The 121896-nt window shown below is 35.6% G+C and overlaps 2 protein-coding genes across 3 annotated transcripts; one reads left to right on the top strand and one right to left on the bottom strand.

Annotated features, from left to right (window-relative positions):
- Positions 1-5364: 5364 nt before the first annotated feature.
- LOC150094504 (COP9 signalosome complex subunit 9) lies at positions 5365-47300 on the bottom strand. 2 transcript variants are annotated; one of them, XM_090412107.1, is made up of 4 exons: positions 47243-47300; positions 35514-35588; positions 29182-29254; positions 5365-5728 (listed from the first exon to the last, which is right to left on the bottom strand). In XM_090412107.1, exons 2-4 carry the CDS (start codon positions 35583-35585, stop codon positions 5691-5693), a joined length of 183 nt encoding a protein of 60 aa, XP_090268233.1. In that variant the 5' UTR covers positions 35586-35588; positions 47243-47300; the 3' UTR covers positions 5365-5690. The 2 variants fall into 2 exon arrangements, with proteins under 2 accessions (XP_090268233.1, XP_090268231.1); XM_090412105.1 differs by lacking the exon at positions 47243-47300 and adding an exon at positions 46976-47209.
- Positions 47301-47527: 227 nt separating this feature from the next.
- On the top strand, positions 47528-97083 carry Lamp1 (lysosome-associated membrane glycoprotein 1). The gene is made up of 5 exons (XM_090411726.1): positions 47528-47685; positions 72442-72836; positions 87099-87297; positions 88261-88434; positions 96845-97083. The coding sequence occupies exons 1-5, from the start codon at positions 47643-47645 to the stop codon at positions 96988-96990; spliced, it is 957 nt and encodes a 318-aa protein (XP_090267852.1). The 5' UTR covers positions 47528-47642; the 3' UTR covers positions 96991-97083.
- The last annotated feature ends 24813 nt before the right edge of the window (positions 97084-121896 follow it).

Below are 121896 nucleotides of genomic sequence, written 5' to 3'. Positions count from 1 at the left end.
TAATTTAGTGTTCTGACTAATTTCTGACTAAAAAAAAAATAGCTGATTTTTTTTTTTAGCTGACTAATTTCTCTCTTATTCCATATGAATTTATTCAATTGACTTCCTACCATACCAACTTTGTTGATTCTGTTGTCTATTTCTATATTTAAGTTACCATCTTCAGTAAAAATCGTGCCTAAGTTGCTGAAATGGTTTACTTGTTCCACAGGTTCTCCATTCACAACACAGTTGACATTTTCAATGATTCTGCCTATTTTCATTGTCTTTGTCTTTTTATTGCTGACCTTCATACCATATCTATTACAACAGCTATTCAATTTAGTCAGAGAATCTTGCAGACTTGTAGCAGATTTATTTAGAAGTATAACATCATCCACATAAAGCAAAGAGCTGACATTAACATCTCCAATTTTGATATCATGTTATTCTTTATCCATATAGATAAAGAATAACAGAGGGAATAATGTACATCAATGCCTCACACCAGATTTAACATAAAACCATCTTCCTGTACTTCTTTCAATTCTGTTGACTTACAACTCAAATAAAGACTAAGTATTGCTTGATATAATGCCTCATGGACACCATATAGCTGTAGCATATTGAATAGCTTCTCTCTTGGCACCTTGTCATATGCCTTTTCCAAATCGACAAAACTTAAATACAGATCTTTGTTATATTCCCATGCTTTCTCGACTATTTGTCGTAAAGTGAAGATCTGATCCTGACAGCCTCTATTTGGCCTGAATCCAGCTTGTTCTTCACCAAGCTTTTCTTCCATAATTCTTCTCAACCGTTTCTCAAGTATACTTGCATAGATCTTGCCAGGAACACTCAGTAGGGAAATACCTCTGTAATTCTCACATTCAGTTTTATTTCCCTTTTTATATATGGGTACTATGAGAGCTCTACTCCAATCATCGGGAATTCGTCCCTCTGTCCAGGCTTTCTGAACTATGCAGTGCAGCCACTGTAAGACTCTTATACCACCATACTTCAGCATTTCTGGTAGAATATCATCTACTCCTGCTGCCTTTCCACATTTCAAGCCTTTGATGGCTTTTTCTACTTCAAGTATGGATATGTATTCCTGACTGCATGCCTGATCAGTGTTTTTTTACCACTGTGTTGTCATCACTGCTTGTTTCATTTAGCAGTTTTTCAAAGTAATTACTCCATACTTCAAGGATATCTTTTTCTCCCGTTTTCATATCACCTTTATCATCTCTAACTCATTTTACAGCACTCTTTCCTCCATTCCTAAGCTTCTTCAACAGCCTCCAGAATATTTTGCCACCTTCTTGATATTTATTTTCTATATTTTTGCCAAAGTCCTCCCATGACTTTTGTTTAGCTAGTTTTACACAGTGTTTAGCATTCTTGCATTTGTCTCTATATTCTCTAAGAGCACAAGCTGACTTATTTGACAGTAACTTTTGATATGCTTTCTTCTTTTCCTTCACTGCCTCTTTAACTTACTATGTCCACCAGGGGTTTCTGATTTTTTTATCCTTGCAGACAACCTCACCACATGCCTCTCTGGCAGAATCAATCTTCAGAGTTTGCCACTGAATCTCCAATGTTTGATTCCTGTTCTCAAACTCTTTCATTTTTTCCTTCAATAATCTTTGTGTATTTTAGTCTACAGTTAAAATCTGAGAGCTGCTCAACTTTTATTTGCTTTAAAAAACTTTCTTACATGTTATTCTTTTCAATATGAAATTCAATTTTATCCTGCTCAAGACTAAATAGTGATCACTTCCAATTTCAAATCCTCTGTACACTCTGGTGTCCTGCACCAGGGAGAAAACATCACTATCAACAATAACATAGTCAATGAGACTTTTCTTATTCCTTGTCTCTTCTCTCCATGTGAATTTGTGCACATTTTTATGTTGGAACATGGTGTTAGTAATAACCAGTCCATGTCCTGAGCAGAAATCCAACAGATATTTGCCATTGTTATTAGCTTTGCTCTTTTCTCCAAATTTTCCCAAAATATTTTGTATGTCTCACAATCATTTCCTATTCTGCTATTTAGATCCCCAACAAGGACCAACTTTTCATTTTTCATTGTGTCAATTGCTTTTTCTAGCTTCAAAAAATTCCTCCACTTCTTCCTTAGTAGAACCTTCTGTGGGACCATAGGCACAAATAAGTCTCATTGTTTCAGTTCCCCATTCTCATATTTGCCCACATCAAGTCAGTCTCAAGTCTCTACTTGAGACTGACTGCCATTCAAGAAGATTATCCTCGTATTTTGTGTTGAATACTATGGCTACTCCTTCCTTTCCTTGATTGTCAATTTAATTTTAATGTAATCTAAATAATCTAATGTTTTTTTTTATTTTATTTTTTATGCTAGAAAGCGCTGCTGCACACATCTGGATTCCATGCACCCTATCTGTACGTTATTCGTAGTATTGTTCCCAACAGTACTGACGATGTCCTAAGACACTTAGGTCAAAATATTTACGTATTAAAAAACCTATTACTGTGGTTTTATGTGTGTTTATTCAGTCATGGTTTTTATTGTTCTGCATGGATGAACAAATCATTTGTGACTCCTCTTTGAACTTCCAAATGTGACTTATGTGATGTGAGGTATTTAGTTTTGTTCAAAATAGTATTATATTTTTCCTTAGTTGAATGGAGGGCTTTGATTTATGTACTCTAGAACAACATCTCTAATGTGCTCACTGATTTGGATTCCCCGGCTTCTTTAGGTGGATGAGATCATCAAATTCTTAATATGCACCTTAATGGTGTATGGAGATAATACAACAAATGGACATATAAGCCAACATAACAAAATAAATAATCTAACTATAGAATAACTTCAGTGAAACTTTATTTACTATAAAATTTTGTACTAGTATCTAGAGCATCTTCAGTATGATTTTCAAAGTAAGCAAACAGAAGACATAATTGGAAAAAACTTTCAGAAATTTCTCAGTATGTAGTTATTCTATAGTTAGTAATTATTCATTAAGAGACTATGACAGTATGACATGATAAAGTTTACATTATTAATATTACTCCTATAAACAATTTTCCTCCAAATTAATCTGCTATTTGTAAGGACTTTAAATAATTGTCAGATCTTATATTTCAGTCTTCTAAAGGCAGGTGTTCCTTAAAGTTATCTGGTCGTGCCCTACCTGGACAAAGCATGTAACTCAATAGCCCACTGGTCCCCAATACCTACCCATTACCAAAAGGGCACATTTTACTACCAGGGGGGTGAGCCTTCATATGCTGATAAGTGAAAAACTGTGGAGTAGTTGGCATAACATACAGAATCTAAATGTTTCTCAGTGGAAATTTAGGGCAGGAATGGGATACCCTGTGAATTATACCAAAAACTAAGACACTTGTAAAGTATTTAATTGTTTCTTCAAGTATTCAAGGAATTACGTTTTTATAAAAAAATGCAAAATATATTAATGCGAAGAATGGCACTGCTTTCTTTATGACACTAGTAAACATATTTCAGGTGTGCAGATATACAGCATATCATTATATTGAAATTAAACGAATTAGTAAAAGAATGGTTTTTAATATATCATATTCTAAATTGTATCTGAAAATTATCTTGAATATTATATTATATTTCTTTACTAATAAAATTCTCTCATGGCCCACCTAGCTCACTAACTGGCTGCAGACCACACTTGGAGAAAGGCTGTTCTAAGGCACTTCTAACGGCACCAGTCTTCCTCTGGATCTTTTTCCTGCCATTTTGACATCAAACACCTGTTTTGCTTACCTTTCCTCTCCTCCCCATAAGTAATGATAACACATTAGATTAACTCTGCTCTTCACCACTAACAAGGTCAAGTTCCTTTCTAATATTTTGAATTTTAATATGAATCTGCCATTGATGCCATCTGCTCACTCCCATAATTTTTCTCAGAACTTTATATGTGGTCTCTAGTCTTTAGTTAATTATATTACTGTGTTTCTAAGCTCTCTCTCAGATCCATAAGTTAAAATTGGTTTGAATAATATATAGCTACTATAGTGTATTAACTAATTTTTCTCTCTCTCTCTCTCTCTTATTCCACATAACTTTATTCATTTGACTCTCTACCAGCTTTTCTTATTCTGCTGTCTATTTCCACATTTAATTTACCATCTTCACTAAAATGTCTTACTTTTTTGCCATTCACAACACAGTTGACATCTTCAATGTTTCTGCCTATTTGTAGTTTTTTTTTTAAAGCTGGTTTTCATATCATTGTCACAACAGTTATTCAATAGATTTAAAAAATTGTGAAGACTTACACTGGATTTATTTAGGAGTTTCACATTTGTATAAAATAAAAAACTAAATTGAATATCTCCAATTTTGATAGCATGTTTGATGCCACTTTCTTTCATAGCATGAATAGCAGTAGAGATAGCTTATCTCTACTACTATTCATTCTTATCTTACACCAAAAACATGGCTGGCAGATAGTGCCAGTGATGTCAATAAGACTCTTCATGAGAGGCTCACCCTAACCATTTTTCATATAATTCCTATCATATCCCTACTTACTTGTTATTGATCAACAAAGCATTTTTCACTGCCTTTGTCAACCTATCTCCTTCAGTTCTAGCTTTTCGCTCACAACTTAAATATTTACTGGATAGTGGACTGGGCATATTGCAAGAGTAGAGATTATTATTCTCTAAACAGACAATACAGAGAGAGAGATCTTAGCCATGGTGTCCAAATTTGGTTGCTTGAGGTTCTTGGGGATGTAAAAGTATTGGATAAGATTCAGAGGTAAGTGAAATGACCATAATGGTGACTAGTCAGTGGAATACTCTCTATGAGGATAAGCTGTAGTCATGTAGGATATAAAGTTTGGATTATAAGCCAACATGATACAAACGTATCAGTTTACTTAAAGGAATTATTAAACACATGACAGGCCAAACAAAGCATATGAGAACTAGATATTTTTGTTATGAGAATGATGAATGAGTGTAATAGGTTGACAGAGGCAGTGAAAAGTGCTTTGTTGATCAATAACAAGTAGGGATATGATAGGAATTATGTGAAAAATGGTTAGGGCGAGCCTCTCATGAAGAGTCTTCAGACTTCATGGAGGTTTCCATGTAATAAGTCATTAGGAAATATATAACTGTTTCAAACAACTGATGTAATCAAAGTGGAAAAAATTCTTAATGAATTATTGGATAATAATTACCATTAACATTTTTAGATACAGTATATATATTTCCAATTACTATAAAATTAAAATTCCAAAAATAAAAAGAAACATAGCTTAATAAACAGTAGTAATCACTTTCTAGCAAACTTTATGGTAGTGATCTTATCATATGAAAAAAAATACAAGGAACATGATGATCGTTATGACATACAAAGTATTTAATATTTTTTAACTTGACACATACTACAGTGGCATACTACAAAGAATTTTCATACCATTTTAGTTTCTTAACTTCTCAAGTAGATAAAAAGGAATGATAAAATGATTATTACTATGATTTTAAAATTTCTACTCCTTTCAAAATGGGGCATTTTTCAAAACTAAAGCTGCAATTTATTTAATGAAGTTATTTGAAATAGTTAATCACTTTAGTTATTCCTTCTGACAATACTTTTGGCTTACAAACTAAACTGAAATAAATGCTCTGGTTCTGCTTATACAGTACAAGTTATTATTCATTTCTTAATGAAGATCTTCATCATCAAAGAGATCATCAAAATCTAAAAAAAAAGAAGTTTTTAATAAGTATGCATAGAAAATTTGTTTATTAAATAATTTTATGTAAAACTAAAAAAGTAGAGCAGATTTTTTTAATGGTGACTTTAAACAGGCTGTTCGACCTTTTTTTTAATTTAATTCTAACAAGTTTTTTAATGGCAAGCTGAAAAGAAACTTGTTAGATTTAAAAACTTATGAACTGTACTTCATTATGAAATACTTATGAAAACACACTGTTTTAAAGGACACTGGCAAAGAGAACAAACAGGAATAAAAATGTATTCGCTGAGTCTGGAAATCAACTATGAAGGAATAGTGACAGCTATTTCATTATGTATCAGTTGTTTATGATGACAGCTATTTCATTATGTATTATAGTGACAGCATGTATCTTTTAGAGGAGAATGTAAGAACTACCAATGCCGATATTCTGTGCTGAATACTGACGTAAATGTGCCTGTAGAGAATGAAGAAAAGTGAAGGAGGGAAAAATTGATATATGTGATAATATATTAATAATATATTATCATTTATTACTGATACTTGATGTTTTCAACAGGAAAAAGATATCAGAGGAATGGAGGAAAAGCATTCTCGTCCCAATCTATAAGGGCAAAGGAGTTGTTCAAGATTGTGGCAACTGTAGAAGGATCAAGCTGATGTCACACACGTTGAAGATATGGGAAAGAGTAACTGAAAGAAGGATATGGCGGGAAACAAAAATTGGTGAGGAGAAGTTTGGATTTATGCCAGGAAGAGGGACAACGGATGCAATATTTGCGCTAAGGCGATTGATGGAGAAATATAGGGAGATGCAGGCAGAGCTGCATATAGTCTTTATAGACCTGGAAAAGGCGTACGACAGAGTGACCAGACAGGAGGTATGGAGGTGTATGAGGAAGAAGGGGGGGTCGGAAAAGTACGTGAGGTTGGTGAAGGAGATGTATGAAGAAGCGAAAACTCAGGGCAGGTCTAGTGTCGGCATGACAGAGGGGTTTCCCATTGTCGTAGGGCTCCATTAGGGATCAACTCTGAGCCCCTACCTCTTTGATCTGGTCATGGATGTACTAGTGGAGGATGTCAAGAGGTGCCAGGAAGCATGATGTTTGCCGATGATATTGTTCTCTGCGAATCATCCCGAGAGAAGCTTGAAAAGACCCTGGAAGAGTGGAGAAAGGTATTGGAGGAGAGAGGAATGAAAATTAACCACGTAAAGACTGAATATATGTCAACAGGGGGTGACGAGGATATGATCATACGACTCCAGGGTGAAAGGTTAGCTTCAGGGAAGAAATTCAAGTACCTTGAGTTGGTTGTCAAGAGGAATGGTGACCTGGATGAGGAAATACAGCACCGAATAACATGCGGCTGGATGAACTGGAGGAAGATGTCCTGTGCGACAAGAGAGTGAGTTGTAAAATGAAAGGAAAGCTGTATAAGATGGTGGTGAGGCCGGTGATGCTCCATGGCATGGAGACGTGGCCTATAACAAAGGCACAGGAGAGGAAGATGGAGGTGGCGCAGATGCGGATGTTGAGATGGATGAGTGGTGTGACAAAGAAGGACAGGATAAGGAATGACTACATCAGAGGGATGATCAAGGTGGGACTGATCGGTAAGAAGGTACAAGAAAGCAGGCTGAGGTGGTTTGGTCATGTAGGTAAACGAGTGGAGCGTATGGAGGAGGGAAGGAGAAAAAGAGGCAGGCCCAAACTCAGATTGAGGGATAAGGTGGCAGAGGATCTTAGGGAGAAAGGATGGAGTCGGGAAGATGATCTGGACTGAAGAATCTGGAAGAAGATGATTATAGATGGGAACGCCGACCCCATTTAACACGGGATAAGGCATAGCGAAAGAAGAAGAAGAAGACTGATACTTGATGTTTTCCACATTTTCACTTTTAACACTTTCTTCTGTGCCATTTACAAATGCCGAGGGTAAAAACATTCATAAACATCATAAAAAATGATCAATAAAATTGAACTCTTAGGTCTACATACATTAATTAGTAGATTTAGAAAATTCATATTGGCTCCAAAACATGGCTGGCAGATAGTGCCAGTGATGTCAAATGATGCAGAAGCAAATGACAAAGCATTTAGATTACTTTTTAGAATCAATATAAAGAAATAATGCATAGGTAAAATGCATACTAGATCCAGCATTATTTCAAAGCCAAATGGTTTGTAGAAATTATGAAAATTTTGTAAGTTGACCTGAGAGCTTATATGAGAATACAAACCTTGGCATGCCTTAGCTTGCAATACTTAAAAGACATGAGTGCTGCCCAAGTGTCTATATATTTGCTTTTTTATAAGTGCATTTAATAAAGGTTTCATTGGCCTGATAGCTGTTAAACTGGTTGGTTCTCTTCAGAGACCAGGCAGAAACCTGGTCTCTGAAGAGAAATGTATTCAGTACTAAGGAAATTGAAATGTCAGAGAAATGTATTTTTCATAAGTGAACTCTTGGTCAGTATTCTTTTAGTAATAAAGAAATAATAGATTTTGGAAAAATAAAAAAAAATAAAAATAGTTCTTTCTCAACTTTCTGCATTTTCCATCATTGTATATGAAATAAGCCAGTTACTAACTGTCTACTGTATTTTTAGGTTACCATTTTGAGATTAGCTGGTTACTTTGTACTATGCCTGAGCATGTGCTAAAAATGATTCACATGTAGCCAGCCTGGCTGAAAGAGTGGTTAGCATACCCACTCTGCAACTAGCAGGTTGCAGGTTTGAATCCCACCGTGAGAATTGATGTTTGTGATTGTCTTTAGGTGGAACCTGAATGTAGTTGCCTGGTGTGAGACCACCACCCTGCATATTGGATACCTGAACTGGCTTGAAAAAATTCCATGTTTAATCTTTAGAGCAGGGTTTCCAAACTATGTAAAAAATAAATGAAAAATACAAATATATATATACATACGCACACACATACAGAGTCCGTCAAAAAATGTATACACACTTTAACAGATCTCATCTATAGACTTTTTTCAAAGTTGGATCAAATTACGATACCAATGTGTAGTATGATGTTCTCTCAAAAGATGCCATCACTCACATAAATAGTAGCATCAACATGTGACCGGTAGGATAGTCAAACAAAATGGCCGAGGCACGATTGTCGTTCGAGGAATGCAAGACCATTTTAAAGTGGTATTTCAAATTTGAGAATGTTGTTGAAGTTAAACGACAATGGAGGTGTGAGTTTGCAACACAACTTCCAACACACCTGATAGTTACATGTATTTGTAATAAGTATGTGTAATGTGCACAAGGGAAGATCCAGGAGGCCTCGCTCAGCAACAACCCCTTGAGAAACACTGCTCTAAAGGATGTAGTGTATCGCAGAAAACCAGCTACACTGATGGCCCTTCAGAAAGAAATTGAAACAACTTCCAACACACCTGATAGTTGCATGTATTTGTAATAAGTATGTATGATGTGCATAAGGGAAGATCCAGGAGGCCTCGCTCAGCAACAACTCCTGCTTCCTCAGCTATGGTATTGAAACGGTTTACACGCTCGCCACAGAAGTCTACCACATAATGTGCACATGAAACAGGAGTTAGTTTTCCATTTAGCTTCAAAGCAACTAAATGGAAAGTTTACATCCCAAGATTATTACATGCAATGAATGAAGACGATCCTAATCGAAGAATGCAGTATTGTGAGTGGTTTCAACACATGGTAGATGAGGAGTTTGTGAGGAAGATGGTTTGGTCTGATGAAGCAAAATTTAAGCTTAATGAAACAGTGAATTTGCATAATTATGTTTACTGGGCTCAAGAAAATCAGGGCATTCACGTGGACAAAGCAGTCAATTTACCGGGACTCAATGTCTGGTGTGAATTGTCATCTAGGGGTTTTAATAGGACCATTGTTCTTTGAAGGTACTGTTATTGGTCAAGTGTACCTAGACATGCTATGCATATCCATTTTACCTGCCATTCATGCACATTATGGGAATGAACAATTTCTCTTCCAACAAGATGGGGGCACCACCACCGAGACGCGAGAGCTTACCTCGATGAGAGTTTGCAGGGACAATGGATGGGGCAAAGAAGTGCAGTTGAGTCTCCCCCCCATGTTCTCCTGATTTAATACCCTTGGACTGTAGGAGACTCTAAAACAGTGTTTCTCAACGTTGGGCGTATGCCTCACAGGGAGGCAATTTGAATATTTTGGAGGGCAATTAGAAAATGTACATATTTATATTATACTTTCAGAACTTGGCTGACTATTATGCTGGGGGGGGCATCAAAATCTTTGAGATGTTGAGGTGGGGCATGATCCAAAAAACGTTGAGAAACACTGCTCTAAAGGATGTAGTGTATCGCAGAAAACCAGCTACACTGATGGCCCTTCAGAAAGAAATTGAAACATCATGTACAGCAATCCCACTGGACACCTTGGCCAATGTTGCCCAAGCAGTAGTTTGCTGTAATAATAAGTGTGGATGATAATGGGAAACACTTTGAGCACCTAGTGTAATTGCAGAAGTCAAAGGTAACTTGTAATCATCCCTTGATGTCTGTATAAATTTAGTATTACAATTTTTATACAGCTTTTTCTTTTTCTGAAGAGTGTATACATTTTTTTGACAGACTCTGTATACACAGTAGAATCCGCTTATTGTGATTGCGGATAATATTATCAATCAGCTATTGTTATCAAAATCAGTCAGTCCCAAAAAACACCATTTAAAATGAATTAAAAATAATCCGTCTATTATAATCAAAGTTCCCATTATTGTTATCAAAATCCTCAAATGTTCAGCCTTTTGCATCTCAGAATTCTAAGAAATAAGGGTTAATCAGGAGAAAATTTGACAAAGAACATTTGTCGAAACTTACTTTTTTTTTTTTGTTAATCTTCATTTAATTTTATTCTTCCATAAATCTTATATCTTCCAGGTAAATGCAGGTGGGTAATCTTAATCTTCCGTAAATCTTATCTCTTCCAGTGTCAAATGCAAGGGGGGGGGGGGTATAAATACAGTCTAACTGCGATTTTTCGAGTTTATTTTCATGCTCTCTTTCAGTAATTGAATTTGACTTTAAGTGCTCATTAAAACAGCCCTTAGCATTATGGCAGAAGCAAGTAAAAAACATAAAGATTTATCTTTTCAAAAAGAGCAAAGAATTTTAGAGTGCTATAAGTTGCCCAAAATGAGTCAGCGTAGTGCAGCTGTACATTTAAAAATTTCACAACCACTCTTGTGTAAGATCTTAAAAAATAGATCAAACATTGAAATTTCAGCTCTTACTAATGAAAACATGGATCAGAAGAGAGCCCGATCTGGTAAGGATACTCAAGTTGAATCAGCATTAAAAATTTGATTATTTAGTAATGTTTATGAAAATAATGCTTCAATTAAAGGGCCTTTGATGCATCAAAAAGCAGAAGAATTTGCAAAAACAATGGGCAAAGAAAATTTCACCACGACTGTTGGATGGTTTAATACAGAGCTTTCCAAACTGTGTGTCGTGACACGTGAGTGTGTCGGCTGCAGTGTGAAGGTGTGTCGCGCCAAACATAAAGCATTAAACAGAATAATCGCTGAAAATTTCCACAGCGAAATCCGTTTTACAAAGTACCGGTATGACTTTTAGTTAGCGCCGTCGAAATTATATATACAAACTATCTTTTAATTATTTTTAACCTTTAAGAATATTTCATATCATTATATTTCGATAAATAATGGAGAAATAAAATGCAGCAGAATTGATCCCTGTGGCTTTACCACGTATTAGTCGCTCAGTTTTATTATCGTTCGACCAATAAAAATAAAGCGCACCACTTATTCATACAAATGTTATTATTGATGTTTATTCTAACTGCAACGTGAATAAACGAAGAGCTGGTGCTTTTATTTTATGTTTAGTTACTGTTAAAGCTTTACAAGGTTATGGACAAAGTTGTTCAAATGGTCAATTACATTAAAAGTAGACCTCTTAAATCAAGATTATTTGCTAAAATTTGTGAAGACATGGGGACAAAATTTAAAAAAACTTATACTCAGAAGTTCGTTGGCTGTCAAGATGTCGAGTGCTTTGTCGTGTATATGAATTGAGAGAAATTATGCTTAAACTTTTTGAGGAAAATCAATAAAATGAATTCTGCGATCTAATTCAAAACAAATTATGGTGCACAAAATTGGCATATCTTGCTGACATATTTGAACATTTGAATAAAATAAACACCAGTATGCAAGGAAAAGGAGAAAATATCTTAACAGCGGTGGATAAAATTTGTGCTATGAGACAAGATAGAAATTTGGAAAAGGAAAGTGAAAGAAGGAAGTTTTCCAAAACTGCAGACTGTGAACTAAAATGTGATATCAGCTCGCTAATTGTTGACCATTTAACAATGCTCGGAGAGAAAATTCATCACTACTTCCCAAATATTGAAATACAAGACTATGATTGGATCAGAAATCCATTTTTTTCAACTGCAACAATTAACTTGTCACTTATTGAAGAAGAAGAATTAGCTGAAATAAAAAATGATCAAAGTCTTTTAATGATGTATGAAGAGGGTGATTTAGACAAGTTTTGGATTCATGTTTCAAAAATGCATCCAAACATAGGTAAAAAAAGCATTAAAAATTCTTTTGCAGTTTTCCACTACATACATGTATGAGGCATCCTTTTCAACGATGGCAAACTTGAAGACATTGAAACGTGGAAGCTTAGGAATGCTTGATGACAAAATGCGAGTGTCTTTATCTACTATTCCACCAAATATTGAAAGGCTGTGTTCATCCCATGAAGCTCATATATCTCATTAAAATTCTAATATAAACAGGAAGAGATTTTTAAATAAACCTTCTAAAAGTTATACAAAATATAATTGTAAAATCAGATACTTAAACTACATCTGATCTGGCCAAATGACCCATGAGAGGCACATCTGACTGAATTACTGTGCCACGAAATTATGTTTGTCTAAAAAGTGTGTCACCAACATGAAAAGTTTGGAAAGCACTGGGTTAATATGTGGAAAAAGTGAGAGAATATTGTGGTATTCATGATGAAGAAAATTACTGATTTTTTATCAGCTAATGCATGGATTAAGACCAAGTGGCCAAATATTATTGCTGAATATTCTCCTGAGAATATTTACAATGAAGACGAAACAGGACTATTTTCATACAATGCCTGAGCATACTTATTTGTTTAAAAATGAAATACTAAAGGATTTAAATCTTCAAAAGAGCGACTGACAGTTCTTTGTTGTGCTAATATGAAAGGTGAGAAAAGAGAGCTCCTAGTGATTTGAAAAAGTAAAAATCCTCTGTGTTTTAGAGTTGTCAAAAGTTTGCCTGTTGACTACTGTTCTAGTGCAAATGCTTGGGTGACTAATGATATTTTCAACAATTGGTTAGTTAATTGGGATCTTAAATTAAAGTGAAAAATTGTCTTGTTAGTAGAACAAAGGCATTGCATACACAAACAATTTATCGTTAAAGGACAAAGTAATTTTCTTGCCTTGAAACACTACGCTGTTAATTCAATCATGTGACCAAGGCATCGTACGAGCTTTTAAAGCTTATTATTGCAGGGAAGTTCATGTGAGAATTATAGTTGAACTTGATTACATAAAAAAGCAATCTGATACAAGTGCAATTGCAAAAAAGATTTTTTTCTTCTTGATATATTGCAGTTGGTAGCAATGTCATGGAAGCAAGTCTCAGACAAGACTATTGAAAACTGCTTCCAAAAAGGTGGATTTTTTAAGATAAACTCTAAAACTCCTTCTTACAAAGAATTTGAATATCTTACAAATAAAATTTTTGATAAAAAGCCAGACGATATATCAAAAGAAGAATTTGAAAATTGGTTGGATATTGATAACGTTGAAGTGGCGGCTACAATGGCAGTGTCGGAAATGTGTCAAGTTGCTTCTGATGAGAAATTTAAACTAATAGAAGAAAGTGAATCTAATACAAGTATAGAGGAACAAATGTTAGAAGCTCCTCCAATGCCCAGTGTGCAACATAGACCGACAAACTTCGAAAGGCATTATGAGTATGAGCAATTTATTCATGAACTACTATATTCAAAGACATGACAGACAACACTTGCCAATTAAAAAGTTGTTTATAACAATAAATTAAATTAAATAATGTTCATAACAATAAATGATGCAATTTTTTATATCCTTTGCTTAATGTTATCAGCCGGTTATTATTGAAAAGCGACTGTTCCAAAGTGAACACAATAAGTGGCATCTACTGCATGCGCACACACACTCGGGTCTCTTTCAATGAATATCTTTTTTATGCGGTTTTGAAAATATGCAGTGCATATTTCATGCAAATTTGGGGTTTCCCTGTTGTACATAATGAACAATGTGTTGCAGCACATTCTGGCATAACATGAGTAACGTTAAGCAGTGAGTGTCCAATTTTGTATATGAATAAGTGTTTGTCTTTTCATTATCATAAGTCTAAATTTTGCTAATTTTTATTTTAAAGATTTAATTTGGCCCAATGGAGAAAAAAAATACCAAATAAAAGCAATTTCGTAATTAAAATGAAAAGCCAAACGGCTTTTCATTTTAATTACGAAATTAATTATGAAATTCATTTTTATCCCTTTAATAAAAGCAATTTCTTTGGAAATGAAAATTGCAATTTTATATCGCTTAGCAAAAGGAGAGAGATACACGGCGATTGGTAAACATTTTAATTTAGGCGAATCTACTATAAGAGCAATTAAAAAGAATGAAGCCGCAATAAGAAAATCTGTCATTTCTGGTGCAAAACTAAGTGACAAACTATCATCATACTCAAGAGATGCTTTATTAGAAAAAACGGAACGAGCGCTTGTAATTTGGATTGAAGAATTAACTCAAAGGAGAATTCCTATAAGTGGTTATTTAATTAAACAAAAAGCTCTTCGGTTTTATGAACAGATGAAGGAATTGGAGCCATCTACTTCCACTTCCCAGGCTGATAAAGAATTTTTGGCTAGCAAAGGATGGCTAACAGGGTTTTTAAAAAGGAATGCACTTCATAACATGAAGATTACAGGCAAGGTTGCAGCAGCAGATGAAGCAGCAGCCAAAAATTTTCAAGAGAAGTTAGCCAAAATTATTGAAGATGATGGATATTGTTCTGATCAAGTGTTTAATGTTGACGAAACAGGATTGTTTTGGAACAAAATTCCTAGTCGAACTTACATTGCAAAGTCTGAGAAAAAAGGTGGGTTTAAAGCAAGCAAAGATCGAGTAACGTTGTTACTTTGTAGCAATGCATCAGGGGATCGAATTTGAAACCCCTCCTAGTAAATCGATCTCTAAGACCACGTGCTCTGAAAGGCAAAGATCTAAAACAGCTGCGGTACATTAGATGGCTAATACAAAGGCCTGGGTAACAACTGCTGTATTTACTGAATGGTTCAATAATTGCTTTGTACTAGAAGTGAAAACATTTATGAAGCAAAAAGCTCTCGATTTTAAAATTTTATTAATTGTTGACAATGCACTAAGTCATCCATATTTAGAAGAACATCCAAATGTGCAGGTAGTATTTTTCTTCACCCAATACAGCATTATTCAGCCATTAGATCAAGGCATAATTTTCAATAAAATTAAATGAATAAAGCTTTAAAACAAACTTAGGCATTCTTATTTTCCTGAATTTTTATAAACTTTTTTTTTGTGCGATTTTAGGTTTATTTTAATTCATTGCTTCAGTTTTATGAGGTTTTAGAAAATTATGGAACGTATCCCTAATTTTTCAAAGTTAGGTCTTTTTTGTGCGATTTTTTATATGTGGTTTTCTGCAGAACGTATCTACCGCATAAAAAGAGACCTGACTGTATGTGTGTGTGTATTTTTTTTTAAATTGATAAAAAAAAATATACACACACACACACACACACACACAGTATATATCCCTAACCTCCTAATGGTACAAAATGTACTATAGGTTTGCAACTAACCTTTCATAGGTGGGAGCAACATAAAATAATAAGGCTGTCCTATCCTCTTATTGGTTGTTTTTCATTATGACAAAACAGGGTTAGATTTGTAAGTAGTAGAGAAATTCCTCTGTATATTCTGTTGTCTAAGTGTACTATACTTTGTAGATTATATAACCATGTAAATACATTAAAAATGTAATATAAATTATAAGAAAATTTACTTGAAAACATTCCCAAAATTAGAAAAAAATTTAACGTGGTTAAAAATACTACAATATTCCAAATTTTTCCAATTGGCATTGAGGAGAGCATAGAAATAGCATACATTTCAGTAGCTGCAAGACTGAAACATGGATTTCAGTTAATCATTTGCTAAAAATGGACTGAATGAGTGACACATATGAGAAGATAAGAAATTTCACATGGAGTCTCTACACGAAGAAGGCTAAACTCAACAGTTTATAGCTAAGGAAATGAAATGTTCTCAAGTAAACATGAGTAGAATATTGATACAGCATTCTAATAACCAGAGTTTTTAAAATAATTGCTGCAGTAGCGGTCAAAGGTAACAACTACATCAAGAGAAGAGAGGAGATTAAAGAATATCATGAAGAAAAATTGCTTTCGAAGTGTAAGGAGATGGAAAGAACTAGGTGTGAATGTGTCTAAATCTATGATATTCAGACGACTTCACAAATTGGGTTTTAAATCACGTGTGCCGAAGACTAAGACTTATGACTTCCACGCAAAATGCAGCTAGAGTGCAATAGTAATCAAAGACTGTTGTGGGGTCACAAGAGGACTGGGAAAAAAGGTACTTTTTTAGTGATGAAAGTATGTTTTGTATGTCCCATGGTCATCAAGGGCTACGTATTTGGCATCTTAAGTAAGAAGCATTTGATAAAGAATGCATGAAAGGTTCGGTGAAATTTGCAACCTCTGTCATGGTATGGGTTTGTATAACCACAGAGGGTCCAGGTAGGCTGTGTATTGTGAATGAAAGAGTCAATTCCAAATTTACCAAGAAATTCTTGAGTGCTTTATGTTATTGGCATTGGAAGATTTATGCGATGCCGATTTCCTTTTTCAGCAAGATTCAGCTTCTTGTCACACTTTCAAGACTAGAGAGCTCAAAGAAAGAACAATTAATGTAATTTTTTGGCCAGCAAATTCACCAGATTTAAATCCCACTGAGAATTTGGGGAATTATGAAGAAACATCTCCAAGAAGTTGTCACAAAAGACAAAAATGAACTTGATTCTACTCTACAGTCCATATGGACATGTTCTGATAAAAAAAACACTGTGAACCACTAGTAATAAGTGACCAACCATTTATGAACAGTCATAAAAGTTATGGGGAATGCAACAACATACTAATTATCATGTTTTCCTTTGTAATTTTTGTGTAGTAATTTTCACGTTATTCTAATATTTTAAATCACATTAAAAATTATTCTTCTCGTTGTTGTCTGAGCAATTCAGGTATAGCCTTTTTATGTCCTCTTCCAGCTCCGAAGATAAAGTTGATCTTTCCACATTAATCTTGGCTGTCCGCGGTCTCTTCTTCCTGTGGGTTTATATTTATATACTAATTTGGGATCCTATTGTTATTCATCCTTTCTATGTGGTAACCAATTTTGCTGATATTCTTCTATTTCTTGTATGATTTTTTGTACCAATCGTTCTCTTATTTCTGTGTGTTTCTTTTTATCTAACCTAGTGAGCTCCAGGAGAAGTCATAGAAACTTCATCTGTGCTGCTTCTACTCTTTGTTTTAGAATCCAAGTTTCATGGTCCAAATTTGAGAGATGGTTTAGGGGTCATGTTATATAATCTTAATTGAGTTTCTTTAGTAATTTGTTTTCCAAAATTTCATTTAATTATACCATTCAGTCTACTATAAATTTGTAGTATTGCTTCGAATTGTGAATCAGTATTGTATTACAAGATTATATTTCCTAGGTATTTGAATTCTGTAAGAGAATTGATGCTGCTTTCTTTATCAGTCTTACCAATAATGATGGAAAAAAATATTGGAAGTATTAAAATTAGTTTTAATCCTTTCTCAGTGCTGTTAATATTCCATTAAACCTCTAACATGAATTCTTCACAGCACTTAAGCCTCAACACATGTATTCTGATCATTCATGGTGATGAAATTGCATGCAAAGCAAAATGATACGGTTAGTTGAAACTATGTTTATCGAGGCTATTAAATCAGCTGGCCTTTTTAAAAAGATGTCAGGACTCAAGAGTTATTCCTAACTGTGTTAAGCTTAAAACCAAATTTAAATCTAATAAAGCCTTCCGGATATACAAACGTGCTAGTCTGGCACTATTATGAGAGCAGATTACTGAAACTCGCGCCAGCCTTGCTATGACAAACATCGCCATTGTCTCATTACAGACGGAGCTCTCTGCTATACTCAATCCTGAACTTCGGTCTATTCTCCTTAGCATCTCAGAAGATTCCTCTCAAAAAGAATTCCAGAAAATAAAAAAAATAAGCATATCAAAAAGTTCAGTAATCTTTGCAAATCTAAACTGCTACCTGAAGTTCAACTGCTCCATACAGTAGTCAACCTATCTTCTAAAAGACTTAGCAAAGATGCCGTTAGTACCCTAAGCCTCAGACACAATTTTGCCGTCGCACCTATCGAAGTTCCAGTATTGGATATTATGTACATCAAACGCGGAATCTGTCACTTAGCTCCAGAAACAGCTAGTAACATCAGACTTGACATAGCTAACATTCTCTCCTGTTCTTCACCTCCTAAAGTTAATTTATCTTCCAGTCAACTCTCTGCCCTCAAAAAATTATGGAAAGGAAAAAGTATTGTCATCACCAGAGCTGATAAGGGTAATGCCAATGTTGTTCTCAACGCCTCAGAATATAATCGGAAAATGGATATTATTCTCCGTGATCGTACCACCTACATACCACTGGGACACACTCCCACAAAAAACTCAAGTTAAAAAATTAAAAAACCTACTTAAAAATGTTTCTTCCTGGCCTCCTGACATTACAAAAAAACTCAAACCATTCTGTTCTTGTACCACCCGGATATATACGGTTTACCCAAAATCCACAAACCTAATTCTCCCCTAAGACCTATAGTAGATGCCACCAATGCATCTTGCTACAAATTATCAAAGCAGCTAGCTAACTCTTTGACTCCCCTCACTGGTCTTACCTCATCTTATGTAAAAAACGCCACCCATTTTAAAAACTTAATTCAAAATCTTACTTTAAATAATACAGATATATTGGTCAGCTTTGACATCATCTCTTTGTTTTCAAATATTCCCCTAATCGACACCTTAACACTCTTAAAAAACGTTTTTCCTTCTGATATCTTAGAGCTCTTTTCCTTTGCCATCAACTCTGGTTATTTCTCTTGGAAGAACAAAATCTACATACAGTAGAGGGAACGGCCATGGGTTTCCCCCTCTCGCCAATTATTACATGGAAAATTTTAAAAAATGAGCCATTTACTCTTCCCCTCTAAAACTTTCTATCTGGCTAAGATATGTAGATGATGTGTTCTCTATTTGGCCTCATGGCCCAGACACATTAGATTCCTTCCTCAGTCACCTCAATAGTCTACATCCAAGAATCCAGTTTACGATGGAAAAGGAAAATAACAATAGTTTACCCTTTCTAGACCCTTAGTAACACATTCCTAATGGTAACCTTTCTTTCTCTGTATATAGAAAACCTACTCATACAGGCAGATACATTCACAAACTCTCCCACCACCACCCTTCCCAGCAATATGGCATTATTAAAACTCTGACCAATAGAGCCCACAATCTTTGTTCCAGTAAAAATACCCTTTCAACCGAACTCAAAACACATACACAACACCTTCCTTTCCAATGGCTATAATGATACAGAATTAAAAAAATAATCAAGTCCTTCACCATTCCCCCGACCATCTCTTCAGAAGGACTTCAGAAATGCCATCACCATTCCTTACATCTGCGGTACTTCAGAAAAAATAGCCAGATCATTAAAAAAGTACAACCTCCATATAGCTTTTAAGCCCCACCGTAAACTTGCTACCCTAATACGCTCCACTAAAGACCAGCTCCCTCCTCTTTCAGTGCCTGGTGTATATAGAGTACCTTGTTCCTGTAAACTTGCCTACTTCAGACAAACAGGCAGGTCAGCATCCATCCGGTTAGAAGAACACAGTTCTTACATCTGCAAGCATGATTATGGTCAGTCTGGCCTTGCAGACCATGTTTTGGATACATCCCACAGGATCTCCTGGAAAAAAACTACCATGCTCCACCATAGTATATTAAAAAAAGAAAGACTATTCTTTGAATATGCATCTGCACTCAGGAATCAACCTAATTTAAACAAATACGGTTGCATTAAACTTCCCAAAATTGGGGAAACTTTAATTATCAGAGATCCCTCTTTACATCCCAGGCCACCTGCAAATGCCCATGACTGCCAGTTTATAACCTAATCATGCCAAAGGGCATGATTAGGTTATAAACTGGCCTGTAATCTAATGCAGGTGGTCATAAAAGCTAAGTCACTCCTTTCATTTATGTCTGTTCTAAGAATTGGGTATTCCAGGATCTACCCGAGCAATTAATGTTTGCACAGTTACCAAAATTTGTATCGTATATCCATCGTTATAAATGTGAGCAGTTGTATGGGAATATGCATAAATTAAAATCACTATGACTATTTGCTCATTATAGTCACGATCTTGTTATTTCGGTGCTCATTACAACAGTCTGACTGTATATGGGAGATATATGATTTCTGCATTACTTCAACTTTGGTATCTCTTCCGAGTCTGGCTCCCACTGATAAGAGACCTCAACAGAGATCGAAACTGGTCTGGGTAGTGATCCTTCTCATAATGCCTAGCATTATACATACCTAAAAGGATTGTGCGAGCTTTGCATTATTGGGATACTACGGCAATTAATGTGAAGTCACTAGCCTCTATATAAGTAGCCTAGTCATGAAGTACAAACTTTGTTTGCCTATGGATAAAGGATTAAACAAGGATATAATTTCTTGGCAAGTTTAATTTAATTTGTTTTCTAATCATTCTCACCTTCTGTTTAAGCAATCATAGTACTACCTTAGATTAGCTATACACACACACCTTCTTGTATGCTAATGAAGATTAGCTATACACACACACCTTCTTGTATGCTAATGAAGTCAAATTCCTTCATTAATATCTGCACTTTTAGTATGATTCTGCCATTGATGCAATCTTAATACTAAAAGCATGTGTAATACAAAGAATACAAGGAGAGTATACTGTACTATGCAGTCTATGTAACAAACTTCCACAGCATCAAAATAATGAAATAATTATTGAAATCACTTCTGGTAGCAAATTAATTTATTCAAGCACTTCCAAAGGTAAATTTATCGCAAAAATTCCTAACATGTATCCTCAAAGGATGAACAGGATTTTTTTTTTTAAATATTGCCCGCCCCATACACAAGAGGTTGGTTGATCAACATGTAGTACATTAGTACAGGAAAACCTCACTTAATGCGAATTCAATATATGTGATAATCAGTTATCACGATCGAGTGAAATGATACCATTTCCCTGCTTTAAGCAAGTGATTAATCAGTTAATGCAATTTTTACGTTTACATACGAAATTTTACGTTACACAAAATTTTTTGTTGTCAATCTGCAACGAGCTGTGGCATTTGTCAATGTAGCAGCCAGTGGCCAGCAAAACTCGGCAGTTGACTCAAGGTTATCATCACAAGTACATGTTCAAACTCTGTTCTCTTGCTCAATCACTTTTCCTACACTTTGCTTTAATTTAGATACCCATAAGAATTTATTATACTCAACCTCTGATATGGAAAAGAGAAAGACTGATAAAGAAAACAGCATCAATAAAAAGAGAAGAAAAGCAATTACATTAGAGGAAAAGCTGGAGGTCATTAAGAGACATAAAACTAGCGTAGTAATACAATGTCTGTGTGAGACCTGGGATGCAGCGAGTCTACAGTTCATACTATATTATATTAAATAAGAGCAAAACATACAAAAAAAAGTTTCTACTGCTTCTTTAAGCATGCAGATCACCCGAAATTGAAACCATTTAATGATCGAGATGGAGCGTCTTCTATCACTCTGGATTGAGGATGGTAACCAAAAAGAATACCTCTTAGTGCAGGGAATATTCAAGCAAAAGTTCTTGATATTTTTACATCATTGAAAGAGACCAAATTTCAAGAGGAACGTGAAAGCTTTGCTGAGAGTTTAGAATCGTTTGACCATTTTAAAAATCGAGCTGGACTGCATAACGTAAAAATAACTAGGAAAACAGCTAGTGCTGATAAAGATTCTGCAGTCAAGTTTCCTGAAGATTTGCAAAGGTTAATTCAGGAGGATGATCATGACAATCATAAATATTCAACGTCAATGAAACTGATCTGTTTTGGATGCGTATGCCAACAAAAACTTTCCTAGCTAAAACTGAAGCATCTCAACCAGGATACAAAGTGGTTAAAGATTGTCTTACGCTTTTATTAGGAGGCAATGCAGAAGGCAACTTTAAACTCAAGCCTGTGTTACTTTTTGATCTGCAAAATCCAAGATCTAACATTATTGAAGAAATCTGCACAATTGGAAAAGAACTTGGATTTAATGTATTGGATAATGAAGATGTGAGAAACTTCTCCATTCCCATTCAGAACAGTTAAGCGAGAATGATCTCTAACTAGAAGAAATTAAGCAATTGATTTTTATTAACTTTGATGATTTTATCCTCTAATATAGTTTTTACTGGATTTTTTTTCAAATTTGTGCTAACTGATGGATGAATTATAATTATTCCTATTGTTTATTGTATTTGCTTAATGTAATTTTGCTTAGCGCGAATTAATTGATGGATTACTTAATCACGTTAAGCAAGGTTTTCCTGCAGCATATATGAGTAGTGGGTAAGGAAAGGAGGAACTTATTCACATTTGTAAAATATTGTATATTGTATTCCTTGAGAGGAACTTGTTTACATTTGATTTAAAAGATTGTATATTGTATTCCTTAAGAAGAACTTGTTTACATTTGATTTAAAAGATTATATATTGTATTCCTTGAGAGACACAACAGGGAGAAGACTATTCCACAATACAGCGGTTGCAGGGATGAAGGAGGAGAAAAAGAAACTTGTTCTGTGGATTTCAAGGTGCACTGCGAAGGGATGTTGAGTAGCAGCTAATGTGTTCCAACGAGCTTAGTACTATTTCAGATGAACATTTGCCATGGAAATATTTGTAGAATACACATATTGCAGAAACCAAACATCTATGCGAAAGTGGGGAGAGTGAGTTAGTAAGCGATGGGTCATTAATAAGTCTAATTGCTCTCCTCTGTATTGAGTCAAGCATTTTGAGGGAGCTTTCAAGGGCCCTCACCCCATATCACCATATATATGAGAGCAGTATTCAATAGCTGGGGAGATTTGTGATTTGTATGAGGTTAACAGCTGTTCAGGAATGAAGTTACTTCTTGAGCAAAAGAGAAATCTTAGCTTTTTAGAAGCTGAGGATGCAATGGTTGTGATGTGTTTATGCCATGAGAGGCTTGATGTGAAGTTAATTATATGAGAAATCTCAAACTGTATGGAAATTTGATGTTGTCAAAAATGAAACTTGGAAAAATGTGGGCTTTTTTTATGAGAAATAAGACAGAACTGGGTTTTATTAGCATTGAAATTGATGAGGTTATCTAAACCACATACCCTACTGAAGGATGTCTTGGAAATCAGAATTGAGGGTGGTGGTGATTGATGTTCTGTAGGTCGATGAGTTGTGTAGAGTAAGGTTTATCAAATGAAAGGGAGGAGTGCAATGTTCTGTCATCTGCAAAACTGTATATTCGGTTAATGATACCAAGAAATTATATACTTAGTTTTAATCCATTTCTCAAGGAAGCAAAACAATGTTTTCCACGTGAAATATATTCACTTCTGAGCTACTTGTATATGGAGTCCAATGACGTCATGTCACTTGCCTTAGTATGTATTCCATAATGCAAAGCATATCCCCTTTTTTGGAAGCATATAACGCAATGCATAATGGGAAGGGCTACTACCCAGACCAGATTCGACCTTTGAGGTCTCATCAGTGAGAGCCAGACCCATGAGAGATACCAAAGTTGAAGTAATGCAGAAGTCATAATATCTCATATACATCATCATCAAATTTCTGCCATATACCCTCAAGGGGTGTACAGGATATGATAGCGCTACATGAAAAATTTACATTACTAACTTCCTATCTACAATTTTCCTCCAGATCAGTCTGTTACTTGTCAAGACTCCAATATTATCAGATCTTATATTTCTGTCATCTGAGGCATTTTGTACCGTATCAATCCACCTATATCTTGGTCTTTCTCTGGGTCGTTTTCCAGCCAACCTGGCAGAGAACACTTGTTTTGACAATCTTTCCTCGCCCATTCTGTTTAAATGACCATACCACCTGAGATTAGCTCTGCTAAAGTATTCCTGAATGATGACAATCTCAAGTTCTTTCCTAATATCCTAGTTTTTAATATGATATTGCCATTGATGCCATCTGTTCATGTCTCTAATCTTTCTCAAGATTCTCATATCTGTGGTCTCTAGTCTTTGGTCAAGTGTTTTACTTCTGACCCAGCTCTCAGATCCATAAGTTAAAACTGGTTTGAACACTGTCTTGTATACAGCTAATTTAGTGTTCTGACTAATTTCTCTCTTATTCCATATGAATTTATTCAACTGACTTCCTACTATACCAGCTTTATTGATTCTGTTGCCTATTTCCATATTTAATTTACCATCTTCAGTAAAAGTCGTGCCTAAGAGGTGAAATGTTTTACTTGTTCCATAGGTTCTCCATTCACAATGCAGTTGACATTTTCAATGACTCTGCCTATTTTCATTGTCTTATTGCTGACCTTCATACCATATCTATTACAACAGTTATTGAATTTAGTCAAGGAATCTTGCAGACTCGTAGCGGATTTATTGATAAGTATAACATCGCCTGCATAAAGCAAACAGCTGACATTAACATCTCCAATTTTGATATCATGTTTAATACCATTTTCCTTCATAATGTGATCCATATAGATAACGAATAACAGAGAGGATAATGTACATCCTTGTCTCACATCAGATTTAACATTAAACCATCTTCCTGTACTTCCTTCAATTCTAACTGCTGACTTAAAACTCAAATAAAGACTGAGTATTGCTTGATATAATGCCCCATTGACACCATATAACTGTAGTGTATTGAATAGCTTCTCTCTTGGCACCTTGTCGTATGCCTTTTCCAGATCGACAAAAGTTAAATACAGATCTTTATTATATTCCTTATGATTTCTCCACTATGTGTCGTAAAGTGAAGATCTGATCCTTACAGCCTCTATTTGGCCTGAATCCAGCTTGTTCTTCATCAAGCTTTTCTTCTACAATTCTTCTCAACTGTTTCTCAAGTATAGTTCTCGGTACAGAGGTACAAAAACAAGTTATTGTACCTCTGTACCGAGCCCTGATAAGACCTCATCTCGACTACTGTGCCCAGATTTGGTCACCTCGGTTCCTTCTTGATGGGGAGGAGGTTGAGAGGATCCAGAGGCGAGTGACTAAGATGATAGCAGGTCTATGGAATGAACCATATGAGAACAGGTTGAAGATTTGTGGGTTGCAGAAACTAGTTGATAGGCGAAAAAGGGGAGATATGATTGAGACATTCAAATTGCTAAAAGGATTCTATAGGATTAATTCAGATGATATTTTTGAGATCAGGACTGGTGGTGGGAGAACTAGGGGACACCCGTGGAAGCTGAGCAAGAGCGTGGTTAGCAGGGGTGTTAGAGCTGGGTTCTTTACTTTTAGAGTGGTAAATGAGTGGAATAAGCTGCCAGAGTCTGTTGTGGGTGCGAGTTCAAGGCAAGGTATGATAGATACTGTGAGAATGTTGAACAGCTGTGTGAAAATGATGTTTAGGGCCTCCCTCGATGAGTCTAAGGACTCCTGGAGTAGCCCGTGGTAATAATAATAATAATAATAATAGTTACATATATCTTACCAGGAACACTCAGTAAGGAAATACCTCTGTAATTCTTATATTCAGTTTTATTTTCCTTTTTATATATGGGTACTATGAGAGCTCTACTCCAATCATCAGGAATTCATCCCTCTGTCCAGGCCTTCTAAACTATGCAGTGCAGCCACTGCAAGACTTTTATACCACCATACTTCAGCATTTCTGGACGAATATCATCTACTCCTGCTGCCTTTCCACATTTTAGGCCTTAGATGGCTTTTTCTACTTCAAGTATGGATATGTATTCCTGACTGCATGCCTGGTCAGTGTTTTTTACCACTGTGCTGTCATCACTGCTTGTTTCAGTTATCAGGTTTTCAAAGTAATTACTCCATACTTCAAGGATATCATTTTTCTCCCGTTTTCATGTCACCTTTATCATCTCTAACTCCTTTTACAGCACTCTTTCCTCCATTCCTAAGCTTCTTCAACAATTTCCAGAATATTTTGCCACCTTCTTGATATTTATTTTCTATATTCTTGCCAAAGTCCTCCCATGAATTTTGTTTAGCTAGTTTTACCCAGTGTTTAGCATTCTTGAATTTGTCTCTATATTCTCTAAGAGCACAAGCTGACTTATTTGACAGGAACTTTTGATATGCTTTCTTCTTTTCCTTCACTGCCTCTTTAATTTACTGCGTCCACCAGGGGGTTCTGATTTTTTTATCCTTGCAGACAACCTCACCACATGCCTCTCTGGTGGAATCAATCAATGTTTTCTTTAGAGTTTGCCACTGAATCTCCAATGTTTGATTCCTGTTCTCAAACTCTTTAATTTTTTCTTCAATAATCTTTCTGTATTTTAGTCTACAGTTCACATCTGAGAGCTGCTCAACTTTTATTCGCTTGAAAAATTTCTTACATGTTATTCTTTTCAATATGAAATTCAATTTTATCCTGCTCAAGACTAAATAGTGATCACTTCCAATTTCAAATCCTCTGTGCACTCTGGTGTCCTGCACAAGGGAGAAAACATCACTATCAACAATAACATAGTCAATGAGACTTTTCTTATTTCTTGTCTCTTCTCTCCATATGAATTTATGCACATTTTTATGTTGGAACATAGTGTTAGTAATAACCAGTCCATGTCCTGAGCAGAAATCCAACAAATATTTGCCATTATTATTAGCTTTGTTCTTTTCTCCAAATTTTCCCAATATATTTTTGTATGTCTGACAATCATTTCCTATACTGCTATTTAGATCCTCAACAAGGACCAACTTTTCCTTTTTCATTGTGTCAGATGCTTTCTCTAAATCCTCAAAAAATTCCTCCACTTCTACCTTAGTAGAACCTTCTGTGGGACCATAGGCACAAATAAGTCTCATTGTCCAGCTCCTCATTCTGATATTTGCCCACATCACTCTACTTGAGACTGCCTGCCATTCAAGAAGATTAGCCTCGTATTTAGTGTTGAATACAATGGCTACTCCTTCTTTTCCTTGATTGTCATTACCTGAATATAGCATTTTGTATTTATTGCTCAGAAAGATCTCACCAGTTTGTCTTTTTTGTTTCAGTCACCCCTATTATGTAGATCTGGTACTTATCTAATTCCTCAGCTAGCTCTATTTCTTTGCCATTCAGGCTTCTTATTTTGATAGTACTGATCTTAACTCTGGTGTGTTGAGTTTGGGTGTGTTTTCAGATTTGTTTCAGATATCTCATATAGAAGTAGTCAAAAGGTGTTTGACCTTATTAATAAAAATCTCTGGATGAGAGAAAGATGCAGAAAGTTTTTTATCTATGATTTATTATACATTAAAGACACCAAGAAATTATATACTTGGTTTTTATCATCCACTTCCCAAGGAAGCAAAATAATTAAGAGATACATACTAAAGCAAGTGATATGAAGTTATTAGCCTCTATATACAAGTAGCTTAGACGTGAATATATTTCACATCTAATATATTTTCAGGATTTTCAGGACTATTTCCAATAATGCAAAGTACACGGAGATGTGCTTTGCATTATGGGATACTAAGGCAAGATGTGAAGTCATACCACCTTTAGTATGAGTTGTCCCAGTCCTGAAAATACTTCAGGTACAAACTTTGTTTGCTTATGGATAAAGGATTAAACCAAGTAAATAATTTCTTGGTATCTTTAGTTTATTGTATAAGCAAGTGGAAAAACTTTCAACAACTAACTATCTCTAATCCAGAGTATTATAATAATAAGGTGTGAAAACCTTTTGGCAACTCGTATATGAAAATATGGCTTTTGCATTACTTCAACCTTGGTATCACCTCTGGGTCTGGCTCCCACTGATGAGATCTCAATGAAGATCTCAAAAATATATTTTCAGGATTTTCAGGACTATTTCCAATAATGCAAAGTACACGGAGATGTGCTTTGCATTATGGGATACTAAGGCAAGATGTGAAGTCATACCACCTTTAGTATGAGTTGTCCCAGTCCTGAAAATACTTTAGGTACAAACTTTGTTTGCTTATGGATAAAGGATTAAACCAAGTAAATAATTTCTTGGTATCTTTAGTTTATTGTATAACCAAGTGGAAAAACTTTCAACAACTAACTATCTCTAATCCAGAGTATTATAATAATAAGGTGTGAAAACCTTTTGGCAACTCGTATATGAAAATATGGCTTTTGCATTACTTCAACCTTGGTATCACCTCTGGGTCTGGCTCCCACTGATGAGATCTCAATAAAGGTCGAAACCTGTCTGGGTAGTGACCCTTCCCATAATGCATAGGAAGGGTGTGTTTATATCCACATTTTTAACATTCTCTGGAATGTTAAAAATGTGGATATTATGAAAGAATGACATTGTTAACATTCCAGAGCTAATCTCAGGTGGAATCGCCACTTAAACAGAATGGAAGCGGAAAGATTAGCTAAACAAGTGTTCTTTGCCAGGATGGCAAGAAAAATAACCAGAGGAAGACCAAGATGTAGGTAGACTGATACAGTAAAAAGTGCTTTAGATGACAGAACTATAAGATCTGATAATATCGGAATGTTGACAGATAATAGGCTAATCTGGGGGAAAATTGTTGAAAGGAAGTCAGTAATGATGTGACTTTTCACGTAGTACTATCATAAGATCCTGTACACCTCCCAGAAGGTATATGTCAGGAATTTGATGATGTCACTAGTAGCTGTGAGTGCTTTGTCATCAGAGAAAGAGTTTAAACAGAGGAATGAAATGCACCATGCATATAATAGCTGGTGTGGATTTCCACAGAATGGATCTTCAGACTCCATGGAGATGCCTGTATAATGCCTGTAATAATAAGTTTTATTCTTGATTTCTGAAAATTGCTATAAGAGTTTTTTCCATTAATTTTAATTATGAAATTTGGCATAATTTCAAAATAATATTCATTTTGCATAAATCAATTCAAGTAAACTGAAATTATTATATATACCATTAAAAAAGTCTGCATGGACAGATTTTTCATTTGCTGCCAAGTCCATTAGTAACCCACTTGATCCTCCAGCCTAAATAAAAAAATCAGGCTAATGAATAATACAATGTACATTCATGAACTATTTAATATATTCTTACTGTGAAGTATTCCTCAAATATAATTAACCTCAAAATATAATGCAATTATTTACCTGAATATCTAACATATTACATAAATGTTTCCAATATTATTTTTGGAAAAGAAAAGTAAAAGGAAATAATATTCTAGATTTTTCTTAAAAATTGCATAAAGCTAGAATATTTGATTGTAAACTGGAAAAGCCAAGTTATTTTGGTAATGGAGCTTCCCCTTTATTCAACCTAGGCTAAATATAAGATTAAAATTAAATGAGATTTATTATATTAAAATGGATTGTTAATTTAACAGATGTGTATGCATTTTTTGAAGGCAAGGTTGATATAGTACATGATACAGGACATGGTTGAGGTGAGGTGATGTATAATTTGGATAATTGTTGAAGATGAAGAACCAATAACTGTGTGTAGAAATATTTATCAAATAGCTAAAAAAACATCAATAAAACTAATAACAATGACTATGCATTTAAAATTTTAAAGAAATGAAAATTAAGGGAAACTTTTTCTTTATAATTTTTTCATGCAAAACACTTTTCACAGACATAACTATTGATATCCCATTTTAACACTCCTCTTTCAGTTTCTCTCCCCCCCCCCCCAATCACATATCTGAACCATTATGTGCTGTTAGCATCTAGAAGAAAATACTATGTGATGGAGTCACAATCACTTATGTGTGTGGCATCAATGAATGTCAAGTTCTCTTTATTGATAAGTTGTGTGAAACCAATGTATCACAGCTGTAAAGTTATTCTGTCATGGGTGCAGCATTCAGTGGTGCAATTGCCCCACTCATTTTTACACTGAATATGTGCATGTAATATGGGAATAAACTGAAATGACAGAGGCTGAGCTGCACCATACTGTCTTCTGATGACCAATTTCTCTTAGTGTTCTCAAATGAATCAGAAATTAGTTAAGAATAAGAATTTCTTTACAGTATGCTAATTAAAAATTTGTGTTTGCTGTTGAATGTTATCACTACTCCTTCCTTTTCCAGAATACTACTGCCTGAAATATAAGTCCCATATTTATTAGTTACAGACGGATACATTAGATATTACCTGTAAAGAGATGGAGAAGTATAAAACTGATATCCTAGGAATTACAGAGACCAGATGGAATGGAGAAGATAATTTCAAAAGAAAGGATGGTAAACTACTTGTTTATTCAGGAAGTGACTCATGGGGTAGCTGTGGTAGTGAAGACAATTTGGGCAAGAATCCTTCTTGGTTATAATCCCATTAACGACAGGATACTCTGCATTTGATTTATGGCTCATCCTACCAATGTGTCAATTGTGGTAGCTTATGCACCCTACACAGATAAGGCCTGATGAGGATTTCTATGAAACCTACAGATTGCTTTGGACTGCCTGACAAGGAGAGAGATATATGTAGAAAGTATTTTACCTTGGGTATAATAAATCTTAAAAATACCAAGCTTGTTTGTCTGTTTGCTTACTTGGGAAATGGAGTAAAACCAGGTTTTAAAATTGCTTGGTATTTTTAACATTTATTATACCCAAGGTAAAATACTTTCTACATTTATATCTCCTCCTGAGATTTTTATTTAATAAGGTTAAAACACCTTATGGGAACTTGTTCTGGTAAAATACTTATAAGCTCTGTATTACTAAATCTTGGTATTTCTAGCCTGGCTCCCACTGATGAGACCTCAATAAAGGTCGAAACCGGTCTGGGTAGTGGCCCCCTTGCCTTTAATACAAAACATCATACATCCCCTTCTTGGAGATGTGTTTTGGCATTAAGGGTAAATATTAAGATTAGTGATCAGAGCTTATGCCACCTTTACCACGAGTTGCCTTGGTCTTGCACTACCTGTAGGATCAGCTAGACTTGCATCACTTGCAGGCACAAACTTGACTTGTTTGTCTGTTTGCTTACTTGGGAAAATGGAGTAAAACCAGGTTTAAAATTGTTTGGTATTTTTAACATTTAAGGAGAGAGATACTTTACATCTTAGGGGACATTAATGCAAAAGTGGGACCATAGTGAAAGACTGCAGAAATTTTCCCATGCTAACAGATTAGTATAGGTCCATCGTGGGTGTTTCTGGGAGCAGATTGGTAATAATTGGGCATTTAACAATGATAGGTCAAGGCACAAGGCTGATTACATCCTGGCTTTCCAATGGTGAAAGACAATCATCTCTGATGTGCACATTTGTCCTGGAATAGGCTTTGGTACAGACATCAACTAGTAAGAGCTGAAGTAAGACCAAGACTTCAAAATCTTTCAAGTTAGGCCCATCCCACTAGACTGGATGTCATAGTAATTCCTAGTGGATTTGCAGCAGAAACATCAACTTGGGTGAATGATCTTTTGGAGACCAGTGAGAACTCACCTGAAATACTCTGGGAAGGAGTTGAGGTTATAATACAGGATACAGCCAAGAAGTATCTATTATATTTAACATGGAATCTAATCAAAAGAAGGTGGTTGGAGAAACAAAGAGACACAGGGACTGAAGAATATAGGATTACACAGAAGGCAGAAGAGCCATGAGGCAGGACAAGGAAACTTTTTATGCTAATAAATGTGAAGAGATAGTTTCAGATGAGGAGGCACAATTACAAAAGGATATTTCATTTAATTTGTGATAAAAAAACAAGTTTAAGGTCAAAAACTTTATGTCATCAAAAATGGAAATACTAACAAAAGAACTGGAAATCAAAAACAGATGGTAAGTGTACTGTGAACTATAGAGCAGAGAGAATAAGGAAATTTTAGAAGCCCCCCCCCCCCCCCTCTTAACAGCAAAATTCCAGTTTAGAACCTTCTCCACTAAGCCATAAGGTTGAAAGAGAAGTTAAACAGATTAACAGGAATAAGGCCCTGAGTGCAGATGGAATCCCAGCAAAGTTAATAAAGGACAGGAGATGTAGGAATAAGAGTGTTTCATAGATTGATTACAAGGATACTGGATCATAGCGTAGAGACTGGAAGAAGTCGGTTTTGATATTACTACACAAGAAGTGAGATATGAAGGATTGCAAGAACTATAGAATTATTAGTTTAATCTCTCATACAAGTAACATTTTATTAAAAATCAGTCTAAATTAGATGCCTGAGGAACAAGTAGGTTTTAGGAAAGGGAAGGGTACCAGAGATCAAATCCTCTGCCTCAGACAGGGAAGCTCCTGAGAAACAAGTACCTTAATGGAGAAAGAATTGAGGAAGTCAGCAAGTTAAAGTATCTGGAATCCATTATTAATTTTAAGAATTAGGAATAGCTAAAACAACAGCCCAGATACTTGTCTAAATTCTGGTGGATGGATCTATCTTAATAGGAATAAAGTTAAGGATTCTGTGTGTAGCTGTTTTTCCAACAGTGACTTATGGATGTGAGACTTGGAACCTAAAGAAGTCTGACAGGAAAAAGGTTAGCTGCTTTTGAGACTTGGTATTACAGAAGGCTGTTGAGGATATCATATACTGAAAGGCAGACAAATGGATGGGTGCTAGAAAGGATCAATAAAACCTTAAGGATATTGACAGAAGAAAGTTGAAATACTTTGGACACACTGAAATGATGGAAGCCAGTTGGTTAGTTGGTTTATGGGTGCAAGACCAGCAAGGGTCATACTACATACTACACCATAGCAAAGGTTAAAGCAGTACAAGAGGTCAAAGATAAATTAGTAAATAATACATATGTACAAAAATTAAGTTAAACAGTGCAGTATCTACATATAAATAAAATTACAGTGAAATATGTTTGTAGAAATTGATTCTTTGTTAAAGGTTAAAAACATCATGCAATTTGTCTACGTCTGATAACATCTGCCTGAGTGTATATGGCTAGATAAGTAAAAGTTTCATTTCTCTCTCATCTAAAATGCTACTACTCCACCAGAATATAACAAACAGTAAGACGCGAGGTGCATTTTTTGCACATAGGTGGGCCATCAGCCCTCAGTAAATAAGAATGTGTAAGATGACTGCAACCTATGCAGAGACTAGCAAGAGCAAGTACTATTAAATAGTACATCGCAAAAATATGAGCTAACCTAGCAGCTGCAGCTGCAGTCTCATTTCCATTAATTCCAGCACAACTGAACATCAAAATTAAGGGTTTTCATTTTGTGTAACAGATGTAACACCTCAGAAAAGCACTGGATGTGAATTATACTGGATGTATAATTCACATCTCACAAATCAAATAATTCGCCCTCCTTTGTTAAAAATTCTGTTCACTTAAAGAGTATTTTAGAAAGCAATAATACCTTAAAAAGTTCAGACATAATGATTAGTTTTGATATCTTCACGATTTACAAATGTACCGTTAATATTGAAATCCTTGATTTACTGAAGTCACATTTTCCTCCTGATATATTTAAACTATTTAAATTTACAGTATATGCAGGTTATGTTACATGAAAAGGGAAGATATACAAACAACTAGAAGAGACAGCAATGTCCCCCCCCCCTTTCTCTCCCTTAAGCCAGTTTCTACATAGAACATTTGGGAAAACTAGCTATGAACACACTCTCAAACCAGTAGTTTGGCTATGCTATGTTGATGATGTGTTTGCTATTTGGCCACATGGTCCAGACACATGGATACATTTTAGTACATTTAAATAGCTAACACCCTAAAATCCACTTCACAATGGAACAGGAAGCTAATGAATGTCAACTGATTACATGGCTTCCATATGTTCGTTATTTTTTTCTGTTTATAGAAAACTCACTGATACAGGGAGATATTTGCACAAACAGTTACATCATCATCCAGCTCAACATTGTGGTATCCTAAAAAACACTAACTCACAGAGCTAGAGCATTGCTCCAATGACAATGCTCTTACTGCTGAACTCACTCACTTACATCCCACCTTTTTAGCCAATGGTTATAATTTCCATAGGATAGAAAAAAGTTACTATTAAAAAAACGGTTACCATTCTATACATTCAAGGTATATCTGAAAGATATCTAGATATTTAGAGCACTCTAAAAGATATCTAGAGTGCTCAATAAATATTAGCCACACACCGCATTTAAACTTTAAGTTAAATTGGCAACTCTCACCTGTTCACCTTAGGTTAAACTCTCTTCTTTATCACATCCAGGAGTTTATGAAGTGCCCTGTTCTTGTGATCACACTTACTATGGACAGACAGGAAGAACTGTTGACATCTGTTTTGGTGAACATAATTCCTAGACCTGACTTGCCATAACATTCATTATCGTTATGGCAAGTCAGGTCTAGCAGACCATGCCTTATATACCACTTCACACAGGATCAATTGAAAGAAAACAAAAGTGCTACAAAGAAGTCATTATAAATCAGAGAGATTGTTTCTGGAATCAACAGAAGATTTAAAACATACTCCAAACCTCAACAAGTATGGCTATATAAATTTACCAAAAATCTGGGAGATAGTCATTTTAAGATCTAATTAATATTTGTTCCCTCTCTTTTTCTAACATAGATGGCATCTAATTAGGACTTTAGTTCCTTGTGTTGTCCATTACAATTTTTTTAAACTAGTCCCACTGTTATACCAAATTGTTTTTTTTGCATACTGTTACAAACTGTTTTGTGCTCTGAAGATGCTGGATATAATACCAGCAAAATATCAGCAAATAAGCTAATAAATTTTTTTTATCATTCTGTGTTGTCATCAATACCATGAAAATATATAACATCTACTAATATTTTGCTGGAATCAAACCAGCACTGTAATGAAAGAGTGAAATGGAAAAACAGCAATAAAAAAGGAATTTGACAAAGTTAAAATTTGTTAACATGTAAATATAAAAGTCTCTGATTTTCACATAACTAAGCAGCTAAAATTTTTTTTTTTTTTTCTTTAATCAGACCCACACATAAAAAGGCTGCAACTTCTAGCACATCAGTGTCATTCATGACCAGATTCCAGCTACAATGAGATTATGTTGCAATAAATTTATCATTACTAATAGACTGCTACAGAAGCAGGTCATAAGGATGATGCAACATTGACCTTGGGTTTAAATCCTGAATAGGATGTAAAGAAGTCTCATGTTTGTTTTTTAAAGGTGAGTCAGCCAGCACCCTAATATGAGGAGGTGGCAGGGTTATCATCTGAACATGCTGATTGAACCATGGTGCTTTCTTACATAATACAGTTCTTGTTTTTAAGAAATATTAATAAAAAATTAGTAAAATTAATATAAAACTTGCCTCTTCCAAATCCATATATGGACCTGCACCCTCAGGAAACATTTCATCAGCTACCACAGTACCAGGCTTCATTATCTAAAATTATGTATTAATATGTATTATTAATCTTAATTTAATATGATACAGTATACTAATTAAATAGTATAACAGAAAATAACTGTATGAAATTAGCTAGGGGGGGGTAAGTTGATGCTTTTTGATCAATGTTTCTTTGCTCCAGGTATTTTGGCACATGAAATAACTGAAGCAAAGTACATGAGCAAAGAGAGTCATGATATCAGGAGGAAATTTGTTCTGTATGAGAAGAATCATGTCACTGATCAGAATATTTGTGAAAAGGGATTAAATCAAGTCTGACTAATAAATCTTCATTACTGAGTGTGATGTTTTTAATTTTGTATATGAAGTATTATGTTTTGGGTAGGAGGGAATGACCTTCCAACTGCTTGAATGTAGATCTAGATCCTAGTTTCTTTGCTAAGTGATAACTGGGACTGTCTAGAGCAGGGATCGCAAACTGGCGGCCCATGGGCCAGATACGGAATCCGGCCTTCCACCTTAATGATTTCTTTTTCTAAAAATCAATGTTTCTAGCATCCTGCGGGAATTAAAACAGAAAAAATTCAAACTTCTAAATGTTTTATGACAGCTATAAACAAAAGTAAAACTTATTACCATAGTTTCTATCATCAAATGTTGACAACACTGAATTGAAGTTACTTGTCATGCAGCCATTTTAAGCCATGTGATACAATGTCAATAAGTTACAGGTTACCATTGTAATATGATAGTGTGTGTTAATAAAAAGTTACCTCAATAACTTATATTTTTTGCCCATAACAATGTCTGCATTTAAAGTTAAAAAAAGAAAAATAGATGAAGGAGGCAGAACATTTCAAGAAAAATGGGAGAAGGCATATTTCTTTGTGGAAGTAAAAAATATTCCAACATGTTTGATATGTAGACAAAGTGTCATCATGGTGAAAGAATATAACCTAAAATGCCTTATTAAAAAGATTTAAGTTTGTCATCAAACTTAAATCTTTAAGTTTGATGACAAACTTAAAGATTTAAAAAATGGACTAAAGTTTCAACAGAGGATATTTTTGAATGTTATCACAAGTGATGCTGCTGTTAAATGTAGTTAAGTCATAAGTGAAAAAACTGCTCGGGCTTCGAAACCTTTTACTGATGGAGAATTTCTTAAAAATTGTATTTTAAGTGCAGTCTAAATCATATGTCTGAAAAAAAGCAAGCATTTAAAAGTATAAGCCTATCAGGAAATACAGTTGCGGAGCATGCTGAAGATATAGCAGAGAACTTCCAAGATATATTGTGTGAAAAAAAAAGTTTTGTAGCGTTTTCCATTGCAGTTGACGAATGTACAGACATTATTAATACTTCCCAGTTAGCAATATTTATTCGTGGCATTGATGGCGATATGAATGTGAATGAAGAACTATTGGATATAGTGCCTATGTCAGGAACAACGACAGGAAATGACTTATATTTGTGTATTGAGAAAAGTCTTGAAAATGCTCACGCGGACTGGTTGAAATTAGTAAGTGTGACTACAGATGGGGCTCTGCTATGGTTGGTTTTAACATCGGACTTGTTACAAAACTTCAAATGAAAAAGAAAATGTTGTGCAAGGACAAACTTAAAACGTTTCATTGCATAATAACCAGGAGTCACTTGGTGCTAAAAAACTAAAGATGGAACATGTACTTTGCTCCAGTTATTTCATGTGCCAAAATACCTGGAGCAAAGAAACATTGATCAAATAGCATCAATTAAAACAGTAAATTAAAACATAATTAAAACAGTAAACTGGATACGCTCTCACGCCTTGAATCATCGACAATTCAATGCTTTGTTGGATGAATTGGATTCATAATACAGCAGTTTGCTATATTATAGAGGTTAGGTGGCTTAGTCGTGGCGTCATTTTAAAAGATTTTTTGAACTCTTAAAAGAAATGGACATGTTTACTTCATCCAAAGGAAAATTGATTCCACAGCTCACCGTGAAGATTGGTGCAAAGACTTGGCCTTTTTAGTTGACATAACAAGCCACTTAAACACTTTGAACTGCTCTGCAAGGACGTGAACAGTTGATATGTCATATGTATGATTCAATTAAGTCATTTCTGGCAAAACTTTATCTTTGGCAAACCCAGTTGGCAAAGAATAATTTAGTCCACTTTCCTACACTTAAATCGATTTCTCGAAATAATAATGATAATGAAAAGTACATTCCTCAAATTGAAGAATTAAAAATTGAATTTGAAAAAAGATTTTCTGATTTCAACCAGTTTGAAAATGAATCATTATTATTCAGTTCACCTTTTTAAATTAATATTGAAAATGTTGACAAAGAATTACAAACGGAAGTAACTGAACTCCAGTGCAATACTGAACTAAAAGATAAATATAACGAAGTTGGCATACCCAATTTTTTAAATACCTCGGCAGTAAATATCCCAAATATAAAATTTATTCTGCAAAAATGCTGTCAATCTTTGGAAGCACCTCTTTACGTGAGCAATTATTTTCAATTATCAAACTTAAGTCAAGGTTCTGCTCATGGATTAAAGATTCTAGATTAAATGCAATACTTCATATTGCAACACAAAACGAAAAAGAAGATATTGATATGTTAGTACATGTCAATGGAGCGAAAAGATGTCAGGTTTCAGGATCAAAATCAAATTAAAAAAGGGACTCGCAGATGAAAATCTTTATTTTTGTAAGTCAAAATTATGTATTTAAATAATTTTCTTAAAGTATGAATAAAATGTAATTGAATTTATATTTTCTAAACTTGTTATATCTACTCTCTCTATATAAAAAGATAAGTCAAAATTTGAAACGTTTTTATGTCACGTTTTTTGTCTTACCAGTTTACCAGCCCGGAACTGGGGAGGGGGGGTTGGCACTGTAGATGCCAGATCCCCCCGTAGTTTTTAAAATTTAAAAATAAAAATGGTTATAAATTTAAAAGGTGGTGTAACTGTTTACATAAGTCATAAAGGCAGGGCAACAAAAAAGGCCTTTTGTTAGAGCCTTTCTTTTTATAGTTTATGTTTTGGTTCACAGAATAATATTGAATATGGGCCACGTCTGATATACATCTAATTGACTGACCCATTGCTGCATTTCTAGATGCTGAACTAGAGCAACAAGCTCTAGTTCAGCATCTAAAACCCAAAATTTGGCTCAGGTATAGATGTCATTTGGCCCAATAGCTGCCAAATATCAAATACATTTGTTAATAATTGGTGGATTTTTATATAGAGAATATTCTCATAATATTAATCCTACCATAGAGATGATCTCTGCTTCTAACAATTATTTTTTTTAATTCCGAGTGTGCCTATATGTTATTATATGCACAAGGGTTCACTCCAATTGGTGCAATGATCTTAACTCTTTCTTTCAGAATCCAAATAATCACTGACTCAAGACCAAAATACAAAATAAACACATATAATAAAACAAAAAACAATATATATATATACACTTCAAACAACTTTACATAACTAACTGCAAATTAATTGGATCCAAGGCCTTTTTTAAAATAAACTTACACTTAAGACTAGACTAAACACTTTGTTTGCACAATCACAAAATGTTCATAGCCAGTTTCTTTCTCTGTCAAGGCCCTTTTTAGAAGATATATGACTCTATTCTTCATTTTACAGGATTCTTTTTCATCACTCATGTAGCACACATTAAATCTTCCGAACTTAATTCTGTCTCTTTTCTTCAGAAGAAATAATAGTCAGATCCAGTGTCCTTAATACAGATGAAACTTCCTAATCAGAGTTTTCTCGAACATTCCTTTAGAACGTAAATAGCAAATTCTTCTTTTATTCACTAAATGCTTATTGACAGTCAACTCTTCCATTACAGTTCTACGATTCCCTTTTTCGGAATCTCCTATAAATCTTCCAATTAGTGTTTCCTCCAATATTCCTTTTAAAACGCCTATAGCAATATTTTCCTTTTCAAATAGTTCCACGATTCCTTTTTCGGAATATACTATTAATTTTCCTCCGACTGTCACATAAAAAAAAACTCAAGTTCCTCTGAATCTAAATATCTGCTGGCCTGTGTTCTAAATTCTTTCCGAACGCTATCCTTGTTTACTCTTTCATTGCTTCGATACCGAACTTGTCAGCTGTCAATCACACATCCAACTTCTTGGTGAGCATGTGCACTCCATGAAACTGGTAAGCAAGAAGTTAGGTATAAATAATGGCTGACACGTTGTCTCCGTTAGCAACAAGAGAGAATGCCTGCATAAAAACACAAACTTAATATTTTAAATTACAATAAAATTTCTGTAAGTAATACAAATATCAAATCTGGTATGTACATCAATTTTTTTTAAGCTTCTTTACATATCACTTTTGACAAAACAATTTCAATAACGGGCACATCACAAGTGCAAAATGCGTGTTATGAAACTAAAACTAATAAACATTTTAACATAAACAATTCGTAAAAATATTCAGAATTTTAATTATGATTATTTTTACACATTCCTAAACCACCTGAACACAACACAAATGCATTCAATTTACTATCAACATAGAAAACAATAACTCCCTTCCTTTTCTAGATATACTTGTCTTGTGTCTTCCCTCAGGCTGTCTTTCTTTCACAATCTACTAAACCTGCACAAATAGGCCAATATATACACACAATTCATACAACCACACAATACAAACAATAGGAGTCATCAGCCTACTCAAACATGGAACCCTAACAATCTATTCCAATGAGTAGCTGCTGAAGAAAGAACATAAAATTATTAGCCAAACCTTTATAAAGAATGGCTACAACAAAAAAACAGTTCACAAGATCCTCCACAATAATGCCATGAAAGATAAAAAATATTACAAAAATGCCATTGTCATACCATACATTAAGGAAATATCAGAAAGAATATATAACACTACATAAATACAACATTAAGGCAACATTCAAACCTCCTGCCATAATGAAAGGTATACTTAGTTCATTCAAATATTCCCTTCTAGTTGCTGACTTAGAGGAACTTTTACTAAGCCTTTTTTCAAAGTTCCTGAGTTAGTTTCAGACAGTAAACATAGTGTTCGGTTTAGGGATTACGAGATGGTAGCATTTGTCAGCTCCCTCTCTTCACTGGATACCGTGTACAATTAGTGTAGTCTTGGGTCAGCTATTTCTGATTGGCTACCGGTGGAGAATGAACTGTTCCCCCCCCAACCCCCCAAGTCTCCAAAAGTTAGATAGGGCTAAAATAGCCTTGCCTACTTGCTACAAGAGAATAAAAGATATTAGCAGGTTTTTTTTGTTTATTCTGAATTATTTCAGGATTGATTTTTGATTTAACTCAGGTAAAAAGCTAGTCATTATTTATTATATACAATTACCGTTTTTGATATTAAATTGTTAATGTTATCAATTACTGAGTCCATTCCTGATATCTTTGGTAATTCCTCTGTGTCTACTGTTTGGAAAGAGAGTAACCATACCAACTCAGCTCACTCCTATGAGGCATATGGCTCCCAAAAAGGATCACAACAGTCAGTGTACCTGTTCTCCAAACAACAGACTTAAATTTTTGTGAATGTTCTTAAGTGGGAGATGAGTTGCATTTCCCAGTGAGACTGACAACCTGCTTACTGAAGCCTGAAATGCTTATAAAATTCCATGTTTGGATTCAAGAGCATGGTTTCTGGATTACATTAAAATTCTTAGACTACTCATATGTGACACTGTGGAGTGCAAAGGTATAGAGTTGTATGTTCTATTTGTGAAAATGTGCATCAGGAAACAGATGAGGTTTAGAAAGTTGGTTATGGGGAAAGGACTCAGTTAGTGGAGAGATGGACAAGAGGTGATATGATATGGAATCATTTAAGCTGAAAAGATTTTAGATTATTAATTTATAAATAGAGCAGAGTGCGAAAGGGAGAAAAACAAGCAGCCACCACCTTGAAGCTGTGTAAAGGTGTAGTAAAGTGGAGAGAAAGAGAAGGTTTTTACACAGAGTAGTGAATAAGTGGAATGTACTGCTGAAATGTATTGTAGTGAGTAAGTTTAAGATTCAATATGAAATATATGTAGCTCATTGAATGAGACTCCTCACAAGTTTGACTTCAAGTTGATTTGATATACGAGGATGGTATGAAAAGTTCTCGGCCTAACAATGAAAACATGGATTTCTAATTTCGAAATTATTTTTATTTTTCAACATAATCTCTCTTAACACTAATACATTTATTCCAGAAATGCTCCAGTGCATCTGCAATCCCCTCTAATTCTGCAATCACCTCTTGATTTGAAGAAAAATGCTGACCAGCGAGGAAGAATTTTAGTTTTGGGAAGAGATGGAAGTCAGATGGAGCCATATCTGGGGAATAGGGTGGATGTTCCAACAATTCATAGTGCAGATCCCTTAATTTTTCCATTGCCAAAACACCTTTGTGGGCAGGTGCATTGTCCTGATGAAGGATGATTTTTTTTCTTCTGCAAACCGGGTCTTTTCTCACAAATTTCTTCGTCTAGTCTAGTTAAAAGATCGGAATAATATTCCCTGGTTGTTGTTTTATCCACTGCTGTTTAATCTGTTCATTAACGATATAGGGAAGGATCTAAGTGGAACAGTTCATTTGTTCGCTGATGATGCAAAGTTGGGTAGGGCGATAGTGAATGCAGAAGATGTGAAAGTCTTGCAGGATGACTTAGATAGATTGGAGTTCTGGGCTAAAGAGAATGGATGGCAATTTAATGTGACAAAATGTAAGGTTATGCATTTTGGGGTGAAAAGATTAGCAGCAGTATACCACATGGGTGGAACTGTACTCCAAGAGATTGATGAGGCCAGGGACTTGGGAGTGTTGGTGGATAGGGAGATGAAGTTTAGGGGGCACATTGCAAAAGTAGCTAAATCAGCTCATCAACTCACTTGGTTGTTGAAAAATACCTTGACGAGCAGAGACAAACAAGTTATTGTACCTCTGTACCGAGCCCTGATAAGACTTCATCTCGACTACTGTGCCAAGATTTGGTCACCTCGGTTCCTTCTTGATGGGGAGTAGGTGGAGAGGATCCAGAGACGAGTGACCAAGATGATAGCAGGTCTATGGAATGAACCATATGAGAACAGGTTGAAGATTTGTGGGTTGCAGAAACTAGTTGCTAAGTGGAAAAGGGGAGATATGATTGAGACATTCAAATTGCTAAAAGGATTCTATAGGATTAATTCAGAGGATATTTTTGAGATCAGGACTGGTGGTGGGAGAACTAGGGGACACCTATGGAAGATGGGCAAGAGTGTGGTTTTCAGGGGTGTTAGAGCTGGGTTCTTTACTTTTAGAGTGGTAAATGAGTGGAATAAGCTGCCAGAGTCTGTTGTGGGTAATATGACAGTGAGCGAGTTCAAGGCAAGGTGTGATAGATACTGTGAGACTGTCGAATAGTTACGTGGACATGATGTTTAGGTCCTCCCTCGATGAGTCTAAGGACTCCCTGGAGTAGCCCGAAATAATAATAATAATAATAAAATAGTGGTCCAAGAACAGAACCCTGTGCCACACCACTAGTCACAAGGCGTCTTTTGGACTCCACTCCTAAAAAATATATATGAAAAGAAAAACTTTGTCAGGAGTGAGATTCGAACCGAAGCCCGCATTGTGGACCAGAATTCACAGTCGCACTATGTGAAAGGCTTTATACCTCGAGTCTGGCGCCTTAGACCACTTGGCCATCCTGACTATCAGGCAATGCATTTGACGGTTCCACCACACGATTAAACCACATCTCATCCTCTTGTTCACAGCTTCCTTTCATACTTTTCCAGGGATGGCCCCTTGTCATTGCTCCTTCCCACTGCTCCACCAAGCGAAAGAATGCCCCAGTGTCTGCCTTTAACTGCCTCTCAACAGTTTAAAAGTCTCGATCATATCACCTTCTATTATTCACCAAACTCTGCACTCCACATTCCCTCAGATGATCCTCATAATTAACATTGTACAGTCCTGAAACCATCTTTGTTATCTGCACCCTTTCCACAGTGAATTTATCCCCTTCAAATCCTGAGGACCAAATTTGAGAACAATAGTCTAAATGTGGTCTGATCAGGACCCTATACAACAGAATGATAACTCTTCTAACTCTGCAGATCAGCATCCTTCTCAGTACTGCAGCAATCCTCTGGGTTACCTTCACCACCTATGCAGTATGCCCCCTGAATTTCAGTTTTTTTATTGATCATCACCCCCAGATCTCGTCTGCCCTACTTGTGCCAGTACAGTTCCGTCAATCGAGTATGCAGCCTCCCATTGATGTATCCCAAACTTCAAGATTTTACATTTTGCTGCATTAAACCGATACCCCATTCATTTGTCCATCTGTCTAGTTTATTCAAATCCTCTTCCAGGGCTGCTGCATCTGCACTATTACTAATAACCCTTCTCAGCTTCACAACATCTACAAACAACTGAATATCCCTTTGCAATTCACTGACAATGTCATTGATATAAAGGTTAAACAATATAGGTCCCAGTAATGAGCCCTGTGGAATCCTACTTGTAACCTTCTGCTTCCTTGATATTGCCCCACCATACACAACACTCTGATACCTATCAGTCAGCCAATCCTGAATCCAGTTGACTAACCTGACATCTAAACCCATGCACTGTAACTTAAATATCAGCTTATCATGTGGCACCCTATCAAATGCCTTTGTAAAATCCAAAAAAATAGCACTGTATGCCTTTCCCTCATCAAATGCTCTTGTCACTTTATTATAAAAAACAACCATATTACTTAAGCAAGAGTGTCCCTTAACAAATCCATGTTGATTCTCACAGATAACAATACCCTCATCTGCACAACACTGTATATAGTCCCTCACTAATTTCTCCAAGACCTTAATTACTACTGATGATACACAAACTGGCCTATAATTAGACATTTCCAGTCTGCTACCACCCTTATGCAGTGGCACTATCTTACCTTCCTTCCATTCCTAGTACCTTTCCAGTAGCTAGGCTTTCACTGAAAAGCCAGGTCAAAGGAGCTGTCAGTTCTTTATCACATTCTCTCAAAACCCATGGTGAAATACCATCCAGTCCCACTGCTTTGTTGACATCCACAGTACTCTGTATTTGCAACACACACTCACCTCTAAACCTCGAACCTGCCCTACCCCTCTAGTATTAAAACCTTCTTCTCCAGGATGAAATATCCCAATAAAGACATAGCCGAGTTGCTCAATGAGCAACTCGGCTATATCCTCTGCATCAGTCACTCTATTCCTATTTTAATCCCACAATGTCATTCTTCCACAATCATTTCTCCTCCTACTGGCCACATAGATAAAAAATTCCCTAGGATATTCTTTGGATCTTAGTGCCAATCTCTTTTCATATTCCAGTTTTGCCTTCTTCACCATACTAGCCACTCTCCTGGACTGAGTCTTATATTCTTCATGCATCTGCTCTCCTTATATCTCTTCCGTAATCTCTTTTTCACCTGCAGTTCCTATTTGATATTGTTTGTCATCTAATTTACACCAAACTGTGTCTGCTTCTTCACTCATGGAATACAGCTTACTATTGCTGCTAACAAATACTTCTTTACCATTTCCCAAGCACTAATGATATCTTGGCCTTCCAATTCCACCCTCCATGGAACTGTCCCAAGTTGATATCTAAGACTATTATAATCACCGATCTTATAATTCCACATACGTTCCCTTTTCTTTGATAATCCTGCATGTCTATTCATCTTCTAAGTGAAAACCACACGGTCACTCTCTCCAACTGGGGGGGGGGAAGAGATGTCATCTCAGTTATTATCAGCTCATCTGATGCTATCATCAAATCCAAAACTAGCGTGGGGTTTTTCCATTCTTCTTCTATCTCTTCTTTCCATTTCCTTTTAAGTATTTATGTTTTCTTGATATGCATTTTTTTCTTTCAGTTTTTAGTAATACATTTATTTCATATAACTGTTCATTACCATTTGATTTTTTTTGGTCTTTTCTTAACCCAATTTGTTTTATTGTTATATTTCCAATTACTAAATGATGATCTGAACCAGTATTGTACTCAATAAACTCTTGATTTTGATTAATTTTGTTAGTTTATCATTAGCTATCAAGTAATCTATTATTGATTTTTGATTTCTAGCTGCCCATGTAAGTTTATCGCATACTTATGTCTAATATATATGTGTGTGTGTGTGTGTGTGTAGAAAGTATTTTACCTTGGGTATAATAAATGTTAAAAATACCAAGCTATTTTAAACCTGGTTTTACTCCATTTCCCAAGTAAGCAAACAGACAAACAAGTCAAGTTTGCTCCTGCAAGTGTTGCAAGTCTAGCTGATCCTACAGGTAGTGCAAGACCAAGGCAACTCATGGTAAAAGTGGAATAAGTGCTGATCACTAATCTTAATATTTACCCTTAATGCAAAGTACATCTCCTAGAGGAGATGTATGATGTTTTGTATTAAAGGCAAGGGGACCACTACCCAGACATGTTTCGACCTTTATTGAGGTCTCAGGATAAATAAAAATCTCAGGAGGAGATATAATATAGAAAGTAAAACCAGGTTTAAAATAGCTTGGTATCTTTAACATCTATTATACCCAAAGTAAAATACTTTCTACATTTATATCTCCTCCTGAGATTTTTTTTTAATAAGGTTAAAACACCTTATGGTAACTTGTTCTGGTAAAATACTTATAAGCTCTGTATTACTAAAATCTTGGTATTTCTAGCCTGGCTCCCACTGATGGGGGCTGGCTTTGAGAGGCTCTGCTTGGGGATAGGTTTTTGCCTGTCTCTGAGTAGGGCCACCGCTGAGATTATGGCTTTGGCTGGTGGTGGTGGTGGGGTGAGCCTGCCACTGGGTAGAGCCAACGCTGAGAAGTTCTTCTTGGTGACGGGGCGAGCCTGTCATTGAGTGGAACAACGCTGAGTTGGACGGTCTTTCGGAAACTATGAAGTGGTCTAGGGATCGTCCTAATTTTTAGAGAGAGGTCTTTACTTAAATACACCTCAATAAAGGTCGAAACCGGTCTGGGTAGTGGCCCCCTTGCCTTTAATACAAAACATCATACATCTCCTCTAGGAGATGTGCTTTGCATTAAGGGTAAATATTAAGATTAGTGATCAGAGCTTATTCTACTTTTACCATGAGTTGCCTTGGTCTTGCACTACCTGTAGGATCAGCTAGACTTGCAACACTTGCAGGCGCAAACTTGACTCGTTTGTCTGTTTGCTTACTTGGGAAATGGAGTAAAACCAGGTTTAAAATAGCTTGGTATCTTTAACATATACATATACATATATATATATATATTCATTATTTATGAATCTTAAAAGGCTCATCAAAATTTGGACCCGAATTTGCCCAAAATAACAACATTAATAAAAACAATGTCGGATAATATTTTACCAGAATTTATGTAACACAAATACCACTGTAGTTAACCTCATTTAACAGAACGAAATGCATTAAGGTTCATATTCTCATGAGCCGTCTTGTGACTCCGATGTTATCTAAACACGGAAATCAGCGCCTAAACATCACTTCAATGTTAAATTGCTGTACTTGCAATAAGTATAATAATGCATAAGAAAATTAATACATATTTTTAAACACAGGTTATCTTCCTGAAAAGTATTAAAATAAATTAAAATTGTTACAATATAATAAACTTACGATAACAGTTCTTTAATGTTAAATTGCATTCTATGAGGTGCTGCTATCTAGTAACAGGCGATGCTATTATTTAAAAAATCTTAGAAAAAACTTCTCATTATTTACGGTGTAGTTTCAGTGATCTATTTATACCGTTTTAAATTTTTTGGTTTTTTTAATCGAATGCTTATAATAAAGTTTAGGTGTGAGTATAGAATAAAGAGAAGTTATGGAAAGTTATTAGGGGAGTATAGGTAAATTTTTGGAATAGCAATCACATGATATAAATAAAAGGTCAACAACTCGCTCCCTCTCGTTGTCAGTCGTCAGATATTCGTTGGTGTAGTAGTAGTGTTGTTGAAAGTTGTGTGTAGATACATATTTTGGTGTTACTGTTAAATTAAATATTTCCATTGTGACGATGAGGACATACGTTGTAATTACAGTTTTATTTTTTAGTGTCGGTGAGTATTTCATCTTTGTTTTGGCGCGACCTCGTTTTCGTTTTATGACATACATTTTTGTTAAATTAAGGACTATCGCTTCAGGTTGAAATTGTCATGTGACAAAGCTACGCCTTATTATTGGGATGGTTATGGGAAAATTGTATACTAAATTAAATTGTACTGAATGTAAGTTACTTGTGACTTCACGTGCACAATTTTGTTAAATGCTATAATATATATATTTGCTAGTAAAATAAGTGTTCAAGGGTTTTTTTTTTTTTTTTTTTTTTTGTAGTTACTTCATTTCTGTTATTACGCATAATATGTATTTTTATTCCCTGTGGGGAACGTTCTATTAAAATGTAGCTATTCCTTGAGGTTGCGCTTGCAAACAGAACTTCAGATGTCAAATTAATTTTTGACAACATTTGAAATCCTAATGATTATGGAAATTGATAATTTACAGTGATTAAACTATATTGATAAATACTACTTTTCACCTTTTTTTTTAAAGAGCACCTACCCGCTATTCGTGTAGCTCTCCAGCAGTTGATGCACTTCTCCAAATGCTGAAGTATATAAACGATCAGTGAAGTTGAGCTAAGTGGATGAAATGGCAGGGGTGAATACTCAATAAAATAATGTCATATTGATAAGCAGAACGTGGCAATTTCGGTTGTGAACCTCATCAATAAATTTAGCCTTTTTAAACCTCAGACTCATCTACCAGCACAATAGTTAGAAAAGCCATCATCTTAGCTACTGAACACAAAAAAAAAAAAAAATAATAATCATGAAATCCATCACTGAATCATACTTGATCTGTCATTTAATAAGATCTCCAAAAGCAACCATAATGTTTTGTACACATTTACTGGTTCTGCTCTTCATAGGTGTTCAGTATACCATGTTAACATGTGTTCTAGTATTTTGAACACAAGGAAATAAGGTGGACTACGGTGGTCAGAAAGTACATCTAAAAATAATAATAATAAAGATATTTAAAGATAAAACTGGACTAACTTATCTTTAATATAATCTTCCAAAATATGGAAAGTGGCTTAACAAATCCATAAATATAAATCAAAACTGCACCTGGAAACATCAGAAATCTTTCAAACTCTACAAATGCTTCTAAATCTGATATTTAGCAATTCATTTGTAGTGTCAGCAAGGCCCTACCATGAAAACCTGCAGTATGTTGGCATCATGAGGGGCTGAGGATTAGATAATCCAGAAGCTCTGCTTTGGAGACCATATATGTAACTTGAACAAGCCATTTCAAGCCTTACTGTGGTGGTCTCATGGTAGGCCATAAGTTATCTACCACCTGAAAGCCTTTTTGAAATTCCAGCTTGAACAGCCAGTCAGCAAAACTGCTGTAGCATGCATACACCATCTTTCTACCAACAATAATTTGCTTAACTTCATTGCCAGCCTGTTAATTTTCTTATTCAGGTTTGATGACAGTTACATTTGCTATCTGTACCCTTAGCTTCCTGCCCACTTCCCAAATTTTCTCAGTTTTCATCTGCCTGAAATCCAGGCTAATGAAATTCATCTAATCCATTTGTTCTTACTTCATAAGGCTGTACATAACATTTTCATGTTTTTTGTATTTGCAGGCATATCTACTTATTGAGTATTCTTGAGATGAAGATTAAAACAGGTGGAATCCTGCTTAACATTACACATCCTATAAGATCATTAATGATGATCAGGAAAAAAAGATTAGCAATAGTATGCAACACTAAATACAAAGATGACTGCTTGAATATGCCTCCAATGAGATTTGAGGGGAAATTTTTAAAAGGAACTGAAAAAAGAAACAACTTATCTGTGCATATGGTCACATAATGTTCTAAGAAATAGTGATTTTTAGTCATTTGAGAAGGCAGCTACCACAATTTATCGCCTCCCTCTGGATCATCTTCATAACTTCATCCACATGGAATCTAGAAGTCCAGATCTGTGTGCAGTAGTTGAAATGTGGCCTTTTTAATATGAAGACTAGTTGTCACTGATAACTAAACAAAGATATTTGTGTGTAGAGGCTTAAGTGCTGTGAGGACATCGTTGGAGGCTTAATGGATTTTTTACAACACTCAAAAAGAATTAAAATAGAATTTAATACTTCCTATATTTCGTCCTAGTCACTAGGACATCTACGGGGATTACAAAAACAATTAATGTAACATGCACCCAAAAATTTACAATACCAAGCCCAACCACGTGGGTGACACTAGAGTCCTATCTAGGTGGAGTGCCCTCTAAGGGCGGTAGTAGGTGGCCTGGAATTCAAGGTGGGACCTCTGGTGATGAGTGTTTCCCAAATCTTCGGAAACTTAATTAATGCAACCGTATTAAGATTTGGTTGGTTTCTTAGAGCTGCTGCTTCTAAGAAAAGTCTCTTCCTTGAATTTGCTGTGGTGGAGCATGGTGTTTCCTTCCATGATACTCTGTGGGTGATGTCCAAAACATGGTCAGCCAAGCCTGAATGGTCATAGTTGTGTTTAACGATGTAAGACTTGTTCCTCCAGGCAGATGGATGCTGATCTGCCTGTCTGTCCAAAGTATGCCAGCTTACAGGAACAGGGTACTTTGTAAACTCCAGGCAGATAGAGAGAGGCGGGAGCTGATCTTCCGTAGAACGGATAAGGGTAGCAAGTTTGCAGTAGGGCTTATATGCTGTGTGTAGGTTGTGCTTTTTTAGTATCTTGGGCTATTTTTTCCGAAGTGCCATGGATGTAGGGTTTGGTGATGGCATTTTTAAAATCTTGTTGACTGGGAATGGGGGAGGAACTGATTATTTTTTTGATACTTTGTTCGCTGTAGCCATTGGAGAGGAAAGTTCTGTGTATGTGGTTAAGCTCAGTAGTGAGGGTGGTTCCACTGGAACGAAGATTGTGGGCTCTCTTGGTAAGAGATGGTGACTTCACATCAGTTTTCATAGTATCCCATGATGTAAAGTACACTTCCTTTTAGACATGTATTATTATGCCTGAATAGGGTCACTGCCTCTTTGGTTTAATCTTTGAGGTCTAATCAGTGTGAACCACCCCTAGAAAGATATCAAAGCTGAATTATTATTATTCGTGATGCCTTCATATAACTGTCTCCACCAATACACTGAGCCTCTACTACCAATTAATGAATGCCATCTACCACCCACCACCACAACTAGTATTTTTTGTCTGCAAATTTGTGTTCTGAAGGGCCGATTTGTCTGTATGCAGGATGAAAAACCTGAATTTCCAGGAGGAAAAACCCTGCTACTGCTGTATGAGATCGGCTAACTCACCTTAATGCGGAACTCATCCTATATACAAGTAGAAAAAATGTGAAAACTTTACTCTTGATCAGATAAGTTCTTTCACTTAGTTACAAAGTAAATTATGCTGAAGAAAATTTTCTTGTTTAATCCTTTACTGAAGTACAAGCAAACAGTTTGTGAAGATACTTTATAGGCAAATGTGAGTGATTGAAATCAATGTATGTTACATCTTCCTGATGGATCCTAAACTTCAAGACCATTTTGCTGCATTTAATCGACACCCCCATTCATTTGCTCATCTGTCTAGTTTATTCAAATCCTCTTGCAGGGCTGCTATTTTTCTTCTAACCAGTTATTCTTGTCTTTTAACTAGTTTTCTAATTTCTCTAGTTAATCTATTATATTATTATTATTATTATTACGGGTATCTCCATGGAGTCAGTAGACTCATCGCGGGAGACCCAAACTAGCAAAACAATATGTCATATCTCTTCTTGAATTCATTTACAGATGAAGAGCTCACAACAAAGTCAGGCAATGAATTCCACTCATTCACCACCCTCCAGGCAAAAAACCTTGTTCTGACACCTTTGTTAACCACACTCTTCTTTAATTTCCAGAGATGACCTCTTGTTCTTCCATCACTATCACACAGCTGAAACATTTCCCCTGCATCAATCCTATAAAAACCTTTTAGTAATTTGAATGTTTCTATCATATCCCCTCTTCTTCGCCTATCAACCAATCTCTGCAATCCACAAGCTCTCAATCTTTCAATGTAGGGAGCATTTTTTATATCACTCACCAACTTGGTCACTCTTCTCTGAACCCTCTCCACAGCCTCCTCATCTCCAAGGAATCCAGGTGACCAGACCTGAGCACAGTAATCCAAATGTGGAAGTATCAATGCTTTATAAAAGGGAATAATAACCTCTTTATCTCTGGATGTCAGTGTGTTCCTCAACAACCAAGTAATCCTATGTGCAATCTTGGACACCTTAGCAATGTGTCCTCTGAACTTCATCTCCTTATCTACCAATACCCCTAAGTCCCTAGCCTCATCAATCTCTTGGAGTACCTTTCCATCTATGTAGTACACAGCTGGTAATCTTTTAATCCCAAAATGCAAGACTTTACACTTTTCCACATTGAACTGACATCCATTTTCTTTTGCCCATTTTACCAGCTTATTTAAATCCTCCTGCAAACTTTCAACATCAGCTTGATTTTTTATTGCACTACACAACTTTGCATCATCAGCAAACAACTGAATATCTCCCTTTAAGCCGTTTCCTATATCATTTATATACAAATTAAACAACATTGGCCCAAGCACAGAGCCCTGAGGCACACCACTGGTCACCTGCCTCATTCTGGACTCGGCTCCTCCATACACCACCTTATGGTATCTCTCCCTGAGCCATTCTCTTATCCATATCACCAATTTAATATCCATTCCCATCTGCTCCAATTTGCGTAACAGTGTTCTATGGGGTATCCTGTCAAAAGCCTTAGCAAAATCCAGAAGTACCACTGTGTAGCCAGTTCCTTTGTCCAACTCTGATGTTATTCTGTTATGGATAGTTAATAGATTGCTAAGGCAGGATCTACCTTTAACAAAACCATGTTGGCCTCTATAGAGTATCATATCCTGATCCACCCATTCTTGAATTTTGTCTTTAACCAACTTTTCCAATACTTTTACCACTACTCCTGAGATGGTGATTGGTCTGTAATTCAATACTGCAGTTTTAGAGCCACCCTTATGCAAAGGAACCACTTTGCCTAACTTCCACTCCCTAGGGACCATACCAGAGTTCAAACTTAAATTAAATATCCAGGTAAGAGGGGTTGACAATTCATTTGCACATTCACGCAACACCCGAGCTGATATTCCATCTAAGCCTACCGCAGTGTTTGCATTTAAGTTCCGCAATATATTTAATACCTCTGATTCTTTAGCTTCAATTCTCACATTAGGTATTGCTATAGGTATAGAGATATCCTCACTTGGGTGATAGACTTTTGAGAAGTGATCACTCAGTAACTCGACTATTACATCTGATTTTGTCACCTCAATACCATCAGCACCCACTAAGGTTATCCTTCCGAAGTCATTCTTCCTCTTGCTTGCCACATAGCGGAAGAACTCTTTGGGATTACCCTTGATCTCTTTGGCTAAGGTCTTCTCATAATCTGATTTAGCTTTTCTTACTATGCTGGTAACCTTCCTAGCTTGAGCCTTGTACTGCTCATGGGTGTCCTGATCACCCTTCTCCTTGTAAGTTCTCCATAACATTTTCTTTTTTTGTAGTTCAAGCTTGATACTACTGCTCATCCATCTAATGCCTGCCTTGTTTGACCTCCTGACCATGGGGACACAATCTGATATTGCTTTCCTCAGATACCCGCTGATTTTATCCCAAGCACTGCTAACATCTTTCCCTTGCAATATGTTCTGCCATGGGATGGCTGCAAGCTCACTCCGAAGCTTGTTATAATTGCCTAACCTGTAGTTCCGTACATACCCCTTTTTAATAGAAAAATCCACAGATTTTGCAACCTCCCAAGTCAATACCACATGATCGCTTTCACCAACTGGAGGTAACGAGGTCACCTTACTTATGCATATAACCTCTGAACCAATAACCAGGTCCAACACTCTCACACCACGTGTCCCTTCAGTTACGTGCTGTTTCAAGTAATTATCTCGTAGCAGATGTATGAACTCCATTTCCTTTTTGCTACGTGATATTTCCTCCTTCCAATTGATATCACCATAATTAAAATCCCCCATAATAATCACTAAGCCTTCACTCATTGCACTAAGTTGCTGATGCATGAATTCAATATCTCCCCCTGTACTCCCTGGCCTATAGCAGCATCCAACTGTATATTTGGTTGCGTTGGTCACTATTTCGCACCAGACTGCCTCAAATGAACTCTCATTCACATGTCTATCATCATGATATACTACTTTCTTTGGCTGCAACACATCAGCTATCATCAACAGTACTCCTCCTCCTGTTCTATCTTCTCTATCCTCCCTGAAAATACTGTACCCATCACATTCAATTCCAGTGACCACATCTTCTGCTGACAGCCAAGTTTCACTAATGCCTACAACTTTTGGTGAGATTTCACTGACTAATGCCAAAAATTCTTCTCTCTTATTTCTAATGCTTCTAGCATTGGTATACAAAAATTGCAGATTCCCTCTAGATCTTGTACCGGCTTTAGAACTGATATATAAGTCACTAACTACCGTAGTCCTATGCCGATTTTTTTCCCCTCTCTTCTGCAATTTATTCTGCCTATAAGGATCAATAAATACACAATCAGTGCTAAAGTTTCTCTCTCTTACACTCAACCTTTTCAATATTAGTTTCCCTGCCCAATAACTTCAACCTGTTCAGAAAACAATAACTTCTTCAATCTCTTATGTCCTTCCATGTTAAGATGCAGTCCATCTCTAGCATACAACTGCCTTTTTCCTTCAAACACACTCCAAACATCAACAAACTCCAGACCTCTTTTTCTGCACATTCTTGCAATCATATCATTCATTATCATTGCTCGTCTACTTAACTCGTAATTGTCAAAACGAGGCAGCACACACACTATTCTCCCATTGACACTTTTCCTCTTCACAATATCTAATAATGTTCTTAAATCTTTTCCTACCCGATTTATACTACCTCTCAGGTCATTCGTACCCACCATAACTATCATCTTGTCTGTTTCATGCCCTCTCTTTATTGCTAAAGCCACTCTTTCTATTGTACCATCAGCCAAGCACTCCTCATGCATACCACTCTCCATACCCTTAATCATAGAATCACCATATATTTTACCACTATTAACTTCATTCAAGTTCACACTCATGGACTCATTCTCTACACTATTCAGCATGACTCTCCCAGCTTCATTACTCAACTCTCTATTACTTACCCCCCCACTCTCACTACATCTCATTTCTTCTTGGCCACTTGTGGTTTTATTATGTTGACTCCCAATCACTCCCATACTATTTATTACTGAATCATTCACCAAAGACTCACCCATATGTAATCCTGTTCTAGTTACTTCAGCTAAAGTAATCTCTATAGTCCTAATTTCTCTGTTTAACACATTAAACTCAGCTTTAACTTCCAGTATCTCCTTACCGATCACTTCCACTTCCTCATGAAGAAGATGAAGGTCATTTTTCATTTTCATAAAGATTAAAGAAATTCATAAAGAAATTAAAGCAGAAATATTCATTTCTGCTTTAATTTCATGCTTTTCCTTTGATCGCTTAACCTTTTTACTTCATTCGAGATCCAATCTTTTTTACTTTCTCTTTCTGTGCAACCTATTGTATTTTCTGCCGATTTTAATATTTCCTTTTAATTTGCACCAATGTTCTTCAATGTTTATATTCTGTTTTGGTAGTTCCTGTGGATTTTTATTTAGTTCTAGTTGATATTTTCTTAGCATATTGTCTTGTAGTTTTTTTTTACATTCAGTCTCCTTTTGACTCAAAGTGCTTTTGGATTTTAACTTCATTTTTAGGTTTGCTAATACTAGCTTATGGTCTAATCCACAGTCTGCAGTGAAGGATCTGCAATTTAGGATACTTGAATCTTTGGTTTACAATAATATAGTTTTATCATATTCTTGGTTTGTCTGTCCGGTGATATCCATGTTTCCATTTTGTTTGGGTTTTGGTTGTTTAAACAGTGTTGGTTATTGTTAGTCTATTATTATTTGAGCAGAAGTTTAGCAGTCTTTCACCATGTTCATTGCTTTCTCCATACCCAAACTGTCTGATTACTCTTGGCCAGGTATCCAGTCTGCCTACTTTTGTGTTTAAGTCCCCATTACAATTAGATCTTGGCTTGATGTTTGCTGTACTGTTTTTTTGCAAATCTGTTTAGAACTCAATGTCTTCTTCTGATGAAGTTGTGAGTATACTTGAATAATAGTCAGTGATCAGATTGTTTTAAATCTTGCTTTAATTATCCTAGGTGAGATAGGATTGTAAGACAATAGTTTTGAGCCTTTGGTTTTAATATAAGTGCTACTCCCTCTTGGTGTTTGTCCTCCCTACCTGAAATTAAGATTTTGTACTGTCCATGGTGAAATTCTCCATTTCCAGTCCATCTGGTTTCGCAGAGTCCAATCGCCTCCCATCGATAGTTGTCTAATTCATGCAGTAGTATTTCCAATGCTCCTTCCTGGTGAAGAGTTCATACATTCCATGTTCTTATGCTTATGTTTTTCCTGTCTTCTAGCAATGTTTTATTCCAATAGCATATTTTTTGTCTTCACTATCTTGGTTCCCTAATAGTGGATATGACCCTTGTTTGACTGGGCGACGGTCGATCCGGCATTTATCTTTAGGTTGGTTAAACTTCATTCAATTTCAATTGTTAAGTTTCATCAAATGTCAACCACTACTCCATGACCTGAATTCAGCTGATTCGCCAAATACAGTCGCTGCTTGATTGCCATATCTGGCTACCCTTGCTAAACCCTGTGGGTCGACGCAATTTACCAGGGTGTGGCTGCTAACAGTTTACAGTAGCTTCTTGGAGCTATAAGTGAGAGTTGGGTGTCCAATGAGAACCAATCCATCTGAACCACAATTATGTGTGACCGTCCAAGTGGAGAGGTACTACCTCTCCTTGATACCCTATGGATTGCTTATCTTTCCAATTCAGTAACTTGTAAATTATGACCCCATGAGTGAAAGATCACAGTACCTATAACACTAGTGCCATGTGTGGGCAAGTGATTAAGGAGAAAAATGTAGCCTATATGGGGAAAAACAGTATTGGTGAAATTTCCAAAGGATGGAGCTGGGTGGAATGAAGAAAAGTTGTTTTGTTTGGAACTGGACTTTGGTTGCTCTAGTCTTCTAATATTAAAAGAAAGTGAAAGAATGATAGCAGCCAATTCAGGAGCAAATGTCCATGAAACTATAGAAAAAAAGTCAAACATTTGTGAGGGAAGAGTCTTCTATTAAAGTGACCCCTCTTATATCAGGAATTCTTAGTTCTTGGGTGCTCCAATTGAAATGTAAGAACAGTATTTCAAGATTGGTTGGATCTGAGACTTGGGAAGTGTTGAAGGTGAAAGAAGAAATTTTTAAAACAAAAGCAAAACTTTTACCATGGTGCCATTGGGATGTAAGAGATGAACAGTGAAAGACACAAATTATGGTCAACATTAGCAAGGAACCAGAAGGCTTGACTACTAGTTGAGTAACAGGCAAGTTTATTGCATTTCATTCTTATCAACAATTCCAAAAAAGCTTCATAGCTTTTTTATACTTGCCTCGGACTGTTATGTAAGCTGAATGAGAAGCTAGGGTTTTTAATTTTATCTAGTGAACTTAAGCTGTTTTTTTAATCAGCACTAAGTCAAACATTTGCAATGGAGTGGGGAATGAAGGCACTTCTTCAGTGACGATGTTTGGGTCAGGAAAGCAAAATCAGTAATTATACCATGTCTTTTGTAATTCTACTGTAATCATTGATCTTTGGCTCATCTGCCACTATTGCCTTCTTTCTTACATATCTGACTACCAATATTATGTCCTTTCTCACTTTGGACATGGCTAAATTCTTTCTTCAACCTTAACAACTATTTTCTAATATCTTTTTACATTCATATCTTTCCTACTTGCTTTGCTTTGCCATTATTTGTTCTGCTACTGCTCCATCTTTTTCATCTTCCTGTCTTGTTCTCTACTGCATTCACTCTTCTTACTTGTCTTGCATATGCCATTACCAATCAAAGGGTGTGTTATCATTCTTCCAATTGACAGCTTAGATGACCTAGTGGTTAGCATATCTACTCTCCAGCCGATGGGCTGTGAGTTTGAATTCTAATGTGGGCATGGATGTTTGTTATTGTCTATAGGTGGGAGGTGAATTTCATTGACTAATGTGAAACCAATGCTGTACTTATTGCATGCCTGAAGTGGCTTAAAATTTCCATCAAATTAACATACGGGAAGGGAGTGAGTGATACATTTGATGGCCATGTGTTTTGGTCTGGGAGTTGCAGGTCATCAGTGGCATCAAGTGGTTGGGTGCAGGGTGGAGCATGGGCAATGGATAATTTAAAACAGTAAGAGTTAGGTAATATTATGAGCCTCTATAGCTCAGTCAGTATAGATGAAGCCCTTTGGTCTGAAGAACCTGGGTTCATTTCCCCTCAGTGATGTGCGGAACCTTTATCTGGTCTCATACAGAGGCAGGGGTTTTTCCAGTGGAAACTAGATTTTCGTTCCTCCAGAACAGGCAAACCAGTCTGTGAACACAGATTAGTCATAATACTTCCCAGCCATATGCCAGTCCCAAGCCCAGATAAATGGGAGTGGAGAAAGCAATGGTAAACTACTCTATATTGTGCAAGAAGTGCTTGTTCTTGCATAGGAATTTGATATTGTTAGCATTTGAATGTGTAAGCAGAGCTAATCTTGGGTGTTATGGTCACTTTAAACAGATTGGGAAATTAAAGGTTAACAAAACAAGAATTTGGTGGGAAAAATATTGGAAACATATCTAATTGGATGAATGATTGAAGAGTTTCCTTCAAATTAATGTAAACCTTGCATTTAGTATTATCAACTACCATGGGTTCAATGCCCATGTGTCTGATGCCATCTTGATAAGATTCTTCCACTGCATTCTATTTTGTGCAAGATGACTCAGTTTGTGTATAGTTTCCACACCATTTGACGATGCCATCACCCCATTCTCTGTTTTCTTCCTCTTTTGTTCTTTCTTTGTCATTCCAAATAGCATAGTTTTGAATTTTCTCTCATCATTCATTCTACATATATGGCAAAATAGTTTCCTTTTGATTATTTTCTGTATCAGGTTTTCTTTTGGATTGTTTTTGTCTATAGATTTCCTCATTGTTCACTTTCTGGATCCAGCTTATCCTCAAGATCTTTCTATAGCACTTTCTCTCAGATGCCAATATCCTCCTTTCAGATTCTCTCAGGAGTACCCAGGCCTTGCATCCATAGAGCATGCTGCTGAAGATGCAGGTTTCCACAATGCACAGTTTAGTGTGCGTCTTTATAGCTCGACTCTTCCATATTTTGTTCACAGCTTTTAAGATAGCTGTTGCTCTGACTATTCTAATTTTTACATCTTTTTTTTGTGGGGGAGGGGGTCCAAGTCATGCATCATGTAGCATCCAAGATATGTGAAGTGTTCCACATTTTCCAGTTGAAATCCTTCAATTGTAACTTTGTTCAGTAACTCCTGCTGTCTGAATATCATTGTTTTAGTTTCTCAAAATTGACATTTAGTCAATATCTTTCTCCTTCTGTGTAGTGTTTGCGGTGTCCTTTCCAGCCTTGCTGCGTCTTCAATCAGGACGATGTAATCTGCAAAGCAGAAATAGTTTATTCTCATTCTATTTATTGAAATGCTTCTACCTTCTTTGATCTTCCTTTTCAGATGTGTGAAGATGGTGACATTGGGTCCCCTTGTCTTGTGCCCTGACTAGTAGCAAACCAATCTCCAGTCACACCTGCTATCCTGATTGTTGCTTGTGCTTGGCTATTTTATCTTTCAACAGGGGGGATCAATTTATTGTCCACACCATAGTATTCCAAGACAGCCAATGTTATATTTTGGTCAATATTATCAAATGCTTCTTGTAAGTCCGTGAAGCAGCAGTATATCTTGTTCTTTCTTCGAGCTTTCTCTGCTATTAGTCTTAGTGCAAGTATTTGTTATACTGTACTTCAATCTTTTCAAAATCTAGCTTGCTCATCAGGAAGATGTACCTCCGTATGTCCCTTCAGGCATTCTATAAGTATTTTCATCAGCACTTTGCCAAGATGACTCATTAGTACAATAGTTCTGTAATTGGTGAATTCTAAAGCACTGCCTTTCTTATGAAGAACAACCAAGACTGAGATTTTTTTTCCACTCTGCGGGGGCATACCCTGATATCCATATTTCATTGCATAGCTTACGCATTTCTTTTATAACCAATTCTTGCCTATGTTATTTCCAGGACTGTTGTTGTTCTTGATGTTTTATAGCCTTTTTTACCTCCTCTTCCAAGACATTTTCAAAGATCTCTGCTGGTGGAGAGATTGCTTTTAGTTTTTTGATTACTTCTGTTGCAGTATTATTTTGTTTATTTTTATATGGTTCACTGCAATATCTTGTCCATCTGTGTATGATTTCAGTCTTGTCCATCAATACTTTACCTTCATCTCTGGCTGCTACTGATCTTGTTTGCCACTTCCTATTGATGTTTCTTAAGTTTATAGAGCTCTCTAATTTTGTGTTCTTCATAGTACTGTTCAATGTCTTTGTATTGGTCCTCCAGCCATTTGGCTTTATCAGATCTTGCTATTTTCCATACTTCATTGCATTTTTGATGGTATAACTGGTCTGCTGCCTCTGAATTATCTCAAGTTTCAATTGTGTACCAATTTCAGGGTTTCCTGAGTTATCTATTTCTTATGTAGTCAGTCATTCTGCTCTTGTATTTATTTATTGTTTAGTATTATAACATCTGGTATACTTGAGGGAATGTGTCAGGAATTCTGATCCATTTTGAGTAAAAAAAAACAATGAGGTGGAGTATACCTTAGTGAAATCCAGATTGTATTTCTCTAATTCAAAAAATTAACTTTAAAGCCCTATTGATAATATTTATAGATTCAGGTGCCATCCACCTGAATGTAACTGCCATCTCTCCAGTAGCAGATTGTTCCTTTTTGAGGTCCTAGGTGTAATGTTTTTTTACAAGTTCCTTTATGTGAAAGTCTTTATTATATAAAAAAAAAAAAAAAAAAAAAATCAGCTAACGCCTTTTTATTCCCGTATATACGGGAGTAGGCAAGGCCATTTAGCCCTATCTAACTTTTGGAGACTGAGTGGGCAGTTCAATCTCCACTGGCACCCAATCAGAGACAGATGGCCCAAGGCTATCACTAATTAAGCGGTATGCAGTGAAGAGAGACGGCTCAAATGTGCCACCATCTCGTGGTCTCTAACCCTAACACAATATATTTAATGTCTGAAATAATGTGGATTCTACGGTCGATTTTCTTGAGTTTACAGGACGAAAAATCCGAGTTTCCGGGAGGAAAAACCTGCTTGCCCGTGCCAGAGATCGACTAACTCGGGAACCGGTTGAAAAAAGGCTTAGAAAAATTTCCTCTAGTCGCCGACTAGACTCGAAACCAAGACTTCCTTCGTGCGGCCTAGCGCGGTGGTGTGCAAACGCCACATCCACTGAGCTACACAGGCTCTTTATTATATTAAAAAGAATAAATTCCTTAAAGTTTTTCTTTATTTATAATTTGTCTGGTTAGTATTACAACTTACAATTTTGCTTTTAAATCTGCAAATTGATCGATGATCTTATCATAATTTTCTATAAACATTATAAATCATCTAAATGAATGCCATAAACTATTTCTTAAATAATTTTTTATTCTTAAGACTGAAAAAGAACATTCGCCACTAGCATTGCTTATTGGTAAAGTCAAAAAAAATTAAGATTGTCCCTACATTATTTTTAGAGGCATTATCTTTTTGCTATGTAATTTTTGAGGCTCAAGGCATGTGCCTATTGGGTAATCTGCCACTGCATCTCTCAGTAATCACTAATCAGTACAGATGTCATTGGCTGTATTTTGTACTCCATTCTTGTGCATTGTAATTCTTTTACGCCTTCCAGTGATTAGGAACTTTAGGGCGTTTTGCACTCAGGTTATTAGCATTGCTAATTCTCTTATGCTTTCAACACCTTTATTGACCACTGCATTTCTGTTTAAATACCAGTTTGCTGTCACTTACTGCTGCTAACTTTTAAACATAGTTGAAATGTCACCTTCCTAAATGATTTATATTATTAATGAATTCATAAGCAGAGGAATATAAAGATATGTGAATCATCTTTTATAAAATTCTCAAACTATTCATCAGTTCTCAAACTTGAAAGTAAAAGACCTTTCAATTTGAAAAATATGACGGATCTCTTCACCTTGTGGAGGAGATTGGAATTGATAACTGCATCTTAAATTATGCAGTTAGCAACATCTATGCTTTTGTCCAGTTGTAGAGAATCTTAACTATTGCATACCCAAATTATCTTTCATATTTCGTGCCCTTTCTTGAATTCTTTTGACTATTTGACAATGAAATCATTTAAATTAAGCGCCTCCGTAGCACAATTGGAAGAACGGTGGTATGTTGCACCCTTCGATTTGAAAAGTCCTAAGTTTGATTCTTGTCATGACGGAAGGAATCTTTATATGGACTTCTTCAATTGAAGGTGAGTTAGCTGATCTCATATGGAGGTAGCAGGATATTTTTTCCCAGAAACTTGGATTTTTCATCCTGCATACAGATAAATCTGCCCTTTAGAACATGCACAATTTACAGACAAAAATACTAGCTGTGGTCGTGGGCAGTAGATGGTGTTGATGTAGGCGATTGGTAGTAGATATCCTCTGTAGTAGTGGAGACGGAGAGGTGTACAGTGGGTGTCCAGTGCTATGCGTCTTTGGACTCCTTGGAGGTGTCATGAATAATTGTTGCTTTTATCCTGGCATAACTGATGTTTGCTAAAAATTCAGAAATCCAAACAGTGAAATCTTCCTTCCCATTATTCCAAGCAAAAATTAACATTAATGTACTTATAAGACTTGAGATACATAAAGAACAATCCTTCATGAATGACTAATGAGAAGTGAAAGCATACTGCGAAACAGAGCAATGGTAAGCCAGTATAAATAGAGCAGCTATGAAGACGTGCATATGATTGGTGCTGTATTAAAAGATCGTGCGACTCAAAGATGAAAGCAAGCTGACAATTTTTAAATTGAAATGCTAATTCTCTTCAACCAAATCCCATAACATCTGCAAATGTCATAACAACACTCACTATATATTTCTTGGTTTTAATGCATTCACGACAGGGTGTAGTTTATCATTCTAACAGAACTTCTCATTACCTGCAGGTTCAACTTGCACAAAGTTTCAACCCTTGGTTGATTTTTATTGCTGCTTGTTTGCGTTTGAGCTGGCAGGGGAACTCACACAAGCATTATATGGCATGTTTCAATCGTGGTAGAATTTTATTTTAAGTTAGCCTTTGTGACCTGTCATAATGACATAAAGAATTTCAAATGCAATCAAACACTTATTTCATGTAATTGAAAAATTGGATAATAGTTTTTAGTTAGATACTGTGTTTCTGGTGCAACATATGGTTTTACTGGAGTTCATACAGCATAGTTTCTATGAGAGGGAATGTGATTCATTAGTTAGCACAGTTTTTATTCCAGCTGTCTCTAATTGCACTATTTGTTGAGAAATATATTACTCAGACTGCATAAGCATCTGTACCTTATTCAGGGACACAATAAAACTACTAGTTTTTCTTGCATCTGCTGTATAATGGCTGTTGGAGAGGGCATGTTACTGAAGGTAGCGAGTTACTATCGCATTGACGTGAACATGTTTAAATATTTTTCGTGTGCGAGGTATATGCAAAACTTAATGTCTTTTTTTTGTAAAGTAAAATCAGGGGTGCAAGTTATATGCGAGGGCAAGTTATGTTAGAGTAAATATGGCAAGCGTTTCGCCTACAAGTTGACATCTTTCTACTGCCTCCCCTGCTCAGCAGATATGTCTATGATGAGTTAAAATGCATAAATATTTTTCTCACTGCAGTTTTTATTTTCAAACCAATATCATTAAAATCAATTTTACACTGAATAATATTTATTTATAAAATTATAAATAATTAGTTGATATATATAATATCAACTCAACATCACTGGACTTAAAAGATTGGTACTATCAACATAAGAAGCCTGAATGGCAAAGAAATGGAGCTAGCTGAGGAATTAGATAAGTACCAGATCGACATAATAGGGGTGACTGAAACAAAAAAGACAAACTGGTGAGATCTTTCTGAGCAATAAATACAAAATGGTATATTCGGGAAATGACAATCGAGGAGTAGCCATTGTATTCAACACAAAATAAGAGACTGTTCTGGAATGGCAGGCAATTTCAAGTGGAGTGATGTGGGCAAATATCAGAATGGGGAACTGGACAATGAGACTTATTTGTGCCTATGGTCCCACAGAAGGCTCAAGAGAAAGCTACTGATACGATGAAAAAGGAAAGATGGTCCTTGTTGGGGATCTAAATAGTAGAGTAGGAAGTGCTTTATCAGATATACAGAAATATATTTTTGGGAAAATTTGGAGAAAAGAGCAAAGCTAATAATGGCAAATACCTGTTGGATTTCTACTCAGGACATGGGCTGATTATTATTAACACCATGTTCCAACATAAAAATGTGCTCAATTTCACATGGAGAGAAGAGGCAAGAAATAAGAAAAGTCATTGACTATGTTATTGTTGATAGTGATGTTTTCTCCCTTGTTCAGGACACCAGAGTGTACAGAGGATTTGAAATTGGAAGCGATCACTATTTAATCTTGAGCAGGATAAAATTGAATTTCATATTGAAAAGAATAACATTTAAGAAAGTTTTCAAGCGAATAAAAGTTCAGCAGCTCTCAGATGTGAACTGTAGACTAAAATACAGAAAGATTATTGAAGAAAAAATGAAAGAGTTTGAGAACAAGAACCAAACCTTTGGAGATTCAGTGGCAAACCTTGCAGAAAACCCCCGATTGATTCAACCAAAGAGGCATGTGGTGAGGTTGTCTGCAAGGATAGAAAAATCAGAACTCCATGGCGGACACAGGAAGTTAGAGGCAGTGAAGGAAAAGAAGAAAGCATATCAAAAGTTCCTGGTAAATAAGTCAGCTTGTGCTCTTAGAGAATACAGAGACAAATGTAAGAAAGCTAAACAAAAGTCATAGGAAGACTTTGGCAAGAACATAGAAACTAAAAAAATATCAAGAAGATGGAAAGATATTCTGAAAGCTATTGAAAAAGCTCAGGAATGGAGGAAAGAATGCTCTAAAATGAATTAGAGATGATAAAGGTGACATGAAAATAGGAGAAAAAGATATCCTTGATGTGTGGAGTAATTACTTCGAAAAATTGCTAAATGAAACAAGCAGTGACAGAACAGTGGTAAAAAAAAAAAAAAAAAAAAAAAAACGCTCGACATGCATACAGTCAGGAATGCATATCCATACTTGAACTAGAAAAAGCCATCAAAGGCTTGAAATGTGGAAAGACAGCAGGAGTAGATAATATTTGACCAGAAATGCTGAAATATGGTGGTATAAAGTCTTACAGTGGCTGCACTGCATAGTTCAGAAGGCCTGGACAGAGGGATGAATTCCTGATGATTGGAGTAGAGCTCTAATAGTACCCATTTATAAAAAGGGAAATAAAACAATGAGAATTAGAGATATTTCCCTACTGAGTGTTCCGGCAAGATTTATGCCAGTATACTTGAGAAACGGTTCAGAAGAATTGTGGATGAACAAGCTGGATGCGGGCCAAATAGAGGCTGTCAGGATCAGATCTTCACAAATAGTTAAGAAAGCATGGGAATATAATAAAGATCTGTATTTAAGTTTTGTCAATCTGGAAAAGGCATAAGACAAGGTGCCAAGAGAGAAGCTATTCAATACACTACAGTTATATGGTGTCAATGGGGCATTATATCAAGCAATACCCAGTCTTTATTTGAGTTGCAAGTCAGCAGTTAGAATTGAAGGAAGTACAGGAAGATGGTTTAATGTTAAATCTGGTGTGAGACAAGGATGTACGTTATCCTCTGTTATTCATGATCTATATGGATCACATTATGAAGGAAAGTGGTATTAAACATATCAGAATTGGAGATGTTAATGTCAGCTCTTTGCTTTATGCAGACGATGTTATACTTCTGAATAAATCTGGTACAAGTTTGCAAGAGTCCCTGACTAAATTGAATAATTGTTGTAATAGATATGGTAAGAAGGTCAGCATTAAAAAGACAATGAAAATAGGTAGAATTGTTGAAAATGTCAATTGTGTTGAACGGGGAACCGGTGGAATAAGTAAAACATTTCAGCTACTTAGGCACGATTTTTAGTGAAGATGGTAAATTAAATATGGGTATGTACATCAGATTCCACAAAGCTGGTATTGTAGGAAGTAGATTGAATTTAATTCATATGGAATAAGAGCGAAATTAGTCGGGACACTAAATTAGCTGTATACAAGACGGTGCTCAAACCAGTTTTAACTTATGGATCTGAGAGCTGGTTTAGAAATAAAACCAAAGACTAGAGACTGCAGGTATGAGTCCTGAGAAAGATTAGAGGCATGAACAGATGGCATCAATGGCAGTATCATATTAAAAACAAGGATATTAGGAAAGAACTTGACATTGTCAGCATCCAGGAATGCATTGACAGAGCTAATCTCAAGTGGAATGGTCACTTGAACGGAATGGGTGAGGAAAGATTAGCAAAACAAATGTTATCTGCCAAGTTGGCAAGAAAACAACCCAGAGGAAGACCAAGATATAGGTGGATTGATATGGTACAAAGTGCCTTAGACGATAGAAATATAAGATCTGATAATGATGTTGGAGTCTTGACAAGTAACTGACTGGTTTGGAGGAAAATTCTGGATAGGAAGTTAGTAATGAGGTAAATTTTTCATGAAGTACTATTGTATCCTGTACGCTCCTTGAGGGTATATGTCAGGAATTTGATATATATTTTAAATAAATAAATTTTCTATTAATTTATCCTTCATTAAAAACTGCCTGGCAATTCAACTTGATTTGCAAATTTTAGGCAATTCAGCAACTCAATTTCTAAACTTTTGGCGCGCAAACGTAAAAAAAGTTCACCATCACTGCCCTAGGGCAGTGAAATGTGGTACGCACACCCCCAGGGGTACACGAAAGGTCTTCAAGGGGCACGTGTCAATTTTCGGCTATGCATCATTAACGCATGGAATCGTTATTAAGAAAAATTATTTTAAACTTGTATTTTTCAATATATTATGAATTCTCCTGTTGAAATTGAGTTGCTATCGCCACGACATTCACGTTCTGGTGATAGTAACTCGCTATCTGTGGTAAACAACACGCCCTCCCCAACAGCATCGCTATACTGAAGACACAAGGAAAAAAAAGTAGTTTGATTGTATCACTGAATAAGGTACAGAGACATATGCAGTCTGTGCAATATATTTCTCAACAAATAGTGCAATTAGAGACAACTGGGATAAAAACAGCACTAACTAATGAATCACATTGCCTCTCCAACAGAAACTTGTATATTTGAGCAAAACCATATGTTGCCGGTACAACATGGTTTTTGCTTTACACCACCCTCGTGAACATCTTAAAACTAAGAAATATATAGCAAATGTGTTTCAGATGTTATGGAATTTGTTTGAAGAGAAATGCTAAGAGAATTTGCATTTCAACTCAACTAAAACCCACCAATCATAGAGCAGCTATAAAGAAGTGCTTATCCCTACTGGCCTACCATTGCTGTCTGTTTTATGATCTGCTTTTCTCATTAGTCATCTTGAAGGATTTTTTCATGAGACGTCTCAAGTCATAAATTAGTGGTAATTTTTACCTGAAATAATGAGAAAGAAGATGAAACTATTTGGATAGGTGACTTTAACGATGCCCATAAAGAAACCATTCTTGGTGAATGGGAGCTTCTTGGTAAGTCATACCATTTTCAGTTATTTTCTGAAAACTTTAGTTTCCAAAAATCCCTGCATATATCCTGGTGTAGTTGCTGGGATAAGAATAGTGTCAACATAACTCATGCGAGTCTTTTGCGAATCAAGAGATTGTTGTTATTCCATGGTAACAATCTCTTGATTGCCAGGGAATTCTCTTGACTTCAAGGAAAGGAATACCATTGTGAATGCAGAGTGTTTTGTTTTACTCCTGCATGATGGAGTAATGTGGCTTCCAGGAGATTGAATACTCACTCTAGCACCCAGTGACTACTACCTCTTCCAGGAACTGAAGAAAGACCTTAAGAGTAAGAAAATTTGCAGAGGTGAAAGATGTAGTTTTAGGCCATTTTGCAGACAAAAGTACTATTATTATTTCAAGGGCATAAAAATATTAATTCAAAAATGAAGTAAAAGGTGATTGGTGAAAGGTGAGTTGTTTCATCGCCTAAAAGTTGGTCAGGCTGGAAACTTATGGAACCGCCTTTGTAACAATGCAGTGTTAATATTCTATATATAAAAAAAATTTCATTAAGCAAAATGAAGGCAATATTGTTATCTTTATTTTGCTTAACCTGGTGTTAGTAAGGTGGGGTGTCACAGACCCCCAAAGGCTTTAAATTGACTAACTTTTTAACAAGCCTTGGCAGTGAGTCGTGCCTCACTGGGCACTCTTCTCCTTCATTTTTAAAAATTAAGAAATGGGCTGCCAAGTTTAAACATGGCCTTAACAGCCTTGAAGATGATCCATGTGGAGGCTGTCTAAAAAGTGTAACAACACCAGAAATCATTGATCAAGTGTACAATGTTATTGGATAACCAACGAGTCAAAGTGTATGTGAAATTGCTGGGGCTATAGGCACTTCAAAAGAATGTGTACAGTGTTCTTCCCAGAAATTTTTACAAGCCGGGTGGAATGAAGCATTAGTACGGCATACAAAAATTTTGAACGAGTTAAGAAAGACCCTTTTTCATAACAAATTAAAATAATAATTTTATTAGTAATTATAACAAACAAGACTAGGATTTTTCTTATTTTCTCATTAAGTAATGAAAAACCTTTTTAATGCTCACAGCTTAAAATTGTATACATAAATTCTTCTCTTCTTAGAAGTCCAGTTGTCAGCAGCTTTTTGGTAATTAAAATCTGAATCTGGTTCATCCAGTGAAATCAGCATCAGATTATTTAGTGTTCTGACTGATGCGATTCCTCATACAGGTTTTTATCCTTTTTAATGCAGAGAAACCCCTTTCATATTCAGCTGTGTTTGCAGGTATGGCCAGTCCAACAGCAGTAGTTTTGCTAAATTTGGAAAAGACTCTTTGAGCTCAGATGTTGTTGCTAATTTCAGCAGTATTTGTCTTGGATCTAGATTTTTGTATGTCTGTCCATTAATCATTTTTGATGCAACTGCCCATTCTAGTTTAGTACTTTAATTATTATTACATGACGCCTCCAGGGAGTCCATGGACTCATCGAGGGAGGGCACTTGCTCTACAACTGTCCATCACCTACTCCATCTTCAAGTAACTGCATCTGCCATCTTTCATAGTTTAAAACTGCAGGACTTCCATTTCTAGAATAATAATCAAAAAGAATCTTAAAAGCCTAATGTTGATCATGACTTTCTGCATTGAAAAGCACAAAATGATTGGCTGTATTTATCATATATTGTAGTCTTAAACGTAATAATATTAGAATCTGAATAATCAATGTGAAGGTCTGACTATTCACCTGAAAGATGCTGAAGATTTTGAAAATGACTGCCAGGAGTGTCTTTCAATTCCATGATGAATAGTTTTCTGGCTTCTAAGACTGGCTCTATTTCAGTTAAGTCAACATCTTGCCTTTGCCATGATCTAGACAAATGAGATAAATGTAGTAATGCATCTGAAAGCATCATTAGTAAAGCCACGAAATTGTATGTTCTGATATATTTACTTAAACTTTCAGTTGTGATATCATTTCGTTCAGTGACCTATCTTTCCAATCCTGACTGAGGAATTTTCGTAGAAAAACAATTGCCTTAAGATATCATTAAACATGACTAAATAAGGCACTTCAGCAGCTGCTTGGTTACTAGCAAGAGCCAGTCAGTGGTTTACACAATGACAGTTGACCATGAGTCCATCTGTTTTATCTTTTGAGCAGTTTTGCAACTCATTTTTGCTTTCCAATCATGACAGCTGCTCTATCAGATCCTAGACCCACCAGATTACAAGTTTTTAAGCCTAGACTCTCAAGGGTTTCAATTACTTTGTTATAGTCTCAGCTTTGCCATCAATGATATTGCAAGTTGATACAAAACTAACCCTGACCTCTTTTCTAAGTTGACAAATATATTTAATGTACACAATCAGTTCTAAAACTGATTCATGTTTTAAAACTGAGATGTCTGTAGTTTCATCACATAAAACACTGAAATAATCTGGAATGTATATTTTTCAGTATTTCAGATCTAATTTCTGATATAAAAAAAAAAAAAAAAAATTAATCAACTCTTGCATTATTCTTTCTGAGGTATAATGTCCATTTTTACCAATGTTAAGATGTTCTAAGTAGGAACAGCCCATAGCCTTGCAATGTTCAAGCAATTTTTCAAATTTATGTGGTAACTCATTTTTTGCTAGCCAATACAGATCTTAAAGCTCCCAAAAAGCATCTCTCTATAAGTTATTCAAAATTGAAATTGATTTTTCAACTATATCTGAATAAGAATCTCTGTGTAACTTGCTTTGTCCATGATCAACCAAGCTTTCTTTTTGAAGTCTTGTGCATGCCATAGTTACCCAAGTCACTTCCTTGTTTGTGGGTCGTCTCTTTCTGTATTTCATACATGTGGAACACATCATTCCATTTATCTTTCACCACTGACCAATGGAATTTTTTAAACCACTCGCTGTTTAATACTTGCTAAACGATGTTTAGACGCACATTTTACATTTGAAAGAGACTGCAGAAATCAAAGATTCTGTTGTTGGTTTGGTATCTTCGCTACTATGCTCATCGGTTTCATCTTTCTTAAAATAACTTAAGAGTGGTTTTCTGACTTGACTTTTTACTCATTATGGGGTAATTTAATAAATTCAAAATATCATTATTAAATTAATCAGCACAAATTGCCGAATTGTGCACTGACAATAATACCTGAGAGACACAACACGTGTTATGTTGCAATTTTACTATTTATAAGTATTAATTACTACGAATGGGAATTGGTATCACTCGAGACCAACATCCTAGTCCTGAAGTTTCGAGAATTCTTCGATCACAACTATATTTGATGCGCAGGCCTATTTTCTTTTACAAAATAAAATATTAAATACTTGTTATCTTTGAACAAAAACCATTAAGAAAAATAAATGTAGATTTTTAACAGATTTTTGCCTTCAATTTGAATTTGCTCAATTTTCACAATTTATTTCTTTCAAACATCAAAATTTTGTCCCTTTCATAAAAGATCTTCTTTACAACCGATACTGTCGTATTCGAGATCCCGATTTTTGTTGTCTTCTGCGTACAGATTGGTGTGCAACAATATGAATATCCAAAGCTCTCGAGATTGGCTTGCAATGCAAGAAATTGAGCATTGAGACTGCAGTTAGATTTCTCATCGATATCAATTTTAAAATGTCTTAAATTATTTTTCCATTCTTGCTCATTATTTAGCCATGTCAATTCACAACATTAATTAGCCGGGCAGTCAGTAAAACCAGCCAGGTGGTTTGCCCATTCAAAAGATACTCGGGAGAACATAGGTGTAGGATATATTTTGTATGAAGAATTGCAAATATCTATAGATTTATTACTATGGATGAGACTTGGATTCACCATTACACACCAGAATCCAAACAGTGGACAGAAGCCAGTTCTTCAGTGCCAAAGAAGACATTCAGTTCCATCAGCAGGAAAGGTCATGGCATCAGTGTTTTGGGCTGCTAAAGGCATTTTGTTTATCTTAAAGGGTAAAACAATAACTGGGGAATATTATTCTAATCTTTTAACCAGGCTAGATGAAAAAATTCGTAAGATAGAACTCTGTTTGCAGAAGGAAAAAAATCACTTTCATCAGGACAATGTGCCTGCTGAAAAAGGTGTTTTGGCAATGGGAAAATTAAGGGATCTGCATTATGAATTGTTAGAACATCTGCCCTATTCCCCAGATTTGGCTCCCTCTGACTTATCTCTTACCAAAACTAAAACTCCTCCGCTGATCAGTCTTTTTCTTCGAATCAAGAGGTGATTGCAGCTGTAGAGGGGTATTTGCAGATCTTGCTGAGAACCACTACAGGGATGGAATTGTTTTATTGCTGGAATAAGTGTGTCTTAAGGGAGATTATATTGAAAAATAAAAATAATTTTGAAATTATAAATTTGTTTTTTCATTGTAAGGCTGAGAACTTTTCAGACCATGCTTGTAGGTTAGATTGGAATGGCTTGTGCATGTATGTGGACTCCTTTCAGGGAGCAATTCATGTTAAGATACTCATTCAGATATTAATCTTATTTGCAATTTGGCTTCTAAGCATAATAAAATGACAATTATGTTTACTGCAAATGTTGCATATTAGTATTAATTTCTCATGTTTTAGAGAACAAAAAACATGAACAAAACTGTTAGTTTCTCAGTTTATCAAACTTATCTCATTCCAAAATGCTTTTTGCTATGTGCAGTTTCCATATGCTACAACTAATTTCTGTCAAGTTGCTTTTTTTGTAAAACACATTTAAACTATTTTGTACTTTCACAGCATTGATTCCTTCTTCTTGAAATACTTTTTTTTTCTCCAAGCTTAATTTGTTTAAATTTTTTCTCCTTTTAGTCTTTGCACAAGAGAATAATCTAACATCTGAAGTACCACATTCTTCAGATGGAGGAAATACAGAGAAAACTGTAGTCACATCAGAACAGTCAACAGATTCAAGTACTAATTTCATTACACATCCAGTGACTCAAACAATAACTAATGCAACTAAGCCTGATAAGACTACACAGCCTGAAACTAAGCCTGATAAGACTACACAGCCTGAAACTAAGCCTGATAAGACTACACAGCCTGAAACTACAGCTAGTTCAGCACTGGCTACCACATTATCATCCATAAGTACAACTGCACCACCACCAGGTCCATGGGTTGTAAGAATAGAAAATGTCACTTGCATTTTGCTGAAGATGGATGCAACATTCAACATACCATATGTTGCATCAGGTGGTAAGGTAAGTAACAAATATATGTAATTTTAAGTATAGTGAAAAAGTTAAGAAAATGAAGCAAGCACTTTAATATTTCCTTCTTATGTAAAGGGGAGTATAAAGAATTTTCAACCTTTAATTCTTGAAAATATCCAGTATAATTCAGGAACTGAATTATATTAAGAATCCCTATGGTATTCTGCATTTTGGTACACTTCAATTTGCAATATTCTGCCTACCATTGTTCCTTTTAACTAGAATGTAATGCAGATGTCACAGAATTATATAAATCAAAATTATGAATTTCAGGTTGATCTAGCACTGTATTAGAGCAAAACTTGACATTTGACTAAATATTAACAGTAAATGTGATTTGGGATTAGTTGAAGGATAATTATTCATAATTTACCTTTATGTTTCAGCACTGATTTGGTATGTAATTAACTTTGCTGGTTTTAAAGACTTGCTCCTTGCATTAGCATTGCTGTATCAAATATTAAATTCCTTTTGCATACTTGGCTGCTATCTAACTTATCATTGAAACAGTTGCATTCAACCATTCCAAAAAAAAAAATACAAAAAAACTGTCTACCTCTGGCTCTTGGTTTTCTAAATGGTTGTTAGCAATGCTAACAACTAAAAGCCTAGGCTAAAAAACCTGAGTTAATGAACTGCTAGTATGAATTTATCCTGCTTTATTCATATCAGTTATCCATCATTTTGATAAATGTTGTCCAATAATTGATCTGACAAAGCCTATTTGACACATTTTTAATCTATTGTTCATAATTAAAAGGAAAGAGATAATGATATTCTTTTAGAATCATTGACCTTCTGACACACTAAGCTTGTAATTCATCTAATAAATTGCATTTTTCATACCGATTTGAATCTTATTGCATCAGCATCTGTATTCAAAAATAGCTACTAGTTAATACATGACTTGAACATGCAATACTAGGCTCTTTGGATAAGTGTCAAATTTCTCTACTTTGCCCTGCCAGATCATATGGAAAATGTTGTGCATGCAAAGATAGATTGAGCTAAGCTGAGCATTCCTGATGAAGTTATGCATCTTGCATTTATCTGCATGATCCTGATGTTATGATATCAACTGTTTGCTATACATAGCAATACTGCACTTAAAAAAATTTTAATTCTAGTAGTAAGACTTATACATTGGACTTATACATTATAATTAATGAAATCCCTTGCAGCTGCAAATTGTCCTACTTTGGCCAAACAGGCAGAACAACAAATATCAGGATTTCAGAACACCAAGACTACATCCGGTTTCACCAGTACAGCTGCTCTGGGCTGGCAGACCATGCCTTAGATATCCACCATAAAATTCGTTGGAAGAAAACAAAAATAATCCATCGCAGCAAGTTTAAATACGAAAGATTATTCGAAGAATCTTCAGCAGCTCTAAAAAACGTTCCTAACCTCAACAAATTTGGGTGCATGAAACTGCCCCAAATTTGGGAGACTTTCATTATGAGAACTTCAGCCCAACTGCCAAGACTACCAAATTAGCCCGCAAGAGGGCATCATTAGGACTTTAGGAACAATATTAGTTTCTTGCTTTCTTCCTCATTTGCTTTGTGTTAGTTCCTGAGTGCACATAACATATCTTTATGTTCCCGAAGATGGCAATGTGACATTGGCGAAATATAGAAGTTATTCATTAAAGTTACCTTTAATTAATATACTTTATGTGTTGTTAATTCCGTAAACTAATTACCGGTTTTAAAAAATTTTAAAAACATATGCAAATAGAAATGCCTTATAAAAACCTGAAACAATGCCATACAAAAAAAAACATTTCTACGTACTGATGGGATATCAGCACAGGCTAAGTATTCAGATGAGCTGACTTCTTTTGACCAGGCTATATAATTTAAGTCTTGGAACATGGAAGATTCCACAGGAGTAGAAAGAATGCGTGATAATCCCATTGCACAAGGATGATACAAAGATTGATATATCCAGCTATTAACCTATTAGTATCTCTTGAATGGTGAAGATTTTAGAAAAGGTAGGGTTCACATTCAGAAATGGGTTGACAGTATCTATACTTTGCAATGAATTGCATGGATTTATTAAGGAAGGTCATGTTTTAGCAAGTTACTCAAATTCTATAATGTTACCATTGAATGGGGCAAGGGGATATACCATATTTCTGGATTTTAAAGCTTTTGATAGAATACTGTATTCAAGATTGTTGCAGTCTACATTAATGACATTGGGGATGATTTGACAGGTGACCTACAGATAAAAAGATAAGCAAGTTAATCAGGAATGCAGTTGATATGCAGTACTTGCATAATGATTTGAATAGGCTGGAATTGTTGGCATTGGTAAATGGCTGTCAGTTTAGTGTTTTAAATGTGAATTCACGTGGATTAGATATCCAATGTCATTATATTAGTGGGATTATGCTTGCAGAAAATTATCAGGTTTGGGTATCTTGAAAAGTTAGTAGATAAGAAGTTGAAGTTCAAGGGCCATATAACAAAGATTGCAAATATAACTCAGGATAATTGCAATGCTGAAATGAACTTTGATATGTCAAGATAAGGATACCATTTTGCCTCTATACAAGGCCTTGATTATACCTCACTTGGACTACTGTATGAAAGTGTGGTCTCCTTGTTTTTGTTGTACTGTCTCCATGGCATTCAATTGCAAAGGAGTGTTAACAATAACATAGTTGTGGGATACTGATTATGAAGACAGATTGAGAATTCATTGTGAAAGTTTTCTTTACAGGGAAAATTTATTACTTGAAAACTGAAATATTTTAATAATTAAATCTTGTTCTAAGGCAGTTCTGACTGAATCAATCCACCTAGATCTTGCTCTTTTTCTGGGTCTCTTGGCAACAATCAAATACCAAACTGCTAGTTTGGTATTTGGCTAATTTCTCTTATTCTATATACATTTGTTAAGCTGACTACCTAATATATCAGATTTGCTTATTCTGTTCTCTATTTCCAGATTTAACCTCTTGTCTTCACTAAAAACTGGGCCTAAATAGCAGAAATATTTTACTTGATCTATAGGATCATTTAGATTGCAGCTGAAGTTTCCTATGTTCCTGCCTATTTTCATAGTTCTAGTCTTTTTATTGCTGAGTTTCATGCCAAATTTGTTATAGCTGTTATTCAATTTGTAAAATTCTTGTGACTTGCACCAGATGTGTTTAGGAAATAATATAATGATACATAAACTAATGCAAGACAATTCAACATGTTTTTAGAAAATACTTTTTCATCATCAGATGCTTAGTGTGCTAACCCAGTGTTCTCCGGGTGATTCTGTTATGTGCTTTTCTAGAGACTTCAACTCTGAAGATCAGTCATTCCACACATCGTCCATCCCTTATATTGGTCTGTCCTTTCCTCTTTTTTCTGGGAACTTTACCTTCTGTTATTGTTTTGAGAAGTCCTTCCATCCTTTCAATGTGTCAAAAGTATTGACTTTTCTGTCAATATCCTTAAGCAGCTTTCAAGTTCTACTGATCCTTTAATGCCCATCCATTTTTCTGCCTTTTTAGTTTATCCTCAACAGCTGTAACATCTCAAAAGCACCTATCCTTTTCCAGTTGAATTTCTTTAGATTCCAAGTCTCACATCCATAAAGGCACTGAAAAAACAACTATATTCAGAATTCTAAACTTTCTTCTTATGGAGATCCATCCTTCCAGATTTTAGAGAACTCTGTTTTTAGCTAATCTTCTGAACAGCAATTCTACACATTAATGGATCAAGTATTTCAACTTGCTGACTGACTTAATTATTTCTTTAAGGTACATGCTTATCAGGAGCCGAAGTCCTCTGTTCTTACTTATCTCGTGCTTATTAAATTAAGGAATTTACAACATATAAATGATATAAATTAAAATTAAACTTTAATCTATATTCCAATATTTCGGCAACATCATGCAGGCACTACACTCAGTAACTGAGGATGAAACAGGAAGCTGTTTTTTCTCCTAAAAGTCCTAATGGTGTCTCCTTGTACTGCATCAGCATGCCTTAGATTGATCAATCTACCACCTATCCTAATAAAACTTTTCACTGTGGTTAGTACGTGTGTTTTTTTAGTGATGAATTCACAAGTTTCGTTGTATAAAAAAATCCTAATAATTGTCTTAAGCTCATTTAATGTTACATGCTTGATGTCCTCAGTGTAGATACTAAAGAGATTAGAAAGTAGGTACCCTTCCTAATTCAGTTAATCCAACACCTGTGCTTACTGTTGCTTCTTGCTCACTGTACAAGTTAGCTGTCAACCTGATTCTATATTAAGGAAAACATTATTTGCATTCTCTACAGTTTGACATGTTAAACAGTCAAGCTTTAGAGTAATTTATGAAACACATTACCCTAGGGAGTCTAAGTTCTGTATACTTTCTATGATCTAAGGCAAAGGATCTGATCCAACCTGGCCTCAGTCCTAATTTAGAATGAACTTTAATAAAATCTTGCACAAGTGATTAAACTAATAGTTCTATAGTGCTTGCAATCCTTCACATCTTTCTTGTGCAGTGGTATGAAAACATTCAGTTTCTAGGCCATGATCCTGTCTCTCATATCCTTGTAATGTATGAAATGCTCTTATCTCTCCATCAGCTGAGGCATTATTGTTAACTGCTCTTTCAACAAGTGGAGTTTTCAAATTTTCCTGATCCACCTCTGCTGTACAGTTCCTCAGTATTCCATCTGTTTTGATTTTTAGCTGTTCTGTTAGTACTGCTCCATTTATGTCTTTGACATTCAATTTAGGCTTAAACTTGTGCATTAGATCAAATAAAAACATTTTATGGCATCTCCATGGAGTCCAGAGACTCCTCATGGGAGACCAAAATTAACCATCATACACAAACCCTATCATGCTCTCCTTGAATCCATTCACTGTCAGGGAACTTGCAATCCATTCTACTCACTCAGCACTCTGTGCAAAAAATCTGATATGCACACCTCTACTAACCACACTCTTACACAGCTTCCATGGATGGTCTCTAATTCTGTCGTTCTGGAAAAATATTGAAAAACATTTTTCAATCTTGAAAAATCACTTGCATCAATTTTATAAACCTCTTTAACTGCTGATTTTATATTCTACTGACATTGTCCCATGTGCTGAACTAATTTTGCAAAAAATTTATAAATAAAATCAATTAAAATTCTTACAGAGTAAGAAGTCTGGACAGCATCATACATTCTTGTATACACTTGTTCACTCACAAAAATGGCAATAACAGTGTTTTATAAAATTTGCATAATCAAGGGTGTCCACTCGATTATGCAAATTACACCCTAATTTTCAAAACAGGGCTGTACACGGAGTCCAACGTCACATTTGGTGCACATATACTAGCTCTCACAGTGCTTCTATTCAAGAGTGGTATTGGAACAGACTTAGCTGCATTCTTATCAGTAGAAGGTACAAGAGAAAGGAAATGCCTTTCTTTGAGATGCAGTGGTTCATCTCCAGGTGATGGATGTCCTTTCAACCTTCCTGTTGTTCTTGGGATATGGTACTTTTGAATTATTTCCCTGATAAGCATGAGTTGGTAGCCTGTTAAGTTTTTTCCCCCAAATTTTACATTATAGAGACAGTGGGAATTTAGTATGGTCATATTCAGGTGGAAAAATAGTTTTTTGTAATAGCTAGAAAAATGCAAAGTTCTTGAGGGGTGGTGTTTTTCACGCTTTAGGTCATGGAGATGGTGTAGATCTATTTGTGGTGAAGGTATGAAACTTGTTTGTTTTGTCAACTATTGTTGTCATTAGTTTTATGGTAAAAAATTGTTCATAAATATCTAAAGCTGAAGAATCATCAGTGATATTACCTGTGATTATTCCTGAATTACTGCTATCAAATTCTTGTACACTCGGAGTAAATGCATCATCACACCACTTGAACAATACATCTTCGGTACGCATTAGCTTACGCACGTTTGTATCGAGACGTTTGTCACTATCTTGCTCACTTGCATCACCAGGAACTTTTTCTCCCGACTCATTTGTAACATAACACGGATATTTACTGGTAGATGCCATATTGTGACATCCCCGTAGTCACGTGGTTTATGCATTGTGCTGCATATGATTAGTTGCACGAGCTCAAATTTTGTTCTTTTAGTCATAAAAGAACAGAAACCCAAGTCAAATAAACTTCAATTGGTTGGCAATAGATGGAGGAACCTACCCATGAAGTTTGAATGTCTTATAACTATTCTTTCCGTGCTAAAAAATTGTCTGAATATGGGAAGCGTGCCAAACGTACATATATGGGCTCAGCAAAACAGGCATGTATTTCCGAGCCCGTAATAATACCTTCTCAGCAATTAAAGCATCAATATCTTGCAAGTTTGTCATATTGACTTTATGTAAGGTCTTGATAAATATAAGTATATCTGTCAAATTTTACCTGAAATTTTGGTATCTTGTAAATGAATATTCTTCAAGAACACAATTATGCTTTCAAGAAAATTTATTAGCACAAGTTTGTGTGAAACTTTCATAAACCCCAAACTCATTCCATGCTGAGTGCACAATGACTAACACTTTGCCATTCCACTGCAAGGTGGAGCCAAGCATTTGTGAATTCACATTTGACTTATTTGCTATCCAGATATAGTCCAGGCATTACTCAGAACTAAATACAGGAGATATATATATATATATACAGGGTGTTCGGGATAAATTTGACATATTTATAATTAATTATATTTTTCCGTAAGTTACATGTATTAACACACACTTCTCTTCATTTAAAAGTTTGGACCCTTCTTCATTCATATACAAGATGTCAGAAAGGATGGATAGCTGGAACCCACCTGAATCATGGAAGAGAATAACTTGTATCATGATGATTCGTGCCCGCCATCAAAATAAGGATATTACGACTGCTGCCCAATGCTCCCTGAATACAGTAAAAACAATCAGGCATGAACTAGAGACTTTCAATGGTGACTACGAGGATGTAGCAAGAAGAAAGATCCCTAGCAGACGATCTGATTGCGTTCGTACAGCAGAATTCCTCGCAAATCTGCAGGAACAGGTGTTGAAGAACCCTGGCATTGGAATTCGGGCTTTGTTCGTGGAGTTGCTAACCGTAGTCAAGCCCTGGATAACAAGGGTAGCCAATGGTAGGCCGTATGTATGGCAGCAGGATTCGGCCCCTTGCCACACCTCTGGGAAAAGTCAAAAATGGTTGTCTGAAAATTTCTGCGACTTCACCAGTCCAAATGTTTGGCCTCCAAACTCCCCAGACCTTAACCCCATGGATTATTTTGTATGGGGCGCAGTTGAAAAAGACACCAATCGCACTTCCAGTAATACAAAAGCCCAGTTAATGGATAAAATTAAAACAGTTTTTGCAGCCCTTCCCAGGGAGACTGTAGCATCAGCTTGTTCGAGGTTCCGAAGCAGAATTGAAGCTGTGATCGATGCTAATGGTGGTTATTTTGAGTAAATCTTGTTGATAGTATTGTAATTAACTCTGCCTGTAATGTTTTTTGTCAATTCATTAAATTTAATAGATACAAAGATTTTCTTTTTCCTTACGAAACTGTCAAATTTATCCCGAACACCCTGTATATATAACAATTAACATTGTTAATACAAGATTTTTTTCTTGTAAAATCTTTCACAAAGAAGAGCATTTTGTGTTTGCCAACATGTTGATTTGCATATTATGTGCTACACAAGTGAAAAATAATATAAAAGTCTTGGTCATAACTGTTTTTTTTTTTTTTTTTACTCCTGCCACAAAGATATATTTCGGTGGTAAAATTTGACAAATTGATATTTATATATTAAGACCTTTTGTTATGTATTTCAAGTTAATAATAGAAACTTAAGATACGAAAGGGGTTTTATATTGATGCAAGTGGATTTCTTCCATTTATGATAGAGAACTAAGAGCCATCAGTGTAAGAGGGTGGTGTAGGTCAGATTCTTTGCATGAAGATTGAGTGGGTGTAATGGATTGCAAAATGAGAGTTCTGCTTTTTTTTTCTTTAAAAAAAAAAAGAAAGTAGTTTTGTCAAGCATGATATCCTATTGCAAAGGTTTTTGGACCCAGAATCTACTCTGGTTCAAGATTTCCTTGCCTCTTTTCACATTTTACGGTTCTCCTAATTCAGACTTTTTTTGTCTGAAGTTCTTATACTAGATGTACTCATGCAAGTATTAGATCATTGTTGCAGCTCTACTCACTAAAGTTTCTAATGAATGCTGTACTCCAAGGTTTGTAGTTTAGGGTTTTGTATCAGTTATAATTTAATTTTATAAAATAGCAAATAGCAGGTGTGCTATAATTGATTGAAGGCTCTTGATTACATAATGAAGTGAACAAATTACTTTTCTATTCTAAAAAGTAAACATGGCCTCCTTACGGTTATTAAAGTGAACTTGCATAACTAAGAATAGCGGAAAGTTTTCTACTTGGTTATACTATAAATTAAGGATACTGGTTTAATCCTTTGTCCAAGTGTAAGCAAACAAAGTTTTTGCCTGAAATATTTTCAGGACTGGGGAAACTCTTAAAAGGTGGTATGACTTAACATCACTTGCCTTAGTATCCCATAATGCTATGCATTATAGGAAGCATCATACCCAGACTAATTTTGACCTTTATTGAGGTCTCGTCAGTGCGAGCCAGACCCAGAGGTGATGCCAGTATAACCAAGCTGAAAAACTTTCAACAACTATCTCTAATTCAGAGTATTTTAATAAAAGGTGTCACATTTTTGGCGACTCTTTATATAGAAATAAGAGTTCTGCATTACTTCAACCTTGGTATCATCTCTGGGTCTAGCTCCCACTGACTAGACCTCAGTAAAGGTCAAAACTAGTCTGGGTAGTGATGCTTCCTATAATGCATAGCATTGCACGTCTTTGCATTATGGGGATACTAAGGCAAGTGATGTTAAGTCATACCACCTTTTAAGAGTTTCCCCAGTCCTGAAAATACTTCAGGCAAAAACTTTGTTTGCTTACACTTGGATAAAGGATTAAACCAAGTACAGGCAGTTCTCAGTTTACGCCGTTTTAATCGGAGGTACACAGTTATATTCCGCATAGTCAAAAAATATGCACATGAAGTATGTGTAACATTATTATATTTAAAACTTGGATATTATATATTTGCTAAAATGAAATTATTAATAACGAAAACAAAATTATATACAAAAAATATGAAACTCCGAAAAGATATTACATATTTGTATGTTGATTGAAGTTCCTGGTTTTGGATCACCTGCTTTTTTGAAAAAAGTATCCATTAACTGCCTAGATTTTCTTTTAAGGAGTTCAGTGTAAGGTCAAATAGAAGAGATGACACTCCTTTTTACATTTGCACTCCGTTCCCAATCATGGTTCATTTCGCAGAGTTCATCAGTCAATGTCTCTATGCTTGCAAGGATTTGCTGTAGATCAGCTGTTTTCATATCTCTCAGAGGACCTTCATTTTCTTTCTCCTCCTTTGGATGTTGACTTAATTGCTCAGCTAAGTCTTCATTGGAAAGCAGTTTATCATGGCTCTCTAAGACTTCTGTCACATCTTCAGCTGTAATATTGTCAAATCCCACCTCTCGTGCACGCGTGATAACTTCTTCAATAACATTCTTCTCTTGCTCTAATTCCTTGAAGTCGTGTATAAATGCTAAAACTTTTCACCATACTCCTTTTAAACACTTTGACACTTCGTTTCAAGCTGTGTTAATGCTCTTCAAAATATCGAATGACTGCCAATAGTCTTTAATAGTTTTTCCTGGTGTGATAGTATGTCCAAGTCTTGTAACATTTCCAGAAATGTTATACAGAGGTAGTAGGCTTTGAAGTTTGATATAATCCTCTGATCCATCGGTTGCAAAAGTGATGTTGTGTTTGGGGACATGTAAACAACCTTGACATCCAATGGTGTTTTTACTTCAGCAAGGTTTTGAGGATGTCCAGGGGCATTATCCAAGAGAAGCAATGCTTTGGCTAGCAAATCATTTTCTTTACAGAAGCGCAGTAGGACAAAAATAATTTATGTACCAATCTATAAAAACGTCTTGTGTAACCTAAGCTTTCTTGTTCCATTTCCAATAGACTGGCAGCATGGCTTTTAGACCCTTGAAGGCACATGGTGTCTGAGTGGTACACCAACATTGGTTTAAGCTTCAAAGTTCTGGAGACATTTGCACCTAACAAAAGTGTAAGTCTATTTTTTGCAGCTTTAAAACTTGGAGTGGAATGTCCTTCACATAAAATGAAGGTGTGTGGTGGCAATTTTTTTCCAGTAGAGCCCAGTCTCATCAACATTAAATATGAGATCAGGAGGATGACTTCCTTGTTGTACATAGTCTTGAAATTCTTTAGGAAAACATCTGCGCTTGCCACCTTGCTACATAATTTGACTCTATGGCATTTACTTTGAGACTTAAATCTCATGAACCAACCTTTTGCTTCCTAAAAATGTTTTATTGCCTCCATCTGTCTTTTAAAGATCCTCAAATTGTTTTTGCTTTCTCAGTTATAACAGCCTGCATCAAAGGAATGTTTTTCTGATTCAAGAAATGTTTTTGTCATATCCTATAATTTTTTCAGCAAGTTTACCCCTGCTATAACTTGCATGTTTTGCATCTAGTACTGCTGTATATTGTTGCGCAGGCTGTTTTATTCTATGTGAATTTTTCATAATTGTAGTAACAGTTGATGGAGGTAAGTTCATATTTCTACAGACATTAGCATGTCTGCCCATCTTCCATTCTTCGAATCACCTCCATCTTCTTTTCAAGTGCAGTTGATTACTGCACCTTCTTAACACCAAGTTCTGCTAGCTTTTCTGCACTTTTTATCAGACATGGTATGTAATTATGTACTTTATCAATTTTAATATGTATGTAAAAAAAAAAAAATTAAATGGAACAATTAGGTAGATTCAACAGTAAAACTAGGTTTGATACATACGTTTTAGTAGCTCTTTAAATATTCAAGCACTAGTGCCTGCTAGCGTCGTTTCTCAGTCAGACCACATTTGCTTTCTTACTGTAGTAAGAAAGCATGTTCAGGCATTCGGCATAAATTAAACCTTCGTAAACTGAGGGCTGCCTGTATATAATTTCTTGGTATCTTTAATTTAAGAATATGGCTATAAAATAATTACTTAAAGGTGGTAGTAAGTGACATGTCTATATATTAAAAAAAGTTGAAGCATCTATATATATATGCTTGAACTTTTTTTTTGCAAGAATCCTAAATTACCTCCATGCTACAAAACTAACCATGAATTCTGCACTAATTAAATTAGACAACTAATACATTTAATTTCATATAGCAAGATGATTAGGTAAATTGTCTCTGAACATACTTGATCTTATCAAGAGCCAAATAGTTTGTGCTAATAAATTATGGAAATGGAAACTATCATACAGACACACAGAAGTGTGTGCAAAAAAGCATGCAGGTAATATATTATGTCTGTACAAGAATACTAAGAGCATTGGAAATAAAAGAGTGGTTTGTTGCCTTGGCTAATATATTGACCTCATGGTGTAGGCATTAGTGACACTTGGCTATTAGAAACAGGTGTACTTAACTGGTATTGAGTGCAAGGAGTACAGTATTTTTAGGAAGCATACAGAACATGAGAATGACTTGATGATATTAAATGTTTTGAATCCAGTTAGAGTTGAGACTTATGACTGCAATATTAAAGCCATCTGGTGTGAGGTGGAGTCTTGGATCAGTTGCTAGTGAAAGAAATGCATTAACAAATAAATACAATGGGTGTGAAAAGAGTAATCATAATGGGGACTTGATTATGCAAACTGATTGGGTAGCTATGAAATCATAAGAATGAAACTGAATTTATTGAGCAGTTGCAAGATGACTTAAGCAGCATGTAACAGAATGAACTTGAGGTCAGTGTTAGATCTGATTAGTGTCAGAGGGAAAGGGACCAATGTATTGTTCCTCACTGATAGCTATGATGAAAAGGTTTGAGGACACTGGCAGTTTGGAAGCACGTCCAAGAAGCGGGATACCCAAAAAAACTATTGCAGTTTTGTAAGAGGTCAAACACACAATCGGCAGCTTCCACACGTGGGGAATGCAGTGTGCGTGAAATTTCAAGATGAACTGCCATTTCGTACAGAACTGTGTGGTGATCACTCAGGATCATCCTCATGAGGTATCCTTACAAAATCCAACGCGTACAGCAACTGAAACCAACAGATTTCGAGACGTCATTAATTTGCAAATTGAGCTTTTCAACAGATGGAAAACAATGCAGACTGGCTGTCAAATGTCCTGTGGACTGAAGAGGTGCAGTTTTCGCTTAATGGAAGTGTAAATGTGCACAACTGCTGCATCTGGGTGAGAAAGAACCCACATGCAATTGTGAAAACCCCTTTGCATCAGCCAAAGGTGACAGTATGGTGTGGGTTCACTGCGTCATTAATTATAGGCCCCTCTTTCTTTGAGGAAGTCCACAGTGGTACATTTCGAACTTTGTCACAGAGGAGCGTTATGTAGCACTTTTAAGAAACGACATCATTCCCTCCTTGCAAGAGAGGCAAGGGCTCCATAGTGTAACATTCATGCAGGATGTAGCACCTCTGCACATCAAGTCCTGTCCAGCACCTGCTGCGATGACAGTGTCCTCAGTTGCTCTTTCCTACATGAATGGCTACCAAGACCTCCAGACCTTAAGCCTTGTGACTTTTGGTTATAGGAATACTTGAAGTCGCATGTGTACAGAGGTCAGCCAACGTCATTGGCCATCTTGAAAGAAGCTATTTGCCATCATGTGACAGGAATTACAGCTGAAACCCTCTTCGATGCTGTGCAGGGTATCGTGCCACGTCTGACATCCATTCTCATGAATGACCCGTCACATTGAACATTTGTAATCCTAACTGCGTTGCGAACAGTGCTACACCACCACACAAACTACTGACACAACTGAAGTGCCACCTGTCGGTGGCAAATGACTATTCTGGTAATAAAATTTTTCTTTATTTAAAAAAAAAAAAAAATACCATGTCTTTCTGTGCATTTCTGTCAAAACTGCATTGTTCTACTGTCTATACTTTTTGGATTATTGAATTTTTACTTTTTCTGTTACTTTTGGATCACCTGCTATTTACTGAAATTGAACTGATATCCATTTTCCTATGCCCACAATTAATTCCAGCTTATTCAAATCATCTGCAAGTATACTGCATATCAGCTACATTCCAGATTTTACCTTATCTACCATTGCATCATCAAATAACTATGTTCCATATCAAATACTTCCCAATATCATTAATGTACAGATTGAATAATAGTGGATTAGGGACTGATTCTTGTGGTACACCACTAGTTACTTTAAATCTTGCAGATGCCAATCCCCTGTATTACAACTTTGATGTCAGTTGGCCATCCTCTTATCCATGCATTAATATTTAATAATGCAAATCCATATTCTTTTTCGTATTCATATTCGTTTATGTAACAGTCTTCCATTGTGTATCCATTCCCCTTTTATTGTTCGATGGTAACATTATAGAATGCGAGAAAGTTGCTAAAACATGACATTCCCTTAGTATGCCCATGCTGTTAATTAAAAATTAGATTCACTCTAGACTCTTTCTGAATGTGAGTCCTAACCAATTTTCCAAAATTTTCACTACTCCTGAGATACTGATTGGTCTTTGCACTACCCTTGTGCAATGGGATTACCATACATTCTTACCATTCCTGCAGAATCTTCCCTGTTCTAAGATTTAAATTATATAACCTGGTCAAAGGAATAGCCAGTTCTGCTGAACACTTAGTTCAGCAGAACTAAGTGTTCAATTATTTTGTTAAAGCTATCAACCTGCATATACCAGGTTGATAGATTTAACAAAATGGGCACTCATTAGTTGAACAAGCTCTTCTATGTGTGTAACATTTGCACTATCTGCATTCAGAAGAGTTATTCTTTCTTATACTTAAGTTACTTGTTTCAAGTTGAATACAGCAAGTATAGAATGCGTGTGGACATTTGTTGCTGACTTACGTTCTTCTCCTTATGAGAACCAGGACAGGAGAAAAGTAGCAGAAAGTACATCCCCAAGACATTTTTGTTCAAACTGTATGCTGCCATAATGGAATTTAAGATTAAATGTTAAACTCGAAATATACTATAATTTTATCGTGTGCTTAAGCTAAATAATACACAAATCACTCGCTTAAAAATTAAAGTTGTTTATTTTCAATTCCTATACTGATTATAAATTTCTACTTTCTGTAGAATTTGACAGCTGTATTAAATCTTCCAAATTCTGCTCGTGTAGACTTAACAAAGAGTTCCTGTGGGGAAGACATCCAGATCATGGTCCTTGATTTTAACTCTAATAGTCTCACTTTAACTTTTGAGAAAAATGAATCTATTGCATTAAAGAAGATAGACTTTTCATATTTAGTGGACTTTCATAATGCTACTGAAAATGGTGAGTATATTTTGTTTACTTACACATCCTGACTGAATAATTGACTTGCAAATTTAATCACTGACTTTTCTGCCTGATCAAATTCACTTCTTCCTGCATGAAGTATTGCCAGTAATATTCAGTTTTGTTTTGCTGCATAAGAACTTGCCAAAAATATGCATAGCTGTACTTGAACTTTCATTGTTCAGAACTGATGTTCATTTTCTAAAATGTTTTCATGTTGAAATCACAGTGAAAAACATTTCATGCATGTATTAATGTTCAAAACTGAAACCATGTCAACCAACCAAAAATTGGTTTTGTTATGCTTGAAGTGTTAAAGCATCAGACACTGGTTGTGGCCTTTTCTATAGATAGGTTAGGTTATATTGTACAAAAAACTGTAAACCTGTTTTGACAAGAATGTTTTCCAACAGATAGTGAAGTAGTGCATATTATAAGCACCTTGACATAAATTGCACTTGTAAGAATGCAGTTAAATCCAGAGCTATGAGGGCAAGTAAAACTTGCCTTTCATACCATGTTAGTTGTGGGCTCTTAGTGAAGCCAAGAGTATATTAGAGTACCATCTGATTTTTGCTGAAACTTTTCTGCCATTCTTCTACAGAAAACAAGATTCAAGCTTGTTTTCTTACTTTCCATTATGTCTGTTAAACCAGAAGTAATGCAGCATGAATTTTGAAAAATCAGATCTAGACTGTTCTAGATTGATGGCTAAAGCATCAACTCTTCCACTATGTTAATAGAACATGTTCTTCTGGGCAACTTTTCCAGGATGAAAATGCTTTTTTAGGGGAAAAATTTTTCAGTGAAAACTTTGATCCACTTCTAAGAATATAGAAACAATTAAATGCATTGTTTGCAAAAGTTGTTTATGAATCTGAAGGTTTCATATTAAATAAACTAATTTCACTAAACCTAAATGTTTCATGAACCTGTAATTAGTAAATTATTTTATTGTAGGTACTTCAAAATTGACCACTGCTTCAAATCTCAATCTCTTTAAAGTTGGAGAGAAATTTTCCTATAAGTGCAATTCTAATGAATCTGTAGAACTGAGTGGTCAAGTTACGTTACAACTAAGTAATGTTCAAGCTGAAGCTTTTCATAATGCAACAAAAGAAGACTTCTCAACTGGTAAGTCTTAAACTATGCATGTTGACTTAAACTTAATTTTCTTGTGTTAAGATGTAAGCACCTGATGTCCTCAGCAGTGTCTTATTCTTCTTTGGCTAGACATGCTTCATTAAAATCTGGTACTTCTGTCTATAAATTATAATTGATTTAATTTAGCCTATTTCCAAGGGGGGAAAGTAGCATTTTAAGATCACAGTGACTTTGTTCTTTAGGAGAAATTAACATGAAATTTGATATTGTCCAAAGATTTAATTATTTCAGTTTCTCTAACAATTTATGTAGAGAATTAAATCTCAGATGTGCATCTCTAGGAATCTATGTTATAAGATTGTTGCCTGCACTGCTATCACGGACAGGGCCTAGGTCTAACTTAAAGGCTAGATGTAAATCTATTTGTTATAGGAACAGTGAAGCTGGTCTCCTGGCTTTTCTCTTCTGACTCCATGAGTAGCAATTTTTTTTTTTTCTATAATATTGCATCATATGCCTCCTGTAGGCTTCCAAAGACATCAGAATCTTGATCATTCTGGATAAGTAGAGCCTCAGGTTTTGATCTGGTCTGTGTTCTGTCCTGCTTTTGACCTCTGACTTGAAGTTTCTTCATCTCATTTAATACTATTCGTGTGCTATTTACAAAAACCAATGGCCTCTTCATCCGTCCCCCAATAAAGCTTGATCACGTTATCTGACTATGCAAATAAAGGTCTTATCTGACCCTAATGTCCAACTGCAGCTTTCTCCCATTTCTTACACTACTGATCACTAACTCTGCTAGACAAGTGCAAGTTTGCTTCTACTAAAACTAATGTCCTGACATTTCACTTAATATCCTTGATCTTTTTAACCAGTCAATCTTAAAGATTGATAATAAAAATCTGTTTCTCTTCTTAATTAAGAATCTTGTGCAAGTCTGCTCTCTCAACTTCTCCGATCACTCCCATCCCTGTTCTTTGTCCCAATCTCCAGAACTTCTTTCCATGGTTAGTTAGTTGCATTCTTCTGATACCTGTTATGAGCAAACAAATCATCCTTACTGCATAAACACCTCAGTTCTGCTTAAGATTCTCATCTACTTTCTGTGCTCTGGTTACCATAGAAAAGGTGTATCAAAGCAATTGTAACTTGCAGGAACAAAACTTTCCTCTTTTCCATTAGTCTTCTGGTCCTGATATCTCGGTGTTCTCTAGAGCTCTGTCAACCTGTCTTCTCTAAGTCTTATATATTTCCACTGGTTGGGATAAGTACCAGCTGTTGTATATCCAGCCTATTCCTAAACAGTTTGCCATCTATCTGCTGATGAATTACCATCACTTTAATCTTCTCCTGTCTTGATTCTGCCCAATCAAAATGCATGCAGGCTTCTGAGCCTACATTGCTCACCACTAGACATGCCATGGAAAGGCTCAGAAATACCTGTCACTATTGACTTTTCAAAAGCTTTAGATTGCATCTAGCATTTGAAGCTTGCTTTAATTGAATAACCAGCTTTCTCTGGTTATTCACTGTAATGGTGGATAGTTTCTGAAGTTATGCTTCAGGACTGTAACACCTTATTCATAAATATCCTACTCAAAATCACAACTAATCCTATTCAGTTTGAAAACAATAGTCTATTCATCCTACTCATTTGACAAACCCTGCAATTCTTATGTCATAACCTTTGATCTTCAACCAGTGCCTTAAACGTCCTTCAGTGGGGGACAATCTGGTCATATCCATCAAAATGCAGGTTTTCATCTCTTAAAAGAAAGAGAAACATTTAATGAACTCGAAATAGAGCAGACTTATAGAGACCACAGGAATGGATTGCCGTAATGGATGATTTGCAACAGCAGAAATTTTTTTTTTTAGACGGAATAATATCAGTAGTTAGATCATTTTACTATAGTGAGTCAACCATATCTAATTTGCTGAATTTAGGGGGAAAAAAACATTGCTAAGATTAAATGAAGCCCAAGTATGTTATGAAAAACTAATATAATATACTAACATAATATATACAATGATACCCCGAAGTTACGCAGTAGGTGGGACCAACAAAGCACGTAAGTCGAATTCGCGTAACTTGGGGTATAATTTTGCATATGTAATTTGTATATACAAACATACAATTAGGACCCAAGGTTTACAAAAACACCTATATTTTTTAAAAAATATAATCATAATTGTAGTTTTTTGTACATAAAAAAAAAAAAAAAAAAAAAAAAAAAAAAAGTTGATGTCTGGTTTCATAAAATCTAATAGATTTGTCTGATGGCATAATGTCTTTTTTCTTGTCATGCTAAATTTCTTCATAGCAAACCAGTGATTTTTTTTTATTCCTTGCCTTGTGGCTACAATTCGTTCCTTGTTAGAGTCTATGTCCTCCAAAATCTGTAAACCTTCCTTAATTAAGCTGAGGCCTTCTGTTAAATTTGCAATTGTCATGTGCTTTTCTGGTAAAACTGGATGTGAGGTGTTGGTCTCTTTGCTACTGAACGCTATCTCTGATAATCCTTACAGCATCTAAAACATTAAACTGTTTCCAAAACTAACAGACAGTTGCTCATTGTGCCTCATAGCTTCATTCAGACTTGCAAACAAATGGCATGTGTAGTACGCTATGAATGTTTTTCTTTTCTTGCTAGCTGTAGAAGAATCAGACTTGCTTCTTTTTGGGTGACGTTATTTTTTTTTGTGATAAAATTTTTATCAAGAACATAACATTAAACAATCGTAAGGTTTGTAGACTATAAAATTCATATATGAATGGAGACAGCGCGAAACACGTCAGTGCTTGTTCACAGCATGTGCGACACTGGCGAATGCAGCTGGCGCCAGAAAGATGAGACTAGTGGTGAGGCGTGATGGGAATACGTACATATAAGAAACCGCGTAACTCCAGATTCGCATAAGATGGGGTATGACTGTGTAGCATGTACTCAAAATGGAGCTTTCATGCAGTAAACTGCATCTTTGATCTTCACAAATTCAAAGGTGTTTAGGTCCAGCAGCTTCAATGGCATAAGAATGTAGAATATGGTGTAGAGGTTAGTATAAGATAGTATTGAGAGCCTATGTACATGAATAGTATATTTCTTATCAGCTTTGGATATGCTTGATAATCTTTTGCTATTGGAGTTTCCCAGGTGAGATTTAGTACTTAATGCTATAGTGAGCTGACTAAAGCAATATTCTTTGATGGGTCTAGTTTTGTTATAAACTATAGCAGATTTTGGATATACCTTCATGGAGTCCATAACAGTCAGTTTAGTAAAAACATCCTCTTCTTCTACGCGTTATTCCCGCTTCCCATGCAGGGTCCGCGTGTTACTTTAGATGCGACTTCTTGTTAGTACTACTCCCAACCCACCCGTCGCCTGGTCTGCCGCTGGGGGGATATATTTTTGACTGTAGAGGCGTATGTTCACGGGCTGGTTTGCCTGTTTGCGGGATGAAAAACGCCAGATAAACTGGCGGAAAAAACCCTACTGACCGCGCCCAAGACCGGCTAACTTGGCTATGCCTGAGGAAGAGCCTCAAATTCCTCACGTCTACAACGGGAATCGAACCTGGGACACTCCTTCCCCAAGCATATGGTTGCGAAGCGCAAAGCCACTAGGCTAACCGCGCGGTACAGTAAAAACATACTGAATACTGCAAATTATGTATGGGCAGTCCCTGACTTAAGTAATTTGGATTTTCACCAATTATCATGAAAGGGCTAGGTGAATTAGAAAAATTTTCCTTAACATGCCTGTTATATGTACACTCTAATGGGTCTTTTGCAAGATAGATAGCATATAATTGTACTTTTCTCAGTCTTTCAACATCAATGTGCTATATTTTGTGTTTAGTGCTTATATTATAGTCCTTGAAGTCCAAAGAAGATAACACATTAACCTTATGGAGAGATTTATTATAATCTTGTTCGGTCATCTCTTAATAATTTCATTTGTCACAGCCAAATTGAACTTTCTCATCATGAAATTCCTGACATGTACCCTCAAAGGGTGTACAGGATATGATGAAAAATTTACATCATTACTAACTTCTTATCTACAATTTTCCTCGAAATCAGTGTCACTTGTTTATACCGAATATTATCATTAGAAGATCTTATATTTCTATCTTCTAAGGCACATTGTACCATATCAATCCACCTATATCTTGGTCTTCCTCTGAGTCATTTTCCTGGCAGAGAACACTTGTTTTGCAAATCTTTCCTAGCCCATTCTGTTTAAGTGACCATACCACCTGAGATTAGCTCTGCTAATGCATTCCTAGATGCCGACAATGTCAAGTTCTTTCCTAATATCTTCGTTTTTAATATGATATTGCCACTGATGCCATCTGTTCACACCTCTAATCTTCCTCAGGACTCTCGTACCTGCAGTCTCTAGTCTTTGGTCAAGTGTTTTACTTCTGACCCAGCTCTCAGATCCATAAGTTAAAACTGGTTTGAACACAGTCTTGTATACAGCTAAATTAGTGTTCTGACTAATTTTTCTCTTATTCCATATGAATTTATTCAATTGACTTCCTACCATACCAACTTTGTTGATTCTGTTGTCTATTTCCATATTTAATTTACCATCTTCACTAAAAATCATGCCTAAGTAGCTGAAATGTTTTTACTTGTTCCACAGGTTCCCCGTTCAACACAACTGACATTTTCAACAATTATTTTCATTGTCTTTTTAATGCTGACCTTCTTACCATATCTATTACAACAATTATTCAATTTAGTCAGGGACTCTTGCAAACTTGTACCAGATTTATTCAGAAGTATAACATCGTCTGCATAAACAAAGAGCTGACATTAACATCTCCATTTCTGATATGTTTAATACCACTTTCCTTCATAATGTGATCCATATAGATAATGAATAACAGAGGGGATAATGTACATCCTTGTCTCACTCCAGATTTAACATTAAACCATTTTCCTGTACTTCCTTCAAATCTAACTGCCGACTTACAATTCAAATACAGACTAAGTATTGCTTGATATAATGCCCCATTGACACCATATAACTGTAGCGTATTGAATAGCTTCTCTCTTGGCACCTTGTCATATGCCTTTCCTAGATCGACAAAACTTAAATACAAATCTTTGTTATATTCCCATGCTTTCTCAACTATTTGTCGTAAAGTGAAGATCTGATCCTGACAGCCTCTATTTGGCCTCAATCCAGCTTGTTCTTCACCAAGCTTTTCTTCCACAATTTTTCTCAACTGTTTCTCAAGTATGCTTGCATAGATCTTGCCAGGAACACTCAGTAGGGAAATACCTCTGTAATTCTTGCATTCAGTTTTATTTCCATTTTTATATATGGGTACTATTAGAGCTCTGTTCCAATCATTGGGAATTTGTCCCTCTGTCCAGGCTTTCTGAACTATGCAGTGCAGCCAATGTAAGACTTTTATACCACCATATTTCAGCATTTCTGGTCGAATATCTACTCCTGCTGCCTTTCCCAATTTCAAGCCTTTGATGGCTTTTTCATGTTTAAGTATGGATATGTATTCCTGACTATATGTCTGTTTTTTTACCACTGTGCTGTCATCACTGCTTGTTTCAGTTAGCAGGTTTTCAAAGTAATTACTCCATACTTCAAGGATATCTTTTTCTCCTTATTTCATATAAACTTTATCATCTCTAACTCCTTTTACAACACTCTTTCCTCCATTTCTAAGCTTCTTCAGCAACTTCCAGAATATCTTGCCACCTTCTTGATATTTATTTTCTGTGTTCTTGCCAAAGTCCTCCCATGACTTTTGTTTAGCTAATTTTACAGTGTTTAGCTTTCTTACATTTGTCTCAGTATTCTCTAAGAGCACAAGCTGACTTATTTGCCAGGAAATTTTGATATGCTTTCTTCTTTTCTTTCACTGCCTCTTTAACTTCCTGTGTCCACCATGGAGTTCTGATTTTTCTATCCTTGCAGACAGCCTCACCACATGCCTTTCTGGCTGAATCAATTGGGGTTTTCTTCAAGGCTTGCCACTGAATTTCCAAGGTTTGATTTCTGTTCTCAAACTCTTTCATTTCTTCATGTTAAGTAAAAATTTTACTTAACATGTCTGTTATATGTACACTCTAATGGGTCTTTTGCAAGATAGATAGCATATAATTGTACTTTTCTCAGTCTTTCAACATTCAATAATCTTTCTGTATTTTAGTCTACAGTTCACATTTGAGAGCTGTTAAACTTTTATTTGCTTTAAAACTTTATTAAATGTTATTCTTTTCAATACGAAATTCAATTTTATTCTGCTCAAGAATAAATAGTGATTGCTTCCAATTTCAAATCCTCTGTACACTCTGGTGTCCTGAACCAGGGAGAAAACATCACTATCAACAATAACATAGTCAATGAGACTCTTCTTATTCCTTTTCTCCATGTGAATTTGTGCACATTTTTATGTTGGAACATGGTGTTAATAATAACCAGTCCATGTCTTGAGCAGAAATCCAACAGGTATTTGTCATTGTTGGCTTTGCTCTTTTTTCCAAATTTACCCAAAATATTTTTGTATATCTGACAATCATTTCCTATTCTGCTATTTAGATCTCCAACAAGGACCATCTTTTCCTTTTTACCATTGTGTCAGTTGCTTTTTTTAAAGGATCAAAAAATTCCTCCACTTCTACCTTAGAACCTTCTGTGAGACCATAGGCACAAATAAGTCTCATTGTCCAATTTCCCATTCTGATATTTGCCCACATCACTCTACTTGAGACTGCCTGCCATTCAAGAAGATTAGCCTCATATTTTGCGTTGAATACTATGGCTACTCCTTCTTTTCCTTGATTGTCATTTCCTGAATATGACATTTTGTATTTATTGTTCAGAAAGATCTCACCAGTTTTTGTCTTTTTTGTTTCAGTCACCCCTATTATGTTGATCTGATACTTATCTAATTCCTCAGCTAGCTCTATTTCTTTGCCATTCAGGCTTATGTTGATAGTGCCAATCTTTAACTCTGATGTTGAGTTGGGGTGTGCTTTCAGATTTGTTCCAGTAGCTGACTTTTGCTGTGCGCCCAGATTCCCTGACGAAAACAACAGGGGGGGGCCTTGTTTAACCGGCGACGCCCCAGTCAGCATGAAATTTTGTCATGTTGTACCATCATTTTCTATATTGTTTAAGCCAATAAGAATAAAATTTGGTCGGCTAAATCCCAAATTGTCAACCCATCCTCGTTCATTCAGTATCCAGGTAGATACCCAACAGGGTGCACTACGAGAAGGTGAGGATTGGACATTAGGTCAGAAGCCCTAGTCGGCTCTCTACATTCCTTTACAGGCTATGTGGAGGGCTCTTCTCAGTCATACAGCTTTGACCCTTAAGCACCCCTTTTTGCACTTTCTTGAATTTTCTATTTACTTGTGCTATATTTATACTATATATTACTTTGTATTAATAATTATTGAAATTCAGCATGTAAATTCTCTGAATGAAACTGACAAACATTTAAAACATGCTAATGTGTTACTGCATACATGAACACTTAAGGTGTAATTAACAGAAAAAGAGTAAATATAAATCTTAAGTAAAATTCATGTTGTATAAATATTACAGAATATCACTTGAACAGCCTCTATATGGAAATTGATAACACAAAAATGAAATCTATAGGTATAGCTGAAGGGTGTGAACAAGAGCAACCAGAACAAATAGATCATATGTGTTCAATTTTAGCATAATCTGAGTTGGGCTAGAAATCATAGACTTGAGTTTCAAAATTTTTGAATTTGCCAAAATCCATATTGGAGATTATTAAAGTACCTGTCAGCAGACATGAATCTAATTAAGATTTATGATAACATGTTTAAACTGCTTTTAAAGCATAAAACTGCCTTTGCTAGATAGTCTTGGGCAGTTGAGCATTAAATGAAAAGGAGATTTAAAATTCCTTTTGTTAGGAGATATAATGGTTCAAATTACAAATAGGATGCTTCAGAAGTTGGAATCTTGATTGGCAAATTTTCATAAATCTCATCCACAACTTATGCATTATCCTAAACCATTAATCCCAAGTTTTTACTTAGTATAGCTTATTCTTGCACCACATGCTTTGAAATTAATACACTAAGTTTTAAGAAAAAACATGTCTGATTTTTTTCTTAAAAAGGTTTGTTAATTACCAAATTTACCAATCATATTGCATGAACTAAATGAATTTTAGCAGCAAGCTCACAACTTGATTTGAATATTGGAATCTGCCTCTCTTCAGTAGAGAAGCAAAACCTATGCATTAATGAATTAAGAATATGATCATTAAATTTGAGTGTTGTGGAAAGAAATAATTCATTTATATTCCAAAATTTTGATCTTTAAATTTAGTTTCTCAATTCTTTATATAGCATGTGAACTGTAATAAATTTATCTTCATATTAACTTACTATTTCTATCTTCTGTAGCTACTGTATGTGATGATGATGGTGATCTTGGTGAGGTTGTACCCATAGCTGTTGGTTGTGCATTAGCAGGCTTGGTTGTCATTGTATTAATTGCTTATTTAGTTGGTCGTAGGCGTAGCCGTCAGAAAGGTTACCAGTCAGTTTAAAATTGTAGTGTTAGTATTTTTAACTTTAGTGAACAGTTGTGAAATGTATAGTTTCTTGAAGTTAATGTTTATAAATAAAATTCAGAAAAGGTTTTTGGATTTTTTTAATTCACCCTGTTATTTTCATTTCACTTCAGGATATTTTACACAATTTATAAATCTGTATGTGTACAGGATTGAAATGTGCTGGAAACATGATTCCAATCTAAACTCACAGCTGATATAATAAAAATAGTTTTATGAAATGAACTAAGAAAATTGCAGAAGTGAAAGTGTTATGTTATAACACTGATCTTGTATTAAATTGGATTCTCTGGAAATTCATACATTTTGACAATGATTGTTACTGTAAAACATTGTTCTCTACACTTATTGGTATCTATTGCTCTTTTTCTTAGTTTTTATGGAAATATTTGTAGTTGCTAGGTAAAAATATTTAAATTTCTGCATTCACTAGTAAACTCCTTTTTTAAATACATCTTGAATTTTAAGATTGAAGTGATGTATATTTAATTTTTATATTGCTTCATATATTCAACACCTATGCTTGTGTGGAAATATAATTGCAGCTTTAAAGACATTTCACTAAGAATTAGCATTAAGCAATCAATTTTAAGACAAATTGCTAAATTGTTTTGAATCTCTTAACCACAGTATCTCACTGAGAAAGTTTGGAAGTGTATTGGTAACATTAGATTAAATTAAATCTGTCCTCTAGAAGGCAGTCTCGAATATTTTTGTGGCTTTCAGAATTGTCTATAGTTGTAAATATGCAGTTTATAAGCAAGCAGTCAATAAATTGCTTATTACATAAATTTTGTATATGTGCATTAAATTCTTCCAGTAAATTGCTTTGTTATAAAGCAAAATTCTCTACTGTAGCTAGTCTTTCTAGACTAGCTTAGATAAATTTTAAAATTGTAATAAATTGTGCACAATAAATAAAGCTACATGTTTTGTTAGTTACATTCTTAGTGAAGATCACCAGTAAATAGAGAAATGAACAAAATTAGCAAAAATACTAAACTAATAGTATATAAAATGGTGTTCAACAAAGTTTTAACTTGTGGTTCGGGGTTAATAATAAATTGACCAGATTGGAGACAAATTTTGAGAAAAATTAAGAGTAAACAGACAATGGCATTGCTAACAGACGTAGGTAGATGAAATTGAAGTGCCTTAGACACAAATGAGCAGACAGTATTGTCTTAATAAAATACTAACTTTGAAAGCAAATTGTAAATATTAATAATCTAAACTTAAGGTAGTACTATCATAGTATCCTGTGCCTTCCTTGAAGGTTATATCAGGAATTGGTTGTCTAGATCCAACAGTATGAATTAAGACATTGATACAAGATTTTTTTTGATAGAAAATTAAAGCAGACTTCATTGTGTACTGATAACTGCAGAAAATTGGTGATCAATTCTAAGTTTTAAAGCTTGTTAAATTTTTTTAATACTCATCCATAGTTAGATTTTGCTATCCTGCAAGTGGCTGCAGACTAGAAAAATTTTATTTGATAAATAAAATTTTCTCAACAACCTTAATCGAAAATATGCATAATTGTAACGGACCGTTCTAAAGTAAATCGATGAGTAATTTTTTTCCAACAAAAAAACAAACCCAAACTTGTGTTGACATATCTGTGAAATAGATATAATGCAAAGGAAGGCATGTCCAAAGAGTGAGACTACCATTAATCACTATGGAATTCCTATTTATGTAATATACTATGCAAGTAAAAAGCTGGATTACCACCAAGATTAATTTGAATTTTTTTTTTTTTTTTTTGTACCTTGACGCCTCGGGTTATATTGCACAATCTGGTTTGAAAATTGTAAAATGCTTATTCTCTAAAGCCATTCATCTCGCTTCAGAACTGAACTCTTGGGTTGGAAAATGTTTAACATTATTTACTGCTAAACTGTACATGCTTTCATCTAACCTTAGACTATTACTCACTTGTGAAAAGTGAGCAATAGTCTCCAGGGTTAGATAATTGCTCATTCTTTGTGAAATGTTTTAGATCCGATGAGTTATAGAAATGATTTTAACATAAAAGGCATGCCTCAGTTTGTTAGTGTTCTGGGAGAAGGTACATCACACAAATGCAGGCATAAGTTGTGGCTTTGTTTTTGTGGTTATGTTTAATTTTTAAAACTGATTTTTACATGATTTAAGGTGTCAGAGTTAGCAAACTGCTTGGATATGTAGGTGTTGGGTTGTGAGACTTGCAGTTAAGTGTGTAGCCAGTAGGCTTAATGGAAATCTTGAAATAGATGAATATTGACAACTCAATTTCTTTTCTGTACTGAATCTGTAAGGAAACATTTGTAAATGTTTAACATTTATTGCATCAATTCTGAAGTCAGATGTTTTCATCTTTGCTTTTGATTATAGATTCCACTTTTCTCTAAATATTAGCAATTATGTTGGTCAGTGGACAACTACTTTTAGCTTAGTACTCCACTGGTATGATAGTGCATTCCTAATGAAACAATGGTTTGGCTTACCTTCTAATTCTTCTCAGTTAAGCTTAGGTTAAGGTTAAATTCAGCATTGTCTGAATTTAAATTAGATTCGTGGAAGTCATTCTATTCACAGTCTCATTTTTCCGGTTTCGAAGTACAGTCATCCCTCGACTTGCATCTTTTCGATGATATGTCCGTGATCTCATAATGGACTAAATAACATTTTTGACTATACTTTTGGACAAGATGAGAGTGTAAAGTAAAGGTTTTTATTTAGCAACAATGCAGTGACAACTTCCCTTGGCAGCTGGCACTTGGCTTCAACAGTTCCTCTGATTTTGTTTGAAAAATGTTGTGTATATTTATCGTTATATATTTCAAAATATTTTGTGCAACATGGCCCCTACATGCCGAAAATTTAAAGAAAAACAACTAGTGAAGAATCGCAGAAAGAGATGAGCAATTCATCTTGAAATGAAGTTGCAAGTTCAACCACAGTGATGGAGCAACAAGCTCCTATCAGTGATTGGAAAAGCTACTTCCATCATGCATAGAGGACCTGAACCAAAAGTGCATACTCCTGAGCCCTATGACCATAACTGCTAAGGCACTAAATCTCTTCAACATTTTGAAGGAGAAAGGACCTGATTAAGACTACAAATTCAATGCTGCTTCCAGTTGGTTCATGAGATTCAAGCAGCGTTTGCACTGAATAATGTGAAAATGTATGGTGAATCTGCAAGTTCAGATGAGAAGGCTGCCAAGGAGTTTGTGGAGAAATTTTATAAAATTATTAGGGAGGAAAATTATTTGACACAGCAAATGTTTAATATGGATGAGCTCCTTGTTTTGGAAAAAATGCCCGAGCAGACATTCATCCACAAAAGCTAAAATCTGTGCCTGGGTCTTTAAAACTCTTAAAAGATCACTTTACAATTCTGTTATTGGATAATGTGGCTAGATATGAACTGAAACCATTCGTGATATGATATGGCACAGTGAATCCATGAGCCTTGAAAAACATTAGGAAGCATACTCTTCCAGTTCATTAGCGGAGATATAAGAAATCGTGGATGGCTAAAATTGTTTGCAGATGCCTTAACTATTGTGTATGAAAGAAAATGTAGAATTTAAAATTTTATTAATTCTAGATAATGCTCCAGGTCATCTGTCTTTTATTGGTGATCTTCACAGAGATCAAGGTCATGTTTTTCCCTCCAAACATTACTTCATTGATCCAATTGATGGATCAGTGAGTTCTAGCAAGGTGTATTATCTACAGAGAACTTTACAAGCCATTTCTGCTAAAGAAGGAAACGACCAGACTCGTGCTATTCAAAATATTGTGGCTTGGGACGAAGTAACCTCAGTGTATGAGTGGCATATGGAAAATGACATTAAAAAGGTTTGTACATGTTTTGGGGGGAAAAAAAATCAACTTTGTAAATTGAAATAGTGGGCCTTTCAAACAACTTGAATCTTGAAGTCAATGATGACTACATAGTTCAACTCATAGGGAGTGCCCTTGAGTTGACCAACGAAGAATTGGTCGAACTGGAGGAATAGTGTGTTGCAGAAGAAGAAAAAGAAACAAGGAGAGGTAGTTAGACAATTCACAGTGAAGGGTCTTGCAGAAATGTCCTCAAAATAGTCATGGATCCCAGTGTTAAATGCTACTTAGTAGAAAGGAAAGTACATGATGCGTTTGCTTGCTATAAACAAGTATGATGAAAAGAAGAGGAATAAGCAAAACACATTGGACATTAAAAAAAAAAAGTTACACCAGAAGAACTGCAGCCTGGTCCTTCACATAGTAATGAAGATATGACAAGATTTGGATGATGATTCTCCTGTTTTATAGTGGCAGTAATGCATTAGTTTTATAATAAGGCTTAAAAATTAAATGACTGTATACTTAGTGTTAAGTCCCTAACCCGTATAATCGATTTAATGTATCAACTTGTGTCGCGTCCTGTCTGATGGAATGGAACCTCACCCTAAGTCCAGGGGTGACTGTTTCCATGGGATAATATAAAATTGTCACATTCTGGTAAATATGCAACCCTAAGCAAAAGATCTAGTCCTCTGCTCCTGCTGACCACTCTGACCTAACTTCCAGTGATAGCCTGTCTAGCCAAGAACGAGAACATTTCCCCTGCATCAATCTTATAAACGCCCTTAACTTTTGCGAACCACAAACCCTCAATCTATGCTCATAGGGAGGATACCTGACAATTTACCATTCTGTTCGCTTGCCTCTATTTTCCTCATCCCTAAGTGACCAAACCTAAGCACAGTAAATGCAGATGTGGTTGCATGAAGGTTTTTATGAAAAGAAATAACCACCTTATCTCTGCTGTTTTAGATGTTCTTCAATCCTGTGAGCTACCCTGGCTATTTCAGCACTATGCTCTCTAAACTTGTTACCCCCAAATCGAAGGTTTGGGGGGTAACAGCTCTATCTGTTACCCCCCAAACTTGTAACTTTTGTATCCCAAAAGGAATAACTTGATACTTTTCCATATGCTGTTGTCATCCATTCTTTTTGCCTGTACTGTGAGCCTATTTAAATCATCCTGCCAGCTCAATATATCACATTAACTATTACCCTACTCAACTTTGCATCATCAGCAAAGAACTGAATACCTCTTCAAATTATTTCATACTCTTTTTTTTTTAAAACAGTAATTGGTTCAAGCACAGAGCCTTACTGCACACCCCTAGTCACCTGATTTGGGCTACACTACTTTGTAAACCACTTTATCTGTCCAGTAGACAGATTATCTTGTCCATATAACGTGTTATATCCATCCCCATCTGTTTTAATTCACATAGCAGTTCCATGTAGTATCCTGCAAAATGCCTTTGCAATATCTGCATTACCATTATGTAGCAATTTCCTTTATCCAATCAGTTATCACTTCTAAAAAGTTAGATTTACTAAGGCACGACCCACCTTTCACAATACCATGCTCCTCCGACTATCATTTCTTATTCATGAATTCTTTTTGACCAACTACTCCAGTACTTTCACCACCACTCATGAAATACTAATTTTTTTTGTAATTTTCTTCCACAGACTTGGATCCTCCTCTATGCAGGCAAATTATTTTTTCCCCTCCTTCCACTCTTGGTGCCTTGCTAGAGGTCGGGCTTAAACAGCATAGTCAGTCGAATAAATGTATCTTAAGACACGTTTATTCCACCGATGCTCCAGCACCATTATTCCCTCCCTGTAGTGGTTCTCATTAAGATTTACAATCACCTCTTCATTCGAAGAAAAACCCCGACCAACTAGGAAGAGTTTCGGGAAGGAGCCAAATCGGGGGAATAGGGTGGGTGCTCCAACAATCATAGTGCAGATCCCTTAATTTTCCCATTGTCAAACACCTTTATGGACAGGTGCACTGACCTGATGGAAGATGTTTTTTTTTCTTCTGCAAACCATTTCTTACGAATTTTTACGTCTAGTGTGGTTAAAAAAATCGGCGTAGTATTCCCTTGTCCTTGTTTTACCCTCTTCATGATAATCAACATGACTTTTTCCTGCTGATTGAATCGATTTTGTCTTATTTGGTGCTGAACAATTGCTTCTGACTGCTGTTTGGATTCTGGTATGTAATGGCGAATCCAAATCTCATCCATAGTAATAAATGACGCAAAAAATTATTTTTTTCTTATTAAAATGCTGCAAGCACTTCACAGATTTCATGCGAGTGCGTTTTACATCTGCTGTGAGCAAGCGTTGCACCCATCTTAAGGAAAGCTTCATTTGCAATTCTTCATGCAAAATATATCCCACACGTTCTTTTGAAATGCTTAGTCTCAGCAATTTGACTCGCTGGTCATCCAATACCATATCGATCAATACTTGATCGATGATTTCTGTTACTTTTTGGGCGTCCTTCACGTGGATCATCTTCAAGGCTAGTACGGCCATGTTTTAAACTCGACACCGCATTTCTTAATTTTCGGAAAAGAAAAGTGCCCATAAACGCTTATGAACTTCGAATGAATTTCTTTTGACGATAAACCTTTTATAACCGCACGATCCTCAATTTTATCCATTTCAAGGGATACAGAACACTTTTGCTTCAGAGCTGTAAAAAAAAAAAAAAAAAAAAACTACACTACTTGACAGTGACTTGGAGTTTCACATGGAGGCTTATGGGAGCCCCGTTTTTTTTGAAGACTCGACACAGGGGCTACCCTAGGTGCCATGGGGTGTAACCCCCTTATATATATATATATATATATATATATATACTGTATATATATTGGGTTGTGGGGGCAACAGCTGCAAGAGGAACTTCCAATGGTCACGATCTTCTGCCACCAAGTTCTGGTTGGATTCCCAAACGTGTCAACCCAAGGTTTTGGATATAATCTATCCAGCGAGTCCTTGGCCTGACAAAGAGGGCCTGCTGAGGGATCCTCTTGTGGCATTCTGACCTGGTGCCTGTACCAACGTAACTGTGATCTCTCAACAGGGAGAAGCAGCGGTTATTATATATATATATTTAAACATTTTTTAATATATAAAAAAAAAGTTTTAAATTAACTGAATTAAACATGAGAAAAAATACTCGATTTCATAAGGTTTCACTACTAGTTTCTTCGTAAATGCTGGCTTCGTCAGGTGAATAGAGTACCATGGAGAAAACATCTTTAAAATATATATTGTACTTTAGACAACTGAGATTAGAACAAGTGGTAGTTGTGTTTGAAATTAAGTCAGCGTTAGTTCTGGTGCGTGCGAATGATATCAGTGCACCAAAACTGGATTACAGCGTTATGTGAATCGGACAGGCTGTAACTGAGATTGCTGTTTAGATGAGCAGAGTTGAAGATTACAAGGTAAGTCTTTCTAATTCATTGCAGCCTTTATGGATGTCTGAAGTTGAGTTCCAGTCTATTTGATGTTGTCATCCATCAACATTGGGATTGGCCGAGAATAAAATATGGCTGGATAGGGCACTAGAACGGACTGTTATAAGAAATGTCACATTGGTGTTCTAGTCGGAGAAAGATGGACTTTTCTGTCTGGCCATAATATGGTTTGCCACAACTGCAAATGATTTTGTATACTCCTGGGAACTGAAGAAGGTTGTGTTTTACTTTACGTTGACTGAGGTAAGATCGAAGTTTTGGAAAGGTAAAGAAAAATGTTTTAACACTAAATAAATTTCTTCAGGATTTTCGCTAGTTTAGGAGAAAGATTAAGACGATTATAAATATTTTTAGGAGAGTAACCATTATTTAAGAAAGTCCTTTTGAGGTAACTAAGTTCTTGTTGAAGTTCTGACAAGGATCTTGCCAGATGAGCTAGTGTGGAAATAATTACTAATTTCTCAAGGGGGTGGTGGTGAGATGAAGCAGTAGGTATTTATTGGTGTGTGTTGGCTTTCTAAAGATCTTGAGACCATCGTTGTTCTAGTAAGTTTTATATCTGGTAAAGCTAAAACACCATTAACTTCTGGTTTGGATGTGAAGTTCATATTTTGATGAAAATTGTTTAAATGATCCAGAAAGGTTTGGTTTCTGGGCCGTACTCCAAAATTAGGAAAACGTCCATGTAACGTAGCCAGATTTTGGGTTTCAGTGTCGCTGAGGAAATGGTCTTTTCCTCAAAATCTTACAGAAAACCATTGGCAAGCACCCGAGACAATGGGCTACCCACTGACAAACCGCTCTTCTGTTTGTAGATAGATTTTGTCTTCAAATAAGTGTCCTGAATCCACACAATGCACAAGTAAGGCAAATCTTTTTAGATAACTAGTTTTTTAAAAGACTAAGGTCTTCCTGTGTTGGAACGTCTTTCTCCTAAACTAGCGAAAACCCTAAAGAAATTTAATGTTAAAACATATTTCTCCACCTTTCCAAAACGGATCTTACCTCAGTCAACCTAAACTAAAACACAACCTTCTTCAGTTTCAAGAGTGTACAAAATCATTTGCAGTTGTGGCAAACCATATTATGGCCAGGCAGAAAAGTCCATCTCTCTCTCCGACTAGAAGAACACCAACCTGACATTTCTTATAACAGAGTCCGTGCTAGTGCCCTATCCAGCCACGTTTTATTCTCGGCCAATAATCTTGAAGGATAACATCAAATAGACCGGAACTCAACTTCAAGCATCCATAAATGCCGTGATGAATTAGAAAGACGCATCTTGTAATCCAAAGAAATAGCTCTCGACCCTACCCATCTAAACAGCAATCTCAGTTACAGCCTGTCCGATTCACATAGCGCTGTAATCCAGTTTTGGTGCACTCATGATAATTCACATGCACAGTGCTTCACGCCAGAACTAACTCAAATGGATACAATTTCAAACATAACTACTATTTGCTCTAATCTCTGTTTTGTCTAAAGTACAATATTTTTAAAATATTGCTTTCTCCACTGTACTGCATTCACCTGATGAAGTCGGCATTTCCCATGAAACTAGTAATGTAACCTTATTAAATCTCTTGTATTTTTCCTCGATGTTTAAGTCAGTTAATAATTTTAAACAGGTCATTTAACAGTCAATTACTCATATTAGTTTGTATGTTCCCTTATGGCTAGTGAGGTAGCAACATGCTACTATGCAAGGGAGGTGATTATGAGCAAGGTGGTTTCGAATCGCCTTCCTTGCCGTAAGTATTTTTATGACTAGCCGTGCCGTGTGTGTGTGTTCACAGGACCAGTTTGCCTGTTTTGAAGGATGAAATCCCCTGCACCTCCGTGCGAGAGAGTTAAATCGCCTTCAGTCGAAAGTGATCTCGGGTCTTTTGGACCAAAGAGCTTCGTCTATACCATTGTGTGTGTGTGTGTGTGTATGCACAGGTGACAGTAGGAAATTTTAATATTCAAAGGAGGTATTACTAATCGGACATTTCAGCAAATGCAATATTTCTTTTATTCAGTAAGTATTTCTTTGCAATCTATATGAAGCTGCGCAGGAAATATGAATTTTAATCCCTTCATCTTAATAAGAGTATCAATGATAGTCTTCATGATTAGAAGAATATAGTGTTTTTATGCGAATTTCCGGAATATATATACACACATATGCATGTTAATGATATTTCATTAATGAAAAGTTAAAATCGTTCTAACGGTACCCAAACTAACGCCATACTCTTTGGCAATTTGTCTTGGGTCATTGATGCATACCAAGAAAAAAAAAGTACATATTTTTGAATGCTTTCTTGTAGATGTATCCATTTTATAGCTACACAAAATAATAAAAAATGTCAACTTATTATACTATTAAAAGCACAGCACTATTAATAACCATCATAGAGGTAGTTAAAACAAGCAGTCTTCAACCTTTTGGTTTTGTCCACTGCTGACCGAAGGTCTCCCCCCATGATTTTCCAGACCCATCCATCTCACTCCTGCAATCTGTCCCAGTTCACGCCTCCACCGTCTTCTTGGTCATCATTTGTCTTTCTCCGTCCATTGGTCTCCACTCCATCTCCCATCACTGCATCTGGTAATATGGCCAGTCTATCTCCACCTAGACTTTAATGCATTTTACAATATCCTGTTTGAGAACATTTGTCCATTTGAGAACCAGGTATTTGTCTTCCTATCTCTTAATGTTATTTTTAGCATACTTCTCTCCATGCGATGTTGTGTTGTTCTCAGCTTTTTTGTTTAGGGCTTCTGTTCAAGTCCATGTTTCTCCTCCACATGTTAGGACAGGAAATATGCACTGGTCCAAAGCTTTCATTTTAGACTCATAGGAATGTCACTTCTGAATGTGTCTCATTTTCCCAGAAGCCACCCATCCAAGGTGAATTCTTCACTCAATCTCTTTTCTTTGGCAATCCTCAAAGGATGACAATTGGCCCAAATATACATAAAAAGTAACTTGTTCTATTTCATGGTTTTGAAATGTGACAGTTCTATGGTTCATGTATTTATTCATCAGCAGTTTTGTTTTTTCTCTATTTATTTTAATCCAATTACTTTCAGGGCTTCATTTAGCTGATTTAGCCTTTCTTCAAGATTATCTGCTATTAAGACAATATCACCTGCAAATTTCAGATGATGCAGCCTTTCTCCATTTTGTTTATTCCTTTTGTTTCCCAATCAAGGCTTCTAAAGACTTCCTCTAGTGCAGCAGTAAATAATTTGGGAGATATGGTGTCACCTTGCCGGATGCCTTTTTGTACTGGGAACTTTTCACTGTTTTTTTTTTTTTTTTTTTAACCTTGATGGACCCGTGTTTCACTCAGGATTTCTCCATCTCCATGAGTGCAGGTCACAAAGATGCCTCCAACGATCTCGATCTTGAGCCTCTTTCGTGTTATACCCATAGATTTCACTAATGGGACTACTTCCCATCTTGTAGGTGGTCTTCCTGGTTTTCTCTTTATTCTTGGTTGCCAGTTGAGTATGCTATATGGCCATCTGTTATCCTTGAATCTGGATTTGTGACGTTCATCTCATCTTGCTTTCATATACTGCAGTTATCACATCTTTTATGCCTGATCTCTTTCTTAGTTCCATTTTCTAACATGTTCCATTCTGCTGATGTTACAAATCCTGCGTTCTATTGCATGCTGAGTTATTCTGAGAATCTGTTTTCTTGTCGTGTTCCATGTTTTTGATCCATATGTGAGTTATGGTAGATTATCACTATTAAATAGTTTCTCCTTCGGAGAGATGTCAAGATTTGGATCAGTTAGTGTTTCTTTTAGTCTGTTGAATGATAGCCATGCAGCTTTCTTTTTGCTAGTTCTTCAGATAAATCGTTATTCATTTTTATGGTTTGTCCTAAGTACTTGTATGAGTCAACTTGTTCTATAGGGAGGTTATCAATACATAGGTGACTGTCACTTGTAGATGTTTTTGATCCATTTTTGTTTTTATATAATTTAATTACAAAAGTTGCATTATTGTAAATGTGTTTCAGTATATGGCTTCTCAGTTACCTGGGTTTCAATCCAAAATTTCAAAATTATTGTGAACTGAAACAAAAAGCAAACCAAAAACTTGACTAATATTCGGCTTGTTCGGATCAATTTGTTCACTACTGTTAAGTGGCAGTGTTCTCATCCTAGGTAATTCATTCCTATCCGAAGACATTTATGAATGTCATTGTTCAGGGCACGATTAGCATCCTTAACTGTTGGTTAGAAAATATCTTAACTCCGCTAACCAGGTTGGCTCTTTTAATGGTGTCTCGGTTGGCAGAGTAGACAGCCTATTCATTCTATAACTGTTTGAATGAGTTCGAATTAACTGTGGACATCAATGTCTTTAAGTACTGTAGTTGATGAATTTCCTCGCCTAATCTGAGATCGCTACCGTTCCACTTACTGGAGGCTCACATTGACTTTGAAAATATTTTTAGATCAGGTCCACCTACAACGTCCTGAAACTGCTATGGATTAAGTTTACAGCCTTTTGTCGATAGATTCATATAAAAAGTGTATATACCAGTGACCATATGAGTGTTATATCTTTCTAACTTTTTTCCAGCTGTCTATTTTAAAATTTAAATAGTTTATTTCTAAAGAAATTTAGTAAAATCATTCTATTTGAACGAAAATGCATCTGATTATGCGAATTTAGAGGAAATACATACAGATACATTCTATGTGCTTCTACTGTCTAGAAATAGCCTTTATTTACTTGAAATGCAACTTTTGCTACAGAAAATATACTTTTTTTTTCCCCCATTTAAAAGAGAAAATTGACAATTTCGATATACGAGCTTCTTTATCAGCTCGTAGTTTCTGTCATTATCATTCTTTGACATTCTCAGCTAGTAAAGGACGTTAGTATCATAATACTAAAAGCAAACATAGATCTTAGGATCTGTTCCGGTCTCATTTTTAATCTTAGAGATGGTTGAGGTCTACATTCTTCTCTGCCCATTTGCCTTATATTTTATTGTTTAGCATATCGGGTGTTGGCCATTCGGTTTACATGTTCTAACCATTTTTGTTTACTTTTTATTCTAATGATTTTATTTTTAGTTATTTTAAAATATCTTCATTCTTCTCTGGTTTGATAATGCGTATTTTGCCGTTCTTCTCATGAATCTCATTTCACTCGTTTTCATTCTTTATCTTATTTTGCCAGTCTCGCTCTACCTACATATACGAGTAATTATGTAGGTACTGTTAAAGTCTATATTTTAAGTGTTTGTACACGATTGGAATTTAGTCTTTCTTCAAGGAAAGATAAGTTGGTACAAAGGAGCTCGATCATAAAAGTTAATTTGTTGAGTCATACGAAAATTATAATGTTAATGTTCTCTGTGTTAGCTCAGTCGAATGCGTTTAGACTATGGGCCGTTGCACATCTCACTCTCTCCTACAGCTAACACTGTTCGCAATAATAACGTTCGTTAAACCCATTATATATATATATATATATATATATATATATTCACAAAAGTTGCATAGTTGATTTGTATAGAACACCACCATATACCGATTTCCCTTGTGACAATTACCGCCTTTCGCTAGAGGGCGTAAGCTCTCTGTGTTGATCATACATATATGATAATCTGAAACGAGCTACAAGTCACGAGATATTTAATCACACTCACGTGTACGATAAACTATCAAATCAAGCTTTCGTCATCTGTTGAGGTAAAAGATCAAGTTACTAAGAGTAACGAAAGCGGCAAAGGTTAGCTTAATCAATGACAAAAATCGTGAATCTCGAAACTGTCAGAACTGCTTGTGACAGTGCGGTCAAAGGTGCAATTAGTAATGTGAATGTACCTAAAAATGAATTTTTGTACTGAGACTTCAAAACAAAAATTAAAATACATTGCCTCTAAATATAGCGGGCAGTGTATTTTATTTATTTGATTTGATTTTGTTATTTGATTATTTGAGATGTTGACATGTTATGCATTGCCTAGCTATACAAGACTTTTTTTTTCAGTGTTCTCTTAGCTTTAACTAACTTAAATGTATGTTTGTTTTTTAGAGGGGGGGGGGATACAATTAGCAACCAGAATATTTCAATAAAATCAAATCTTAAAAAAAAAAAAAAGTTATTTTAAAAACATTGTGGAAATAGTTTGATCCCCAGAAGAAGACTATTATAGATTCAATTTTAGTCATGAACTAGAACTTTATTATGCGGTTCAGACAGTTCACGCAAATGGTTCTCTCCAAAATTTCGTGTTTAGCAATGAAACATAAGAAAAAATAGTAAAGCTAATACTATTTCAGAAATAATATGTTAGAATTTAAAACGCGGGATGTCAGCCATACTTTTCTCCTTGATGTCAGTAAAATCATTGATAGTCTAGCCATCATTGATAGCGAATGATGCAGTATGGCTGCCCATCGGTCGTTCAGAAAATTAGGGCTAAAATAGCTCTACTTTATCCCAGAAGAAGAGAACTCGAGTAAATGATATGAGCCGTACAATGAGAGAATAGTTATAAAAATATAAAAATGTGCAAGAAACATTAGCAAAATCTGCAGCATCCGGTAAGCGTTATGGGGGGAAAAAAAAGCCTAAAAAGTTTCGAAAGTGATTTTCTTCTGTTTGCAGATTACTAATTGGTCATTAAATGATAGTTTTTCAGAATCTACTTTTACTAGAGCAATCCCATGATAGGTGTATCAGATGAAATTAAGTTTGATTGGTTTGGGAAGAGAGAAAAAAAAGTGTTTTTTAACCTTATATATTGAATGAACGTTTTACGTTTATGTTAGCAATGCTGATAGAACTCCGCTTTTGTTAATTAAAAAACGAAATGCGTGAAACTTGATCTACTCGTAGTGAACGAACAGGTGTTCCACCTGCTGGTAATGCACAGCTGTTCTACCAAATGCTGAAAAAAGTTTGCTATTTTACAATATGTTCAACCAGTGCTATTTAACAAGAGAGCGAGTAAATAGTTTATTGTCATACTCGTATTAATATTGCACAGTCGCGATGATGTCACTACATTCCCGTTTGTTAAAAAAAAAAAAAAAAAAAATTAAACTCATCTAGGATGAGAGGAACATTTATAAGACTTCACGAAAGTTGACCAGGCAAAACAGACAGACTGGCATGCAGTTTATGTCGGCTTTCCTTATAGCATTAGTTGCTTTGGCATGATCTAAATAAGCAACCTATATTTTAAACATTTTCGCAGGCTGTTCACCTCCCATTTACTTTTAGTGATGATGATAGACAACACCTCAATAACTTTATTTATCTACATCTCTTTAGGACAATCCAGAGTTCACCTTGATAATTTGTCTTCCAGTTGGAAAGCAATAGGATTCGAATCTTGTCTAGGGCGTGAGCATCTCGTACGAGTATAAGGCAGTTTTCATTTCAAGTTGAAATAGTATCCTACTAAGAGCGTTTTCTCCAGGAAACTTGTTTCGCATTGCACAAAATAGGCAAATTGAATGGAGAACAAACACAACTTACAGGATAATACACTGACCTCCTTGTCTTAGTTGCTTCTGCAGCTAATTTCAACTAACCGAGCCTTTCTGTTGAGAGATTTTTCCGAATGGAAATTCGTAATAAAATTTGTCGTTGAAATTCAGTTTTAATCAAAACTTAAGCACTTGATTGACCAGTTTACATGGACTCTCGTTTACGAAATATTAAATTTCCGAGAGCCTCCTTAGCTTAGTCGGTATCGATTAGCTGTTTTTTTTGTTTGTTTTGTTTTCTTTTTGACACCTATCCAAGAAAGGTTAAAAGACCTAGATTTAAATTCCGTCTAGGATGCAAAGAACCTTTTATAAAGGCTTTTCAACTGCAGAATAAGTTAGACTGTCTCGTACAGAGATGGAAAGGTATTCCTCCCGAAAATTCGTCCACCCACAAAACTGGCATACCTGCCAGAAGAACACAGGCAATTAACAGACATAATGTACTAACATCATAGCCTTAGTTGTTTCGCCTTAATTTATAATAATAACCAACATATTTCTGAGATGTAGTTAGGATAATGCCATTTTATGTCTGGAATAAATATTCCTGATGTCGAATAAAAATTACACCCGGCCTTTGTTCTATAATTCTTATATATCAATTTTTTTTTCAGTTTATATCATTAACTTTGTAACGCAATGAAAGTAATCACATTTTACACTGCATTGTAAGATAAGATTGTGGTTAATGATTAACAAGTGAATGGTCCGCTAGACGTTTTAATGACAAATTACAACAGTTTTAATGTAGCTTAATTTTAAAAGGCAATGGTAGACATAACGAAAGTTGATCTGTGAATCAACTTTAGTGCAAGTTCCCATATTCTGTTTTAATAATAGGAACGTTCCAAACAAACAAAAGGTCAAGATCCTATAATCAAATAGAAATCTTTTTATTCCCAAATGGAATAGGCAAGGTTCCCTTAGGTCTTTTTTGAAAATTTTTCGATTGCTGGATTTCAACCTTTCCGTCAACGCTGGCTGGCACAAGGTTATCAATGATCTTAAGCATCAGGGAAGAGAGTATGGTAGGCAAGGGTTGTCATCTCGTTTTCCCTAACTCTATTACTATATATCATTACATCATTACCTGAAGTACTGAGGATTATATTGTCGATTTTGTCTGCGCCAGAGCTCGAGTAACGGGGGAAACAACCAAGAAAGACCTAAAAATATTCCCCTAGTCAGAGACTAAAATCTAACTTATAACGACCATTCTTCGCATCACCAACCACTATTAGATTGGTGATCTCAGCATATCTCTCTCTCCCAGCCAAATAATCTTACTTTCCAACAAAACGATATTCTCCCTCTTCAGGCGATTAATCCATCAGCTCAAAAGCATCCTTCCCTAATGGTATACGACATTTGCCACCTGGTTAATGGTCACCACATTGCTTGTTTAAGTTTAAAGTGACTGTTATGATGTTAATTTTCCAAAACAGGTATATATATAGTTTATGTTGTTTATGCCTTATCAAAAAAGTGGTTCCACAGGTCTAGAGAGTACATGGGACCAACCCTGATAGTAACTTAAGAAGTTTCTCGACCAGGTAGCGAATAATTTTCCTCCCACTGACTCTGCCAGATCGCGCCTGGTGTATGTCTGATTATAGCGGTATGCTGTAATCACAGGCCAGGCCATGGACAGGAAACTGGATACACCATGTGTGTGTAAGAGAGATTTATGAGGTTTTTCACCCTTATATATTTCATTCCCCTACAGTATAATGAACTTTGACATTACAAAACCATGAAAAACACCATCATAAAGATTACTGTAACACATCATATCTGAATATATCTTGCATAAAAGAAAAATCAAAAAAGAAAGTTAGATAAACACTTATATACACAGGGTGTCCCAAAATTCACGCAAGATTTAAATTTAGCGCTATTTGTGCGGTAAAGTGTTGCCAATGAGAAAAAAAGACACCCTGACAGCTGACAGTTCAAGGTTATTAAAAATGGAGCGCTACACGAAAGAACAACGCATTTTCATTGTTGAGCAATATTTTAAAAATAATGAAGGTTTGGCAGCTACAGTTCAAATTTTTGTACAAAATATGGTCGGAATAGTGATTTAACTTCAACTGTGAAAAGATTAATTAAAAAAATTCAAGGAAACCGGATCAATTAGTGATCTTATACACTCTGGCCGTCCTTTTACAAGTCGTTCAACAGAAAACATTGAAGCAGTGTGTGAGAGTGTTGCTGAGAATCCAGGAACATCAATTCGGCACCGTGGTCTTGAATTGGGCATTTCTAGAAGTTCTCTTGCGTATTCTCACGAAAGATTTGCATCTTTATGCTTACAAAGTTCAATTGACTCAAGAATTGAAGCCTACTGACCACACACAGCGAAGAGAGCGTTGAATGGATTATGGAACAACAAGTGGATGCTTATTTTTCAAACAAAATCATCTTCAGCGATGAGGCTGATTTTCATCTTGATGGCTTCGTTAATCGACAAAATTGTCGCATTTGGGGTTCAGAAAATCGAGTGATTGTTGAGAAACAAATGCATCCACAACGTGTCACTGTTTGGTGCGGATTTTGGGCTGGAGGCATCATCGGTACATTCTTCTTCGAAAATGCGGCTGGTAAGGCAATAACAGTTAATGGTGCTCGCTATCGCGACATGATAATCCAGTTTTTTGTGCCTAAATTGCAAGATATGGATGTGGAGGACAGGTGGTTTCAACAAGACGGTACCACGTGCCATACAGCCCGAGAAACAATTCAATTACTGCATGAGTCATTTCCTGGTCGTGTAATTTCTCGATTTGGTGATCAGAATTGGCCGCCCAGATCATGTGACTTAACGCCGTTGGACTTTTCGCTTTGGGGTTTTTTGAAGTCTAAGGTTTATGCCAACAAGCCCACGACCATCAACGCCTTGAAGGAGGAAATTGAGCGTTCTATCAACGAAATTCAGCCACATTTATGCAAAACGGTCATGGAAAACTTCGACAAAAGAGTGCGTATGTGCCAGCAAAGCCGTGGAGGCCATTTACCCGATATGCTATTCCATGCATAACCCTATACTGTATACTTTATGAATCAATAAGAAATTACAATTTTTAATTAAAAACCTGTCTTTTCTATCAAAATTACTTCTTGCGTAAATTTTGGGATACCCTGTATATATATATATAAGCTTCTGTACCTACTACGTACACGCATCTACAGAAACAAGCAATATCCATCTCAACTACACTTTATGGAAATGTCTTCATAAAAATCATAGATATGGGTATTTGCATGATTTCGTGTTATATGTCAAAGAATAACAAATATACATAGAATCTTCTGTTTATGATCTGCCAAACCACAACATTTTCTTGCACCACTCAGTTGCGTATATCTACAGTCTTTATATCTCTTCAAATTCTGATAAGAGTTTTATGATTATTTATATTTGAAAGTTCTGCACTTAACTTGATTATTTGAGGTCTGATAACCAAGCAATGAGTCCAGCTTTCTTGCTGATGTTGTTCACAATACAAAATGGCTTTCCTTCACTAAATTTACTGATAGCTCTGAAAGTGCTATAGAAATCTTCGTTTGATGGCAATTACCAAAAAACAAAAGTTGGCGCGGTTAGCCTAGTGGCAGTGCGCTTCGTAACCATGTGCCTGGGGAAGGAGTGTCGTACGTTCAATTCCTGTCGACGACGTGAGGAGCTTGAAGATCTGCCTTAGCCAAGTTAGCCAGTCTTGGGCGTGTACAGCAGGGTTTGCTCGCAAGCAGGCAAACCGGCCCCGTGAACACACACGGATACAGTCAGGAATATTTAAGACAATCGCTCCGACCATAGGTCTGAATTGTCAGCTATACCGATCCCCAGCCCGGATAAAAATAGGGGAAATTGAGGTGATTCAACGGCCGTACCTCCCCGTAAAAGGCGCTCACGGCCGTTGAATCACCATACGAAATGAATGAATGAACCAAAAACAAATTGTCGACATAGCACAAAAATATTAGTCACATCTCAGATTCTTTACAAAACCACGCATCTCTTCTTGAAATGCAGTTATTACAAACATAATGTACGTTCTGATCTAATTTTGATAACTCCAGACACTATGCAGTTTAAAAAATAATAAGAACCTTCTCTATGAAATCCCGAATGTCTCTCAACAAACCAATCTGATCTCTCTTCTTTTATTTGCACAACATTAGTGCAAATGGATAACTTCGGCGATCTCTGCTCTCCGCTTTTACTTCTTTTACATTTCTGATTATTGTTTGTTCTTCTGTTCCAAACACCTGTTATGAATGAACAACCACAATGTAATACTTACTAGAATGAAGACGTTTATCCTCAACTTCACTAAAATCCCTCCAACCACTGTTTAAACTTCAGTTCTTTATTAAGTGCTTGCAAATTAATCCAAGATGCATATCTCAAGTTATTCTAGCCACAAATCACAGCTATAAACTTAGCATTATAAAGTAGTCGAGTTCATCACAACAGCCACTCTTTCATACCCATCACTATCAAATCCGGGTGGTATCATTCTAATATCATATAAAGTAAAGACTGCCTTCCTGGGATCACTCTTTCCCTCCAAATCATGTACAGACGGCCAAGGCAAATCTCCTCGCTGTATATACTAAACATGGCAAAATTCCTCCTTCTGTGATCTTCAACAGGAAGACATCAGAAGAGTTTTAACTAGCTTCGATACCAACATGCTATTCCAGCAGTTGTACTCAAAATTTGCTCACGCGAATTACCATCCGTCATACGAGTCCATTTAAATTGTTACATGGTTTAAATTGTTGGGTTGATAGGATGAGTCAAGTCCTCCCATCTACCCAACAGCCTCCTCCCATCTACCATGAAAAGAACCCAATATTTAGCTCATCCTAAAAAAAAATAAAATAAAATAAAGGAAGATAAAAATCAGCCGTCACACTATCAACCGAATGCTTTTACCACATTCCCTTCGAAAACAATGGAGAAAGTCATCAACAATCAACTTATTCACTAATGGAAAGTCTATAAATGAAACCACCAACCTAACATTTTATGGTCTGCCGTAAGCTATTAGGATAGTGTATAGTTTTCGCTCGTATAGCATAGTAAGTGGCATGTTCTCTTTGAATTTCCTTACCAATACCAATGGAGTATCAAAAAGCTCTACTTTCACATATGCTCCTTTCCATTTCCATTAATGACGTTTTGACTCCATTTTAAATATCTTCATAACCAATGTACCATAAACCTGTTTTAGTTCTCTTAAGATAAATGACACAACGGCCTAAAAAGCTATAACAACATTTCCCACACATGGCAATGTGTGTTATAGGATTTTATATACCCGGGTTTGATTCCTGTGAATACGTGAGGGAAATTTATACGAACTTTTTTCAACGGAAAGCTAGTTTTTCGGCAATAGATAGCAGGATTCCTCCCCTCTCCTCGAAACAAGGGATTTTAATTAACAAATAAAATAAACTTTCGAGATAATTAGTATAGTATGAACTGGCTACACGAGGTAGATTTTATTTGACGTATCATGATACAACGGCCGTTAGCCCTTTTTACGGGGAAGTACGGCACCATCTCAATCCCCTCCCCACCATTTTTATCTGTGCTCGGGGCCAGCGTATAGTTGACGAATCAGGCCATTGGCTGGGTCATAAGTATTACTGACTAATCCGTGTATGTTTACTGGGCCCCGGTTTGCCTGTTCTGAGGGACGAATATTCGGGTGAAAAAAACCCTACCTCCGTATGAGACCAGCTAATTCACCTTCCGTTGACAGAGACCAGACAAAGGTTCCTCATGTCACGGATGGGAATCGAAGCCTATGGTCTTTCCAACAAGGGCTTTCTCTACACCGATTGAGCTATAGAGGCTCTAAGAGGCATATTACTGTTATAGAACTTTCCTCTATAAGGAGCCCTGGGACTCGATTTTTTTTTTATTTTAAAGAACAACAGGGTGGTTGTATGTGTAAATGATTATAAGCATCCATCCACTAATGCACTAACGCCTTTTATTCCCTTATCGGGAGTAGGCGAGGTCTTTATACCCTATTAGTAGTTAGTAGTTCAATCTTCACTGGTTGCTAATCTGAGATAGCTGGCCCATGTCTATCACTAATTATAGCAGCCACCGATGAAAAGGCTGGCAAACAAGTGCTGACATCTCTTGGTACCTAACCCTAACAAGATATGTTACTGTCTGAAATAATGTGGGTACTACAGTCGATTTTCTTGCGTTTAAGGGAGGAAAATCCCAAGTTTCCGGGAGGAAAAATCCGTGCCAGAGATCGACTAACTCGAGAATCGGTCGAAAAAAGGCTTAGAAAAAGTTCCACCAGTCGGAGACTAGACTCGAACTTAAGTCTGACTTCGAGCGACCAAGTGCAGAGGATGCAAGCGCAACTTCCACTGAGCTACACAGGACTTGATTATAAGCATATATCATTAAATAATAATAATATTATAAAATATAATTTTATGTATGAAATTAATACAATTAATACAGTAGAAGGCATTAATTGTAGTGTGTATGTATCTCTCTCTCTCTCACACACACACACGCACACACACACACACATACACGCACAAAGAGAGAGAGAGATTTACTTTTTTAATTTTATATTTGAAAAGAAATTATATACTCGTTTTAATTCTTCATCTAAGTATAAGCAAACAAAGTTTGCAGGTGAAGTATCTTTCGGACTAGTCTTTCTGTATAACTAGGGCCGGCAGAAGCGGGCATGCAGAGCATGCGGTGCATGCGGGCGCTGCTACGGAGGGGCCGCCACCGGGGCACTGTTCATAAGTTTATTTTTAAGAAACAAAATTTTTATCATGAAAACAAAAAAATCTTAGAGTGATCAATATTAAAATAAATATTGGCCGGATACACCGAATAAATATTTAAAAAAATTGTATATTGCCGCCCCTTTCATCAGCCGGCTGTTTACAATTTTGCAGCGAGAGCAGGCTAAATGTTTGCCTAAAGAATGTTGTGTCTACTGCAGTCTACCAAAAGTGAAATGGTGAACGGTTTTTATGTGCAGAAACGAATTTTCGTACAAAACATTTGTTGCTAGTTACCAGTCATATGGTACGCATCTCAGTAGGCTACTGACAGTAGCGCAGCGCGGACTATTATTTCGTCTCTGTGTCGTGTTGTGTAATAATTTCTTGTGAGTATAAAATAGAAATCAAATCAAAAATTAAACAATAGTTATCCGGTGCACAAAATCGTAAGCGTCATGCTGCGAAAGACGCAGATGTTAAGAAACAAACTGGGGATCTTAATAAATTCGTGAAAATATTAAAATATTCTGATACAGATTATTACCAACTCGATATATCAGAGCCGAAGAACCGTGTACATCATCCAGTTTTCATAAAAGTACTATTGCAACTATTGAACAAGATAACAAGATGCATGATTTAAGTGAAAAATAGTTAGGTGACGATCCTAGTTGTAGTTGACCACGAAACTAACACATTGATAGTCTCTGTAAATTTAGAAGATCCAGGTGAATGGGGAAATATTGATGAAAAATTACCAGTTGGTTTAATTGAAATGGGGCCTGTTCAAAAGAAAAATATAATATATCTCAGAGATATATATGGTCATAAATTTGGCGACACGTATTATAATTGAAAAATGGAAAACGGTGACCTCGTGCCAAGAACATGGCTCATTTATTCGAAACTTTAAATTCTGTTTTTTGCTTTTGTTGCAAACCTTTCGCACCTACTGAATCAAATAGTCTTGTAGAAGGCTATAACGATTGGAGAAATGTAAGTACAACTTTGCATAGCCATGAGACTAGTTTAACTCACATGAAAATTTTCTTAAAATGGAAGGAACTTGATAAAAATTTAAAAAACAAACTACTATTGATTGAGAGACTCAATGGAAAAGAAACATTGGACGAGTGTTTTAGAACGATTTATTGAAATTATAAAATTCCTTGGTAGCCAAAATGTAGCTTTTCGCAGATCATCTGGTAAATTATATGAAAGGAATAACGGCAATTTTTTAAAATTAGTCGAACTGTTTGCGAAGTTTGATCCCGTTATGGATCAAATAGAGTACACTAGAGTACACTATTTGAGTAAAGACAGTTAAAATAAAATATTGGAAATTTTAAGTAACGCAATCAGGGAAACAATTTTATTATCAATTCGAAAATCTAAATATTATTCCATAATTTTAGACTGCACACCTGATGTAAGTAAAACAGAACAAATGACCATTATTATTCGCTTTGTTTTCCTGTGACAATGGAATTGTTAAGATCAGGGAAAACACTTTATGTTTTGCAGATATATCAGATTCCACAGGACGTGATTTATGTGCAACAATAATGGAACAACTGGAAAAATGGAACATTCCCATTGAAGACATGCGAGGTCAAGGGTATGACAATGGGGAAAAAAATATGGGCTACAAAATTTGCTTTTGAACAAAAATCCTTGAGCTTTTTACGTGCCATGTGCTGCTCATACTCTAAATTTAATCATTAACGATGCAGCCAAAGTGAATGCAGATACAATTGGTTTGTTTGCAATTATTCAAGAAATATAGAATTTCTACTCATTCTCTTACAAACGTTGGGCAATCCTTTTAAAGTTTGTAAAAAAATTAACATTGAAACAGTCATCAGATACGCGATGGGAAAGTAAAATTAATGCAATCCGTCCTCTACTATATCAGTTACGAGAAATTTACGATGCACTTTTTGAAATTTTAAATAATGAAGATTTTAATAAAGAAACTCAGCATGAAGCACAAACATTATGTGCTAAAATAAAGGACTAGAAATTTATTTGCTCTCTTATAACTTGGCATGATTTACTTAACAGAATAAACTTTGTGAGTAAAATGCTTCAAGACAAATATATGAACATTACATATGCTTTAGAATCTATCGAATATTTAAAAATATTCTTACAAGAGTATCGATCAGATACAAATTTCAAAGAAGTTCTAAAACGGCAAAAGAACTGAGTGAAGAGGTGGACGGAGAACAAGAATTTAAAACTCGTACGGAAGTCCTGCGACGAAAGAAGACACGGCAATTTTACTACAAGCATCACGACGAAACGCCACAATCGCCAGAAGATAAATTTACAGTGAATGTGTTTTATACACTTCTAGAAGTTGCAATGTGTTCATTAATAGAGCGTTGAACAACTAAAAACATATTATGATAATTTCAATTTCTTTTATAGATTACTACAAATTAATAAGCAAGATTTACGAAAAAATTGTGACAATTTAGAGATTCTCTTGAAGGACGGCGACAATAAAGACATAAATGCAATAGAACTATTATATATGACGTGTTATGTGCTTTCCGGGATATTTTTCGGAAGGATAATTTAAATATTCAAAACCCTTTCGATATTCTTAATTTTATTTTGTCCAATAATTTATCTTTCCCTAACTTTTCAATTGCTTTAAGAATACTATTAACCTTACCTGTTAGTGTAGCGAGCGGTATACGTTCCTCTTCCAAGTTGAAATTGATTAAAAGTAGATTTTAATTTAAAACCTACTTAAGAACAAGTATGTCACAAAAAAGGCTTGTTAGTTTGGCGTTAATAGCTATTGAAAATGATATGTGCGGAATTAGACGTTAAGACCATTATATTTTAATTTCGTGAATATGAAATCACTAACCCTAAAATTTTAATTTAAAAAAATGTCAAGTATATTTATGTAATTTAATTTATTTTCTGTTATTCTGTAAAGATGTTATTTTTTGAATACTTATATTAAATGTTCTAATTATTTCTGAAATATTTTCTTATTTTCTCATCTATCTTGAGTTTCTTTTATTTTCTTAAAAGATAGTTCCACTTATAAAAATTATTAAAAAAATTTTACAAGTTACTAAGAATTTAGTAACTTGTAAAATGCAAGAATTTTTAAAACTTTAGTTCAAATCAATTTTAACTTTAATTAAAATTCATTTTAATTTTATTAGCGATTCGGATCTGTGAGAAGGCTATAATTCCTGTATCAT

This window comes from Typopeltis vanoorti, chromosome 22 (genome assembly GCF_054136105.1).
Source record: "Typopeltis vanoorti isolate ZY-2024b chromosome 22, IOZ_Tvanoo_1.0, whole genome shotgun sequence".
Taxonomy (NCBI): Eukaryota; Metazoa; Arthropoda; class Arachnida; order Uropygi; family Thelyphonidae; genus Typopeltis; species Typopeltis vanoorti.
The sequence above is the reverse complement of the archived record's forward strand: the minus strand, read 5'-3'. Positions and strand labels throughout refer to the sequence as shown.

What these genes read in the sequence shown, in the direction of transcription:
- LOC150094504 (XM_090412107.1), bottom strand. Translation starts at nt 35,585, where the DNA reads ATGAAGCCTGGTACTGTGGTAGCTGATGAAATGTTTCCTGAGGGTGCA. An exon ending in CATATATGGATTTGGAAGAG is followed by an intron (nt 29,255 to 35,513) that starts GCAAGTTTTATA and finishes TTTTTTATTTAG; the next exon opens with GCTGGAGGATCAAGTGGGTT. An exon ending in CCATGCAGACTTTTTTAATG is followed by an intron (nt 5,729 to 29,181) that starts GTATATATAATA and finishes CTTTTTTTTTAG; the next exon opens with ATTTTGATGATCTCTTTGAT.
- Lamp1 (XM_090411726.1), top strand. Translation starts at nt 47,643, where the DNA reads ATGAGGACATACGTTGTAATTACAGTTTTATTTTTTAGTGTCG. An exon ending in AGTTTTATTTTTTAGTGTCG is followed by an intron (nt 47,686 to 72,441) that starts GTGAGTATTTCA and finishes TTCTCCTTTTAG; the next exon opens with TCTTTGCACAAGAGAATAAT. An exon ending in AAAAGAAGACTTCTCAACTG is followed by an intron (nt 88,435 to 96,844) that starts GTAAGTCTTAAA and finishes TATCTTCTGTAG; the next exon opens with CTACTGTATGTGATGATGAT.